General features: G+C 45.3%; 3 protein-coding genes and 1 long non-coding RNA gene across 7 annotated transcripts; 1 reads left to right on the top strand and 3 right to left on the bottom strand.

The window, feature by feature from the left end:
- The first annotated feature begins 9,346 nt into the window (after positions 1 to 9,346).
- On the top strand, positions 9,347 to 9,968 carry LOC308410918. Its single transcript, XR_013974298.1, has 3 exons — positions 9,347 to 9,409; positions 9,543 to 9,723; positions 9,815 to 9,968. It is a non-coding gene; the product is annotated as an uncharacterized lncRNA (long non-coding RNA).
- Positions 9,969 to 34,461: 24,493 nt separating this feature from the next.
- LOC308410909 (transmembrane protein 106B-like) lies at positions 34,462 to 40,404 on the bottom strand. The gene is made up of 8 exons (XM_080904585.1): positions 40,117 to 40,404; positions 38,753 to 38,947; positions 38,394 to 38,457; positions 38,175 to 38,328; positions 37,947 to 38,087; positions 36,065 to 36,108; positions 35,658 to 35,711; positions 34,462 to 35,140 (listed from the first exon to the last, which is right to left on the bottom strand). The coding sequence occupies exons 2-8, from the start codon at positions 38,943 to 38,945 to the stop codon at positions 35,020 to 35,022; spliced, it is 771 nt and encodes a 256-aa protein (XP_080760711.1). The 5' UTR covers positions 38,946 to 38,947; positions 40,117 to 40,404; the 3' UTR covers positions 34,462 to 35,019.
- Positions 40,405 to 41,944: 1,540 nt separating this feature from the next.
- nbr1b (NBR1 autophagy cargo receptor b) lies at positions 41,945 to 63,134 on the bottom strand. 4 transcript variants are annotated; one of them, XM_080904557.1, is made up of 23 exons: positions 62,871 to 63,133; positions 60,141 to 60,203; positions 59,867 to 59,885; positions 59,746 to 59,768; positions 58,517 to 58,705; positions 58,344 to 58,421; positions 57,997 to 58,265; positions 55,302 to 55,427; positions 54,859 to 55,065; positions 54,251 to 54,410; positions 53,519 to 53,602; positions 53,243 to 53,428; positions 52,887 to 53,003; positions 50,912 to 50,987; positions 50,137 to 50,247; positions 49,668 to 49,844; positions 49,236 to 49,508; positions 47,342 to 47,525; positions 47,001 to 47,246; positions 46,554 to 46,639; positions 46,394 to 46,466; positions 45,412 to 45,505; positions 41,945 to 44,931 (listed from the first exon to the last, which is right to left on the bottom strand). In XM_080904557.1, the coding sequence occupies exons 1-23, from the start codon at positions 62,970 to 62,972 to the stop codon at positions 44,758 to 44,760; spliced, it is 3,117 nt and encodes a 1,038-aa protein (XP_080760683.1). In that variant the 5' UTR covers positions 62,973 to 63,133; the 3' UTR covers positions 41,945 to 44,757. The 4 variants fall into 4 exon arrangements, with proteins under 4 accessions (XP_080760683.1, XP_080760685.1, XP_080760686.1 ...); XM_080904559.1 differs by lacking the exon at positions 49,236 to 49,508 and having other exon boundaries at positions 62,871 to 63,134; XM_080904558.1 differs by lacking the exon at positions 45,412 to 45,505 and having other exon boundaries at positions 44,766 to 44,931.
- Positions 63,135 to 71,434: 8,300 nt separating this feature from the next.
- LOC308410899 (syntaxin-binding protein 4) lies at positions 71,435 to 128,188 on the bottom strand. Its single transcript, XM_080904568.1, has 22 exons — positions 127,703 to 128,188; positions 127,403 to 127,614; positions 120,206 to 120,279; positions 114,331 to 114,426; positions 112,073 to 112,142; positions 111,912 to 111,986; positions 97,936 to 98,015; positions 95,319 to 95,442; positions 94,082 to 94,223; positions 88,550 to 88,656; positions 87,162 to 87,303; positions 85,581 to 85,653; positions 83,019 to 83,107; positions 81,216 to 81,312; positions 79,084 to 79,211; positions 78,605 to 78,697; positions 76,245 to 76,310; positions 75,659 to 75,850; positions 75,258 to 75,374; positions 73,539 to 73,585; positions 73,314 to 73,441; positions 71,435 to 72,420 (listed from the first exon to the last, which is right to left on the bottom strand). Exons 2-22 carry the CDS (start codon positions 127,447 to 127,449, stop codon positions 72,365 to 72,367), a joined length of 2,043 nt encoding a protein of 680 aa, XP_080760694.1. The 5' UTR covers positions 127,450 to 127,614; positions 127,703 to 128,188; the 3' UTR covers positions 71,435 to 72,364.
- Positions 128,189 to 144,179: the final 15,991 nt, after the last annotated feature.

Here is a 144,179-nt window from a genome sequence, read left to right as displayed (position 1 = left end):
ATCAGTCTTCAGGGACCATGTAGGCTTGAAATGTATTACCATGTATGGCAGGTGTTATCAAAAACTGAACTTTTGTATCTCTTTTTACACATTTAAGATGTACCATTGACTGTAATCGATGTATTTTAATCTGTAATTGACGCACGAGGGGGCGTAAAACCCTGATGCTATGAAATCATCATCTTGTGTATTCTTAGGGGGAGGCGTTTTGCTGATGTGATGCTGTATACTTCTTCTCCTGCGTGTGTTTTAATAAACTCATTGTCTGATTGCACTCTCCTGAGCCTCTGCTGGTGTGTTCTGTTGCTCAACATTTTTCGAACTCGAAACAATCTCAAATTAAAAACCAATGATTGATGCAAAACTCATTTGTTACTTTGGGTTTGCTAGTTTCAGTTTATTTAATATGAACTTTTAGTTATGTCATTTCTTCTTCAAGTAATGATTCAAGACAAAGAGAAGGTAATAAGGCAAAGACGTGGTATTGGCCACTAGTGAAGTGTGTGACTGTCAGGCTGCCAAACAAACCTCTTCTCCAGCACGTCACACTTGTGGAGCTTCCTGGAAACTGTGACTGTAACAAGAGCAGAGATCAGATGTGGAAAGGGCTCATTCAAGTTTAATTCAAATGTATCTGCACCTTTAACTTTATCTGCACCAAGTCTGATCTGTGTGATCATTCACATGATCTGAAAGCAACTTAAAATTCAAATATAGATCTTGGGGAAGAAACACTGGTCCCTCAACACCAGCTCCCTGCACAAGAAAGCCCAACAGCGTCTCTTCTTTCTGAGAAGACTGAGAAAGGCCCGGCTTCCACCACCGATCCTGACCACCTTCTATAGAGGAACTATTGAGAGCATCCTGAGCGGCTGCATCACTGTCTGGTTTGGGAGCTGTGCCATATCAGACCGCAAGACCCTACAGCGGATAGTGGGAACAGCAGAGAAGATCATCGGGGTCTCTCTACCCTCTATTGAGGACATCTACACCACACGCTGCATTCGCAAAGCCACCAGCATTGTGGCTGATCGGACACACCCCTCTCACACACTCTTTACACTCCTGCCATCTGGAAAAAGGTACCGAAGCATTCGGGCACGCACATCCAGACTGTGCAACAGCTTTTTTCCACAAGCCATCCGTCTCCTCAGCAAAAAGGGACTGACTGATAAACACACACACACTAACATTATCACTCAGCTTAACTCAAATACCTCAAAACATTGAGACTGGACTGACTAACCAACACAAGCGCAAACACACTGACCTACACCACCAAACCATCGCACACACCAACCTGTAAATGCTCTTTTGCACAATTTTATTACTAGATATATTATATATTTTTTTTTTTTTTTGCACTAACTTGTCTTGTAGCACCTTGGTTCCTGGAGGAACGTTGTTTCGCCTCACTGTGTATTTTTAAACTGTATATGGTTGAAGTGACAATAAAGTTGAACTTGAACTTGAACTTGAACTTGAACATTCACAGGAGACTGAAGACACAAAAATAAAAGAAATGAATCAGCCAGTTGACCAGTGTGCTTATTTTAGGAACTGTTTAATATTAGATTTTTCATAAACTCTGAGACATTGTAAGTACATTTGTAAATACACCCTCTAGTGTAAAATTTGTGTTGATGAAGATGAAACAAGGGTTGACATTTCAGCAAACAATGATCCCAAACACAGCCAGCTGGTTTCAGAGAGAGAAACTAAAGCTGATAGAACGGCCATTGACCTTACCTGAATCCTCACAGTTTATAGAAGGGGCCCTGTTGATGTGGAGAAACATCTGAGCACATGTGATGTGCAAGTTAAGAGCATTTGAGCATCTCATGGTGGTTACCTCAGAGACTATCTGTCACTTTGTGTAGAGCCACGCCCACAGCGCACAGAATACATGTGTTCGACTAATTTGTCCACCAGGAGGCATCTTGATGCTGTCATCATACACAAAGGCTTTTGTACAAAGTGTTAAACAAACTGCAGCAAGTGTGTTCAAGACTTTTTCCCTGTCTTATTTCTCTTTATTACACATAATCTATGGAAACGTGTGGTTTGATTACTTTGCATGTGTGGATTTGATGGGTTGTTGCCACATCTGGTGAGATTTTCATGTCAACAGAACCTTCTGAAATATATTTCTTTAGAAAATTGGTGACATTCGTCCAATACCCGCTCTAGAAGAAGCCCTACAGTACAGAGATTCTAAAGACTGCAAGGTGGCATCAGCAGGTATTGAGGTAAGGACAGGAAGAAAGTGGAAGGCTGAGAAGGCAGTTGAGGTGGCGGAGTCACACCTAAGGAAGAAAACACTGGTGAGGGTCTTAGCAACAGGGGGAGCAGGCTTGGGGTACTTCCCAAAGGCCCAGGTCAGCAGGGCACAGGGAAAGGAGAGACACCAGCTACTCCAGGAAGAGGTCCGAGCAGGTGTGGAGGAGGGGCGAGTAAGTCGAGCTGTAGGCCTTAAGCGGCAGAGAGCATGGACAAGGTGGGAGAGCACCTTGCAGCGCAAGGTCACCTGGGCAAACATCATGCAGGCAGACTTCCACCGGATCTGATTCCTAGTGCAGGCAGTATACGATACTCTGCCAAGCCCAGCAAACCTCCATCTGTGGGGGAAGAGCGAGACACCTGTCTGTCCCCTGTGCTCTGGAAGAGGGACCCTAGAACACCTCCTTAGCAGCTGCCCAAGGGCCCTGGCCGATGGTCGGTATCGTTGGCGGCACGACCAGGTGCTCAGAGTAGTTGCTGAAAAGATTGCCTCAGCAATCAGCACCAGCAAGCATCATCATGCTCCGAGGAAGGCAATCTCTTTCATTAAGGCTGGAGAGAAACCCCAGGTGCACCCGAATTTAACAACCGGCCTCTTCAACACAACCTCTGATTGGCAGCTACAGGCTGACCTGGGTAAACAGCTACAGTTCCCTCAGAACATTGCAAAAACATCCCTCCGTTCAGACATGATAATTATTTCTGAGGCCTCAAAACAGCTGATCATGCTGGAACTCACAGTGTCCTGGGAAGAGCAGATCGAGGAGGCCAATGAAAGGAAACGAGGAAAGTACTAGGAACTAGTGCAGGAGTGCAGGGGAAGGGGCTGGAAGACTTTCTATGAGCCCATAGAAGTGGGTTGTAGGGGCTTTGCAGGACGATCACTATGCAAAGTCCTAGGCTGGCTGGGCGTGGCTGGGGCAGCCAAGAAGAGGGCCATCCAGGCTGTGAGTGAAGCGGCAGAGAAAGCCACAAGGTGGCTGTGGATCAAGAGGGCTGATCCGTGGGTAGCTACTGGTACGCAAGTCGGGGCCTGATCACCCCCAGCTGGGTCGCCTGGGCGAGGGTGTATGATGTTGTGAGACCCGAAACACCTGATGACCCCAGGATACATCACTGAAGATGCGTACCAGTGCATCCCGGAGATGTGTCTTTATAGTCTTTTATAGTTATAGGAAAGCTTGGCTGAGGTTGGAATCTGCCACACATGGAGTTGAAATGACAAAAGATGAGACTGAGAAAAAAATATGAGAAAACCGAAGCAAAAATCCTCCTTATATATGACTTTAATTATCCATAAAATCATCAACTACAACTATTGAACAGCGTATAAGTTAAAGTAAAAGCTTTAAAACCAAGTTAGTACAAACATCACTAATGTCACATAACTTTGTCTTGGGCAGTTAAAGGTGAGTCTGTCACGGTTCTTTGTGACCCAGCATTTTAACTTGTATTTTATATTGTGCTTCTAAGTCCTTGGTTGTGCTGTTTTGTGGGGAAACAGGAGGTGTATCACTCCTCCTGTTTTCCCACAGCGTTTACACTTCAACCTGCTGTTGGTGGCTTTTTTGCTGTGACATGTAAAAGTCACAGTGGTATAGTGTCTCTTTAAGACAACCCAAGTTGAGGGTTAATGTTGTCATCGGTATGCGCCACTGCCCTCTCTGTGAATGTGTGGACATGTGCTTGCACGCTAGTGCATGAGGAGGGACGGATTTTATGTTTTACCTCTCCAGACACCTTTCTTTTGCAACGTTATGGGTTGTACGAACACTGTGCTATGTTTGTAAACACTATGTTTGTTAAGCTGCAGCCGTTCAACCGGGCTTATATGGTTGCCGAAGAGAAGGTCGATCGTGGCTCAAGAGTTGGCAGTTCGTCTTGTAATCGGAAGGTTGCCGGTTCGAGCCCCGGCTCGGACAGTCTCGGTCGTTGTGTCCTTGGGCAAGACACTTCACCTGCTGGTGTTGGTCAGAGGGGCCGATGGCGCGATATGGCAGCCTCGCTTCTGTCAGTCTGCCCCAGGGCAGCTGTGGCTACAACTGTAGCTGCCTCCACCAGTGTGTGAATGTGAGAGTGAATGAATAGTGGTATTGTAAAAGCGCTTTGAGCGTCTCGAAAAGCGCTATATAAATGCAATCCATTATCAGGTGCATTAAAGGACACACTGTGGAATTCCCAGTGTGAGTGTGTATTCTCTCTGTACCAAAGACGCCTCGTCCCAGTGGCCCCCAGGATTACAGGCCCGTGGCACTGACCTCCCACATCATGAAGACCCTGGAAAGGCTCATCCTGGACCAGCTGCGACCCATAGTAAGACCACATCTGGATCCCCTTCAGTTCGCTTATCAGCCTCGTCTCGGAACAGAGGACGCCATCATCTACCTGCTCAATCGTGTCTACACCCATCTGGACCAGCCGGCGAGCACTGTGAGGGTCATGTTTTTTGACTTTTCCAGTGCTTTCAACACCATCAGGCCGACCCTCCTGGGTGATAAGTTAGCAGCGATGCAGGTGGATGCTTCTCTGGTGTCCTGGATTGTTGATTACCTGACAGGAAGACCACAATATGTACGTCTCCCACAGTGTGTGTCTGACAAGGTGATCAGCAACACAGGGGCACCACAGGGGACTGTCCTCTCCCCCTTCCTCTTCACCCTCTACACCACAGACTTCAGCCACTGCACAGAGACCTCCATCTTCAGAAGTTTTCTGATGACTCTGCGGTGGTTGGATGCATCAGCAGGGATGATGAGACAGAGTACCGGGCTGTGGTCGACTCCTTTGTCACGTGGTGTGAGCAGAATCATCTGCAGCTCAACGTGGCAAAGACCAAGGAACTGATTGTGGACTTCAGGAAGACCAGGAAACACTTGACCCCTGTTTCAATCCAGGGGGTCAGTGTTGACATTGTGGAGGACTATAAATACCTTGGAGTACACATTGACAATAAACTGGACTGGGCTAAAAACACCACAGCACTTTACAGGAAGGGCCAGAGTCGTCTCTATTTTTTGAGGCGACTGAGGTCCTTCAACATCTGCCAGAAAATGCTGAGGATTTTCTATGAGTCTGTTGTGGCCAGTGCGATCCTCTATGCTGTTGCATGCTGGGGGAGCAGGCTGAGGGTCGCAGATGCCAACAGACTTAATAAACTGATCCGTAAGGCCAGCAATGTTGTGGGGATGGAGCTGGACTCCCTCAAGGTGGTGTCGGAGAGGCGGATGCTGTCCAAGATAAAGACAATGTTGGATAACACCTCCCACCCACTCCATGACATGTTGGTCAGTCACAGGAGCTCGTTCAGTGAGAGACTGAGATTACCCATGATGCACCACTGAACGACACAGGAAATCATTCCTGCCTGTGGCTCCCTGTACAACGCATCCACTTAACACACTGTTTGCTGCTACAACTACACATGTTTCTTTTCCAAATATTTATTTATGAGTGACTTATGTATGTATGTATGTATATATATGTATATATTGTACTATTCTTAGTTAGCGTATTGTCTGTCTTGTCTTAATGTTGGTTTAAAATGGAGCACTGTAACAAAAAATAATTTCCCCCAGGGATCAATAAAGTATTCTGATTCTGATTCTGACTATCCTGCTAAGTGTTTTTGCCGCCTCCTCTCAACCACTAAACACAACCCGACATTACAGACACTTAGTAGTAGAACTGACACACAAAACAAAACAACAACTACACTAACTACACTCAACAAAAATATAAACGCAACACCTTTGTTTTTGCTCCCATTCCCCATGGGATGGACGTAGAGACCTAAAATTCATTCCAGATACACAATATAACCATCCCTCCCAAACAGTGGTCACAAATCAGTCCAAATGTGTGGTAGTGGGCACATCTGCTATATTGAGATAATCCATCCCACCTCACAGGTGTGCCACATCAGGATGCTGATCTGACATCATGAGTAGTGCACAGGTGTACCTCAGACTGCCCACAACAAAAGGCCACCCTGGAATGTGCAGTTTTTTGCGCTATTGGGGGTCTGGGGACCCAGAACCGGTCAGTATCTGGTGTGACCACCATTTGCCTCATGCAGTGCAACACATCGTCGCATGGAGTCTATCAGATTGTCAATTGTGGCCTGTGGAATGTTGGTCCACTCCACTTCAATGGCTGTGCGAGGTTGTTGGATATTCGTGGGAACTGGTACACGCTGTCGTATACGCCGGTCAAGCACATCCCGAACATGCTCAATGGGTGACATGTCCGGTGAGTATGCTGGCCATGCAAGAACTGGGACATTCTCAGCTGCCATCTGCCCTGAACAATGTGAACCATGATTCATCCGTGAAGCGCACACCTCTCCAACGTGCCAGACGCCATCGAATGTGAGCATTTGCCCACACAAGTCTGTTACGGCGACGAGCTGGAGTCAGGTCAAGACCCCGATGAGGACGACGGGCATGCAGTTGAGCGTCCCTGAGACGGTTTCTGACAGTTTGTGCAGAAATCGTTTGGTTGTGCAAACCAATTGTTCCAGCAGCTGTCTGGGTGGCTGGTCTCAGACGATCTTGGAGGTGAACCTGCTGGATGTGGAGGTCCTGGGCTGGTGTGGTTACACGAGGTCTGCGGTTGTGAGGCCGGTTGGATGTGCTGCCATATTCTCTGAAACGCCTGTGGAGACGGCTTATGGTTGAGAAATGAACATTCAATGCACGGGCGACAGATCTGGTTGACATTCCTGCTGTCAGCATGCCAATTGCACGCTCCCTCATTGCTTGTGGCATCTGTGGCATTTTGCTGTGAGACAAAACTGCACATTCCAGGGTGGCCTTTTGTTGTGGGCAGTCTGAGGTACACCTGTGCACTACTCATGATGTCAGATCAGCATCCTGATGTGGCACACCTGTGAGGTGGGATGGATTATCTCAATATGGCAGATGTGCCCACTACCACACATTTGGACTGATTTGTGACCACTGTTTGGGAGGGATGGTTATATTGTGTATCTGGAATGAATTTTAGGTCTCTACGTCCATCCCATGGGGAATGGGAGCAGTAACAAAGGTGTTGCGTTTATATTTTTGTTGAGTATATATACTCTGCAACACACCCAGTGAGCTTGATTTGAAGTGGGTTTAATAAACACATTGCAATGTGGAGAGAGCATCCCAGTGAAACACCAGGACCATCTCTGTGGCCACCGCCCTTACATCTTATATACAGACACACAGACAAAGAACATCCACAAACTTTCACATGTTGCCCCTCTCAGGGGGGCTATACCTCCTCCCTCACATAGAGAATTATGACCTTGTTTTATGCTTGGCCGTCACCTAAAGAGTTACATCCCTGATAAGCAGAAGGAGTCCCACTATCTGTTTAACGTCTCCCATTACAACGGCCTCACTGTGGTAACTTTCCACATGCATGTAAACTAGTGACAGGAGTGCTCTTACTATGGTACAGTGAGAAAGTGATATTACTATAACTAATGTGATATGATTAAATATGTGGTTAATACATGAGAAAAGAAATCTGCCACCTACATCCAGAGCAACATCACAGACACTCTGGACCCCTGCAGTGTGCCCACCGGTCCAACAGGTCCACATCAGACACCATCACTGCTGCCCTTCACTACTACCTCTCCCACCTGGAAAACAAAGACTCCTACATCAGGGTACTTTTGGTTGATTACAGCTCCGCTTTCAATTCTGTGATCCCACAAACTCACTCACAAGCTGGCAACACTCGGCCTGCACCCTCCACCCTCTGTGACTGGCTACAGGACTTTTTGACTGGCAGACAAACACTGGCGTCCCACAGGGTTGTGTCCTCAGCCCCATCCTCTACACCCTGGTCACCCATGACTGTATCACCTCCAACAAAGACAACATCATTTTGAAGTTCACGGATGACACTGCAGTGATCGGTCGCATCACTGGAGAGGACGACGTGGCTTCTGGTGTCACGGTGTGAGGACAACAACCTCACCCTCAACACTGATAAGACAAAGGAGATGATAGTGGACACGAGGAAGAAGAAGAGGCCTCACCAGCCGCTGTTTACCCGGGAGCGTGAAGTGGAGAGGGTGAGCAGCAGTACCTGGGCGTCCACATCAGTGAGGACCTTACCTGATGTACTGCTGCTCATTCCTGTGCAATATCCCATCACCTTTGGGGTCCCTAGGGGACTAGTAAAAGCGCTATACAAATACAGGCCATTTACCACACAGCTGGTCAAGAAGGCTCAGCAGCTGCTGTATTTCCTGAGGAGGCTGAGGAAATTTGGTATGTTGGCCAAGATCCTCAGCAGGTTCTACAGCTGCACTGTGGAGAGCACCCTGACCAGCTGCATCACTGCATGGTACAGCAGCACTACTGCAAACCGCAAACGCCTGCAGAGAGTGATAACAGAGGAGAGACACACCTCTGCCCTCGAGACAGATGTCATTGGACATCTGGAGTCTGTGTGAACGGCACACGTTGCCACCTCCTGTACATGGATGACATCGAGCTGCATGCTAGGCGTGAATGAGAGATCAGCTCACTGATCCACTAAGATCAATAACAGCAATAACACTGGCCTGTCATTCGGACTGGAGACGTGTAGGAGGATGTAACACAAAGGGGGAAGGTGATCAGAACTGAGGGGATTGCACATTGCAGGCAGAGAATGTAGCTGTGATACTTGGAGTCCCACAGTCAGATGGGAACCATGAAGAGGCTGTTAGGAAAGCTGCAACCACCAAATACCTGCAGAGACGAGTCCTGAGGAGTCGGCTGAATGGGAAGAACAAGATCCAACCAATCAACACCTGCCGACTGTCAGATGCAATTTCAATTTTATTTATATAGCGCCAAATCACAACAAAAGGCGCCTCAAGATGCCCTGCTGGAACAATATAACTGTTTGAAGCCTCTGGCATCAATACAAGAAAGACGTGGAAGCTGAAGGCGACAGTGACCTCCGTGGTCATCGGAGCACTCGGGCGGTGTTCTCCATACCTGGGCAGTTGGCTCCAGCAGATCCCAGGAATGACATGAGAGATCAAGAGCACAGTCCTGGGAACAGCAGAGATACTGCACAGGACAAGCTCCTCTTCTGACCACGCTCGAAGAATAAAGACGCAGGATGAAGAATTAGGGTTTGTTTTTTTATTTTTTTAAATAGTATGAGAGGGAGAAATTTATAGATACTGTTCATTTCGTTATATGACTGGCACAACACCGGTTCATCCTTTGATTTAGGTCCCTTATTTCTGTTTGCTTGATTCGTAGGTCAGCGTTATGTGGCTTATCAAAGAAGGAGAAAAAAAGCAACTTCCTTTGAAAATGGTTCCGTACAAAAACTGGACTGAAGAGTGAAAAATGTTTGTACTCAAGACCACTTTAACTGTCCCGGCCTTGGATGTGACACAAAAACAAACATGAGGTGGTTCAAGAACTTTGCGCAGTGTGTGTATGTAGTCTTTGCCTGTACGTAGACCACTGCTGCATGGATGTCAAGTATCAGTGCTCTTTAAAAGCTGCTGCATTTTGCTCTGTCACAGGAGAGCTGACACAGGGGGAGCTGTACTCGGCCATAAAGAAGCAGAAGGAGCAGACAGAGGCCGACGGCTCCAGCACCACACACTTCAGTGGAGAGGTGCACTTCTATGAATTAGTAGAGGACACTAAAGATGGGATCTGGTTAGTTCAGGTAAAAGCACATTCTCTGTTAAACCTGTCAGTGGTGAATGATTAAGTGTCCAAAAAAAGAAAGAAGAAACTTACAAGCAGCAGCAGCAGCAGCCGGGTGTTGCTACTCAAATGCGTTTGATGAATTAATCTTTAGAAAGTGTGACCACCTCTATTAAAGCAAACATACGAGTAGTTTGTTGGTCTGGAGCTTTCAGGGGTATTAATGTAAAGCAAAGGAGGAAATGCATTAGTAAAGAATTAACTGCTGCTGCCTATTAGAAAGGGTTTATTTATCTGTTTATATATAAGGAACCCCATTAGCTTCCACAGTAGTGCTTGCTAGTCTTCCAGGGGCCCGAGCCATCAAGTATAAGCTAATGAAACATTACACAATAAAGTAGATGCAAAAATATCCTCATAATTTAGCTCTTACATCCACAGTGAGGTTGTAAGCATGTAAATATCAATAACACTGAGGCACAACATTGGCCTCTTACAATGTTTACAATAATTAAAAACTGTGAATAGGCTTTTATGTTTTTAAACTAGCAGTAGCAGCCAGTGCTCTCATTGTGTGAGGCTGTTTATTCCACTTTAAAGATGCTCCGAATATAACAGAGTTTTTCAAAACTGACCTTTGGCTCGAGGAGTTACTGCACTGCAGTCGTGTAGCAGAAAGATGGACAATGACACCACGGGGGCGTTGGCTTGTAAAATTGAAACCGTATAGAAGGAATATCAGCCAAGTGTGGAAAGAATTAAGAGACTCGCAACAAGCTGATGAAAAACGATGTTCTCCTCAGATCAGAGAAACTCAGCACCGTCTTTTTCGCACCTGTAGAGCCTTTGTTTAATCTGCTTTTACACAGGAAGTGTCAGTTTTCTGCTCGTTGCTAAAATAGAGACTTGTCCCACCTGTGTCCTCGCTCCTTGGGCCGTATGTAGACAGTTCCTTACGAGCTCTTTTGTCTCTGTTACTTGAACAGTACACAATCTCCAGCGTGATTATTTTTACTTTTAATATTGTGTTCAAAGGATTTATTGAATGTTTGATACTGATACACCATCAAAAGGCACAGAAGATCAGTTCTGCTGCTGAATGAACAACGCAGGGATTGTAATCATTCTCCAGGATTATCATTGTGAAGCTAGAACACTGTGAGGGAAATAGGATGAGCTTCGTCCTGGCTTATACAAGAAGGTGTGAGAGGAGGCACAGGTCATCCTCCACCTGGCCTTTAACAGACTGCAGAGGACCCAGCTGATCTTCAGTCATGTTTAACAGCTCACTGTTCCTGCGGTGTCTACCACCCTCTTCTGGCAGAAAAGATTTGCATGTGTTTTGCACAAAAGTGAAAGAATGTTGTGACTGTAGATGTCCCTGTGTTTCCCTCTCTGCTGCAGTTCCTGTAGATACCAGTCTCATCGTTGTCGTCCAGGCCAAAGAGGATGCATATGTGCCCCGAACAGGAGTCCTGAGTCTGCAGGAGATCTGGCCAGGCTGTGAAGTCAGATATCTGAGAGGAGGACACATCAGTGCATACCTATTTAAACAGAATATATTCAGGTAAAGTTATAGTGTCGAAAATGATCAAAAAGATGTTTTTTAAGTTTCTCATTTATGCCTAATTGTGTGGATGCCCTCAATGGGCATCCACACTATTGAGTTCCTGTTTCTCTTTATTCTTTATTATTCCGGGTGTTTCCGTACACTTTTCGCCGTGGATCTACTTCCACAATTTTTGTGCTATTTTCACCGTTCAAACTCTAAACTGTTCTGCTCTTTCTGCTAATGCCGGCTATGACTTTTGGTGTTTATTACTATTATACTTTTTAAAATATTACACTTTTTTCCTTTAATTTGTCCCATTGAAATGAATGGGAAACTTCCACAATTCTGCTAAAACTTTCTTGTCTTTGAAACTTAACTACTGCCTCATACTTTCACCTAGAAACTCCATTCAAACTTTAAAATGTTCTCAAATGATTTGGCTATTCCTGTATGATTCAGCTTTTTCAGATCTTCTACCGTTTTAATCTTATCCCTCTTTGAGTTTTCAGTTGCAAAATTTTGATTTTTCAGAAAATACATGCGTTGCTATGGTTGCTATGCAATTAACTCAGAGGGGACAGTGAAACTGTTTGAATTTTCTCTTCATGTCCAAACAACTTCTTGCTACTCGCTCAATTTCCACTCAAGCCCCACAAATTATACATCAAAACGTAGGTATTTTTGCTGGCTTTCAGAAAATGTCCCTATCATTGTTGTGGGACTCATAGATATTTTGCAAATCTCCTCAGAGTAACACAAAGTCAGAAAACTCTCCATATAAACTCAATGGAGAGTTTGTTCAAAATCACCGCTGGATTTCTCTAATGAGAGGCATTTTCAAATTGTCATATCTCCTTAACGAAGCAAAGTTAAGACATGAGGCTTGTCCCCGTATATGTTCAGACACTCCTGACGCTCACAATTCAAGAATTTCTTTCTCACCTATTACCGTTCTGAAATGAGTTGGACTTGTTTGAGGGTAGGAAATTTGTCCCTCGCTCAGATTTCATCAGATTTCAAACACTGGAAATGAGGCACTTTTTTCTCTCGTCATATCTTTTTGATGGATTTCCACAGAGCCCTGAAAATTTCCATAACTGTTCACCAAAGCCTGCTGTTTCTTACGGTGAAAGAATGATTTTGATGCTCCATATAGATTTAGAGTTACCAAAGGTTGTTTGAGCGCAAGTCAAGGCAGTTTTTGCTTCGCCTCTACTCAGTTACAGTGTATTACAAGTCATATATCTTTAATAATTTATGTTTTATCTCTGAATTATGAAGACCTGAAGATTCCCCCATCTCTTCTGAATAAAACGATGCCTGAATGACCGTTCTAGCCTCTACGGTTAGGAAATTATGGCCATTTGTTCGAGTGGAATCCTGAATGTCAGAAATACACTGAAGAAAACTCACACCTCTGTCTGTGTCTGTGTGTGTAAGGGCTGACTACAGCAGGTGCAGCTAATTTAACTGACCTACATATACCAAGCCCAGACTCTCCACAGCTCCTGTTCCCTTTACTGTCTGTGTATGTGTGTCTGTGTATCAATATTTCTCCTATGTTTAAGTATTACTCCTCAATCATAGTATTTCTGCTAAAACAAAGTACTTCTGCTACATCTCAGTACTTCTGCTAAATCATAGTATTTTTGCTAAATCATAGTATTTTTGCAGAATCATGGTATTTGTGCAAAATCATGGTTTTGGGGCCAAATCATAATATTTCTGTTATTTTATAATATATGTGCTGAATATATTATATGTGCCAAATCATAGTATTTATCCCAAATTATAGTATTTATGCCAAATTACAGTATTTCTGCTAAAAAGCAGAAATAGTCCTTTTTAGCAGGAATTTCTGCCAAAAGACAGTATTTATGTTAAAACATAGTATTTCTGCTAAATCAGAGTATTCCTGCCAAATCATAGTATTTGTACTGAAACATAGTACTTCTGCCCAATCATAGTATTTGTACTGAATGATAGTACTTGTGCCAAATCATAGTATTTGTTCCAAAGCATTGTATTTGTATGGAGTCATAGTATTCCTTCTAAATCATAGTATTTCAATTAAATCTCAGTAGTTGTGTTAAAATGCAGTATTATTGCCAAATCATAGTATTTGTACCCAATCATAGTATTTATACCAAATCACAGTATTTGTGCTAAAACATAGTATTTCTGCCATATTGTGGTATTTGTGCAAGAACATTGAACTGTTATGTTATAGTATTACTACTAAGTCATAGTATTTCTGCGTTGTTATAGTATTTGTGCTAAAACGTAGTATCTCTGCCAAGTCATAGAATTACTGCAATTTCATAGTTTTTTTTAGGAAATCTGTTATGTTATAGTATTACTACTAAGTCATAGTATTTCTGCCAAATCATAGTATTTATGCCAAAGCATCGTATTTGTATGGAGTCATAGTATTTCTTCTAAATCATAGTATTTCAATCAAATCTCAGTAGTTGTTGTTAAAACGCAGTATTATTGCCAAATCATAGTATTTGAACCCAATCATAGTATTTCTGCTAAATCACAGCATTTGTGCCAAATCATGGTATTTGTGCAAAAACATAGTATGTCTGCAAAACCATAGTATATCTCTTATGTTATAGTATTACTACTAAGGCATAGTATTTATGCCAAATCATAGTATTTATGCCAAATTACAGTATTTCTGCTAAAACGCAGAAATACTACCTTTTAGCAGGAATTTCTACCAAAAGATAGTACGTCTGCTAAATCAGAGTATTTCTGCCAAATCATAGTATTTGTACTAAATCATAGTACTTGTGCCAAATCATAGTATTTGTACCCAATCATAGTATTTTTGCCATGTCATCATATTTGTGCTGAATCATGGCATTTTTGCCAAATCGTGGTATTTGTGCCCAAATAATAATTCTGTTATGTTATAGTATTACTACTAAGTTTTAGAATATCTGTTATGTTATAGTGTATCTGCGGAATATAGTATGTGTGCCAAATCATAGTATTTATACCAAATCACAGTATTTGTGCTAAAACATAGTATTTCTGCCATATTGTGGTATTTGTGCAAGAACATTGAACTGTTATGTTATAGTATTACTACTAAGTCATAGTATTTCTGCGTTGTTATAGTATTTGTGCTAAAACGTAGTATCTCTGCCAAGTCATAGAATTACTGCAATTTCATAGTTTTTTTTAGGAAATCTGTTATGTTATAGTATTACTACTCAGTCATAGTATTTCTGCCAAATCATAGTATTTGTTTGAATTTGAATACTGCATTATCACTGTATTATGTAGTGGCTAAGTAGGGGCTGTTTACTAAGTGCATCAGTGTAAATAGGTCATCTCTTGTGTTGGAGTGCCCTCTTGTGGCGCCTTTTGGGTAGTGCCTTAGTAAACGGGAACCCTGTAAAAAGTGGTATCAGACTGATTTGTAGTGGAGGAATTTGTTGCCAGTTTTCTTAATCTTTAATCTGTATGCATGTTGTAATGCATACCCTGTTCTTAATCATAGAAACCACACCATATCACCTCTCCACATCCTCCTACTGTATGCCATACCTCCCTGTACCATCCATCTGACCGCAATAAACTCCACCTGTGGTAATCTAATCCCTGGATGTCAGCCTCTCCTTCTGACCGAGGATAGTTACTATTGCAGCACCACCCAGCATTAAACTGACGTACACCATTCTGTACAATAGTATTTGTGCTAAAAAGTAGTATTTCTGCCAAATCATAGTATTACTGCTATTTCATACTATTTAAGCGAAATTACAGTGTTTCTGCAAAAACACTGCATTTCTGCTAAATCATAGTATTTCTGTAAACTTATAGTACTTGTACTCAATTATAGTATTTGTGACAAAGTGTAGTATTTGTTCCAAAACATAGTATTACTGGTAAATCATAGTATTTGAGCCAAATCATAGTATTTGTGCTAAAACATAGTATTTCTTCCAAATCATAGTATTTGAGCCAAATCATAGTATTTGTGCTAAAACATAGTATTTCTTCCAAATCATAGTATAACTGCACAATAAAGGTTCTTGAGCCACATCAGTGTTTGTGCCAAATCTTAGTATTTCTTCTAAATCCTAGTAATTCTGCTCAATGATAGAATTTCTGCTATGCTGTAGTACTTTTTTCCTAGATTGTAGTACTTCTGCTAAGTCAAAGTATTTCATGTAAATCATAGTATTTCTACCAAGTCCCAGTGTTTCTACTAAATCATAAATAATGTTTTAGCACAAATTGTAGGATTTGACAGAATATTCTGTGTTCCAGCACAAATGCTATGATTTGGCAGGAAAAAAAATATTATTTAGTTTAAATACTAAGTTTTAGCAGAAATACTATGTTTAAACTTTAAAATATTCTGCTATTTCTGCTGATGTTTGTTATGACTTTTGACCATTGAAATGAATGGAACACATTATCAATGGCCTCACTGATTTTGCATGCTGGACTGAGTTGTGTTTTAGCTCAGTGAGATAAGCGTCCGTTCTCAGACTGGGAGGCCTGGGTTCAAATCCCGCTTATGGCAACATTTCTTTCAGTCAACAGTTAAACTTTGTTAACTCTTTTCAACACAAATTTAAGCTTTTTCACCCCTTTTCAACACAATTTTCGTTTTTTTCACCACTTTTCAGCACAAATACCAGCTTTTTCAGCTGTTTTCAGCAAAAACCTCTTTTCAGCACAAATTCTGCTCATTCAACTCTTTTCAGCAAGATTTTCAGTTTTTTCTGCTGTTTTCAGAAAAAAACTCTTTTCAGCAAAATTCTTCTGATTGAACTCTTTTCAGAAGAAATTCTGCTGATTGAACTCTTTTCAGCAAAATTTTCAGAGTTTTCACCTCTTTTCTGCCCAAATTCTGCTTATTCACCTCTTCTGAAACATTTTCAGCCTTTCCACCTCTTATCAGCACAATTCTCAGCAGCTTCTGCTCATTTCAGCACAATTGTCAATCTCTCCACCTCTTCTTTGTGAGAATGACTTTGGCTCAGTGAGCTAAATAGCTGCCCTTAGACCAGGAGGGCCAGGTTTGAATCCTGCTCAGGGCAACCTTTTTTTTTCAACTTTTTCAGCTTTTTTCTGCAGACATCTTCAGCGTTAAGGCATCCACACAGCATTTTCGCAGGAAATGCAAATTTTTCTAGTTAAACTATACTCACACAAAAACATGCTAAATCTGAGAATACACACAATCCATATTTATCTGCTCTATTCTACAAGCTCTAGTTTTGAAACGTTGCTGTTTTATAGCAGAAAGTTGACATTAGTAACAATGCAATGAGCATTATGGACCAGAGCGTCCTTCATTATGAATATGAATTTAGACTAGATGTTGTGGAGCAGGGAAATTATTTTACTGCTATTGTTAAAGAATTATCATCATCACCATTGCATTAATAATATAATCTGTGGTTTATATTGCATTCAGAGGTTGAACAGTGTGTGTCTTTCAGAAAGACTAAGTTGCAGGCTGACAGGAAGTTGCAGAGAGTTTGCAGAAGTGAAAGCAGAAAGTTATTTTGAGCAGCAGGCTAAGACGATCATTGCTTTAACAATGTAACAGAGAGCTTTAAGAAGGCCTTAAGATGTTATGCATACAGTTATTATGTTAACCTTGTATTTCAGGTGCAGTTATAACTATTTTATACATAATGCATATCTGTGCTTATTTGAGTTGATGTTCAGGTTCATTAATGGTCTAAAGCTTCACTAGTGAGAGTGTCTAGATGATCCATGCTGAGGGAAAACTAGAACATAGAAGGAATTGCAATACATGCTTACACAACAGTTCATTTTAATATCTTTTATATGTTCATATTCTTGTATTAAGCTTTTAGTAGGGGTTCTTGATTAAAACATTTATTTAGTAGATGACATATCCATAGTTTCACTTCGGTTATTACATATCTGAGGGTGGCTTCTGTCTCTCTGTCTGGTTAGGGGTCAGGAGCTAGTCGGCGAGGTGAAATAGGGTGCAATTGTGGTTAGCACACAGACACACACACACTCAGTTAGAGAGAATCATTTATAGGTGAAAGTTTAATCATGTTTTGCTTGGGGTTGCAAAAAGAGCAGTTTGTAGCAGAACTGCTGCTGAGGTGCCAAGATGACAAGCGAGCATCCGGCAGTGACAGGAAGCACCTGTTATGAAGATAGAAGACAATTGTTCTTTTAAATTGTGTCAAAAGTCGTTGTGGTTTTGATATTGACGTATGTGTATATATCCTGTCTGTGACGCATGAAGGGGCGTCATTAAATCAAACCCTGATGCTATAAAAATCTGTGTATGCTTTGATTAAGTCGAAGACCACTTGCTGTCTGCGTACAGAGTGTCTTCCCACACGTGTGTATTCATTAAAATCATTGTTTGACCAAGAGCTTCTGGACCATGGTTTGTACTCTCCTTCCTCAATTTTTGAACCTTAACAATGTCAATACCTGAATGATATCTCCACTGTACCAAATATGACGTCAAATTCAAAGAAAATCTAGAAATTGTTCACAGGAGCCAAAGTTGTTTGTAGAAGTGTCACAGCTGCACTTCCTGGTTCAGGCGTGGTACATATAGACAGATAACTGGCTGTGGACGGTTTAACATGTCTGAGAATGTTCGTTAAACTGTGGCTGTTGTCTGGTTAATCTGATGTTAGAGTTGGGCCACCCTCACAGTATTTCACACATTTCATCATTTTTACGTATATGATTTGTTTGTCATGGACAGCTTTGCTACGTTAACGTTACCTGTTTCATTTCCAGACAGGCCATATATGATGCCTTTGACAGATTCTGCGTGAAGTATCCCAACCTGCACTAGCCACTGGAGCCAGGCTGGACGTTTGCCTTCACCACTCTCAGTGTGGCAGCTGAGATCTTTCCTTGTGAGGTACGTGTGACATTTACAGGGTAGCCTCAGAGAAGGTGGAGCTGAGCACGCCTCTTCCTGTTTGTATAAGCGTGTGTGATCTAGGTGTGCGACAAACCTCGCCGTGCATAACTGAAACTGTAGCAGTTTAAAATGTTGTTATGTGCTGTGAAAGAAACATCCGGGTGTCTAGCTTCAGTTTGATAACTGCTGGTGATCATTGATAGCACTGTGTGCAGCTTTTATTGCTCCTGTATCACCAGGCTGCAGGTGTCCTGCTGTTTTCCACTTCTCTTCCTTATCTGACACAACCTTGGATGTGATACTCGAGCCCGAGCCATTCCATATGAAATCACAGAGCTTCCTCAGAACTGACCAGTTTATGTTGGACTGACTTTAGCATATTTGATGAAACCATGAAAGATTCTTACTGAAAATTGTGACGGTTGTACAGGTCCCTGAAATTCTTAGGAGTTTGTTGAAATCTGGCTCTTTTTTATTTTGATGCTGACGCTTAACCCTCCTGCCATCCTTTAAAAAACTCACACCCATCACCCTAGGGACCATTCTCAGCCACGCCATAAAAAGACCATATATCCATATTTTATTCCACTTTAAATTAGCCAACCTTGTAAAACTACTTCTCCCTGAAATATTCATGTAAAGTTTTAATTATATTTTCGTTGTTTTAACCCTTCAAATCCCAGTGTTATTACATGAGCGCCCTGTGTTATAAGCCCCAAAAACCAAAAAACGAAACTAAATATTTCCACAAAAAACCAGTTGAAGTAATATGTGATTGTCATTATAAGTAGGCCTTTAGATGGACCAAAGATTGGCACCAACATACATTTTGACCTGCCATTATTTTTTTTGCATTTTTTTTGCAATTTAAAAATTAAAACTTCAAGGCCCTGAGTCTTCATTGACATCCAAGAAAAGAAGAAAAAATAAAATCATATGATGATAATTTGGGGTTGAAAAATAGCGTTTATAATGGAAGTCAATGGGCAGAAAATGGTCCCCAGGGTGATGGGTGTGGGGATTTCTGCTGCTCAGCCATTTTAGGCTGATTTAAGGAATTCACACTGGAATATTAACATTGACAGGTAAAAACTATCCTGTGGCAAGTTTGGTTATATTCCACTGAACACAGTGGAAATGGCAGCCATTTAACACATAGCAGTGGCACAAAAAGGTCCCAAGAAGGCAGGAAGGTTAAATGTTCGATGATCACATGAACTTTTCTGGGCTGAAAGAAACATTGAGTACGAGATGTGGGATAAAACACCGGGGGGACGCCGCTCGATCGGTTCTCCCTGGAATGTTGTCCGGATGTCACATGAATCAAATTTAAAGGAGGCTGAAGTAAATGTTAAATCACAACAAAGTTTGATGGTCACCCAAACAGAATGTAATGAAAGTCGATGCTTTGTTCTGTGTCCACTGTGACTGGTGTACTTTGAGGTTAACTGGCTTCACTGTGTTTGCTGTGCTGCTCACATGTAAAGTGGAAACAAATAAATCTCCTTTCTGACAGTTTCAGCACATTTCTTCTTCTCTTAGCTGCTCCTATCTGTATGTTTCAGCCTGTATTTCTGTAAGAACTATAACAGTGTGGACAGCAGGACCCTATGATTGTCTGTTATTAACAGTATTGAGTCTGAACTCTGTGGGAAGAACATTGTTATTCAATATTTAACCCCAGTGCGTGCATTATGATAGAAATGGACAATGAACAGGACGCTGGACGCTCCTTAGAGGCACAGGCTGACACTCGATGATGTCTCAGACAAATCTGTGCTATGGAAACAAAGATCGGCATCATTCACTTTCAAATCAGCACATTTTTGGAACATTTCCTCCGATTTCAATGTCTGAAAAAGGACTAAAAGTGGGTGGAGGGACCATTTTAAAAACATATATAAAAGTATTTAAAGCAGAAAATTCACATTGTTATGAATATAAACATTTTCTACCATATAATTTTCCTACCATGTTGGAGCAGGAGGGTGGGTGACCCACCATCCTGCATTTGGACCTACTACATCAGAGCATCTGCGTTAAAATAGTGATGTCGCTCTATAATGAGTGACTTTGAGTTTAGTGAAAGAAATGTTCATTCTAATTGTAATTATGAACTATGTGCAGATATTCTTGATGCCATTACAACTGCTGAGCAGTACAGGCAATGTTTAAATCGCCACGCCTCACTGGAAGTGTTTTATTTGTGTTTTCTTTTAAGTGCTTCACATGTTAACTGTGTTGTGTTTCATACATGACTTCTGTTGTGTTGTTTCTTAGAGTTCTCGTTTCTACACTGTGAAGCCTGCATCAGCATTAAAGGATTTCTTCAGCCTGCTCGAGCTGCAGGTCCTTGCTTGGCAATAATAATCTTATGGTCGCCCGCTCGCTGTGTGTGCAGTTTCTTTCTCACAGGTCATCACTGGAGTGAATACTCACTCACTACTTAAGTGCATGGACGGCTGTTTATGTGTATCATAGCTTTCAGTTATAAACCACAGACTCGTTTATAATGAAGCAGCTTCTCTGGTTGAATCCTGTCATCCTCCTGAGGTATCAGACTTCTCCAGAGAGCCGCTGTCTTACAGCCTCCGACTACCTACGTGGTCTCCGTTAGGGGGGGCAGAAGAGGCCCCAGCCCTCCATGCACCAACAATCTGCAACAGCTGATCCCGGGAAACACAGACGTTCCCAGCATAGAGACAGAATCTGTCCACTGTGATCTTAGTGTGTGCAGTACTGCAGATTGTGGGATAGATGTGATACCAAGTAAATGTATGGCCAGTATTGCTGATACCAATGCTGATACTATAAAAACAGCTTATGTAGGGGAGAGCAGTGTATCATAACTTATGACATGAATCATAAGTTTGCAACTTCTGCAGACGTTTTTAATGAATCACTGTGATTCTGCAACACTGAGTTAATAAACACACCTGTGAGCTTTTCATTTTAAACTTTTTGTAGACCTGAAAGGTCCGTGTGCCTGTCTGCAGAGCACAATGTATGAAATGTGCCTGAGACCTGAAAATATTGCCTTAACTGTTCACCAAAGCCTGCTGTATGTGACAGTGAAAGAATGATATCGATGCTCCAAATAGATTTAGACTTACAAACCGTTGTTTGAGGGCAAGTCAAGGCAGTTCAACTCTACTCAGTTATGGTGCATTATAAGCCATATATCTTTAATAATTTATATTTTAATTATGAACTATCAACACTTGAAGATTCCCCCATCTCCTCTGAACAGAACGGTCTAAGAATGACCGCTCCAGCCCCTACGGTTAGGAAATTATGGCCAGTCGTTTGACAGGAATCCATAAAACCAGGAAGATTCAAATTGAATATTCAGAGTGGTTGACTGACATCCTGTGTGTCTCTGTGCATTTGTGTTTCCATATGTGCTCATATTTCTAATTGTGTGTATCTGCTGGCTGTTCTTTCGTGCGTTTTTAACATTTCTGCCAGTTTTTCACAGTTGAACAACAAGTAGTTTTGAGTGAACGTCACCTTATTCAGCTTTTTTCAGCTGCTCATTTTCCAATATTTCTGCTTAAGTTGTTACTTTTCTGCTGAATTGTCGTGTTTCTGCTCTGTTTTAGTTATTATGTTTCTCTTAAGTCACAATATTTTTCAATATTCAAAATGAGCAGATCCAGTTTCACTGGCATAGATACACACAGGCCACACGCTTAATAAGATAAGATAAGATAAGATAAGATAGAACTTTATTAATCCCTCGGGTGGGTTCCTCTGGGAAATTCGACTTCCAAAAAAAGCACAGCAACGACCGAAGTTACAGTTACAGAACTGTTATATATATATATACACACACACACACACACACACACACACACACATATATATAATACAGAGACAAATATAAATAAAATATACGAAGGGGATAAATAGAATAAATAGGAATAAAAAATAAAAATACAAGTGAATTGCACATTTCAAGTATTGAGTCTATTGCACTGTTGACTATTTACAAAAAGTATTGCACAAGGTATTGCACAGTGAGGTGCAGAGGCACTACAGCTTAGTTGTTCCCTCCTTTGTCCTCCTGTTTCCCCTCCCTCTCCCCTCCAGAGAGGAGTTAAACAGTTTGATGGCGTGTGGGACAAAGGAGTTTTTAAGTCTGTTAGTTCTTGTCTTGGGGAGAAGCAACCTGTCACTGAACAGACTCTTCTGGTTGTTAATGGCCGTGTGCAGAGGATGCCCAGCATTGTTCATAATGTCCATCAGTTTCTTTAATGTCCTTTTCTCTGCCACTGTCACCAGAGTGTCCAGCTTCATGCCGACCACAGAGCTAGCCTTCCTGATCAGTTTCTCCAGCCTGGATGAGTCCCTCTTTGCTGTGCTGCTCCCCCAGCACACCACAGCATAGAAAAGTACTCCAGCAACCACCGACTGGTAAAACATCCTCAGGAGCTTCCTGCAGATGTTAAAAGACCTCATCCTCCTGAGGAAGTACAGTCGGCTTTGGGCTTTTTTATACAGGTGCTCTGTGTTGCATGACCAGTCCAGTTTATTGTCCACCCACAGCCCGAGGTACTTGTACTTGTTGACCACCTCCACCTCCTCCCCCTCTATCTGAACCGGCAGTGGACCTTCTCTGGACCTCCCGAAGTCCACAACCAGTTCCTTAGTCTTTGAGGTGTTGAGTTGCAGGTGGTTTGTGTGACTCCATGCGACAAAGTTCCTCACCAGACTTCTGTACTCCTCTTCCTGATCATCCCAGATACACCCCATGATGGCCGTGTCGTCTGCAAACTTCTGAATATGGCATAATTCAGAGTTGTAGCAGAAGTCAGAGGTGTACAGGGTGAAGAGAAGAGGGGACAGCACAGTTCCCTGTGGTGCTCCTGTGCTGCTGACCACTGTGTCAGACGTGATGTCCTTCAGCCTGACGTACTGTGGTCTGTCGGTGAGGTAGTCGGAGATCCAAGCCACCAGGCAGGGGTCCACCTCCATCCTGTTCAGTTTTTCCTGAAGCATACAGGGCCGGATGGTATTAAAGGCACTGGAAAAGTCAAGAAACAGTATCCTGACCGTGCCTTTTCCCCCATCCAGGTGTGAGTGGGCTCTGTGTAGGAGGTACAGGATGGCATCCTCCACTCCGACACCCGCCTTGTATGCAAACTGTAGTGGGTCCTGGGCATGTTGTACCTGTGGTCGGAGGAGGTTGAGGAAGAGCCGCTCTAGAGTCTTCATAAGATGTGACGTCAGTGCCACCGGTCGGAAGTCATTCAGCTCATTGGGCCGGTTCTTTTTGGGGACCGGGACGATGCAGGATGTCTTCCATAGGGCGGGCACTCTCCCCAGTCGCAGACTGAGGTTGAAGACTCGTTGTAGCGGCTCCCCAAGTTCAGCAGCACACGCCTTAAGCATCCTAGGACACACCTTGTCTGGGCCTGCTGCCTTTCTGGGGCGAAGCTTCCTCAGTTGCCTCCTGACCTGATCCACTGTGACACTGGGAGATGTTTGGGAGGAGGGGAGGGGGGGAGATGTCTTGCTGCTGAGAGAGGGATTGGAGGAGGGGGGTGTCTTAGTGTCAGGAAGGGGGGGAAGCGAGGGAGGCAGGAGAGTGGGGAGAGGACTCTGTAGTGAAGGTGAGGGTGAGGGTGGGGGGGTTGTGGGCTGGTCAAACCTGTTGAAGAAGTTGTTGAGTTCGTTTGCCTTCTCCACAGTCCCCCCCCCCCCCCCCCCCCACACTGTGCTTTTCTTGGTGTTGTGGCCTGCAGTGGCGTGTCTAGAAAATTTTTGTTGGGGGGGCCAGGTAGGGGCACAGATTTGGAGAAGGGTGGCAGATTTAATTGGCAGATAATGTTTTAAAAAAAAATTCTACCAACCATTAACCATAATTCAATAATCCTGTAAACCTAATAACCAAATGCACTTTTAACTCTTATTAGAATGAGATTTCAACCACTACGGTGCAAAGTTTTTAGATACTGCGTTGATAAAGTACAAGAGATACAATCAGTGCTTTGTCAGTGTTTACTCAGCATTCAAGGACATCAATATTTGCATAGTATTTTTACTGACATATAGTGCACATATGTTTTGGGCAAAAACATTTTTTAATATTAAAATACGAACATTTGTAACAAACAATTGACAAATTAGCCAGTTCCAATGCAAAACTTTATCTGCCTGTTAAAAAAAGAAGATAATCTTCTCACAAACTGGTGTTTGATTTTGAAACAGGAAAAAAGTGGGGAAACAACTGAAAAGACTAACATTTGAATAAAACCTGAAAGCAAGTAAATACTTTCTATGCTGCCTTATGGTAAACTTTGGTAATATTGATAAAGAACAACACTGGCTGATGATGAAATCCAGTCAGCTGGCATGGTGACACTGCCAGTATTAACCTGCAGGGCTGGACTGGGACAGAAAAATTGGGCATTTTTACTACAGACCGACCCACCAGGTATTAAAGCCATAAAGACTTTGACTGAAAACAAATGCTGTTGTGACAGTGATGTACAGTCTTGTTGGTATATGTATGATTTCTATACATTTTACGTCAGATAAAAACTTTGGTTGTAAGATTTAGATAATTATTTAATAAAAACTAGGTATTTTAAATGAGAATAAGAAAGAAAAGTATTTCTTTGTGCCTTTCCCTGTTAGTGCCCTACCTGCCCCCCTGGCAACACTTTGCTAGACCTGCCCCTGCACAGTTACCAGCTGTCAGCTACATAAAAAAGGATCCTGGTGTTATTTGTCTCTCAGAAACAGTTCATAACTTCAACTCATCCATGTCACCTAAAAGGTAAACCTGTTTCTCCATCACCTGTTCAGCTCTGATGATCCAGTAAGGACATCTCCTGGTTTCATCTTCATGTTTCCCTCTCACCACATAACCAAACCATCCTGACCAGCAGCTTTACAGCTGTGGCTCCAGCAAACATCAGCTGATACTAGAAATTAATATTAAATAAATTCTAACAACAGCTGATCAAGCTTAAACGTGCTGCTGTTGTTTAGCGCGACATCTGCTGGTTTCCTCTTTCTGGCGCAAAGTGGGCGATAAACAAGAGAGAAAAGCCGATCAGCTGATCACTGATCAGTTTCATGATTGAAGTAGCAACAGGAGAGGGAGGGGAGAGAATGAGAGAAGAAGAGGCAGCTGTGCAGCATAAAGACAGAATAACTCCAGCTTTGTGTCTTTTTCCATTCTAGCTAAAGTCCGGGACAAACTGCGTCTCTTCTCAGCTCGATACGAAACGTGTAATATTTTCTCTGAATGAGGGACCATTCCATTTTTTTAAGGAGCCGTTGGCAACTCTACTAACTAACCTTATGAATAAAATAAAGTTCACTATCAGTAACATCATAGCACCCACCCAGCTGTATAAAAACTCCGTCAAACTGGCTAGAACGCAGTACGAGTTATTGCAACTGACAGTAAAAAGTCAGCAACATGAAAATAAACTCCACCTAAACTTGGTTTATATCTGACCCAGATAGACTGCAGGTCATAACTTCTTACCTGAAGTTCAGTTCACCTGACACTCGGACTGGTGGCCGCTTCGGGGCTCTCCTCCTGCCTCCCCTTCCCTCATCCACCTGTTGCCTCTGTGGAAGCCCCGTCATAGCCACCACCAAACAACGGAGTTATTTCTACACATCGACCTGCATCTGGCCAATCCACCACCTCTCATTGTTCATGCCGTTACAAAAAAAATAAAAAATAAGTCACCGGGCCCGATGGCCAGTCCAGCTATGTTAACCTGCAACCAAATCTGCAGCTCCATACAGCAATGTTACGACTTAGATTATATCTTATAACTCATAACTCTTATGTTAGCTGCCCTCAGTAGCAAACTGTCTGAAATATTCCACAGCTGCAATAATTCTTTAAGTGTTATTTTTTCCTTGGTATTCTAATTTCACCGAAGTTTACTAAACTCAACAAACTTGATATTACTTACCGGGACATTTATTCTGTCCTCATTTTCTTTCACCGAAAAATTGTTTCCTGCAGTGCCATCTTTCGCGCTTGGCTCTCCTACCTTTGCTAATGTGATGCGCATAGCGCAGAAGCGATGCTGCATTCACTTACACTCGGATATCTGAGCGTCACCGTGAAAACATAATCGGACATTTGATATTTGGTTGAATTTTATTGTTTTGCCTTTGGGGTGGCACCTGGGGTGGCCAGTCTGGTTTGGGGGGTGGCCTGTGCCCCCCCAGGCCACCCCGCTGGACACGCCATTGGTGGCCTGTGATGGTTTTCACACCATTCCAGACCTCCCTCATATTGTTCCTCTCCAACTTCTGCTCCACCTTCCTCCTGTAGGTGTCCTTTGCTTCCCTCAGGCAGCGTTTCACCTCCCGCTGTGCTGCTTTCATCTCCTCCTTCACTTTGCTCCTGAAAGCCTTCTTCTTCATGTTGAGGACAGCTTTGACTTCCTGTGTTACCCACGGTTTGTTATTAGGATAACACCGTACCGTCTTAGCAGGGGCGACTGTGTCCACACAAAAGTTGAGGTAGTCTGTAAGACAGTGTGTCGCCCCCTCTATGTCCTCACCATGTGGGCTCAGGAGCACATCCCAGTCTGTGGTGTCATAGCAGTCTCTCAGAGCATCCTCCTTTTCTGGGGTCCATCTCCGGATGGAGCGCGTTGTGACAGGCTGCCTTTGGACGAGGGGTGTGTATTGTGGCTGTAGGTAAACCAGGTTGTGGTCTGACTTCCCTAGTGGGGGGAGGGGGGTGGCTCTGTATGCATCTCTCACATTAGCATACAGTAGGTCAATTGTCCTGTTGCTCCTTGTGGGACAATAATAGTCCCTGTTCACTCTATGCTCTGTGTGTGCGTGTCCTAAATTAAAGGTAAGAACACACACTCTGACACACGGATGCAAATATAAGTCATCTTTATTTATATAGCACATTTAAAAGACATCAAGTGTCGGCCAAAGTGCTGAACAGAGGGATGATATGGTGAAAAGAATTAAAATAGATAAGATGAAAACATCATAGAAACAGTGAGACATCCGTATATGTTTGTAAAAAAATATGTGTACATGCAAATATGCACATCCATATACAAAAATGTACACATTCACACACAAACACACATATGTGAACTTAAAATACACGTACACGTGTCTACACATGCAAACATCATCCAATGAGATAAAAGAGCAGAATAGCTGAAACACAATAACAGAGGTGTCAGAGAGATCCTTGGAAAATAGGAGGGGCTTCAGATTGGATTTGAAGACTTCCAAGGATGAAGAGGATTTCATGAAAGGGGGACGACAGCAATGGAGAAAGCTGTCATCTCTAGATTTGAACTGGGAGCGTGGAACTAATGACAGCATGTGACTGGAGGAGCGCAGAGTTCGAGTGGGGCGGTGTGGGCTGAGAAGACCTGAAATGTAACCTGGAGCCATAATAATAAACGCACACGCAGCTGCAGAAACCCAGCATTACTGGGTTTCTGCAGCTCCTGGTTTCCTGTTTAATACATTCACACAAGCAATCAAACGCTATGAATCGTTCCACAATGTTTGCAGTCACTTTGTAAAAGTTGTACAAAGGCAGTCACGGATCAGCTCATGATCTGGATTCATTGTGGCTGCTACACAGATACTTCTGGGTCACTTCTCTCAGTTAGGAACCTTCCTCACCAAACTGACTGTTGGACCACACCCCTGGTTTCATGAGAAATTGTTTCAGCCATGATTTCTCTTCCTGTATTTCAGAGTAAAGACTGACGTGATAAATGGAAGCATGTTTAAAAAACACAATGTGAGAGAGACGTTGAGGTCCTTAGAAGTTACCCTGGGTTTTTCTGTCACCCTGCTAGATGTTACACACCTTGTTATTGGACTGATTTCTACTGCTGGACTACTCCTGCGGAGAGTAACAATACTCTTACTAATTAGCTCCCTTTCACACCTTTGGGGATATTTATTTCTGTGTTTGCAGCGCTGTGAGCCAGAACAGCGAGAGAAAAATCTGCAACAGCGACGAGCCGAATGCTTACGTGAATCGCAGCAGCTGCTCATGTGCTACGCTGAATTAGAGGATATCTTTGCTCTGGATTTCTATTTCTACTTTTTCATTTCTATATGATTCTTCTTGCATCTAAACAAAGATGATTCAATTTGCTAAATGTTGATGGCTCTTCGTGCTCAGGTGTAAATGAGACGTAATATTTGCTCTTGGTTTGGTTCTCCTGTACAGAACCTTGCAGTACAACAGAAACCTAAAAACATTATTTGTAGTTGTTATTCTTAGTTGTTCTGCTGCCTAAATACCACAGGGTCTGATTATGAAGTTATTGAGCTGCACATACGTTACGACCTGCTTAAGTTCGAGGTCACAGCGTCTGTAGAGCAGCTGGAACATAATGAAGTCTACAAGGTTAAAGTTTTCTCTTCAGTTATTGTTCTTTCTGCTGCTTGGTTTGATGGATCTGAGAGCTTTTGTTTTTATTATTGTTATTATAATTATCATTAATATTTTACTCTCTAGAAGCTTTAAAATAGTGTTTGTGTTTGAAAAAATTGATTTAAGAATTGAACAGAAACATCTGTCCTTCTGAAAATCGCCCAAAGGCAAGGAGACAAAGTCAAAGGATGCAACCTGTAACTTTCTCTTCCTTCATGTCAGGACCATCATCCATGATTTATATAAAATGCATATAGCAACAGTAGCACTTTAGTTTGGACTTTATGATTTCTGTAACTGGAAAATATTATTTTGTTTAAAGACAGAAGTGACCGCATAGTTGTAACATCAAAGGGAAATATTAATTAATTAGCATCAAGTATATTATTCTGAAGGCACATTTTCAGGAGACACAAACAACCAAAAAAGCAAATAGGCCTACTCAATATTGTCCACTGCAGCACCATGAATTCAGATCAAGCAAAAACAACATAATACAGTAATAGAAAAAACACTATACTGTACACACAAAAAATCATGACAACTGTGCATACGTGGGCTCATGGATCCCGCCGTCTGTTGGGGTCTGGCCACAGGACCTCATCGACATCGCAAGCAGTGTCTTCTCCCGCTGGGCACCGGGGAAAATATCCTCTTGCATGTCGAAACCATCCATGGATTGCTGTCACCTGACTGTCGCCGCAGGCCTGTTCCATTGCCTGCAGAAGAGGCATGCGGGCATGTGGTTGGCGGTCATATACACGCCATCTCCAAGCCTAAAAAAATCCTCTATAGGGTTTAAAAATGATGAGTAAGGGGGCAAGTATACCACTTCAAGTTGGCTGTGGTTGGAGAACCAGGCCTGGACCAGAGCAGCCGATGGAAACTGACATGATCCCATATCACCACAAACCTGGGCTGATCTGCTCTGTTCTGTACAACTATATCATGGAGAGCATCTAGAAATGTGAGTATGTGTTGGCTATTGTATGGACCTAGTATTGCATGATGGTGCAGAAGACCTCGAAGGCTTATGGCGGCACACAATGTGATATTTCCCCCGCGCTGCCCTGGGACGTGCACAATTGCCCTTTGGCCAATTACATTACGACCCCGTCATCTTGTTTCGCACAGGTCGAATCCAGCTTCATCAATGAAAATGAGGCTGTGCAGCTCCATCCATGGCCAAGATTCTCTGTAAAACAAAGAGAACATATTACTGCACTACAGTGCTACACATACAGAACCCTCACCCATCACACAGGTACCTGTGGAGCTCTCAGGATGGATCCATGTGGTACTGATATGGTACATATTCAGCTGCTACTGGATTTCACCAATACTGTATTGTCATGTAAAGGACAGTTACACGTACCCGTACATATTCAGCTCGAAGTCCTTTGACCCCGTCACTGTTCCTCTCAAATGGGACTCTGTAGAGCTGCTTCATGGTGATGCTGAGTTTTCCCAAGATGCGTCTGATGGTGGTGATGCTCACATGGTCTATGTTGCTGAACACTCGCCTGTCTGCAAGTATTTGCTTTCGTAGCTGGTGGAGACGGATGGCATTGTCTGCCCTCACTAGGTCCACGACGGCGAGTTCCTGCTGTTGTGTGAACAGGCGTTGGCGTCCTGCCCCAGAAGGTCTTCGAGTCATTCTAGAGAAATACAATCAGAATCAGAATCAGAATCAGAAAGGGGTTTATTGCCAAATGTTGAGCAGGTTTACAACATTAGGAAATTGCTGCGGTGCTTCAGTGCAAACATACTGTTATAAAAATATAAAATAAGAATAAGAATTAAAAGTGCTAAGTAGATAGATATATACATGATATATACATGAGTGCAGGTGGTGATCAGTGCAAACATGGAATGATGCAGTGAACACAGCGTAGGGTCATGTGTTAGTGGCGGGGACAGTCATGTGGTTATTGTTCATGTGTCCAACAGCAGGGGGGAAGAAACTGTTCTTATGGCGAGAGGTTCTGGTGCGAATGGACCGGAGCCTCCTGCCTGAGGGGAGCAGGTCAAACAGACTGTGTCCAGGGTGAGAAGGGTCAGCTGAGATCCGGGCTGCACGCCGCAGTGTCCTGGAGGTGTACAGGTCCTGCAGAGATGGGAGTCTGCAGCCAATCACCTTCTCAGCAGAGCGCACAACACGCTGCAGTCTCTGTTTGTCCCTGATAGTGGCTCCAGCGTACCACACGGTGATGGAGGAGGTGAGGATGGACTGGATGATTGCGGTGTAGAATTGCAGCATCGTCCGTGTTGGCAGGTTGAATTTCTTCAGCTGCCTCAGGAAGTACATCCTCTGCTGGGCTTTCTTGATGACGGAGGTGATGGTGGGCTCCCACTTCAGGTCCTGGGTGATGGTGGTGAAATACAACCACATACTGTCATCGCTTTGCTTATTTTCTTACACTACTTTACTGTATATACTGTATCATCCACTGTACAACACTGTACTTCAATATAAGTAATCATGGTATGTTTCACAGAAACTACCACTTTGGCTGCAAAAGCAGCATTAGCACCCTGCAGTATGCTGTACACTTGATATGGTGATGTACTGTAGAACAGTGCTAAGAAAACCATCTGAGTAGAGTAGAAGGCAGAGAGGTGAAGACAGACCTGCTTTCTAGTCTGAATGTTCTTACAGTTTTTTCTGATTGCTTAAGCCCTTTTTTTGTAACTATTGGCTAATTTTGCAAAACTCTTCACACAAATAAGAAAACCTGTCACCCAATAATCAAAACATTGTAGTTCTCTTGCAAAAGCAAACACAGCTAGATTAACTCTTCACACCTTCGTAAAAATGGTGTTTCCGTATCAAACAGTACACACAAGCCATCATCTACTAAGCACACAATGCGCCAACTGCACACTGATGGTATGAATACAAAACACATCTGGCTTTTGCTTTCTCTGTGCACAAGGTAGGCTATGTCAGTTTGAGCTCATACTTCTGTCATAGATCCATAAGCATAGAGGGATCCAAACTTCAAGTACTGGTGTTTATTCACACACATCAAAACAAACACAAGTGTTTATTTCCAAGTATAGGATTATTTGCAATCGCCATAATGACTATATGGGTTTCTTGGTCTGCAGTGAACATGCTTCCTCTGCCCCAGCATCTGGTCATCTAGCAATTCTGTAAAGTAACAATTTCAGTATTTTTACATCAATGGTATTGGTGTGTTTCTCATTGGCATATGGCAGTGCTACAAATCTTTGTGCGAAGTGACTGTACTCACCGATTCTCATTTCAAGATGTCCTTATGATGCTTGCTACAGTGTAGCGGCTCGAGTTAGGCTGGACCCGTTGGCCAGCTTCCCTCAGGGTCATTCCACGGTTGATTACATGGTCCACTATTGTAGCTCTGATGTCATCAGCAATTCTATTTCTTACTCTTCCTACCCTTCCTCTCCCCCCTCCTCATCTTCCTCTCCCCCCTCCTCGTCTTCCTCTTGCTCCTCCTTGTCCTTGTCGTCCTCTTCATCCTACTTCTTCACCTCCACGTCCTCTTCCTCGGCCTCCTCTACTTCTCACTCTTTCTGCTCCCTCCATTGTACTCCGCACACACAGCTTACCTGTATTATAGTGCTTAGGCTGATTGCAAAGTGAACTAATTATCTAAAGAAGTTTTGACATGTGAAAGTGTGCCAGACAGTTGGCAAATTAGTGTTAATGATAGCCATACATGTGTATACTTTTGCTAGGAGTGTGTTGGAAATTTGGTAATTGAGTGTTGTGCAGTGAATTGTGCCTACAGTTTTGCAAAGTGTGTGTTACAAAATTGCAAACTGAGTGCAAAGCAGTTTTTGTGCTTTTAGTTTTGCAAACTCAGTGAGTGGTTTTGCTATAAGTCTGAATAGTTTTAGAGATTGTGCTACAGGAATCACAGTTAGGGTTTAAGCATTCAGAAAAAACTGTAAGTAGAAATTTCAGGTATCTGTACTTTACTCGAGTATTTTTTTCCTGACAACGTTTTACTTTTACTCCCTACGTTATCGGAGAAATATCTGTACTTTCCACTCCTTACATTTACAAAGCAGACATACTTTTGATTTTAAGGGGAGTTATTTCATCACACCTTCAAACGTCAACCTGATTTGAGCCTCAACAGCAACACGTGAAAGGCAGTCCTGTTCGTGTATTAATCACCAGAGGATGTCGCAAAATGAGATGAAAGAGGCAAAACCGTGTGAAATAGTCTGGGATTAAAGTGGGCCACTGTTTTTATTTCTTTTTCTGCACAGCACCAGAATGACTGCAGTTGCAGTACTTCAGCATCTGCCTGGCCAGGAGTGAACATAAAAGGATCAGTATTTTTTAAGTGACTTCTATCAGTTCAACAACCATCAGCAAACACAACTGTTTGTTTGCAGTTTGTCTCAGTGTTGTTTAGAGGCTGCATGATAAACAGGTTAGTTTGCTGCACTGTGGTGGAGTTAAACAGTGTGCTGGACTGTTGCTCAGCGGCTGCTGTGCTCACGGTCAGAGTTACGTTACATCAAGTGTAGCAGAGATTAATATGATCATCACCACAGGTTCTCATCCCGACACGTAACATACCGACACTGTGACAAACCGTCAGTATGTTACATGTTGGGAATGACAATGCTCTGGATCTTTAGCTGATGATGCTGAGATTCGTTCACCTTCATACCAGCTGTATAGTGTCTAATATAAGACAGTATAAAGAGTATACTGTCAGTGTAGAGGACAGAAATCAGCCAGACAATTCATAAAACATCAGCTGGCATCTTGTTGAATTCAATTCTTTACATCCACAAAGAGCCGTGAGCAGCAGCACCCTGGATCAGCTGATCACTGAAGCTCTCGATAGAGACGACTGAGTTGTGATTCACAATCAGTCACAACATCTGACTTTAATGTTCCCCCACTTGCTAAACCCTGACTGTGCTCATTTCCCTGTTTAGAGGCAAAGTCACCCTCTACAGTGCACGCAGCAGAAAACAGATCTGAATGAGTCCTTCTTTAGATTCTGCTCATGCTCCATCTGACTGATTCAAGCTGAGGACAAGTAGAATTAACACTTAAACTGAAATAAAGCTTTTATTCCAGCTACTAATATTATTTTAATATTACATTAATATAGCACAAGGTTCATTAAACATTCAAGGAGTTACTTTGAGTACTTTTCAGAGCCTGTACTTTCTCACTTTGGTTAACACGAGTATCCGTACGGACACTTTAGTCCAGAACGTCTGTACGTCTCACAGCAGTGCAGCTGTCTGTTTAACACAGGACTGGAAACACTGGGCTGACTAACAAACTTCAACTAGCAGGAGCTGATTTGACAGTTTTAAAGCCACGATGCTGTGTTTCATGCATTGTTGCAGTTGGCTTTGTTTCCCCCCTGCATTCATTCACCAAACACAGGACTCAAACAGGCTCACATAGCTTTATTGGACTTGTGGAGAGGAAGCGTCTGTCAGGAAGCTTTACAGGAAACTGCGTCATTTCATCAATGCACCAAAAACCAGAACATGGCCTCACTGGAGAACTGCACTTACATGTGTTAAATGTTAAGCCAGTTCATTTTAACAGGCTGTGACCTGCAAAGGTATTTTGCTGCATAAAGTTTCTTAAAGATCTCTTTAGAAATAGCTTCAGTATAACAAACACAAGAAATAAAGAGAAGGCAGAAAATATACAGAAAAACCCAAAAACCCTGAAGAGCAGATGTGTTGGTGTGTAAAAAGAACTTGGCTAAGGAGAGGAAGACCAAAATGATGAAGGTACAATTACTGAACAAACTTTCAAACAGAGACGATCAAGTGGAGAATACTTGCTCATGTCTTTGGCAGTAAGTTTGGTGAATACGCTCTCAAAAAGACAAATACTGAGCTTCATTTGAAGATCATCAGGCCGTCTAAGGATTTATAGGATTGCAGCTTACAGAGGGGGCAGCACATGCTGGACCACCCTGTAGGTGCTGGGTCCTTTTAATGGACTGACTACAGTGATCAGGGTCACATGGTTACCACGTGACTTGCAGCACATCACACCGTTTCACCTTCCTCTCCAGGCACAGTCAGTTTAATTCAAAACCAAAGCAGCTGTTAACCTTCACACTGATTTTACAGTCATTCAACATCCTGCTCTAAATATTACAAAGCACATTACTCCAGTTCACAGACACGCGCACAGCATTTGTTATCTGTGCCTCCATCAGGTCGACGCGGCTTGTACGCTGTGTGGTACGGTGTTGTTTGCTCCACAGTCGATGTACTCGTACGTCTCCAGGGACAGCTGCTCATAGCGGGCCAGGCAGAAGACTGTCAGAGATATCCTGCACAGAGATCACCGTGAAAATCAACAAGCTGGAAACTGCAGACCTTCACAGCTGTGCGTCAGCCCGAGTTTGAAGACACTTCTCCCTCACCGACTCCCTGCTGGGAGCGGAGAAGAAGGATGGCCTACACATTTCGTTGTCACGTACAAGTACCAGCAAACATTCATGAAGACCAAAGCAGACTCACTGCTCCTTCAGGACCATCTGATCTGGCTGCTGTTGCCACATACAGCCTTGTATATGCAGGTAATCACTGCTGGCTACAGTCGGGACATGTTCATACCTCAGCTGTGATCGGATCGAACAGCTTCTGTGAATCTCTTCATGCTTAAAATGTTCAGATTTCAAATAATGTAGAACCAATTAAAACAGCCAAGAGCAAAGACCTACTACACCACACTGATAATATAAGCTTGTTAACATCTAACTTTAAAACTTCTTTATTGTATTTTCTGCACAAACTGAAGAAGACTACGAGCCTGCTGAAACAAAAGCAGGAGGATGTCATACTTACTGTAGGTTCACATACAGAATATGGACAGGCAGCGACTCTTTCTTACAGTAGTTACTGCAGAGGGAAGACAGCAGAGCCAGGAGAATGAAATGTTTTAGACACAGAACAGAAACAAACTGTGCACCAGCTGCTAAATGAGAGCGTGACACAGCAGAGCTGGATCATTTCACAGTGCAAACCAACCTTTGAACAACATTCACCACTTTCTACATCACCTGTGCAGAATGTAACCTTCAAACAGCGGACTGACGAATACAGATTTAAGTCTACAGAGAAAGACTCAGACTTGGATGCTTCGTGTCACACATCTGCTGTTAGACAGCAAATGCATTAGAATAGATATGATTCAGTGACCTCTGACCCCCCAGTAACCGCTCTGACCATAAATTCATCCCACTTAGGCTCACCTCAAACCAGGGTCTGTCAGCTGGATGGGTATCATGAAGGAGTACTGCGAAGAAAGAGAGATGCAGAGTCATTCCTCACTTACTGTGATACTTGTTGAACAAAGTCTCAACAACAGTAATCTTCCTTAAATTAAAAAGCACAAAAATAACAGAAATCAGATCCATCAGTGAGGAAACATCGCTCTGGACAAGTGAAATGTTTCAATGTTCATTTTTGTTTCGTGAACAAACCAAATAAAGCCCTCATCAGTGACTGGGATATGTGAAAATCTGTGCTGGTTAGATGGAGCTCTCTCCGAATGTTACAAACACGTCACATGAATACAGCTCAGGTCAAACAGAGCCAGCTCGCTGCTGCAGTTACAGACAAAGACATCAGCAGTGCTCCAACAGCCTGCATCCAATCGGTTATCTGTCATTCAGCAGGATTCATTGAAGCCAAACATCCTTCAAATAATACACGTAGACTTTTCAGCCTCGTACATCTGTCTCACCACAGTAACCACAACAACTAAGCTCTCACTGGATGCAGAAAAAGCCTCTGACCACCTAACCTGGACATTTGTCCTGAAAACACTGGAGAAACATGGCCGTCGTTTATCCGATGGATCAAAACACTACGATAAACCAAAAGCAGCAGTTGTAACAAACACCTCAATCTCAACAAATTCACAGAGGTGCTACACGAGGAAGAAAACACTATGTTTGCACCTAAAACTCAAACACCCATATGGACTTACCCCGACTTCACTGCAAATGGAAAACACGTCGCACACCTCTGTCGCATGTTTGATCACGATCATTTCAACAGCTCATTGACAGGAAACAGTTTCTCCAACTCAAACACTCCACCAAAGCAAAGTATCAACAACACTCAGCTGGCACAACATCGCTGCAAGACAGCGTCACTGAAACTGCAAAGTCACCAAAAACACTGAATACACGAATACCCTCTAATGACAATGCACCGCACACTCCAATCAACAAACAGCAAAACGACTTCAACATCCACACAGACAGTCCAATCTGCACTAACAGCACCAACAATTTAAAATACTACAGTCCGCACACAGCACAGGACGCACACCACGGGACCGACTGACTCAGACATCTGCACACATCACTGATGAGCACGTTAACACATCCTGGTCTGACCACCAATACACAACTTCTGGAAATGGTAAATGGCCTGTATTTATAAAGCGCTTTACACATCCAGACATTCACCCATTCACACACTGGTGATGGCACACCACCAGTTGTAGCCACAGCCACTGTGGCACTGACAGAGGCGAGACTGCCGGACCACCGGGCCCTCTGACCACCACCAGTAGGCAACGGGTGAAGTGTCTCGCCCAAGGACACAACGACCGAGACTGTCCGAGCCGGGGCTCGAACCGGCAACCTTCCAATTACAAGGCGAACTCCCAACTCTTGAGCCACGATCGCCCCATGGAAAGAAAAAAAAAAAAAACTACCAAAACATCCCAAACCCTCGACCACAACATCCCGCTATGCCCCTCTGTCTGTTTACATGGTGATCTGGAAGAACTAAACATAAACTCCAAACAGATGAAAACAGTCCTGGCTGTGGCCCCGACTATCACCAGGAAAAGAAACTGGAAAAAGCTTAGACCTCCTCACACAGCAGTATCAATGGAACAACAATCAGCAATACATAAAACCAATTTGAACACTTCATTCAAATCTAAAAGCTGCTGAGCTAATGCCACAGCAGAAATCATCAGCAGGAGAAGGAAACGCGACAAACTCGCTCTTATTTATCTGCTTTTCTCTTCTTATCCTGCCTCGCTGCACTTCTACACAGAAGGACAGGTGTGTGCTCCTTCCTCTCAGCTGTGGTGACTGCGTCACATCTCACCGTTTTCATGGACAGAGGTCTGACAGACACGACGTTCTTAATGGACACCGTTCCCAGCACCGTGCCAAAGTTGAGTGCCTGTACTGTCAGGTTGTAGGCCTGCACCGCTGCAAAGTTGTTATTAGTGATGTTCAACACGTTCTGCAAAAGAAAGCAAAGAGCCATCATCCCGTCCGTCCCTGCACAGCCTGACTGCTCCGTTCATCACAGCCGTCCCTCTCTGCTCACCGTGATGTTAATCTGCACGCCGTCGTGAGTGAAGTAAACAGAGGATGAACTGACAGCTACTGGAGACAGAATCACGGAGCGCGGAAACAGGAAGAACAACACCAGGACGCTGACCAGGAGGCACAGCCCGACAGACGAGGCCACATACAGCTTCCTGAGTGAGGACAAAACATGAGAAACACAAATGCATAACACAACAAGCATCAGCAGCTCTCTTACGTGTGTCTGGGCCTCAGCCTCTGGTCAGTACAGGCAATGACAGCAACCAGCTTGCTTTCCTGACCTGCAACACAGTTGGAACAAGGTTCTTAGATTAGAGAAGAAAGTGGGGCAGACATAACGTTGCTGGGTTATCAAAGCAAACCGTGACCGCTCATGTCTGTGTCAGCCCTGTGGCACACCGCTGACCCCACTGGGGGGCTTCTCACCCTGTGACAGTTTTTCACACTCAACATGTGGTTTCAGTGTCAGGGTTACAGTTGGGTTGAGCTTAGGTTTAGGGTCAGGGTCAGGCATTCATTGTTGATGGCCACGAGGATATCAAACCAGACATGCATGTGTGTGTGTGTGTTCACTACCTCTGGGTATACGCCCGGTGCCCTGACAGGTGGGACAGTGAACAGTGTCTGCTGAGCTGCATCTCCTGCTCCAGCTGGTCCTCTTAGTGCTGTCCTTCTCACTGATAGGCTGGTTGGAATCTTCCTGTCCCGCCCCGCTGGGCTGGACACAGTCCTCGGTGACACCCTCACACTGGCTTGGAGCAGCTCCCATACCTAAAGAAACAAAAGATTACAAAACACAAGCAAAAAAAAAAAAAAAAACTACCACACACACACAGTACTGTGCAAAAGTTTTAGGCAGGTGTGTAAACATGCTGTAAACAAAGAATGCTTTCAGAAACATAAATGACTGTTTATTGGCCCCAAACGTACACTACAGCAGGACAACGAGCCCAAACACAAAGAACGAGCACTGAAGTGACGGTCCGGCCCCCACAGAGCCCTGACCTCAACATCGAGTGTGTCTGGGATTACATGAAGAGACAGACGGATGTGAGGACGCCTACATCCACAGGAGATCTGTGCACTGATGGGATTTAGATTTCTCTTTTGTTCATGTAGTGCACAGGTGTCCAACTCCAGGCCTCGAGGGCCGGTGTCCTGCAGGTTTTAGATGTCCTTGATCCATCACAGCTGATTTAAATGGATAAATGACCTCCTCAGCATGTCCTGAAGTTCTCCAGAGGCCTGGGAATGAACTCATCATGTGATTCAGGTGTGTTGACCCAGGGTGAGATCTAACACCTGCAGGACACCGGCCATGAGGCCTGGAGTTAGACACCCCTGATGTAGTGGGTGCGTTGGGTGCAGCTGGCAGATTTTCCAGAACAAACCAGGAGCGATGGGAAAAACAGCCGTCATCTGTGACAGTCCTGTAGTAGCTGGACTGTGCATGTGAAATTCCACAGTTTCAAATCATTTTCTGAATCATAAGGAAAAACTACTCATGCTGTGGAAGATGGGACCAGTGATCTGGATGTGCCAGGCCCGGAGGCTCGAGGCCTGGAAAAAGATGTGAGAGTGGGTCACGTGAATCAGAGTGGGTCACGTGAATCAGAGTGAGTCACGTGGATGTGTGACTGCGCCCGTCAGTAGTAGTTTTTCGCTCAAAGCTCAGTGAATCAAGTATCACAGCGCTGTGTGCTCAGTGACACAGACGTGTTTAAACGTTGCTGTGACAGGTTTGAACGCGTGTCTCTGATGTCTGTAAGCGCTGCGTGAAAACGTCCCTTCTTAATATTTGAACACCCGGGACGAGTGTGAACGAGACGCCTCCAGCTCCGGGGCCGCTGCTACGTTACACAAGCGGAGCACACAAACAGCAGCCGCCTTTCCCAGCTTCTACCCCTCCTGCCCGCGACAGCACCGGGCTCGGGACGTACCTGGCCGCCGTGGGTCTCTGTTATGAAGCAGCCCGTGTCTGTATGCGCATTCCTGCTGCACCTGAGCCTCGGTTGGCTAATGGTCGATCACGCCGCTGACGTAAACACTTCCTGTAGCAGCTGGCTGCACTCGTTACGTGGCCTGTTATCGTCCTCTTACGGTTCTTTTTTATCCCAGAAGCTGGGACCCCGTGTGACCGCAGTCCGGAGCGGAATGTCACCGACAGGTCACTTCCCGTGTTTTCATTCGGAGCCGAGTCTGTGAGAGGAAGTGCTCTTCGTCAGTCTGACGTCAGTCACTACTGTTCACCTTTGTCTTCGTCACTGGACGCTGTTGGTCAAACTTACTGTGATCACTGGGCCATAATAAATGTGTCAGTGCGATTCTGGCTTTGGCTCATTTCAGCTGGTTTCCTGGTATAAATCTGGCGTTAAGCACAGGAAATGCACTTTCTATGGGGTTGCTCCCTTATTCAGACTGGGTCGCCACAGGTTTGCTTTTCCTCTGTCTCCTCTCAGCTGTGAATCTTTGATTTGTTACGTAATGTGTAAATCGTTCACCCACGCAAACAGACCCTGTTAGAAATCTTTGACTGTCAGTAAACAGCACATGGTCTGATTCAGTTGAGTTCTTCAGCAGTAAAGTTTTTCAATGTGATGAAAACATGTTCTGTGGCTTCGTTTTCTTCACACACACGTTTACTGGCCCACGCTTGCCCACAGTGGGTTAGGGTGGAACCCACACTTAGGGGCAGCTGTGTCTCAGGTGGTGGGCTTGGTCAGTGGTCTGATCTGTGACTCCTCCAGGCTCCTGAACCCGTAGCTGCCTCCAGCGTCTCCATCACAGTGCGTGTTGTGGTGTGAAAGAAGCTGCTTAAGCGTAGATAAAAGTGCAGTCCACTTACCATTTACCACTCAGGCCGGAGTGGGTGTGCCCACGCGGAGTCCGTTTTAGTGTCTAATGAACAATTAGTTTATTTGAAATGACTTGTTGTGTTTATCAGTGAAACGTGGCAGCGTGAGAACAAAATCTCCCGGTGTTCAGAACATTGTGGGCATCATGTGGCTGCATAAAAAAGATTTATGTCTAAAGAAGAGGATTATTGCTAAAATTGGGAAAGCTCAGCCCTGTTGTGGTATTCGAATAAAGCCTCAGCTTTGTGCATCTTTGACTGTCGGGTAGGATCATCACAGTCAGACTTTAACTCAATGATTCATGAACAGCTTTGTTTAACACGTATGTGGCACTACTCACACTGCAGGACATGCTCTTCTCCAGCATCTAGCCTTACCTGATGACAATGCTGAGTACATGCTTTCAGTGAGCACTGCTGTGGTTGCTCCTGCTGCTTCTGGCTCCCCTGGTTAAATAAGCGATGTTCCTACTGAAAGGCGGCTGTAAGGGTTTGGCTGTCCATAGAGAATTTTCCCACTTTTATGAGGCCGTGAAAGTCAAGATCTTATTTCAACAGAATTAAAAAATCATAATCAGAATAATCCCAGAGTAGTATTTGATGCTACCAGCAGCACTGTTCCTCCTCCACCTCTGATGGACGTGAGATCCAAACTCTCCTCAGTTACTCTTTTTCTCTCCTCCTCAGCCTAAACCCGCCTCTGTCAGAGGTCACTTCCTGTTTAAAAAGGAGCTACAGTGTTACAAGATACTTGCTCAAAGACGCTCAACAGTCCCATCTTTGACACTGTGAAAGATATATGATGACATTCATCTAGCATGTTTGTTGCTTCTATTTACAGGTGACATCACAAACGTGACCTTTTTAGTTGCACGTGATGCTTCTAACACACGAAGCAGAAGCCTCAGGTGGGTGTAATGCATTTAATTGGAGACATTGATTTGTACATCATACAATATTCATAAAGTGCAACACAGAAAAAAGCAAAGAGCCATCCCCCGTTTTTCTTCCCCCATAAATACATCTTCCCCAATTTGAACATATTTCATCCAACCACAGCTTCTGGCACACATGACGACTCATTTCAGCACGATGACACACGGCACACACCTGACCTTCATTTGAAGCAGGCCACACTGAACCTGTGGCAGGACACTTTTATTCTTACCTTTCAAATTAATTACCTATCCGAGAGGGTGAAACCCGACAGCATGATTTATGAAACGCTAATATAAAAGAAATAATGAATGCCTAAAACTGATGAAAAATCTAAACATCCGTGCGAGATGTCCGGAGCTGTTTGAGTCAAAAACGTGGCCCAGTGTGGGGGCTGTACCTCTGGTCCTTCAGGCAGCAGCAGGAAAGACAAAAGTTAGAACAAAGAGCTCATGCTGTTCTTTAAATCGTTTCAACCACCCAGCATGTGACCTGCACGTCTGCCTCAGGCTCCACCCACACTGTTGCTTTCTGCACAGACATGTTGCATCAACCACACACCAGTGCAGACCGACACAGACAGGGTACCATGTGACGTGAGGTGTAACGGCATAAAGTATAGAAGCACGCAGCGTATCGCACCACACCAACAAAACATCCGTTATTACAAAGTATGAGACTAAAACTGCAGAGCAGCTTTAACTAGCACACCTAAAGACACGCCGTCAGACTTACAAACAGCCTTCAAGCAGTCAAAGCAGAACTTAAACTAACTCAGCCCACTACTTTACTAATGAAGTCAGCTCAGGGTCCAGCTACGAGCAAAAGGAAGGAGCAGCGACCTTACTGTGCACACCTGACCGAGCCCGCCAACGTCTGCAGCACCACGTGTGTCTGGGATTCACAACAAGCGTGGCAACGAGCCCCTCGTGACCCGCACACCTCTTTGGAACTTTCTCTAGTGGATGGAGGGAAATCCATTTCCAAAGGTGTTACTATAGCTACCAAACCTTAATGCTGAAATCAAGTCGCCATCACCCGGGCCCCTCAGCTGACCCTAATGAGCAGACGTACCACAAACCGAACAGGCAAGCACGTCGTGCCCGCTCGCCGTCCGCCCATCTTAAATCCTTCATCTGATGGGAGAACTGAAAGCAAACAGCTGATAATGAACTTCGTCTAAAGCCACAAAACTGCGTCTCCATTCAAAACAGCAGAAGCATGTAAACATGGGTGGGAAATAAGAAGATGGGACGCGCAGAGGACAGGAAAGGAAGAACGTACGCTGCTGCTCATCAAGTTTAGCTACGATCGCTCTATGCAGAGGAACTGGTGTGTTTCCACAGCAGCTCTGGGTAAACTGGTTCTCCGCGAGGTTGCAGCTCTGAGTGCTGAACAAACCTGGTTGATTAGCTAGTTAACCATCATGCAGTGGGACAGTGAAGTCTGTTCACCACCACTGACTCACAACAGCAGTAAATCACACACCAGCTAACAGTCCGGCTCAGTTTCAGCTACACTGAGTGGTTTCCAGTGACTTCTCTAAAACAGGTGATGCACACATGTTGTATTTAGTGTATATGAGAAAATCCCAGTGATGGACTAAAGTTACAGGACAAAGGCAACGCGCAACCAAAACGGCACGCTGCAAAAAGCTCATCACACACGTCGTTACCAGCATGAAGAGCGTCACTCAGATGATCTGGGCTCAGCACGTGTGCGAGTTCTGGGAAACCGACTCAAAAAAGGGGGAATGTGTGTTTTGAATAGCACGGCTATTTAAACATCAAAGTACTTCATTGCATTCATCATCACAAGTCACATCAACACGAATGTGTCGCAGCAGTCCTGCTCCTCCAGCTGGAGCTCTGGAAACACCAAAGGGTCAGATTTTATACAGTAAAGCCTCACACACACTACGTCACCTGACCAGTTCTGCTTACCTACAGTCAGTGTGATTATTTACAACCCGATAATAAAGTTATTAGTAGCTGTTGGAATGGCTGCTTAAATAAAACAGAAAGAAGCAAACCTGCAGCTGACACTGTGCAGACGAGCTGTGTGGGCCTGCTCTGGGACACAGGCCAATGATATCTAACCAAAGGAAATTTGCAAACAATGTGAACAGCATCAGCTCACTACCAGTCGAGCTGCTTGTTACAGTCGTCACCACAATACGCAGAAACATGCACCACCAGCTGGTGTGATGGAGCCGACTGGACGAGGCGAACGAGACTCTGAGGAGATGAGATGACTTGATGCCTCAGCAGGACCATCAGCACGAAGCTGCATTTTCCTTTAGCCCAAAGATGTTCTGAGCGAGCGGGTTCGGTAGGCGACCTGTGAGAGTCTGCTGCTGTGGACTTGAGCAAAGGAAACGCGTGAGGGTGCCGTCTGTAGCTTTTTGGGATCCCTGCAACCAACAGGAGCAGGTACAGCAACCGTGGAGTTTCTGCAGCCAACACAACTTTAGCTCAGGTTTGATGGAAGCGAATGCTTTCACGCTTCACACTTCGTTAAAATCCATGATGTTAGCATGTGGTGTGATTCACATCTGAAGACCTAGAATGCCTGTTTTCACCTTTCTTAGACAGATATGCAAAGAAAACCTGCAACTACCAAGATCTACGCTGAAAGTACTAAAACTACAGACAGTGGGTGGGTGATGGTCTGCTGGAGGATCCAGGGCTGCTGGAATGTCCCCTGACAAGCTCGTAGTATAATCCTCGGTCCAAAAGGGCAAATTAGTGGAGAGCTGAAAAGAAGGAGGAAGAGTTTGGCCTCCTCGTCATCAGTAGCGTGTAGAGTACCAGTCATTGTCGGTCATCTGAACGAGCTCGTTGACCACGTCCAGCAGGTTGTAGTTGTGTTTCTTTAGCAGACGCTGGTTCAGAGAGCGGTCTGCAAAACCCATCTCCACCAGCACGGCCATCATGGTGTCCTGGGTGGATGCATCCACTGGAGGCTGGGTGGAAACAAGATCGGATCAGTCGAGCGAGCCAGCTACTGATTACCGCACAGGCCTGAATGAGTCTGTATCTGAAGTGTTTGAAGGTCTGACTGCTGACAACATGCTGTGTACAATGTAAATAAAAGCAGAGTGCAACATGTCACGACTGCGTGGCGTCCCCTCGTCAGGAACTGATCGAGCATCGGGAGCACCGTCTGATCAGGGAGCACCTTCGCCAGCTGGCTCCTGCTCTCCTGGATTAGGGATGCAGCCCCAGCTTAAAAGCCTTTCCAAGGTAGTGCAATTAGCTTTGCATTGGACTGATTAATGTAAGTGTAGCCCCACAACTGTGTCGCCTACGTGTTGCATCGCTATCATGCAGAGAAAAGAGTTCAAACCTGGGCTGTGACGTTTGCTTCAACACTGGAAAATAGGCTTGAAACTCCAAAACACACAAATGTGAATATGGGAGAAAAAAGCTGCTAAATGTGTCACCTGTGTGGGGCCTTGTCCGGTGAACAGGGCTTTGTAGGCAGAGGCAGCTACTGACAGAGCTCCTTTCACCAGGCCGCCGGTGAGGCCTTGCTGCCTGAGGAGGGCAAACATTTGGAGAGTTAATCCTTTTGTTCTCTCTTATCAGTGTTTACGATTCATGGATGTGAATTTATTTATGAGCTGTCTGCAAGGGGAAAGGTTACAGCAGCAAACAGAAACCAGAAAGCATCCTTGGACTTCATGCTGCCTCCAAACTGTTAGTGCTCGTCATTCTACTCGGGGGGCCAAAACATTATTCTGCTTCTGTCTTAGTTGGCAGCTGGGATTTAGAAGCACAACGATGGGCCAGGCTCTCAGCAGAGCCACGGTGAGACGACTCCTGTACGTATGTGCGTCTGAGCTGACCTTAACCTGACCTCAGGCTGACCTGTGAGGACTCTGCCTGCACAGTCATACTTCGAACAGCACTGCAGTTCAATCAGCTTCATTTGAACCTTTGTACATTACTAACTTCACTTTCTGAGCCTCAAAGGCAGCGAATCGTCCTGTGAGCCTGGGAAACTCGGACAAACAGCAGCAGGCAGCTGGACTGGCAGCTTGTTACAGTCTCACTACTTTAACATGAAGACATTATTTAGCTTTTATGTTAGCGAGCAGATAATCTGCCTCCCGTCTCCTGGAAGCCTGCGTTTGTCCGTTTCTATTAGAAGCTACATTCAAAGTGATCGGATGATGGCGCGACTCTGATGTCTGAGATTTGTAGTATCAGTGGTGTGCACGCTCCATACTGAAGAGCAGATACAGGAAGTTGAAAAACAAACTGAAAGAAGCTGCATCATGTAGGCTCTGCACGATAAACCAAACCTAGCCAACGGATGGATGGACGAATAAAAACGTGATAGCTTCATTGTGCGCGTGTGTGTGTGCGTGTGTGCGCGTGTGTGTGTGCATGTGTGTGCGTGTGTGTGTGAGAGAGAGAGACCTGGGGTCCTCGGGGTCGTTCTTCTCCGTGTCAGTAGCTTCAGGATCAGTCTGAGCGCGCTCAGGAGCTGCTTCTGCAAGACAGAACGATGCGATCACCGTGGACTTCATCAGAGTGGTACTGTGACTGAAGTGACAGCGAGACCCAGTAAGGAGCCTACCGTCCTCAGTCTGGTGCAGTTCTGAACCCTGCGCTCCTTCCTCAGCGCCGGCATCCTCCTCCTCTCCCTCTGCGCTGCTCTCTGGGCTGTCAAACACAAACATGTTTGCTTCGCTCATTTACTGTCCGCACAACAACAACGCCTGTGCCGCTTCATTAGCTTCATGACTCGGCTCGCTGTATTTGAATCTTGTTTAAATGAAGGAAAAATGTTTTTATATGATACAGCACACCATCTAACATATTTTGGTAGCTATTTTGTGACTGACAGGTGATCATTTGTACACAAGCAGGAAAGAAAGCATTAGTAATCTCCTTTGCCTGATGAAGGTCTAGCCCTGAAACGCTGTAAATGAATGGCGCTACTGTGGTGCAGATGTGGTGCAGCAGTGGAGCGGTCGGTCTGAGGAAAAGACCAGCTTTCCTGAGGAAACGTTCTCATGCTTACTGTGATGTGACGACAGCTTGAGGCGGGGTGACTACTTCAGGAGTCAGCGGCTCATCGTCCAGCGTCTGGGATGTACACAGCATATCGTTGGCACTGCTGGCTCCTGACAGCTCCATTCCTGGAGCCGCTTCATCCACCTCGTCCGCCTCCCCCTCTCCTGCGGCACTGTCCCGACGCTCAGCTGAGGGGGTATCTGGGTCTGTGTCGGTCTTGGCTTGGACGTCTCCGGGCTGGGACAGAGCAGAGCTGCAGCGGGACCGAGAACAAAGAAAAAGTGAAAGCACTGATTACTGTCCCACAGCCGAGGGTTCTCCCACACACTCCAAAGCCACGGCTCCTACCTGTACATGGACTCTCCCAGGGGCCGAGTGGTGTCAAAGCAATCGGGGAGGATGATGATGTAATCCTCGGAGGACGTGGAGGAGGAGCGACTCCTCATTACATCCCTCTTCTCCTCCTCTTCTTGCTTCTCCCTCACTCTGGGCTCCACACAGATGCTCTCCATGTGCGACTCCTCAGCTTCACCTGTGATGAGACCAAGGAAGCAAACGCTGGGTGTGACTGGCTGCTGTGCACATGCTGGGACACATGCTGGGACACATGCTGGGACACATGCTGGGACACATGCTGGGACACATGCTTCACTCCCACTCATGACACAGAGGTTCAAGCTTCGCTTCGACTTCTGTCGTGCCCAAAAATGGCGGCAGAAGCTAGAAACATAAAAGAGGACCTGAGGGTGTGTAGTGTGTGGACCTGATGCGTAGCTTGATTTTTAGAAAGGTGCACAAGGTTTTAACACATAAGCTAGCTGGAGCCTAGCTTAGACTTGAAGCAGGAGCAAGACCATCGCACTTCTAGAAATCTGGACAAATTTATTAAACCCCCCAAAACGGGGCTCTCCAGAGACTGAGTCAGCTCCCAGCCAGCTCCCAGCCAGACTGAAAACAACTTAAACATAAAAACATCACAAAGAAAGAACAATACAGTATCCACAACAGCACCAGAGAGTAAAGCAGAGAAATGTGGATTATTAAAGGTCCAGTTCAGTTTCATTTACACAGCACCAGATCACAACACAGTCGCCTCAAGGTGCTTAATATAGTAAGGTCGACCCTACAACAATACATACAACAATCATATGACCCCCTATGAGCAGCACTTTGGCGACAGTGGGAAGGAAAAACTCCCTTTTAACAGGAAGAAACCTCCGGCAGAACCAGGCTCAGGGAGGGGCGGGGCCATCTGCTGTGATTGGTTCTTGATTCATTTAAAGGAACATAATCATTTCTGTTAGTACACGACTTAATAAATTGATCAACAAATCGAGTCTTTCTATTTGTGGCAGCAATTTTCCAGCTTATCAATCAACCAAAGACCAGACAGACTGTTCATTCATTTGAAAGCCTGGTGCTTAGCCTCGTCCCCCCCAGCTGTAACACCAGTGATCACCTATCGTCCACCTGGGCCTTACACACAGTTTGTCTGATTTCTCGACCGACCCCTCCCCTCTTGTTTCCTTAGCGTCTTATGTCAGGTGCATGACAGCGCCGTGAGGAGTAGCAAGCCACAGAAAGTTGGGATTTGGAAAACAGATGGAATGGATTCAAAGGCAAACGCAGAGGCTGCAGTGTGGGAGCACTTTGGGTTTAAACTGAATGACCGTGGTGAAACCTGTGTGAGCCGGTTTGTCGCCTTTGTTGTCAAATAGTAGCAACTAAACTGCTTCCTGTTAAACCCAGAATTTAAAATGCTGCTCCTCACACACGAGCTCTTCAATAATCGGCCCCAGTCGTACAAAGTGTTGCAATTAGCTGACATTTAAAGCATAAACAGCTGTTCCTCGACAGAGTCCTCCTGTTTGTGGTGAAGGAGCTCCACACAGACCCTCAACTGTGCTGTCACAGCACATGTCAGCTGGCTGCCTGGGGTTTCAGTGGCGCCCCTCCTGCTGATGCTAGCTGAAAGAGTTTCCAGAGGTCCTCCCAAACACTGAGCTGACCATAAGCTGCAACCCAGAGCTTCAAGTCTGCTCCCGTACAAACCAAGGCCGCCATCACACCTCACTGTCCTTGAATCCAGCCCAGTCATACGGTGACATCTTCACTCAAATTAGACGCCACCTCCACTTTATATACAGTCTGCAAATGGTCAACGCTCACCCCCAAACTGGTGCAAACAGCTGTTTCTCACAGAGAAGCTGCTTGAGTCAACATATCAACTTAAAAATGTCACCTGTGGCGGTGTGTTCGGGCAGCGTGGCGGTCCCGGCTGAAGCGTGGAGCGGCCCCGGTGCTGAGCTCGGGCCAGGCAGCACGTTCAGGGGCACAGACGTTGGAGTGGGCAGGGAGGCTTTCAGTGGGGAAGGGATGGACGCCTTCAGACCAACGAGGGGTTTCATGGGAGTCTTGGAGTTGCTAGAGCAGCTGTCGGGACTCTCCTCCATTTTCACCGTTTTACTCAGACAGGACAGCGAGGAGGAGGAGCCCTGAGCAGCTGGACGTACCACTGAAAGGAAACACGAGGACCACAGTGAAACAGCAGCAGATCACGCTGCAGTCTGACGTTCCAGCCAGAACAGACTGTATGTGAACATGGACGCGTTCCAGCCAAACAAATGATCATTCATTTAAACGCACGAGCCGGCGCCGAGGGCGTGTCACTGACCTTTTCCTGTTCCTGGGCAGGATCCTCTCAGAGGTATGTGATCAGGGGCCTCCTCCAGGGTCATCGAGCGAATCACAGTCTCACAAACAAACTGAGTACCGCTGATGTCATCCTCCCCTTCCTCCTGAGCTGGGACTCCGCCCCCTTCAGCTCCAGGTCCTACCCCGTGGGGGACATCTGAGGACCAGCAGCGAGACAACAAATGTCAAGACACGCCCATTTCATTTTTGAACACAGCTGTATCAGCAGGACAGCTGCTCACAGTCAGAGAGCCAACTGCATGGCTGTGAACAGCTGGACAGTCTTAGAAGAAAACCTTCACCCCATTGCATGCTGGGAAGCCAAACAGGGTTTTTCAAGGGACCTGAATCAAGTCAGTCAGGTGCGGCTTCTTTAACGAGTACTTGTAGTTTCAACAGAACCTTTAAATAAACTGGGAGAACACTGAGGAGGATTGGGACTTCATTACCCATGATGCTATTGATGACTTCAGTCTCTTCCTGAATCAGACCCAAGGAGGGGCTGCCCTTGTCCAGCAGAGGGCCATCTTGAGACAGAGGGGACATGCAGGGTGTGATGTCTGGAGGAGAAACACAGACAGCACTGAGCTCTTACAGCACGTGGACTTTTACAGCCGGCTGACAGAACGAAGACCGAATGGCAGTTTTTCCAAAAGTGTAACATTTGCGGTGGTTTTGAAGCCGACGTGGGGAACACTTCAGAGAGCCTGGTCACCTGCTCTGTGTCAGAGCACTGCGTCTGGAAGCTGAGAGCACCGGTCTCTGATGTGCAGACTGAAATGTTCCAGCCTCATTCGTCATTTATTACGCTCCGAGTGTTTCCAGTGAATCAGCTGTGGGCTGCAGACACACCAGTTTAGCACCTGAACTGCACAAAGCCACAGAAAGCGGTGCGTCTAACCAAACTCAGTCTGCAGCTTCCCCACTCGATCAGGGTCACAGCACCTGACGCTAATCAAACTACGAGGTCAAAGAAACATGAACGTCTATGAATCACAGACGGCCTCCGTCAGTGTGTCGGGCCGATGCTGCCACTGCTCAGAGGACGCTGTGCTCGCCGTGTCTGAAAGAAATCTGCTGTCTTTGCATGTTACAGTTTGAACGTCGGTATTTGTGGTGCAACAGATTGTATCTGACTATTTTATTGTTCACATAACTGACGTGCTTGTAGTGCACACACGTGTCTCTTAACCAGGACGAGTGTTCTGGCTGTTCTCTTCTTACCAGCAGGCGTGTTGGTGGGGGCGCTCTCCAACTCTTGGACGATGTTGATATCCAACAGCTCAAAAGACAGAAGATCCTGACAAATGAACAACAGGTAACAGATTACAAGGCTAGTCTACAGGTCACCTGACCTGTCTCCAAACCAGTACAATCCAAGGCAGAGCCCCAGTTTATAAATGAAGATGATGATGTTTCAAATCATTTGTTTCTTGTTAACAGAGGACTCAACTTATTGCTACACAAGTGCAGGGTTGTTGAGTGCCTGAGTCACTTTGCTGTTAAAGTGCCATCCTGTAGTAAGTACGAGTCATAGGCCACACCCCTTTCCTTTATATTTTACTGGGAAATGAGACTTTGCATAACTTCAGTGAATTTGAAGGTGAATGACGGCTCTAATGGCTCCACACACGCCCTGCCACGCCGCCCTGCTGCGCCGGATTTTCAGTCCAGTTGCTGTGTAATCTGCAAACCTCAGCCTCTCCCTGTCTAAGCTGGAGTGGACGTGAGTGTTTGTGTTTCGCAAACCAATCCAGCTGTCAGCCAATCAGCATTTGGCCCACAGTGAAGCCACGTTACGCTGAGTTTTTGGAGGAACAGATTGAAAAGCCCCTCCCACAGGCTTGCATAGGCAATTACAAAAGCAAACGGGGGTTGGTGTGACTCAGGTGGTAGAGCAGGTCGCCTACTAATTAGAAGGTTGGTGGTTCGATCCCTGCCTGCACGGACCAACTACACTAACCCCACGCTGTCACTCAGACGTAGCTGTATCTACTAAAAAGCTCTGTCACCTCATTCTTCATTTATCGCATCCACAAACTTGGAGGATCGTGTCGCTCGTTTATTCTGATGACAATAAATTTGACTAAAAGTCTGTCTCCATGGAGACACGTGGACTCTGAATGTGAATTTAGACGGAAGCAGATTTACAGTTGTTGCTCGTTTGTCACAGTTCATTTCAGCCTGTATCATAAACAGATTACTAGGGATGGGTATCGTTTAGGTTTTATCCGATACCGGTGCCAAACCGGTACTTTTGAAACGGTGCCGGTGCTTAAACGGTGCTCGAACCGGTGCTTAAAGAATGGAGAACACAAACTTTGTCCAAAAACCTCTCATGTTCAGCTGGTTTTTTGTAAAAAGATAACAATGTTAGCCTTTTCTGCAGCTATGGGGCATATATGGTATCACTCTTGGCTGGAAGCAGTGCTTAAACAATGGCCAGAACTCTCCTCTTCGTGTTTTTGGGGGATGTTGCTAACTCCGGGTCCGATAACAGGCACCACACCTGCAGCAGATGTGCACGGTGTGAGGTCTCGCAGGAAGCTATCAAATACGGCGCATTTCTGGGCTTTTAAAAAAAACGCTATGCGTCGCCAGGTGTTTCATCAGATTCGAGGTGTTACCTCCTTTGACAGTATCACAGTATCAGCTTAAAGCACTTGTTGCTGCTGAGTTTGCATCTTTTGCTGTGAAGTACAGCCAGACTTTGACCGCTTCGCCTTGGACATTTTTAATCTGTAGCTCTGCTCTAAAAGAACGTACGTACCTGGACCCGCCTACTATCCTCGGAAACATAAAATGATTGGCTAGAATCCAAAGTGTGTCACAGCTCAGGAAAAAAAAGCAGCGAAATGTGCGCTGCTTTTCGGTCTGGTTACTACCGTTTATGTCAGAACCGACACCGGTACCCAGCCCTACTGATTACTATCAAAGACAGAGCAGCACACTGACTGCCAGTGTGGACCAGTCCCAGTCTTCACAGGCAACAAGTTTACACAGCTGCAGTTACTTTGGTTGTGCTATGATCTGTACAAACAGATGCTTCACTGCACATTCATGGACATTTGAATAAACAGATAAAATATGAGCTATTATTATTCCACCTTCATGTCAGCTGCAGTATACGTACAGTAACGTGATGTTAGCATACTGAAGTTTAGCTGCTAGGATGGGGAGGAGCATCACAGCAGGTTACCTGTGCAGTGAGCAGGTCTACAGACGGGATGTAGTACTCTTCTTGGTCCACTGACAACAACGGCTGTTCCCTGGAAGCTGCACACGCTTTCCCATCCTTGGCTACTGGGTTCTTGCCCTGCAGGCAAACATTCACATCAACCTCATTTGTGAATTTGCACATCCAGAAATTTATTTCATTTTTAAACCATCTAAACTTCAATTTGTTTTGTATGAAATTTACAAACCAACCATCCTTGATCTCACCCCAACCCTCTCACACCAATTAGCTAAACTGCAGGAATGTCTTACAGAGTTAAAGTTTGAATAAAGGTTACATCAAATGATTTCAGCCTCCCTGAACTGCATTCGTCCTACCTGCGGTGTGACACAGGGTGAAACCAGGATCCCATCAGCCATCATGGCTGCTGGAGCCAGAGGGTCGACCACGATGCTGCACCACACTCTCGGTCCAAACTGCTCCCCAGCGTGGGCCAGACGCCAGTGAGATGTGTAGGAGCCCTCCACAGTGGGCGCACACAGCGCTACGCTCACTATGCCAACCTGCACGCACACACACACACACACACACACGCTTGTTTCAGTGCTTCACGAGGACACGTGCCACAGCTCGGTGGGATGTCTCACACTCACCTGTCCCGGCTGCAGGAAGGGAACTGCCACTTCTCTCCAGCGGTCTCCAGATCCCACTGCCAGGTTTCCCCACATAAACTTCAGCTGCAGGAACCAAACAAGACATAATATAATGGTTCCTTAGTGGGAGTTTGCACAGTGGACCAAAGCCTCCCACAGGTGTTGAGGTCAAAGAGCAAAGTGACGCTCTGTGGTCAGTAAATGTCAGCACTTTGCTGCTAAACGTGATGGAATAATGTTTGACACTATTAACACTGTTAAGGAGGGATTGGTTGGTCACAGTGAAACAGGGTTGCTGTTTGTTTACACGAAACACAAAGCACGGCTGAACTAAGCCTGTTCAAACACAAAGCACCAGGGATGAACCTGAAACTCATGAGATGTGACGACGAGCATGGAATTTGTGTTAGTCAGTGATGACATTTCACTACAAAGGTTGGGTAATCACGCCGGTCAGTGACGCTCATCACCTGGGATCATGAGTATAGCTGTTTCTATGGCAACCCAGCCAACAGTTACACTTCCCCCAAAATGTAAAAAGTACATCTAACGGTGGGTCGAATAATATAGTTGCGTCACTGTGGCCAGCACACCGTCAGGTCACGTCTGTGCTGTACACACATGGACGCGTCCATGATATTCACGGCTCTGAGACGGCGAGCAGGTCTCGTTCTGGTGTAGGTGCTCTCAGGAGAATCCAAGCTGTTAATGAGCTGCTGTTTGAGACTTTACCTTAGTCTCAGCACTCCAGCTGAGAGTCCCAGTGTTCCTCATCTTCCAGTACTTGATAAACTTGGTCCCAGGACGCAGACGCGTTCCGTCAGGAAGGTTTTCGTCCAAAAACGCTGCCGTCATGGCAGGAACCACCAGGGGACAGGGGCGCTTTGGTCGCCTGGGCAACAAGAGGAAAACCCCTTTATTCAAATTCTTCATCACGTCTCACTTTAAACTCATTCATATCGTCATTCAGCTCCCATCATCCCAGAGCAGCGGTTACAATGGACCGCCTTATTGACTGCTGCAGTCTGCTTGCCATATTTTCCCACAGTCTATTCACTTCATTGCACTATAACAACCTAGGATCACCATTCATCTTTAAATGTGCTTCAACTTTTGGGGAAGCCGTAGTAGGTGGACAAAAGCTTTCAGGCTCACAGAAATGCATTTCGTCCACACCGACCCCTGACGAGCTGATAGCGCCTCGCTGTGACTCGACTGTGTGAGCTGATGTTTGAATAAAGACAGACTTTGTTTCTGGAGCTACTCTGGAATCACACATGAGGAGATCGACACTGAGATATTTGAAGTGCGTCCTGCAGCCTAACTTGGTTGGGACCTACTCTGGGCTGTTGTGCTGTGTGGCTCGAGGCTGCAGGAGGACGGGGGAGGAGCTTCCGTCTCGATGGGACGAGCTCCACTGTATGCCCCGCCTCTCCATCCTCAGCTGCTTCCGGATTTCCTTCACCTCGGCTTTCAGCAGGCGCTTCTCGGCTTTCAGCCGCTGCTTCTCTGCCTTTCGGAAACTGCGATCCCCCCGCCTGTAGAACCTAAACAACAATGGATCGAGATGAAGTAACATCAGCATTATGGGAATGTCTACAGCCAGGTGTAGCATTTCATACTGGATTCAGACAGCCCTGCATCAGCTCACACTCATACCACATATCTTTAAAACAAACATTCATGTTTTTAAATATTTAGTGTGTAAAGCTGATAATATGAAGCTAATTTGTGCTTTTTGGTAAATATGAACACGTGTTAAAGTCCGGTAGCTGTGTCACACCTGCTGTGGTCTGGGGCCGGTGATCCGTGCTCCGGGATGGACAGGGGAGTCCTGGCTCTCACCAGATTGTGACTGGGATCGTGGGAGAAGCTGCAGGGCTCGCACAGAGTACAAGAGGTGCACACGCTGTGGAGTGAAACAGCCCAGAGGGATGAGAGGAAACGTGAGACTGCATCTAAAAACTGACACCGTGATGAAGAGCACGCACTCAGCTTCACAATCTGCAGAGATAACAGCTCCTGGCATGCAAGGAGAACGCAAGGAACTGCACAATGTGACCAAACAGTTTGTGTGCAGAGCTGAAGTTAGAGCACCAACATCCTCCCTTTACAGCAGCGAGGCCACAGGGTAAATGTTCACTTGGTAATAGGGCTGGGCCATATCATACCGTTCACAGTAATAACAGTGTAACTTTGGGCAATGATGGGAAAATGAAATATGGCGATAGAATATGGGTAAAACACGCATGCGCAGTGCCTTTGTTTACATATGCACATGGCGGAAAAAGCATAGAGATTGGAAATGTGACGTCACTCAGGGGTAAAACCGCAAAGGATTCTGGGAACTCGTGGCAAGAGGTACTAGCGCATGCAGGCTTTCAATTGAAATCAGTCACACAGCGATAAAAAGAAACACAAGAAGCTGTTGTATTATTAACTGCAATAGCCGGTCGCATGACAGCCACGGGAAGCCGACGGGTAAAGAGATCGGTTGTTATCGGATTACGTCGTTGAAGAGAAATTGTTCGAGCCATGTTTCCGAAGTAACAAAGACGCGACGGATGGCCTGGATTGCAGCCATTCAAAGACCAAATATAACGTCCCAGAACACTCCAGCTCACAGGTTAGTCTGCTCCAAGCATTTACACGAAGGTCAGTCTGCTGTTGTAGTTAATGAGTCATTTTCATAACATAATTGGTGATATAGGTTACAAGCAAGTCTGGCGCTGAACAGAAATGGTCGCGCTATGCTCCTTTATTTATTGTGCATAAATAGTGAATTGTCCTGACACAATATTGCGTTTCGCTTCTGTTATTATGGTACATTGACAAAAACATATACTTTTATTCACAGGATAAAACAGGTTTTTTGTATCACTAATTGCCCAGTACGATTACAGCATACAGTATTATTGTTACTGCTACATTTCTGTGATGCTACCAGAAATTATTTCCACTGCTAATTAATTACCGTTGAGCTCAAAGATCCTATTAATAAACGGTTAAGGATTGTGTATTTATGACGACGATTTGTGAGACTGGTAAACTTATGATACGTACAATAGTCTTTCGTTCTACACGGTGCATTTCAAGGTCCTGCACCCATCCGTCGGTAAACTGTACCTGGGCTTGTTGCAGTGACCGGAAGTTACACTCGTAAAGTTTAGTATGCACTCACTCCAAGAACCGTATGATTATAAATCTGAGCGTGGTGAAGTTGGGCAGCACGCTGACGTCTTTTGTCCCTCTGTGTGCTCGTCAGGGTCTGACCCTTTCACTCCTTTGATTTTTTCCTCGTATCTTGTCTTTGACTTTTCATTAAGTCTGTCTTTGTACGGACCGGCATTGTTCTCCTTCGTTTTGTGCATACCTTTTTGGAGGGCAAAGAAAAAGCAAGAATTTATTGGATCCGAAGAATGAACGTTTTGCGGTGCTGCAAATGCTTGCATTTGATGCGGTACTTGGATTGTTTTGCCACGAGTTACCGGCATGCAATGCGCGAAAATCACGTGGTCTGTCAATCTCTATGGCGGCGACGCAGAATGAGAAGAGCGAAAGCGGATCGTTGAATGAAACGATGAACCTGAACTGGTTTGTAAAAATGCTGCAGCTTCACTGGTGTGGAACTGGTTTAGCTTTGGTCCGTCAGATACACAACAAAGCACTATTTTTGGTAGAGCATGCTAGCGGGCCGTCGTTATTACCGTGTTGTTTGGAAAATACGGCACACTTAAAATCAATCCTTTGATTTTTCTGAAAGTCGACAGAGCCCCTTATAATCCCGTGTGCCTTATGTATGAACTCTGGTTGTGTTTATGACCTCGAAACGATTTTATGTGCACGGCGCTCGAAAATATGTCAGATGTTTCAGTGCGACTTTGCTGAGCTACGAAGCCGCACCGCTTGATGGATTGTCGGAGCGTTACAGCTATCGTAGGCGGAGCCTCGCGGAGTGATACGTACTGTGCTTCAACATAATGTTACCGTATTGTGTGTGTATGACCTCTTTTTAAGTTCTGTGGATGTTATACATGGTTGTGCTGAGGATATGTCGGCCAGTTTCCACTGGAAATGCCTTTTGGTTAAACTGTCAGCAAGAATTTGCCTTTGCACTGTTACATTTTTATATAACTTTTATATAACACATAAAAAAAACAGCCGCTTGTTTAAGTGAAAATACATTATTAGTGCAAAAAACCCATCAAAGTTGTGGAGTTGTAAAGTATTTTGTCTCATGTCAATTATATCGTCAGTTACATCGTTATTGCAAATTTTCAAATGCATATCGTGATAAATATTTTGGGGCACATCGCCCTGCTCTGCTTGGTAACAACGTTTTGCAGCTTATTCATTTGTACACTGACAAGTGTTAGAGTTAAACCCAGGCCTACTGCGACACCGGGACAGCGTCTTTCACCAACAAAGATAAATCAACAAGCAGAATCCAAAGACTGAACTTACTCAACAACACATACCTGCACTGATAGCCTCCTCCAGTAGTCTGCCCCCTGCAGGACGAGCAGGGAGGAGTTGAGGAGGACGGAGCTCCAGGCAGAGTGGAAGAGGACACCTCGGGGACCTGCTGGGTCTCTGCTCCTCCTACAGCTTCCACTCTACCTCCACCAGCTGCACCAGCTCCTCCTGCTGCTCCTCCTCCCCCTCCCAGGGGTTTGTGGATGCAGCACTGTCCTGAAAACTCCCGACAGATCTTTTCCACTGCCTCACGAACTACCTGGTCCTTAAACTGAATGCAGTAGCGAGCACTTTAGTCATCAGTCGTTTAGCGGAGTTACTGCTATGACACTCATCAGGACGTTCTTACCTTCTCCATGTAGGAGGTGAACCAGGCTGGAGGAGTCTTGTCTTCTTCTTTGGTCCCTTTTACTTCTTTCATGATCACCTGAGCAACAAAAGAACATCATCTATGTGCATGCAAACATATGGGCGCAGCAGTGGATAGATGCAGTAAGAATGAAGCCTGTGCTGGGCTCTTACCATGCCCTGTTCTGGCACTGCAGCCTGGACCTTGCGACTGACCACCTGAGCAAGTGAAGGGCAGTGCTGTGGGGGCCTGAAGCCCCTCTTGGGTTCTGCTCCGCTGGCCTTGGTGGTGGCAACCCTCGTCGGCTGGCCTCGAGTTTCGTACACATTCATGTGCAGTCGGTTCCCCTGCCTCACCGCACTCTGGAAAATAAACACGCTGTCAGTTTCTCCGCTAGATTCGTCACCGGCAACACAAATGCTTCACTTAAGAAGAGCAGTAAGCACAGCGATACTATATCATAAGGAAGTCTTTATTTTCATGGGTCAAATGTAACTGCACAAACCATGAAAGAAGAGAAACACCAGTAGGCTATTATTACTTTATTTCTTTATCAATTAAACAGATCAAAGTTGTGGAGAAGCCTGGAATCAGGATTGGGAAAGCTGTGGCTATCGACCCAAACATGTGGCCAAATGATCTCAGTATAAAAGAGATAATCACAGATGGTAAAGACACACCCTTCATATCACATCACAATGAAATAGAAGCTTATGGCGGATGATAGCATGGGCGGGACGTGAAAATATCCTCCGTAAATCTGGAGTCTTCTTCATACACTAAGAATAACTGTGGAGTTCCACAGGGCTGCATGTTAGACCCAGTTCTGTTTTCTATGCCTTGTCCATCAATGAAGGTGGATCTGTGCTATACACAGGTCAGGGATCTGTGCTGGAGCTGGATGTGAGGGGGTTCGATACATCTTAGCTGACGTTGCAAAGTAAACAGGCGCTGCTTACACAACGAGCTAACACAGCACTCCAAGACACCAGCAAACAAACACTCCACAGAAGCTTTCCACGTCACGTCTGCACTGTAAAGGAACAGGAGTGTGGAAGCAAGGACACCACACTAACACTTTCTATCCACAGGCTACTGAACCACTGCCTATGTCCAACTGTTTATCCATAACTGGAAATTTGCACTTTTCGTACATATATACACCCTGATATCGCTCTGTATATATTAGCACTGTGACAGTGTTGCAACTACTCGCACTCTAACTTCTGTTTACACCCACATATAAGCTGCAGGATTCACAAAGCACTGTTTTACTATTATTACTTTCTTGTAGTCGTGTGAAGGGAGCCTGCAGACTAAGCAGGTGCTCTGCATAACCGTCTGTGTTCTGCAGAGCACATGACAATAAACTTCTTGAATCTTTAACCGTGAATGAGCTCACCTTCAGAGCCTCCTCATACTCAGCTGGAACACAAGCAGAAATGACCAACGTTAACATGAGTGCACTTTTATTTGGACTTTGTTTAATGTGTAGCATCATGTGACTGCCCAGGTGCACTTACCTTGGCTGTTAATGGACACCTGGAGGAAGAAAAGGAGAAGACGGTTACATAAATATGTGCTAAGAATGCGTTACATGGAGGAACTCCTGGAGTTCAAGGATCGCTCCTTCATACAGGGCTGCTCACTTGTTAGTGAATCCTGGTCAGAATGTGAGCAAAGTGTTATAGGCACAACTTACCACAGTCATTCAGCTAGGCTACCACATTCTACTGCTGTAGGTTAGCTGTACCTACTCACTAATCTCACTTTGTATGGCACTCCTCAGTCTCTTACCTCCTCGTTCTCCTCATCAAAGTAGGTCAGCTGCAGGCTGCACAGGCCAAAGGAGCGCTTGACCTGTAATAGACAGACAGATGTTGCCACATCCAAAGTCAACTCTTATTTACTTCTTCACTGTAAATCTCAGACGTGTGGTGCTACACAATAGCTCTGAATGGCTGCTCTGCAAAGCTGGTCTGGCCCCAAAAGCTGGTTCTGCTCATCTGGATGTTTTCAGACTCGTGGCCCCTGATCAATGATCATGACAGTTTGCATATCAATGGTCACAAACTGACCCCACTGTTCCTTCAGTGGTGCTAGTGTCAGTCATTATGCAAATGTGCTGTTTATAAGGTTGGAAACCTGCAGTCACTGAAAACAGAAACAACCTTTTGGGATTTGCTCACCTGGACGACTGAGCATGCATCAAGACAACTACTCAAAACATGTCATTACTTCAGGACTCGACGGTTATAATTCTCTTCTATAATTAGGCTGGAAACATCTGGACCTGACCCAGAACACTGTAGCAACAGAGAGCCTCCCCACACTGACTGCTTATGAATCCATTACTGAACTTCATTCCTGGTAAGTCTTGAATGATGAGCCCATCATATCCTGCAGAGCTGACAGCAGCACACACCCACAGAGGGCTGCTGCTTACTTCTGGTTCAAAGCCAGTCTTACACACAGTCCTACAGGGTGAAAGGTCACACACTAAAACTGTTTTACATAGAAGAATTGTTTTTGCATATTTTGCACTCAACCAATCACAGCTCGATCAATGCTCGAGCAAAAGCCCACGAACGTCACCAGATGGTGTTTCCTGCCTTGATTCAGTTAATGTAACACTTCAGCTGAGCTCTGTGCACTGACACCGAGTGTCTGCACCTCAGTCACATCTTCGGCTGCATGAGTGTTTGAACAAAACTGTGGATTTATCTCCTGCAGTTTGTGTTTCACCCACACCCAGGCCTCCCCAGACCTGCTGACCGTGGCTGCCCCTCCTGAGCCTGATGCTGTCGGAGGTTTCATCCTGTCAGGACCGAGCTCTCTGATTACGCTCACACTGTAACACAAGTGCTCTCTCTTGACATAACTGTTATTGTGGTGTTATAGCAAAACAATAAAATGAAGTGTATACTTTACACATCAGGCACAGAGTGAACACATTCAGATCCATGATTGTAAATGAGGACGACATCACAACTGTGTGTGCCGAGTGCTTCAGCTGCTGAGGGACTGAGGGAGGAGTTGTTCCTGTATGTTTACTATCAGGAGGATGATCCCTCAGCCACAGGGACCAGGTCACAGGCCTCCATCTACGCTCCTGCTAGCTGTTCACATGCTCTGAGCAGCACAGTGCATGCCTTTGACACAAACACATATAAGCTCGTACTGTTTCACAGATCGGCATCAAATGAAAAACAGTGAATGCTAAACCTGTTGCAACAGTCTCAGCAGCCAAACGTCTGTGACTCAGCAGCACTCACACCAATGATGTGCTCCAGGTACAGCCGACCATGCAGGGCTCCGAGCCTGTTTCACCTTCTTGTTCCTGACTTACTGCATTTCCAGTCCCAGTCATATATAACTGGGCTCTTGCTCAGGGCTCCGTTGCTCTGCACTGCCAAACAGATCTACTGCAGCTCTGGATATCTACATCCTTGCAGTGCGTAGCTGCATTTCTGAGGAGGTGCATGTCAGACTCACAGATTTAACACAGTACACAGTAATGAGCTGAGCTCTGTCATTTACATCTATATTATCCTATGGTTATTACGCCACACGCCGAAGTCCTACACGTGGCAAATATTAGAGAAATCTGTGCGTGTATCTGAATTAAACCAACACTTGATAACAGATATAAATAAATGCAGCCAGGCTTTCATCCTCCAGGTTATTGTCCTCGGATCTGTCACTGTGTTACTAAAATGCACCAGCTCAGTGGAAATGCTTCCATTTGTTCCATTTTCTGTGGCAACGTTAGGAAAGCAGCATAACGTTAGTTACACATAAGGAGCGTGTGCCCGTGTCGTGCTCGCAGTGAGGACACAAACACAGCTCCTGCACCCCCGCTGCGTGCTGCAGCCGTGGAGTATCTTTGTGGTTGTTTCGTGTGTTTACTTCCTGCACTCGGAGTGAACCACTGCGCATGGCGGTGAATTGGCTACGCTGTTGCTGGTGGTGACGTTAAACCGCTGGGCAGAAAACGCAGGAATGTGTACGGGCCTGTCTGACGCGTTGCCTTTACCTCCCCGATGCCCACTGTGACCCACGCAGAGCCTTAAAGGTCACACAGTGATTTTTCTATTATTCGGCGTGTTTCGCTCTGACATGCACAACAGTGTGGCTCAGTCTGGAGGGGCGAGCACGTCCTGAACAGCCTAGTGTCTAAGCAGGGATCACGGCCCGCCCGTGGAGCTGCTCGAAATGAGTGCGGCCCGTCACGAAGCGGGCCGGGACACAGGTCTGCGCGACGTGACGCACTCCCGGTACTTCCCGCACACTGTCGCCGTCACACCCGCTGGGCTGGGCCGCTCACCGTGACGGCTCGGGCTGGAGTAATCCTCTCCGTGAGCACACAGCGGCCCACGGCACCTCTCACACGGAGGTGTAAGCGTTTGCCCCGTGTGTCTGTCAGCACCTGTGGGCCCCCTGAACCCCCATCCCTCCGTGTGCTGCGTGAGCGCCATGCGTGTGGCGTCGTGTCTGACAGCAGGCCTGCTGCTCGTCTCTGCTTACCATGGCCTCCATCGACTCCCAGCTCTTGGTCTCGGATCCCGACAGCAGGAAATTCTTGGAATTTCCCCTGAAATTCACCTTCAGGTTGATGTAGAAATCCATGGCGCCCCCCTCGGTGCTTTAGAGCATATTACACGCGACGTACACGGAGGGTTTTCCGCACCGCCGACGACTCTTTCTGGGTTAACCTCAGCAGCTCAGTCCACCACGATTATCCGTCGAGCTGTGAGGCGTATTTTGTGTTTACATCAGCGCAATGAACACACCCACTTTGCACCACGTGTCCGGAACAATTTCTTCTTTAGGGTGCCTCTGTGCCTCTGAGTTGCGTTACTGCCCCCTCTGGTTTAACGCCGCCATATTGGCTTGTGTCCGCGATGCTGTGGGCTCCTCTAACGAAGATAGAGCCACGAACTGGTTTGGTTCTGGGCGATGGCTCACTGCACATCAGCACAAAGCTGTTTCAGATGTACAGGAGCGTCATTAGAAGCTTTTTGATATGTTATTATTAATATTATTATTATTTCAAAGTCTTTGGGCAAAAAGAGTGTTTCTTCCCTCCATCCATCCTTTTCAGGGTCACAGGGGGCACTGGAGCCTATCCCAGCTGGGCAAGACGCAGGGTACACCCTGGACAGGTCACCAGTCTGTGGCAGGGCTAATGTAACCAGTGTTCCTGCGTTGTGTCTGATAAAGAAAGGTAAACGAAATAAAGACCTCCAAGTTATTAACTTGCCCACTCCAGCTGCTCTCCTACAGGGGAATTGTAGAAAAGGGCCTGCATTTATTTTTTTACATTAAACATAAAGTACAAACTTACATTTGACACAAGATTAAAAAAAACACCAACACGAAATCCGACATACCTGATAATGAATGGTAAATGGTAAATGGCCTGTATTTGTATAGCGCTTCTACTAGTCCCTCCTAGGGACCCCAAAGCGCTTCACACACCCAGTCATCCACCCATTCACACACACATTCACACACTGGTGGAGGCAGCTACAGTTGTAGCCACAGCTGCCCTGGGGCGCACTGACAGAACGGTAAAAGAAAGAAAGACAAAGTAATTAACTTGCCCACTCCAGCTCCTACAACCAAATGCAAAGTAGGGAAGAGGGTTAGCTCCACCCACCACAACTCCCAAGCTAGCAAGAATTATCTATTCACGCTAGCATTAACTGTGCCTATAACACATATGTGGCACACACGTACTACACATTTACATTTACAGCATCTAGCAAAGTCAGGCACAATGATGACAATAATTGAACTAAAGACACACAATCAGAAACATCAGGGTGGCTAAATATACATTATATGTGTGTTGTACGGTGTCTGGAAAGAAATGACACCCACCTCTCCCACAGGGGAATTGTAGAAGCGGGGAGAGGCCAAAGGGGTGCACTGTATTTATAGGGTTGCACCAAAGAAGAAGAAGAATCCATGATAGTGTGCGGTCATCACTCTTGCCAATGCTGTAGACGGTATCGACAGTATGGGTGGCCGGAGGTACAGCTCCTGTGTCCCCAAGAGATGTCACAGACCCATCCAGGTCAGACTCAAGGGGGCCACTGACAACGCTCACAGCAGGATGTGCAGCGTCGTCATTCAAAGTTGTGTCCAAGGGCAAAAAGTTAACTTGAAGGAGCAGGTTGCGATGCACCTTGTCTGTCTCTGATACAGCAGATATGAAGAGCAGGATCCAAGTCGACTACCGTGTACACAACAGGTTCCCATTTGTCAGGGAGCTTCCTTTTCATTCTGACTCCCTTGTTTGCCAACAACACCTGGTCTCCCAGTGAAAGAGGCAGACCCTTCACCTTTCTGTTGTACTGGTCAGACTGGTGTCTCTGCTCCATTGTGCTGAGTTCCTGGGCTTAGAGCATGGCAGAACGCAGGTCATCCATCAGTGACTTGACATAGGTATCATAGTCACAAATGTTGTCATCATGAAGGACATCCCGAAACATGAGGTCAGCTGGCAACCTTGGGACCCTCCCAAACATCAGGTAGAAAGGTGCACAGCCGGTGGTCTCGTGTGCTGTACAGTTATACACAAACGTCATGGACTGTATCGTCTGCGGCCATTTCTGCTTAGATCTGGGGGGGAGGGACCGTAACATGTTTCCAAGGGTGCGATTAAATCTCTCTGTGGCACCATTACCCATGGGGTGGTATGGTGAAGTGTGAGATTTGGCAACGCCACCCAAAACCAGAAGCTCTGCAAGCAGCTCGCTCTCAAAACTAGCTCCCTGGTCCCTGGTCCCAAAGCTTTTTAGCAACTCTCTTAGCTGTCTGATCCTGGCATTGGAATGCATGTGCTAATTTTGTGACGTGGTCAGTGATTACAAGGACATCCACAGACTTGTTGTTGCTGTCCTCAGCTGACCAGAAGTCAATCTACACAAATCTACCTCATAAATCCCTCCATAAACTGCAGTTGGTTCAAAACACAGCTGCTCGTATTATTTCCAGAACTAGATCCACTGAACATATAACACCAGTTCTTAAACAGCTCCATTGGCTCCCAGTTCACCTCCGTGTCAATTTCAAGATCCTGCTTCTCACTTTCAAAGCGCTTCATAACCTCGCTCCTCCATATCTATCCGATCTTCTCCACACATCCTCGCCCCTTCGTACACTCCGCTCTTCTTCAGCTTCCCTTCTGTCAGTTCCACCTGCTCGCCTGACTACCATGGGACTCAGAGCCTTTAGTTGTTCTGCCTGAGACTTTGGATGCACTTCCACTTGCTCTACGGACCACACACTGTCTCACCACTTTTAACTCACTACTCAAAACCCATCTGTTTAGAACTGCATACAACAGATCTGTCTTAGGCCATTTTTAACTTGCTCAGTTTTTATATTTGCTTTCATACTTTTATGGCTGTTTATGTCTAAATTTTATCTACCATGTTTGCTATATATACATTATTCTTATGTTTTTTATGGTATTGTTTACGTGTTACTGTAAGGTGACCTTGAGGGTCTGAAAGGCGCCTATAAATAAAATGTATTATTATTATTATTATTACAAGTTGCAGTGGAGCACAGGTCTTAATGCTTTCCAACAGGGCCCTAGCTGCTGGCTCTGGGGTCTTGTTGGGGTCTCACATGATTGCACACATCCTTCTCCATATCATACCAGAAGAAACGCTGACGAGCCAAGGAGAGTGTGCGAGGTTGACTTTGATGACCAGCGTTGTCATGTATGCCAGACAGCACCATTTGTTTTAAGGAGTCAGGTACCACAAACTGGAATCTCTTGTGTTTGGTCAGTGGGTCCCTCACAACTCTGTAGAGGACACCATTGAGGAATGTGAGCTTATCCCATTGTTTTAGAAGCTGCAATGTATGTTGGTTCTCGTGATAGCGCTCATGTCAGGAGGGCCTGCGCTTACGGTCAACATAGCAGGCTACTCTGGAGATCACAGGATCTCTCTTCCAGGAGATCAGCATGGGATATCAATTTCTCACATGATTGCGCACATCCTTCTCCATATCATACCAGAAGAAACACTGACGAGCCATCACATGAGAGACATCACAGTCAGGTGGACTAATGGAGGTCAGGTGAGCAGCGCTGGTGAGAAGCAGACTCCCACTCACAGAGGGAGGACATGATAGAAGAGACGTGATCAGTTGACAGAGACACATCGAGCACAGCAGAGGGTGGAGCACTGTGTATCGACTGAGGCTGACAGGTCAAACAGAAGCCATCTTGGACACTGGCATCTTTCACATCACTGACTTGCTCTAGCAGCTCAAAGTATGGCTCCGACAGGAGGCGCTGGGCCAACGGCCTCACAAACGGTTCCCTGCTCAGGGTGTCTGCCACGATGTTCAGCTTTCCAGGAACATATTTGATCTCAAAGCAGTATGGTGCAAGCTTAGAGACCCAACGCTGTTCACAGGCATCCAGCTTTGGCTTAGTCAGAATGTATGTGAGAGGATTGTTATCAGTCCAGACAGTGAACTGGTGACCCTTGAGCCAGTGGCTGAACTTATCGCACACAGCCCACTTCAGAGCCAAAAATTCAAGCAGGTGTGCTGGGTATTTGGCCTGGCTGCGGCTGAGAGACTTACTAGCAAAGGCTATAGGTCTTGCTCTCTCCTCACCAGCTGGCACCTGGGATAAGACAGCACCCAGCCCATCCATGGAAGCATCAGTTGAAAGGATGAATGGCCTCTCAAAATCAGGATGTGCCAGCATCGCACAGCTGAGGAGTGCACCTTTGAGTTCCTCTCTCCCTCCCGCTCTGTTCCTGTGCTACTGTGAGTGTAACTACCGCCCTTCCCCCCTCTGCCCAGCGCAAAGCACAAGGCTCGCGTGCAGAGTGAAGCGGAAAAAAGGGTGAGAGAGGGTGAGAGAAAGGGAAAAAAAAACCATGGCTTGCATCGTTCACTTCAAAGAGTCGGCTCTAAGAGCCGTTTCGTTCGCGACCGACACATCACTACTGGTCATTGCAGCTAGAGGGCACATTCTGGGGAGACCGTGGCTGGGTGGTGCATGGAGTTAAGGGAGGACGTGATATTTTCCCCAATTTGCTTTGCTAAATCAGTAATCAAGCTGCTCAACATGTCAGTAGTGACAGCTTGGGTGTGTGTTTGCCATTTGCAAGCAGTTGGTGTGGAGCTAGCTGCCCATCCATGCGGGCACCAATACTGCTGGCCTACCCCTCCCAAAACACCTTGGAGCAATCTGATGACCCCTCCCCAAACCAAAAGTCACATTACTCCCCGCAGAGAACAGATCAGGCATAGTGCTATCCACAGTGGCTAAATATACATTATATGTGTGTTGTACGGTGTCTGGAAAGAAATGACACCCACCTCTCCCACAGGGGAATTGTAGAAGCGGGGAGAGGCCAAAGGGGTGCACTGTATTTATAGGGTTGCACCAAAGAAGAAGAAGAATGCGGGGGGCTCCAACTGATAAAGAATATAACTACAGGCTTGAAGGTCCTAAAAGTCATGTATAACAGGAACGGGAACCCAGGACCTTCTTGCTGTGAGGCAACAGTGCTAACCACCATGCCACCCGAGTCTTTATCCCTTTTCACTTTTTTTTCACGTCCCAGTTCAAATCATTGTCAACATGAGGTGGTAATGAGCAAGGTGAGTTGTCAGGGTTTGTTGGAGATCTTGTCCAAATGAATGAATTTCAGGATGGCAGCGCTCGCAGATACACTGCCAGTGCAGTAAACGCATACCTGGATAGAACAATATCAGTCATGGATTGGCCTCCCTAGAGCCCAGACCTCAACACTATTAAAGCAGTCTGGGATCATCTTGATAGAGAACAGAACTAAAAGCAGAAACATCCAAAGAAGAGCTTTGAATGTCCTTCGAGAAGTCTGGAGAACTGTTCCTGAAGATACTTGAATGACAAAGCTGCCTCAGAGAGTTCAGACTGTGCTGAAGAATAAAGGTGCTCTCACGCAATATTCACTTTCACATTCACTGAAATTGTACAAAGTTTGATTGTGCCTTCTATACTGTATTTGCAGGTACACTATAATCAGTGTTAATAATAAAAAATAATAAACTCTTAACCATTCTCTTACCATATTTACATTATTTTCGTCCTTATATCAACTGATATGAATTAGTATTAACTGAACAGTTTTATATGCAGTAGTCCTTCAACCTGTCACACGTTCTGTTGTTCCAGGCGGCAGCGTTACAGTTGCCATGGTTACAGGGTGCCGCCTCTCTGACTGTGTGTTTCCTGGGTGAGAGAGCGCCTTTTTGTTGTTGTTGATGTTGTTGTGCTGAGCTAATAGGCAGAGTGTTACAGGCATCGCCCTAAAGCATGTAGCCTGATGGGCAGTGTAGTCCGTGCTGTAGGGAGGATGGACTGTCATACCCGTGATGTGTCAGTGAGCGAGGGAGGGAGAAAAAGGAAAAGTACGAGCTGTCATCGAGCAGAAACGGGAGCTGGAAGCATGTAAATATAATAATAACCACTGCAGCCAAGAAGAGTAAGTACACTATTAAGACTCGACTGTACGCTGTGTTCGTGTTCTCCTCCGAAACAATAAGTCCCGTTGCAGCAGCCTTTCAACGCCTCTCTCTGTCTCTCGCTGCAAACTTGACCCACACAACAAAGTAAAGCTAGTTTTCAGCTACGAGCCCGACATAAACCCGACGTATTAGTCAGAGGCCCCTTTACTACGGTTCGGAGCCGCAGACCTTCAGTAACAGTAATAAATCACATGAATAGCACATTCATGTAGCTGTAAAAAGCATGATAATATATTAAGTAATCCAAAGTATTCAGAATACGTTACTCTCATTGAGTAACGTAACGGAATATGTTACAGAATACATTTTGGGGCATGTAATCTGTAATCTGTAGTGGAATACATTTTAAAAGTAACCTTCCCAACACTGACTACAATGCCAAAAGTGTTCGCTCTTCTTCCTTCACACACACAAACCTGAGTGACATCAGGGTTTAACAGGACGTTGGCCCAACCTTTGCAGCTATACCAGCTTCAACTCTTATTGGAAGACTTTCCACAAGATTTAGGAGTGTGTTTGTGTGTGTGTTTCTGATCTTTTTCCCAGAAGCACATGTGTGAGGTCAGACTCTGATGTTAGATGAGGAGGCCTATTTAGCACTAAATGATCCCAAAGGTGTTCTGTCAGGACTCTGTGAGAGCCGGTCATGTCCGAACTCACTCATTGATGTCTTAATAGAAGTGCTTTGTGCACTTGTGTGTAGTTATGTTGTAGCAGGAAGGAGCGATTCCCAAACTGTTCCCACAAATCATGAGCATGAAATTGTCCAAAATGTCTTGGCATGCTGAAGAGTTCCTTTCACTGAAACTAAGGGGGCGAGCCCACGCCTGAAACAAAACATCACATCAGAATTCCTCATTCACCAAAGTTAACAGTTCGCACAATGCAGTCCGATAAGCACAGTCTCCTGGTAACCACCAAACCCAGACCGGTCACTGCAGAGAGCACGTCTGCACTGCTGTATAATGCAGCGGGGCGGTGCTTTACAGCACACACACTTTGCAGTACGCTGGGTGATGTAAGTCGTGGATGCAGCAACTCGGCAATGGAAACCCATTCCACGAAGCTCTCTATGCACTGTTCTTGAGCTAATCCTTTACTATAACAACAATAAACAACTTCAGTGAACAGTCCAAAGATTTCATGGTTAAGGCCCAATATTGATCCTAGCAACATCCCTAGAAGGAAGATTTCTATACTGATGGCAGTGGGCTCTTCTGAAGGACAACACCCTGATACAGCGAATTGTATCAATGAATCAGTGATATGAACATGAGCACTCACTGTTTTTATGGGGCTCAGGTTGTCATGGAATAAGGTGGGGACCTGTCCTGGTTACTTTCAGTCGCATCTTGTTTGTTGTGAAATCCACTGTGAATATGTAAATGTTAGGGTTCCTGGGTCGTTGACTCAGTGGTTTCTGTTTTGTACCCTTTATTTGTGTTCTCTTGGTTTATTTTTGTGAAGGTTCTGGTTTCTGTTTTGCATTTCTATTTTTCCCCAGCTCTTCTTGGTGTTTATGTTGTTCTCAGGTTCTGGTTTCCATACTCCCTCTATTCTGTGTCCAGTCAGAGTCTGTGTCCGCCCTGGTCCCACGTCTCTGTTCCCTCTGTTGCAGTGCCTGCTTGTGTGTCTGTAAGTTCAGTCTGTGTTTCCTGTTTTACTTTGAAAGTCCGTGTCTGATGTTAATGCGTCTGGTTTTGCTTCCTTTGTCTCGTCAGCCCTGATTTGCCCCAGCTGTGTTTCCCTCCTGTTTCCCATTCCCTGATTGCTCCCTCTGTGTATTTTTGGGTCCTTTTCCTGCCTGCACATGACAGTAAAGAAGCAAAACCACACACACTGGGTCATTGCCTCACATGTCTCTGGTGCTGTGTAAGTGCCCCACAGTGACTTCCTGTGAGGGTTTAAATGGTAGATGGACTCCCTTTCCACTCAGTTTGACTTCTCTGAGTACTTTTTTACAACTAGCCTCATTCATATAAACACTTTTTCCCCTATGCTCAAGTACTTTTAACTTAACATCCGCACATACAGCACTGTGCAAAAGAAGATCTGTGCTTAGTTCTCCGAGATGTTTGGAGCAAACTACCCGCCGAGTAAAAACTGTGCACGTGGACCTAGAAGAAGGCAAAGGGTGGTTGCACCAAACACTGATGCGATTTCTTTGGTTCATTCACTGCATTTTGTTGATTGATGAAAGTAAATGATTCACACTGAAAGCACAGTGCTGTGTGTTTGTGTGTAGTTTATCTTCTGGGGGGTAACTCATCAATATAACTAGAAATGCCTGCAGGAGGAGCCAGAGATCAAGACAGCCGCCTCATTTGCAACCACGATTTCCACACATGACCCTAGAACGTCACGTCATTAGTCAGTATCCGCTTCCTGAACACCCTCGTGCACAAACTGTGAGCAGCTCTGGTTTCCTGCTTTTTGAGGGGCTTCTGTGGGAAGCAGTTGTGGTGAAATCGCCCCCTGTGAGCAGCACTGTTTGCTGGATGCTGAACAAAAGTCGAACTCGACACCAGTCCGGTCATCAGTTATTCCTTTAATATAAAACAGTAACAGAAAGAATGAGGCCACACCAAAGATGCAATCTGGTTGAAGGACATGTCATTATTGTCACTGCAGTTGTAGATGTCTGTAGAAATCAAATCTATGTTCAACATGTAGCCTAAGACTGAGGTCTGCCTACACAGAATACCAAACACAGTTTTACACAGCTGGAGCTACAGCAACAGGTACACTACTCCTGAACGCAGGAGACACAGCAACATGAACCAGGCAATGAGATGAAGATGATCCACGCTGCACCTTCAAACCTTCATTTCTTGTCTTCCATGACAGTGTGAGTAAGGGCGCGAGGGAAGGAAGCATGGCAGATGTTGTGTTAGAGCAGACGAGCTAATTTGTCATGGAGTTTCTGACACAGGGGGACACGCTGTACACATCAGCTTTCCAAGTAACAAGTCCTCCTTTTACGGAGTGGAGATGAGTTTGTGTTTGTGAGGATAGAAAAGAGGTTGGCAAGAGTATTAACAAGGTTTACAGCAGTGACACTGTGGGAGTGTGTGGAGGACTTGGTCATGCAGCTCCACCTGTACCACCTGCTGTAAGAGTAACACACTAGAGAATTGCAGCAGCACTTCTCACAGAGACTTCAGTACATGTGATGTGCTGCTGACAGGATGAGACCGAATCAGCAGATCCCACTGCTGAGCCCTGTGAGGAGCATTTGGAGTAACTGGAGGGAATACACTAATTTCATGTGCACAAACAGGCTTTGGCATTAAAACGTGGTCAGTCTGTCCCAGTGAGGGTTTAACTGTCGCTGTCGTCGTGTCCTGTCGTAGAATGGTGTGTTTGCTGCGGACTGTGGTGAAGTGCATGGCGAGGTCAGCTGCTCGTTGGGGGTCCTCTGCCCGGCCCAGGTCTGGACTCAGTCCTCTTTGGCTTGGTGCTGTTCACACATGGTGAGGACTGACATCTGGAGCTGAAGCTGCATCTGCACTCACCGGTTCTGTAGAAGAGGTGGACAGAAAGACTTGAGTCTATAGCAGTATGGTAATAGGAGGCAGTGGTGCCTGCTGCGAGCGGGAAAGACAACCCTTTGGATAAAGCAAACACAAATAGAGGTAGGGAAAATACCAGGTCTTTGTTTCAGCTGTGAGCAGTGAGGGCAGCAGCTAGTGGCTCACACTGTCACTGCAGGTCTGAATCACAAGCTGTTGCTTCCCTTTGACCCGTGCTGCGATGCTTCTGTCACAGGTAAGCCTCAAAGCCGTGTTTTTGAAAACTTACACACAAAGTAACTCATTTGAAACAGTGTTGCTTTGGTCACAGCTTGGATTTCAATCTCAGCTGTATTTAAAAAGAACTGAACATGAAGCCAGAACAGTTTCAGCTTCTAAAGAAACAGCTTTTAATCATCGTCACCACTTTATGTCCTGGGACCCTGCTTTCTCTACCTTTGTGAAAAAGGAACTTCAGCAGATCGGCCTGATGAGTAAGGATGAGATATTATCCATGTTTCATTGCTCCACTTCAGATCTGCTGCAGAACGATGGACAGCAGTGGTTGCACACTGGCTGCTTTAATATGTCACTGCCTTGAGGCTGCAGGTTACATCCACGTCTGTTATACTGTATGAGGTGAAGCGTGTGGAGTAATTTGGCACTAAAGACTTTGTATATATATTTTATACTGACGCCATTATAGCAGAGTTCTTGCTAAAGGATGGCTCATAATTAGTTCATCAATTCTTAAGCCGTGGCAAAAGAAAACTAATTTTCATCACATTATCTGAAAGTGTTTGCAGTTTGAACCTTTGTCCTTCCTTCCAAACATGGTGTTTCCACGTACTGTATGCACACAGTGTTCAGGCTTTTTATTCTGGGTTAGTGAGCTCTGTACCTTTATCAGTTGTGAGAGTACACACCCCCTCCACCAGCTCTTTGGCTTCCACAGCCAGCTGGAAGGCTGGGTCAGGAATTGGTGATGGGATGTCGGGGCTTTCCGTGGCAGGAGATGACCTGTTACTCCTGATATAGACAGACACACAAGCAGAAGGACAGTTGGAGCAGGAACTCGACTGCAAAGCTGTAAGGCGCTTGTAAGGTGAAGGTCGCGCTCTCTTACCCCCCTTCTCCAAATAGGCTGGGCGTGGTCAGCACTTTGTGGACGTTCTGTAAAGAGAGATAATGTGACAGCTGTAAGGCCGAGCGCTGGCAGCAGTAACACACACCGGGTCTCTCTGTGCTGTCAGGATGAAGCGAACCAGAGAGAAGAGCTTGATTGCTGGACCTCGTCAGTTATTAGTGTTATCAGCCACAGGCTGCACCTTCCCCTCGTTGTGTTTTTCAAACTGGTTTCTATGCTGATGGCTTTGTGCACACCCCTGTGTCTGACTGGTTCCTGCACCTTGCATCCTTCCACCATCACTGACGGCACCGATGGATATGAGGAAACATCCACCCACAGCCAATTCTCCTAGGACAGATGTTGGTGGAACAGCCTGTGCAGCAGCTGGTTTATGGCTGTGGACAGAGCTGTAGCACACTTCCATCACTGGGGGCAGACTGACTCCATCAGCTTATTTTCCTGTCACTAGATTTAAAGACCAGATCTGGAAATCTCAGAGCTGCACATGCAGCCTCCACATCATCTGCCGCACACCATGGAAGGAAACGCTCAAGCCTTTGGTCAAATAATGCAACAGTTATGTACAGCTCTATGCATTTTCCTACTTCATCTAATAAATCTACAGGTTCGCTTAAATAGTCTTAACTGCAAAATAAACCATCACATGCATAGTGGCTGACATGGGTCCCATAATGTGTTTTTCTCTGACATTTACACTTGAATGTTGTCCTGGGGGAAACACTGAGCTGTTAATAAGTTTGAATGACGACATCATTTCTGTACTGGCACTCAGTTACTAATAGCATTTTTGCCAAACAACCTTCAGTCTGTATGTGTGTGTGTCTGCAGGGAAGACCAGGAAATACAAACAGGTGGCGAGCACATCACTCTTGTTGATTAACCACAACTAAAGGGAAAGATGGCACAAACTGCATCCTTATTATCACGGAAGCTAACGTGTGTGTTTGTTTGACAATCAGAAGAACCGACGTCTGAGACCATTCTGCAGTTTTGTGTGGATGCTCAGTTATTGATCGTCTTCCCCCTAACGTGGGATATTTAACAGCTTTAGCACATTAGCAAAGAAAGGCTTTGATGGAGAGGGGACGTCAGCTCCCCTCTCCATCAAAGTGTGTGCATCTCTTATAACAAGTTGTTGGAAAAATAACCAGCGAGAATGTGGTGATTACACTGTCACCTGCTTCAGTGACTACAGTTGTGTAGCGAGCTGTTTTGCTGCTTCACCACCTTCACTTTTCAACGATATTGAATCTCTTTGTAGATGCTGACAGTTAACCACGTCACGCAGCGCTCAAGCCTTTCATTCAGCTGTTTCAGTTTTTATTCATATATTTTTATGCACTTTTTCCTGAACCTGTTGAAAGCTTCTATTTTAGAGATACACAGTCTTCAGCTTTGATAACTGAGTTCTTATCAATCAGTATAAGATTATATTCCCCACATTAACACTCTGTAGAATTTGTATTTTTATTAATACTTAAGGCTGAATTGAGTGTGTTGTGCAAAACAACTGTAGAAAGCTATGATAACACTTTGAGAAGAAGAAGCAATGTTAACAGCTTCGGATCGCTGTCCTGTCCCAGTTCGGACCGAGGTTTAGCTGTGAGACCAATACAACACTCTGGTATACAGAGTGGACTCAGTCTGCTTCCTGCCTGTTCACAGCTCTGTGTGCATCCAAAGGAACACCAGTACCTGAGCAAAGCCTAGCAGTTTCTTGTTGGAGATCTCCAGAGTTTTCCTGCTCAGCTCGGACTTCTTCAGCTGGCAGTCGATAGTCGTCAGCCTCCTCTTCAGCTCGCCCACCTCCTCCTGACAAACACACCAACACACTCAGCTTGTGTACGTGTGTCATGTAGACAACTCTTTGGGTGCATGAGTGCATCATGTATCACTATACAGTACAATGACCTTTGACCTAATGCCTGAACATATTGGATGTGTAAGATGTAGAGTACTGTGAAGATGCATTTAAAAATACAGACAGATGTTCAGACAGATGTTTCCCCAAATTTCAAGGCTGAAATGAGGTTTTCTTGCTCTCCTGTCAGTGGCCCTGAACAAGGCTGTGGGCCACGACTCTGACATCATTGTACCTGCATGGACTCTGCTCCCCGTCTTTGCTTCTTGGTGGCCAGCTGGCTCTTCAGGTCTCTGATCTCAGCCTCCAGCAGCTGGATGACTTCTTCATAGTCCTGCTCAGCACTGCCGGCCTGCCGATGCACCGCCTCAGACGCCTGCAGACGACTCTTCAGGCGAGTGTTCTCCTCTACAGTCAGACAGGCTTTCTAGGAGAAATGACAGAAGGATTCACTCGCTGCCTTCAGTCTTCGTCCATGTTTTCAGATGATTCAGCTGCCAGTGAGACGTATTTTACATTGCTAAATACAACAGGATGATCATATGAATATGTTATTAGCTATTTCATTTTACCAGCTGAGAAATCTTTACATTCTTGGTTCTCATACTTAAACTGTCCTACGACATCGAGAAGCTGCACAACAACACCATTTCTAATCATTCATCAACTAAAAAACAGCCGGCATTATCAGCAGACTCAGTTTGATTAGTTTCACTACAAAAATAATTTCCATTCAACTTTGACCCCACGCTCATATCCCACAGTTATAAAGATGTAACTTGAGACTGCGCGTCTCCACAGGCTGCAGGCTGGCCTCTGACCTCTGAGGTCTTCTGCAACTCCTCCTCGAGGGTTTTCTTGCTGTGTTCCATGTCCTTCAGCATCACCTGCCAAGAGAGGCAGCAGATGAAGTGGCAGCTTCCTGTATGACTGTTAAAGACCCCACCTTTCCATTCAGAGGACAGACACACAACTGTGAGGAGAAAAAGCAGCTAAATCTTGGTGAGGTTGGGACGTTGGGCTTCGTCTGTGGTTTTCCCACTGAGTGTGTGTTTGTTGGCTAAGTGTGGAAACAGGATTCTATGTGTTTAGTTTTAAACTGCAAAACGTATTCTCACTACTTCACTTGGTAGCCAAAGAAATGCCACCAAAACGCCAGCTCCAGCCCTAGTCTATGATCCAAAGAGATGACTGAGACTAAGAGTGTAAATGTGCCTATTAAACCATATTTCTGGGCACTGTTGAAGGAAGCAGGTTTAGCTAGCCATGCCGAGTCAACTCTGAGACGAGGAAAACTCGTGTTTCCTGAACTTTCCTCCGACTCCTCCCATCCTGTTTATTCTCCAAAGTGGCTGTCAGAGCACGGAGCGAATTCAACTGCAGATTTTTAGAAACAGTTAACCTGAGTGCTTTTACAGTCATTCTGTCATCAGTATATAAGAACAACGACAGTAATTATGTCACTCATTTATTATCAGCTCAGAATAAAATCCATTTTTTCCATCGTTCTAACTCTGTGACTAATGCAGCTGAAATGCTAGTGCCAGTTCTGTTACATTATACAAGCTTGCATTTACACTGCTATGCAGATGACACCCAGCTCTATCTGTGCATGAAGCCAGATAACACACACCAATGAGTTAAACTGCAGGAATGTCTTAAAGACATAAAGACCTGGATGGCCGCTAACTTTCTGCTTCTTAATCCAGATCAAACTGAGGTTATTGTACTCGGCCCTGAAAAGCTTAGAAATATGGTATTATTTGACTGTTGGAGTTTTATATTATTGTAGGGTACATCCTCTATAGTGAAATTAACAAAGTTTTACAGTTTACATCATATATAGTTAATCTCTGTAATATTCTGAATATTTAAGGAGCTTGGAAAGAAAAGCGTCTGGACTTCTGTAAGTTGCTTGAAGACGTTTCACCTTTCATCCGAGAAGCTTCTTCAGTTCTAAGGTCAAATGGTGGAGAGTCCCAGATATAAACCTAGTGGGAGTTTCCCCCCACAGAGGGACAAAAGGACCCCCTGATGATCCTCTAACTGCCTGAGCCAAGGTGTGAAACTGGGTGTGGGTCCCAATCAGCCAGGGTTTCGGGTGTGTTCCCTTCAGGCTTAGAGGGAACATGTTCTGCCCGGTGGTGTAGGGTCCTAATTACTCCAAGTTTGTGTTCCAGAGGGTGATGGGAGTCAAAGAGGAGGTACTGGTCCGTGTGTGTGGGCTTCCGGTAAACTTCGATGTTGAGTTTGCCGTTCTCTTCAATGTGCACAGCGCAGTCCAGGAAAGGCAAACAGTCGTCCTTTGTGTCTTCCCTGGTGAACTTGATGTTTTTATCCACAGCGTTAATGTGCGCAGTGAAGGATTCCACTTCTTGTGTCTTGATTTTGACCCAGGTGTCGTCCACATATCTGTACCAGTGGCTGGGTACTCTTCCTTTGAAAGAGCCAAGAGCCTTCCTTTCCACTTCCTCCATGTAAAGGTTGGCTACAATAGGTGACACGGGGGAGCCCATGGCACAGCCATGTTTTTGTCTGTAAAAGCCTTCGTTGTACTTGAAATATGTAGTGGTGAGGCAGAGGTCTAACAGTGTGCAGATCTGATCGGGGTGAAGCTGGTCCTGTCCTCCAAGGAGCTGTAATGTGCAGCCATAATAAACAGGAGCACTGAGAGCGCACTCAGCCACGACACCACTGGAGTTAAAATGTTTGTTACAGCTCTGTGCCAGAAAACCACCAGGACAATGCAGCAATCGTCTGTGCTCTTACTCACAGTGATACATTTCACTGTAAATTTGAATCATTTTGTCACCATTTTATCGATACACGGCGACACGTGTAGGTGCCGATCATGGGCATCATTTTATGTGAGTGTGCTCAGAGTGTGACGCCCAGTTTAACAGAGACAGCTCCTGACCATCATCATGATACTCATCATCTCTAACTGGGGCTTCGGGTTTGTCGAGCCAGCTAAGGTAAATTAGCCTGAGTGTGTTGGACTTCATTCTTAGTAAAGACCACAGGACAGATACGAAACAAGACAGTAGACATAATAAAAGACACTGTGGGACAGAGGGAGACACAGTCAAAGAAAAGTAAAAGTAAAGCTACTAAGAGAAAACATAACAGCTGGAAGTCCTCACCACTGACCAAAGAGGGACAAACAAAGGTGTGTTTTCACCTTGAGCTGTTTCATCTGCGTCTGCAGCTGCTTCACCTCAGTCTGAAACTGCTCCATCTCCTCACTGCTGTAGCTGCACTCTGATTCATATGTCTGCACACACACACACACACACACACACACACACACACACACACACACACACACACACACACACACACACACACACACACACACACACAGTTAGCCCTTCATTTCTGGGTGGAAATTTTAAAATATTAGATTAATTGTGACTGGAGTTTGTTTTAAAACTTAGATTTTATGCTATTTATGCCTTTTTTGCTGCTCTTTTTTAAAAGTCATTCTTTTAAACTGTATTTATTCTTTTTAAACTGTATTGCTTCTTGCACTGTAGAGGCTGGTGAGAAACAGTATTTGGTTTCAGGCTGGGTAACATCATACAATAAACTTCTTGAGTCTTAATTAATTACAGAGTCTGCTGTTTTGTGTCTATATGAGCGGCTGTGAGAGCTGCTTACAGGTGAGTGGAAGGCTGAGGTATCCATCAGACTAGCTGCTTCATGGTAGGAGAATGTGAAGGGACCCGTCTCCAAGCCCAGCTCCTCCAGGTTCTCCTGGAAGATGTTCCGGGTTGCCTCCACAAAGTCTGAGCCATCACACCAAAACAGATGGGATTCATTGTTTTAACAGAAAAACAAGGAAAAGCAAACAATCAGGGTCATGTGTACACACACACACACACACACACACACACACACACACACACACACACACACACACACACACACACACACACACACACACACACACACACACACACACCTTATAAAAATCTGTGAGTCAAAGCGAAGAAAGGTAAAAGAAAGAAAGACCTCCAAGTAATTAACTTGCCCACTCCAGCTCCTACAACCAAATGCAAAGTAGGGAAGAGGGTTAGCTCCACCCACCACAACTCCCAAGCTAGCAAGAATTATCTATTCACGCATTTGGGTCCCCATAAAGAGAGACACACACAGACACACACACCTTACTGTATATGAAATTATAGACTGGCTCCAACAGCGTTACAGGCTCTGGACCCTTTCACGTCTGTCACATGGCTCAGGGTGAACCTGCACTCATCTGTTAAAACCACGGGACACCAGTGGTGGACCTGCCACTCCTGGTATTTTGTGAATAAATGCCAGTTGGGCTCCATGGTACCGTACAGTGTGCACAGCACCCACTAGAGGACATCCAGCCCTCTGACCACTCTCCTTAGGATGCATTCACACCAGCGGCCTGCTGCAGGTTATTTTGTAGCTCTGACAGTTCCTCCTTGCACGAAGGAGCAGATGCTGGTCTAGCTCATGGCTTATGCATGTCCAGCTCTCCTCGAGTAATCTCCTGTCTCCTGGAAGCTCCTCCACGCTCTTAAGAAACGTTCTGGAAACAGCACATATTGATGTGCCATCTTGGCGTATCCCCTCATGCTACCAGTAGTAACACTGAGTCTAGCCTAATGCGACACTAGTGAAAAAACAGTCAGAAAAGATGAGGAGAGAAAAATGTCAGCGACCTTCATCTGTAAAGTCACTACTGTCGCCCCTCTAGTGGACCTGTTGTTAATGTCAACGATACCAAAGCAGCTCAAACTGATGAACAACTGCAACATCCCAAAGGTTAAACTGTTGATGCTATACTCTGATTAAAAAGTGTTCCTTTACATTTTGGGATTAGTGTGTGTCACAAAAGCATAAAAGAAAAGCACTGACAACAACAGCGAGCCCAAATATCCAAAGACCCTCCGCTGGGTCAACGCTCCAGAAGCCAGACACGGCAGAAACACATTTATGCACTTTCTGCATCTTCTCTTTGACTGTACAGGACAGACACTGCACTGCTATGACGTGGCTGCATAGCTTTAGTCAGGGGTATTTCTGAGGTATAGCTCAGCAGTGTGCATCAGTGTGCATCTGAATATCACCTGCGGCAGTTACTACAGTTGTGTGGCGAGGTTAAAAAGCTTCTTTGTCACACTGAAAACTGACTTTAGGTGTAACATACATCTTTAAGCCATTACTTTGTCGTACGCTCCTCAGCATCACAGAGTTACATGAAAAGGCAACAGACCTGATCTGTTCTTCGAGACGCTGAACAACCTGCCTGCCAGGTGACTCATCACTGCAGCATTCATGTTCCTCAGCTCACCTACAGGACCCTACACACTCAAACTGTGCGGCTGTCATCAGCATTACAGCAACTGCTTTGTCACAGAAAAGCATCCTGGAAGCTTGGTGGCATGGAGGCATGTGTCAGGATGGGATCTCATGTTTGACCTGCAGTCTAAAGACTAAGCTGCCTGTACAGTTTAATATCATGCACACCCTTTATCATCCAGTCCTTTCTGTCAGTGAGCATTAACAGGTACACGCAGGTGAATTTAGCCCTACGATGTAAACGCTGGCCCTCCAAACGACTGGAAACATGTAGTCACAGCTGGTTACACAATCTGACATTTTACACAAGTGACACAACCAATAAGAAACATGCTGCTGTCACATGATTTGACAGGACCTCAGCACAGATCTTCCACCCAACAGCTGACACGACTACAAATGTGTGCGGCTCATATCAGTGAGTGTACGTGTGCTGCTTGCATGCACGTCACCTCCATAGGCCACGGTGCCTTGTGGGTCTGTGGTCAGACTCTGTCGCAGCTGCTTCTTCTTCTCTTCTGTGACATCCAAACCAAGGAAGGACAAGGCCTAAGAGAGACAGGAGCATGAAGCATGAAGCATTGTATGCTGTCATCAAACTGCACTCTGCATATCACACTTTGTTCTCCAAGTAAAATTATACTTCATTACAAATATTAGCCTAAAGTTACTTCACAAAGCATCTGCAAAGAGGACGCTTGTCTAGGAGACATACTGATACACCTGAGCTACCAGGACAGAATGCAGTAGAAGAAAGTACAAAAACTGCCTACATACACTTTGAGTAATGTGTTTTTCATAAATCGATTATAGAGTTCTTTAATTAGCAAATTCACCGCAGTCATAAAGCAGACACTGCTCTGTTCAACACGTGTGTAATTCCTTTGTTTTCAATAGAGTTTTGTACACTGCCTGTTCGTTTTCCTTTGCAGAGCCAACAAATCAGGACAGAATGTTGCCAGTGTTTAAACTCACTGTGTTTCTAATCCCTGGATCAACATGCCCAAGCAAAATGTTGGCAACATTAAAATCAACCTAAATAACAGTAACAACTGTACAAAGAGAGAGTCGTAAAGCTGAAGGGACAGAGTCTGCTGACAGGGTAAAAATAATCCACATGCAATGGAGCAGGCAGGGCAGGCCTGTAAGAGGGAGATTAATAACTGGATGCATAAAGATGATGGGCTGGGAGTACTGGGATACTGTGGGTCCAATCTGAAGTCAAATCTGGGTTCGGGCTGAGGCCAGTTTCTATTAGTTTCTGATGACTGAAAGTGATGAGTGCACTGCAGGAAGAAGCAGTGAAAAGGCGAAATAACATAGGAAAAGGTGCAGAGTGGGTGGGAGCTATACTGAGTAATACCAAAATCAGGAAGAGAATGAAGCTCACTGAGAGAGCAACTGCAGAAGATGAGAAAGGTGACGCCGTGGTTAACGGTGGTCCCTGTGGTAATCGGAGCACTTGGAACAGTGACTCTTAAACTAGGCGAGTGGCTCCAGCAGATCCAGGAACGACATCTCTGCAGGGAGGAGCGCAGACTCTCAGGCCTTTGGTAGAGGGCCCAAGCATGAAGGATAAAGAGCACCCAGAGGGCAAGTGGGGGACATTAGTGCACACTAATCCATCCAAATCATCCATTATCCAGGTGCTCCGATCACTTCCATGGCCCAGGTGTGTACAATCCCGGGTCGCTCTCAGGAGCTCAGTGAATCCCAGCGTGCTTCCATGATAGGATGCTGTCTGCAATCATTTCCTCACTACTAAATATTCCACAATCAACTCTTAGTGGTATTACACAGAGGGGAACAATTGGGATAGACGGCAACTCAGCCACAAGCGGCAGGTCACGTAGAAAGTGCCTCTCTAGCAGCGAATCGCTTAAAGGACCAAAACGACCTCGGTCCACCACATCCTGCCACGGTGGTGTTTCTGCATGCAACGCTTAGCGTCTCAGCCCTGAGCTGCTGCAAATCAGACTCATAAGGGAATTTTCCAGGAAGCTGACATCACTTCCTAGTTCGTTTCTCACATACCTGCTGGTAGGTATTCAACACTGTCGACCAGGATCACCCACAAACCTCGATCCAGTTTCTGACTTCAACAACATACACCTTTCAACCACCAACCATATATGCCTTCACATGTGTCATCGCTCTCACATAATCTGTGTGATTTCTTTAGTATGAGGGTCCACTTAACTGTGTATCAGGCAGCATAGGTCTAAAGAAGCCTACCCGAGCAGGTCAGGACTCACCAAGTCTAATTTGTCTGATTTGAGGCGAATGTAAGGGTCCAGGGTTATCTTAGGTTTTGCTCCTGTCGGGGATCTCTGGCTGGTTGAACCTGGAGAAAGAAAATGAAGAAAAGAAAATCAGGACTGACTTTGGTTAAAAAGAAAAAAAAACGAGACCAGAAGTTTGGGTTGTTTAAAAAAATCCTTTCTTAAGTAGACTGCGTATATACACACAGATGTGTGGTACATAGAACAAGGAAGCACTAGCTCAGGGGTCGGCAACCTGCGCTCTTTAGCTCTGCGGCTCCACGTGGTTTGGAAAACAAAGTATTTTTCATCTCTCACAATAAGCATCACATTCACATAAACCATACCAGCCGAAATGCTGTGCGTTTGTCGAGACTTTCAACCCAGGCAGGCCAAGTATGGATCCTCATGCATCCACATACGTATGTGAGCAGCTCCTCCATGAACTATGGTAACAACAAACACGCTCACGCCTCACAGACGACAGCTTACAGTCCTTTTTTACAGCTTTGTAATTCATTTAAAAGAGACCTTCACCTGGGTGCATCTCCTTTTTGCTGTATTTTTTAAGAGTTCAAAATGTGTTCATTACATAAATAAAATGTAATTTTCTCTGTAGCACTTCATGGATTTCATAAGCAACACACCTTAGTTGTCTATACAAAGCATAAAGGTAAAAAACAATAACAGTGTTATCTTCATTTTAGATGTCAGAAAGTATTTGCGGCTCCCAGTGTTTGCTTTTCCGTGGAAACTGGGTCCAAATGGCTCTTTGAGTGTTAAAGGTTGCTGACCCCTGCACTGGCCTCTTAACAGAATACTGAAAGTGTAATTAGGAGTGAGGAACAGCAGGAGAAATATCGTTATATAATCTGTCATATCAGAGTTGAATAGACAACCTGATGTCGGTGTTGCTGGTTTAAAGCAGGTCTTTGTGACTGTGAGCGATGGTACAGGGAAAAGCAGATGATTAAAAAGAGAGGAACTGAAGAAAAGTGGATGATTATGTAGACGCGAGGGGAGGGAGCAGCCAGCCATTCATATGATGCGTTTTTCTGTCCCAGATTTGAATGGCTGCTCTGCTCTTCTGACTTTAAACTCTGTTTACACTCATGTTACTGTTTTACATTGTCTTCATAGTGTGGAGTCATTTTGTAGATTAACTGATTTAAGAGGAGTATTTATCTGAAATGTTGTCACAGTGAACCATATTTAACCTGGATCATAATTCTGGAACATTATATTTTGTAATATAATAAAAATCTGTTTCTGTGTGTGCGCTCACCTCACTACAAAGTGCTGACATCTGTCACAGCTAGCAACCGGCTTAGAGGCTGGCAGGGAGTGAAATGATTAGAGTACCTAGAAAATAACCTTGGCTGGGTAATCCCAGCCAATTGGATTGGGAAAGGCTGTCCAGTGGCTTTCGGCCGAGAGCCACGGGCAGCCCTATGACACTACAGCTGCTGGTCTGAAGCAGTCCTTCAGTATGACGACAACTGGACTGCTTCAGATCGTTTTCAGTTTCCTTTGGCAAAGTGATGTTCTGCTGAGAGGCATTTGTTGCACCAGAAATAAAGAACAGCAGACATAACGCGAGCCAAAAATATGTTGAAATGAATATGAACTGTGAATACGTCCATTCACTTAAAGACTGCTCTTATCTGTGTTATCTAAATGTTTCTATGTAACATGCTGAGCCACCGCATGCATCAGTACAGCCTCACTGATCTGAGATCCAGTCTCCACTTCTCTGGCTTTACTTCAGGACTGAGACAGATGTTCAGCTGAACTGTGGTGACTGAAGTGCACTAATAAGAGTCACCATTTTCATGAACTATGTATTGAATCATTAGTTGATGTTAATCTCTGGCTTTCTTCCACAGCGTGTCTTTGTCCTGTCATCATCCTCCAAACCCAGCCAGTCACATGTCCACCCCTCCCTGAGCCTGGCTCAGCTGGAGGTTTTTCCTTTTAAAATCAAGTTTGTCCTTCTTGCTCTCGCCAAGTGCTTCCTCTTGTTGGAGTTTCCTCTGTGTTAAAGCAGTTTGAGGCGACTCTTTGATGATTTGGTGCTACACAGATAAAACTGAACTGAATCAGGAACCCCCCCGCTGTGATCTAGCAGTACTAACCACTGACCCACTGTGCATATGAGTCAAATCAATAAATGACAAAGAAAAATCCCTCACGTGTTGGTGCTGGCTCTGTGCTCAATGTGCATATGTGGCTCCCTTCCTGATGCTGTCATCAGCTTCCTGATGACATTTGTTTTTCTGTCTTCTCGATACTTTTTCACACTGTGCATTCTTTTGCTAAACATTAGCCAAACATGTGTTCTCAGTGTAGCAGAGTTTTTTATTTCCAGAGTTTTTGTTGAAGAGCGGAGCTCTTAGTCTTATACCAGAGGTTCCCAAAGTGGGGGTGGCGCCCCATATGAATTAAGAAAACGAACGCTTAGACACTGCTAGCATAATGGACAGGCTCCCGGGGGGGGGGGGGGGGGGGGGGGGGGGGGACAGCACTGTAGTCTGAGTGCAAACACAGAGGTCTCACCTGAAACATGAATATCTGGAGGACAGATGTCAGGAGAAGGTGAGGAAGGTGGGGCTGGCTCCTCTGCACAGATCTACACCAATAACACAAGGAAAATAGTTAAATACAATTCCAATACTAATGACCAATGAGTTAATTAGTGTAGCTAATAATTTTGCTGTCCCAAAGGTGGATCCTGTTCATCTAGACGTAGTGTTTTCAGTGGGAGAAACGTTTCATCCAGGTGACGTCTTCAGTCTCAGCTGACTGCAGGTTTCAATCTTATAAACAGGACATTTGCATAATGACTGAAACCAGCCCACTGAAGGAACAATGGGCTGGGAGGTCAGTTCTTTGATCATTAATATGTAAATTGTCATGACCGCTGATCAATGGCTATGAGTACCATTCACAGAGAGTTGGGGAATGGCTGCAATCACATCATTGTAAGATGGTGACAGATAGACCCTTAGGCCCCCTCCTCGATTCAGAGATGGTCTTTCCCTTATTAGATTTATTAGATTTAGTAGCTGGTAGTAGCAGAACTGGGACTGAAGCTAGATGATGCAATGGTCTAGCTCCAGTTCTGGCTGTCTCTATATTGACATTAAACACAACAGTTCTAAGTTCTTTGTGGTAACTGTGGACCAAACTCTATAAATGAGAAAGTAAAGAAATGAATTTCTTCCAACTTTCTTTAACCTTCTAAGACCCGAACTCTTCCATGGCATGCATTTTAATTTCTCTTTGATATTTGGGCATACTGGGGCCCAATGAATGTAAAAATAAAGAATTACCAGATTTTTTTTTTACCTTATTTTTGCTTTTAAGAAAAATCAGAGCCACATCTGAGGATATTCGTTTACAATTGTGATAGAACAGCAGCAGCATAATGTCCTCGTAAGTGGATATCAGGCCCTTGCCGAGCAAAATTGAGTATTTTGGTCTAAATAACCCAAAATGTGATGTCCACATATGTGGACGCAGGTCCTAGGAGGTTAAAAATCATAATTATTTAATTCAACATTTTACATGTCAGAGAGTTTGAACTGGCTACAGTTTCACTTTGTAAAATCACTCTGATGTTGACCCACCTTATGTAACATGCTATATACTGTGAGAAGTACAACTACTCTTTAGTCAATAACGGTTCATTAATCAGTGTGTTTATTGGACTATGTTTATTCCTCAGTTATACCAAAGTACAGCAGCCTTTTCAAAGTTATTTGGTTGATCTTTTAGCATTTTTTTGACGACATTAGTACAATATGAGACTTTAGCTCAAAGAATAAATGTAGTCTTAACCTGCAATTTTTGAAACAACATAATCGACTCAGCCAGCTGACACATTTAAGGACACCTGGTGTTTTTTGTGTTTTTGAATGAGGATAAATAGCAACAGTAACTCTGTTTCCCAGAGCTCAGTCAGGTTGTTTCTTTTATCCTGCAGTCGGTGTGCTGATATAGGTACAGAAGATACAACTCTAATCTTTCTTTTACATGGAAATCCTGCTTCTTCTGCAACTTCTGGTTTGCTGTGAGAATAACAGGCCACTTCTTCTATGAATGACCTGTAGGAGCCGTGTATGTGGTGGAGCTGACCTCGGGTGATCGGATGTGGACTTTTAAGCGTCCAGAGTTGTAGCTGTTGCCCGAGGCTCGCTGGAGCCCATTGTGAAGAGACGTGCTGCTGGGAAAAAGTCCTTTACCCGGGATGAAGGCTATGTCCACAGCAGTATCTTGGCTAGAGACAAACACATAAGCATGTGATCAGTGTTGGCACACAAAGCGTGGTCCATGTATGTGGGACATTTTGTTTACCCATTTACAAAAACACATTCAACTTTGGGCTTAAAGTGTAGTATCAGCTTTGACACTGTATTTACAGGTGGGTCTATGGCAGTTTGTGTAAAAGTCATTTGGTTGCAGTCTTTAACAAAGCTTAAATCAGGTTGCTTTTTCCAACCCAGGATCGAAGACGCTGTAGAAGATAATGTTTCCACAGTATGAAGGTTTCTGCACAACTTTATTTATTTAAGTATTATAAGTTATTAGCTTAAACTGTTACAAGAAAAACTGTTAATCCTAAAAGAGTGATATGAGCTTTTCTCAGTTTGAACTGATTTTAATGATCTACATGTAACCCAGTGAACTGGAGAGAGTGTATATCCATGCCATCACACTGCTTTATGTCTTTTACAGACAATGTTTTACACTTATACTCATCATAGTATCCACCATCCTCTTTACAATGTGTCCAAAACCGTGAGACTTTTTCTTAAGTCTAATCTGGCCTTGCTATTCTGATCACTGGTTTGTGAAGCTGTCCTGCAGTGCAGTTATCTAGCTGCTTGATGTAAAAGGCCACCACTCTTGCAAAAAAAAGCCTTTTACATGGATTTCCGTGTAAGGGGAGGGATTTCATCCCTTCATATAATGTCAATCTCACAAATGACTTTTTGTTTTTTTTCATAGAATGTGCTAAAATCCTGAATCATGTGCTCTCACTGTCTGCCTGGTTTCCCATAATTTCATTGTATATGTACAATGACAATAAAGGGCTATTCTATTCTATTCTATTGTACTGAGATGTCTTTTGACTTTATGCTCTGTGCTTCCAACTGCAGGTGTCACACTTGGAGTCAGTTCCAGACCTTGGATCTTATTTCTTTATGAGGAAGCTTTGAAAATCTATCCTGCCTGCATCTGTCAGCTGTCTAACCCTGTGTGTAGGAATAACTCTGTTTCAGTGGGTACTGCAGTACTTTTGTTTGGTATATCTTGAAACTGAAACTGTGAAAACATTCATTATCTGACTCTAACTTAATATGTGTTGGAAAACAGTAAAAATAACAAAGAAATCATGTCAATGTCCAAAAACACACAGACACTAAGATCAAAACTGCTTATACTGTAGCACTGTGTATACACTGGCTCATTGTTCCACACTAGACTTTGGTACATTCATTTCTAACATGAACACCACTCACCTGAATTTCACTTTGTTTAGCATGCTTTTGGCCTCTTCATGTGTCACACCAATCAAGGACTCCTTGTTAATAGCAATGAGCTGATCTCCCGGTCTCAACCGTCCATCCTGCACAACAGGGAGACAGTTTTATTCCCACTGAGCAGGAGGCTACAAGCCCTGTTTCTCCTTATTTAAAAGTACAATAAACTGTCAGGGCCACTTCTAAGAATCAAAGTACTTATCCAAGTCTAGTCATTATCAGCTCTTTTCAACTGCAGGAACATAACTGCAACATGTATTTCAGTTCAATCCAATTCAATTTTATTCATATAGCACAAAATCATAACAACAGTTGGCTCAAGGCGCTTTGTTCTGTAAGGCACGATCAATAATACAGACAAATCAAAGAAAATTCCAACAATGATGATGACCCCCTAATGAGCAAGTGCTTTGGCAATTGTGTGAAGGAAGAACTCCCTTTTAACAGGAAGAAACCTCTAGCAGAACCAGGCTCAGGGAGGGGCGGGGACCAGATAGGGGAGAGGAGAGAAAGACAAGCTGAGGAAGAGAGACAGATATGAATCATAACTAATGATGAAATGCAGGGAGGTGTATAAACAGGTGATGAGTGAGAAAGGGTGAGAGCAGGAAAAATCCATCATGGGAGTCCCCCAGCAGCTTACACCTATTACAGCATAACTAAGGGAGGATTCAGGGTCACCTGGTCCAGCCCTAACTATATGCTTTAGCAAAAAGGAAAGTTTGAAGCCTAATCTTGAAAGTAGAGATAGTGTCTGTCTCCTGAATCCAAACTGGAAGCTGGTTCCACAGAAGAGGGGCCTGAAAACTGAAGGCTCTGCCTCCCATTCTACTTTTAAATACTCTAGGAACAACAAGTAGGCCTGCAGAGCGAGAGCGAAGTGCTCTAATAGGGTGATATGGCACTACAAGGTCATTAAGATAAGATGGGGCCTGATTATTTAAGACCTTGTATGTGAGGAGCAGGATTTTGAATTCTGGATTTAACAGGAAGCCAATGAAGGGAAGCCAAAACAGGAGAAATCTGCTCTCTCTTTCTAGTCCCTGTCAGGACTCTTGCTGCAGCATTTTGGATTAGCTGAAGGCTTTTCAGGGAGTTTTTAGGACTTCCTGATAATAATGAATCACAGTCGTCCAGCCTGGAAGTAATAAATGCATGAACTAGTTTTTCAGCGTCACTCTGAGACAGGATATTTCTAACTTTAGAGATGTTGCACAAATGGAAGAAAGCACCCATCCATCCATCCATCCATCCATTTTCTTCCGCTTATCCGGGGCCGGGTCGCGGGGGCAGCAGCCTAAGCAGAGAAGCCCAGACCTCCCTCTCCCCAGCCACCTCTTCCAGCTTATCTGGGGGAAAACCAAGGCGTTCCCAGGCCAGCCGAGAGATATAATCTCTCCAGCGTGTCCTGGATCTGCGCCGGGGCCTCCTCCCGGTGGGACATGCCCAGAAAACCTCACCCAGGAGGCGCCCAGGGGGCATCCTTGTCAGATGGCCGAACCACCTCAGCTGGCTCCTTTCGATGTGGAGGAGCAGCGGCTCTACTCTAAACCCCTCCCAAATGGCCGAACTTCTCACCCTATCTCTAAGGGAGAGGCCAGCCACCCTTCGGAGGAAGCCCATTTCTGTCGCTTGTATCCACGATCTCGTTCTTTCGGTCTCTACCCACAGCTCGTGACCATAGGTGAGGGTAGGGACGTAGATCGACCGGTAAATTGAGAGCTTCACTTTTATACTCAGCTCTCTCTTCACCACGACGGACCAGTACAGCATCCGGATCATTGCAGCCGCTGCACAAATACGTCTGTCGATCTCTGGCTCCCTTCTCCCATCACTCGCGAACAAGACCCCGAGATACTTGAACTCCTCCACTTGGGACAGGGTTTCATCCCCGACCTGGAGTGGGCACTCCACCCTTTTCCAGCTGAGGACCATGGCCTCAGATTTGGAGGTGCTGATTCTCATTCCCACCGCTTCACACTCGGCTGCGAACTGTTCCAGTGCGAGCTGGAGGCCATCACCTGATGAAGCCAACAGAACCACAATATCTGCAAAAAGCAGAGATGAGATTCTGAGACCACCGAAGTGAAAGCCCTCCGCCACTTGGCTACGCCTAGAAATTCTGTCCATAAAAATTATGAACAGAACCGGAGACAAAGGGCAGCCCTGGCGGAGCCCATCACCCACCAGGAACGAGTCCAACTTATTGCCGGCTATGCGAACCAAGCTCTTGCAGTGGTCGTATAAGGACTGAATGGCCCATAGCAATGGGCCAGACACCCCATACTCCCGGAGCACCCCCCCACAGGACCCCCCCGAGGGACACGGTCGAATGCCTTCTCCAAGTCCACAAAACACCACCACCACCCCGGTCTGCCAGTCCACAGGTACTGCCCCTGATCCCCAGGCAACATTGCAGAGATGTGTCAACCAAGACAGCCTTACAACATCCAGAGCCTTCAGGAACTCGGGGCAGACCTCATCCACCCCAGGGGCTCTGCCACCAAGGAGTTGTTTAACTGCCTCCGTGACCTCGACCTCAGATATTGGCTGTCATCCCCCTCGTCCCCAAACTTCCGCCACGGAAGACGTGCCAGTGGGATTAAGGAGGTCCTCGAAGTATTCCTTCCACCGCCCGACAATTTTCTCAGTCCAAGTCAGCAGCGCTCCACCAGCACTACACACAGTGCAGTTGGAACACCGCTTTCCCCTCCTGAGTCACCTGACGGTTTGCCAGAATCTCTTTGAGACAGTCCGAAAGTTTTTTTCCATGGTCTCTCCGAACTCCTCCCACACCCAAGATTTTACTTCCACCACTGCCCGCGCTGCATTCCACTTGGCCTGTCGGTACCTATCAGCTGCCCACAGGCTAACCAAGCCCGGTAGGACTCCTTCTTCAGGTTGGTGGCTCCCCTCACCTCAGGTGTCCACCATTTGGTTTGGGGTTTACCAAAGCGACAGGCACCAACCACCTTGCGGCCACAGCTCCATGCAGCGGCTTCGGCAATGGAGATGCTGAACATAGTCCATTCGGGCTCAATGTCCCCAGTCTCCCTCGGCATGTTGTTGAAGCTCTGCCGGAGGTGTGCGTTGAAGATGTCGCGGACTGGGGCCTCTGCTAGACATTCCCAGCACATCCTCACTGTACGTTTGGGCGCGCCAGGTCTGTCCAGCGTCCTCCCTTGCCACCTAATCCAACTCACCACCAGGTGGTGATCAGTTGACAGCTCAGCCCCTCTCTTTACACGAGTGTCCAGAACATATGGCCTCAGGTCTGGTGATACAATTACAAAATCAATCATCGACCTGTGGCCTAGAGTGTCCTGGTGCCACGTGCACTTATGGAAACTCTTATGTACAAACATGGTGTTCGTTATGGCCAAACTGTGGTTTGCACAGAAGTCCAATAACAAAGACTTCTGTGCAAACCGTCCGGCTCACTTTGCACCCGACCCCTACGGCACCTCCTCAGGTTAAGATCTGGGAAGCCGTTCCTCCCAATCACACCCTTCCAGGTCTCACTGTTGTTGCCCATGTGAGCATTGAAGTCTCCCAGTAGGACAACAGAGTCCCCAGGAAGAGCACCCTCCAGTGCCCCACTCAGGGACTCCAATAAGGCTGGGTACTCTGAACTGCCACTCGGTGCATAAGCACAGAAGGGAACAAACACTCTCGTCCACTGGGAGAAATCCCAACATACCAGCAGCAAGCCGAGGGGATACCAAGATACCCACCCCAGCCCGACGCCTCTCACCAGGGGCAACTCCAGACTGAGACAGAGTCCAGCCCCTCTCCAGGAGACTGGTTCCAGAGCCCAGGCCATGCGCTGAGGTGAGCCCGACTATATTTAGCCGGTACCTCTCAACCTCACGTACTAGCTCGGGCTCTTTCCCCACCAGAGAGGTGACATTCCATGTCCCAATCGCCAGTCTTGGTAGCCAGGGATCGGTCCGCCAGGGCCTCCGCTCCTGGCCACCGTCCGGCTCACTTTGCACCCGACCCCTACGGCACCTCCTGCGGGTGGTGGGCCTGCAGGAAGATGGGCCCATGTCCCTTTTTCGGGCTGTGCCCGGCCGAGCCCTATGGACTAATGCCCGGCCACCAGACGTTCACCCTCGGGCACCCTCCCCGGGCCTTGCTCCAGGGCAGGGCCCCGGTAACCCCATCGCGGGCAGGGTGAACTGTTCCCTTGATGGGGTCTTCTGAATCGCTCTTTGTCTGGTCCCTCACCCAGGACCAATTTGCCATGGGAGACCCTACCAGGGGACAAAAGCTCCCAGACAACATAGCCCCTGGGATCCCTGGGACACACAAACCCCTCCACCACGATATTCTCATTCTCAGAGGGGTGGAAGAAAGCAGTCTTACATATTTGTGTAATATGTGCATTGAAGGACATATCCTGGTCAAAAATGACTTCAAGGTTCCTCACAGTGTTACTGGAGGCCAATGTAATGCCATCCACAGTAAGAATCTGGTTAGATACCATATTTCTAAGATTTTCAGGGCTGAGTACAATAACCTCAGTTTGATCTGAATTTAGAAGTTATGTTATGCCTTCTAATGTTACTGTCTCAGGGAAGCATGTATAATGTAGACATTTACTAGCCGGGACCACATACTCATTTTAGGTTTGACAGCATTTCTAGTAAACAATGAGAGAAAGAAAACACGAACGAACAGCTTGTAGTGGGGGAGAAGGGGGTCATGTATAGACAAAGAAGGGGTGTGTGTGAAGGTCCTGCTCCTGAAATTCAGAAAAATGATCTCCAAGAACTAGTCCTAGCAATGAACCCTGTGGAACTCCATATCAGTTTGGATCAGTTTGGTGGTGAGGATGTCTGGTAGTAAGGTGTTGAAGGCTGAGCTGTAGTCAAAGAAGAGCATCCTCATGTAGTGCTTCCTGTTCTCCAAATGGCTCAGCGCTCTCTGAAGGGTGATGGGAACAACATACTCCATGGACTAATTTGCACAGCAAGCAAACTGGTGGGGGTCAAGGGAGGGGGTACAGTCTCTGATTTGCTGAGACACTATCCGCTCAAAACACTTTATGACTAGTCTGCATATGCACGCCTCAATTTCTTCTTTCTTATTCTTATGGATAAAGCATGAGGAAAGCGGAAGAGCGAGGAAAAGGAGATTAAACGGTGCTTCATTTCTCCTCTTCCTCTCTACTCATGTTTCATTCAGTTATCTCATGGCCTTCCACTCAGAGATCAAGGAGTGAGGGCTCAAGCAAGCATGCTGAAACTGAATGTTGACAAAGATGATGGCAAAGTCTCACTGTAGGAGATTTGTTAGCTGTAAGTGTAGTTTGTACGTCTTGTTCTGCAGTTTGTGTAAAAAGAAAGGTGATAGGACCTTTAGCTAACACAAACTGTAACACAAACTGCGATTTAAATAAGCAAAGGCTTTGCTCCATGATGGCATGTCTTCCACTTCATCACACCGCTCATCTTTCCCTCTCATTGCACTTTAGGTTTATTTGAGGCTGCTTTCCTCTTTTCTTACCCGGTGACAGTCTCCTCCTGACAGGACCTCCTGGATGAAGACTGCAGGGCCGTCAGGCCTGTTGGAACCTCCTCCAATGGTGATGCCTAGACTGCCGGATCGTGCTATTGAAATAAGTTGAATCACCCCTTCACCTGGATGACTAAGAACACAAAGACACGGATAATCAATTCTGGAAGTTAGGAAAAGGGGTCTGTGGTACACCTCAACTTACAGGACCTGCTTCTAACAGCTGGGTGGAAGACAAGAACTAAAATTGCGTCCAGTGTTACTGGCAACTCGGAGGGTTTTTATTTAGCTTGAGTCCACACCTATAGCCAATTTAGAATGAGATCAACCTAACGTATAAGCCTTTGGACAGAAACACAGGGAAATGATGCAAATAACACAATAAAGGCTGATCGCAAGATTCAAGAGTGGATAATGGCAGAAGTAGTTCCATGGTTAAGAAAAACAGCTTAACATAGTTCAGGGACTCACTCGAGGATTTAGGTGTATCATTGGCAACAGTGTACAATCAAGAGATGAATGAATGAAATACAACAAGGTGCAAACCACAGGTTACACTGGAGGCCAGATTAGACTTTGACAGAAACAAGACTTTGCTCTCGAAATGGAAAAACAATGTCTTTGGACAGATGAAACCAGGATGAACTCTGATCACAACGTTTGAAGGAGAACAGAAAGGAGAACATGTGTCCATCATGGCAGAGGCAGTTAGAGCATTGGTATACATCAGAGTCAAAGCTTTGTTGTCAAAAACCATACGTACACATCATACACAGGAATTTGAACTCAGACAGACTGAGACTGATCACAGATAAGTGCAATTCATCTGCAATGTGTCTCTTTGCAGTAGGGGCTACTCAGATCAGCTGGTTATATTCTGGGTTTATCCCTACATAAACCAGCAGCTCTGTCATGATCTGTGGAAGAGTTTTGTCATTTCTGTCTCCAGTCACAGCTTTCCTTGTGTGAATGGAGCCTAAACAATCTGGAAAAAGTCCTGCAGCTTCCCAAAACACAGATACGATTTTCTTTTTATTTTCTTGTTTCATTATTAAGATCTTCTGACTTTAATTACATTAGCCCTGCTGACATCTTCCCTTAATGAAAAGTGGTTCACTTTCAACCACTTTGTTCATCCCAACCTAACCAACCAGAACTCATTATTTTAGCTCCAAGACTTCTTGATGGTCGGGTTGACAGTGAGCCTGTATTAAATATGAACTCTTACCTGAGGGAGCGCAGCATGGGCCCACTGTTGTTGTACATACTCTGAGAGCCTGCTGGGCTCGACAGCAAAGGACTCTGGGAGCGTGACGAGGAACCGGATGATGTGCTATCCAGGTAGCGACCTCCTTTGGATTTGAAAAACAAACAAACAAAAATTACATGAGAGAGATAACCCAGATTACAGTTATTTTAGGAAAGGGCAGTTAGCAGTCCAGACTTTCAGCTGCTCCCTTTAGCACACAGCAGATCATCTGCCTCCATCTCACCCTATCCCAGCATCCTCCTCTGTCACACCGGCCCTCGGGATATCCTCCTTCACTACATGCATGAGTCTGTGAGGTCTTCCTCTTTTCCTCCTGCCTAGCAGCTTCATCTTCAGCTTCCTTTGTCCGATATATCCACTCTCCCTCCTCTGCTTGTTTCCAAAACCATCCCAAACCCCTGAACTCACTTCCACCCACTCCACCTCACTGCCTGTTGCTTTGGATGCTTGATCCCTGTATTTAAACTCACTACCTTTGCACCTTCATGGTGACCTTTCCACCCATCTCCCTCCATACTCCAGTATTCTGTCTGGCTTGTACAGACTTTCATTAGTCCAGTCTCCAGAGCATACCTCCACCTCTTAAGGCTCTCTTCCACCTGCTCTCTACTCTCAATTTTCTCTGCAAAAATCAGGATCACGTCTTAGTCAGTTTGCTCTTTTTAAATTAATTTCCATAAAAGTTGTCTCGTAGTATGTCTTCATTAAATTGCCCCATTTTGCATTTTTTCCTTTTAGAACATTATTTCTACTTGAGTCGCTCTTAATTCCTATAAATATTTAACACGAGCAAACTGGTCTCATACTACGCATATAACAAAGTGTTCCCTGTTTTTAGAACGTTATTTTTCTTCTAGTTTGTACTTGAACCCTAGCTTAAAGACCTCAGTGCAATGTTTTAGCATCAGTGAGGGCTGTTTAGATTAGCACACCAGACACCTCACAATCAAATTTCTCCTCATAAACAAGTGTTTTTACACCAAGCGAGGAGTGGTCCATGCAGCCTACAGCAGCAAAGCCAACAGCATGGACCAGCTCATCACTGCTGTTAGTGAGGATCTTTTTCTCGCTGTTCTTGTGTCTCTAGAGAGACTTTCAGGCTCTTGCAGTATATTCCTGTGAACCATCCATACTAACAATTCTTAATGCAAACCACATTATAGTGCTATCTCTCTTTATTCTGGAGCTGAAGCCTGATGTGTCAGCAGCACTGCTCACATGCTGGAGCTCTGTTTAACAGCTCTGCAGCAGCTGGCTGCCTCCTCTCCAAGTCAAACAGATGTTGGTAAATGTGCACTTGTCGTAAGGCATTTTAAGGTCGACTTACTCCTTCCTGCCTATAGGCAGAGTACTCTGACTAAAATAGAACGGTTGTTTTCTATTTTCGTTTTCAAATGTTAAAGGTCATGTTGGTCTTTGCTTTAGAAATTGGACAACAGTTTGAAGAATATCTGAAAGTATACTTTTTAAACACAAACTGATCAGGAAAATAATACCAAATAATAATAAAATAATATTTGCATAATCAATAGAGTGAGACATGACTTTCTCATGGACTTTAAGGCCATTTTCCACTGTTTCCATGGTGTGACTGCTAACCAGGCTCCCTAAGAAACGGACAGCACTGTTGAAAAGCTGCATGTTAATCCAAACCACAACCACCAAACACCATCAAGTCATTGGTTCAGGTATGTGGATGACACCAGGGTGAAAATTGAATCTCAGGACTTACCACAATTTACTAGATCACATCATCTCAGTGGACCAACACATCAAATTCACCAGGGAGGATATGAAAAGTGGCAGGTTAGCCTTCTTAGACTGCAAGATTTCCATCAGTAATGGGGGACATCTAAAAGCTGATGTGTACCGTAAACCTACACATACGGACGCTACAACACAGAGCGAACACCATCCCCACTGACACAGCAGCCAGGGAGGCAGAAGAACATCAAGAAGGCCCTGAGTAAATGTGGTTATCCCAGCTGGACTTTTGTCAAAGCTGGGAAGGCTCCTAAAGAAAGCTCCAGCCGATCCAGGAGAGAAGGACAACCGCTGCCCAAGCGAAAACCTGTAGTGAGCCTGTATGTGTCAGGAGTATCGGAGCAGTTGATTTTCTCTAAAAGATGCATCTCTGTGGCTTTTAAACCCCAAAACATGCAGCAGTAAAAATCAGTCCACCCGGCACAAACAGAGTATGGTGTTCCTAGGGAGCATGGAAACAAATGGCCTTAATGAAAAAAGTCCATCAGAAAGTGACTTCTCAGTCTATTGATTATTGTTACCTAATGACTGAGCTTTCTGACAGAGACATAACAGAGAAAAGCTGTTTTGTCTCTGTCAGGAAGGCAGTTTGATCTACTGCAAAGACTGTACCGTGTTGTCTTCATCCAAAGCAGAGGGGCAGAGAAAAACATGCTTCTCTACATGCAAACACATTATTACAGCAATACTGTGTCACGTGCATGACAAAAACACTTTGTTCTAATGCAAATGCAGCAACAGCTTTCTATTAAGAAAGAAATGAAAATGAAAGTGGAAATCACCAAGCAGAGCTAAGCAGAAACATCCCTACCTTGCTGGATCGGAGAGTTCCGTGTTGATCCAGTGCTGCCATTAGATCCATATTTCTCTAGCAGATCAGCAAATTCTCTCCTTTTCAAGAGAAACAGATGTTGAGACATGACAGGATGACTGCATGTTACATGTTAAAGCCAATGATGTTGTAATGATTTGTGTAGACCTGGACAGCTTTGCTTTGGGAAGTGATATAGGTACATATAAGCTCTTTTAAGTCATATACTCCAGGAAAATCACAACATGTCAGAAACAATTCAAATGAATGGCAGGCAATCATTCTGCTGAGTACTTTTTGCAGCCCTTCTTTATACCCAAAAACATCAGGACACTGTGTAAAACGTAAATGTAAAACAGAATGTGATTATTTTTAGGCTTCATCAATACATATTTTATCAAAACATAAACATATCATATTTCCATTGAGAGGTTTTTATATTTCATGAACAATATGAGCACATACTAAATTTGAAGGCAACAAAACAACAAAGTTAGGTCAGGGTCACGAAATGCTGGACAACTCAAAAGAAACAGCTGCAGCTAATCATGTTAACTGGTAACAGGTCAGCAGCATCATTGTGTAAAGAACAATAGAACAATTTTAGAATAAGATTGCTTTAATGACACGTCACAGTTATATTAGTTAACCACAACTAAACTAAAAAACTAAAACTAGGTATGAAAAACAAAAATGAAGGCCTTCATATTTGAATACTGCAGCTATTAGAACAGCATTGCTTCTGAACTGGCCTCCCTGCAGTCCAGACCTTTCACCACCTGAGAACATTTAGAGCCTTATGAAATGAAAAAGACAAAGAGAAGAGCTGGGACTGTTGAGAATCCTCCTTAGCTCACAGACCATTATGGAAGCAGGGATGCTACACAGTAGTGATGTTCGATTCGTGAACGAATCGTTCAATACTCGAGAATCACTTTACTGACTCGTGAATCATGATTCACAAGCCCAACTGACTCACTGACTCATCCCTGTTGCTGTTAGCAAACTAATTCCATTAGTAGAAATATATCTAGCTTATAATTAAAATTGTCGGGGGAAAAACAACAGCCAGTTTCGTAACAAAAGCATTTCTGCTCTGAACTGGAAGAAAAAACCCTGAGTAGAAGCTTACATCAAGAAAATAGCTCCTCGGTTCAGAGTAGCATCGCGCTGCTAACATGCTAACAACACATTTGAGCTACTCACCCCCTCCCTTCCTGTGCTGAATCATAGAGCGAACGAATCACTCAGGACTCGCTCACCCCCTCCCTCCTGGCTCACAGCTTCTTCTTCTTCATGGTTGGCAACCAATGTTAAGGGGCATTACCGCCCCCTGGCTCACAGCTCAGTGGACATTTAGATGAGAAAATATATATTTGACACACTTAAGGAAAATACTAATAAAATACAAATAAACAAAATAAATGTTTATTAAGCAATTCTGTGTCTCTGCATGTGCGTGCGTCTGCGTGTGCGTCTGCGCGTGTGTCTCTGCATGTGCGTGTATCTCTGCATGTGCGTGTATCTCTGCATGTACGTGTGTCTCTGCATGTACGTGTGTCTCTGCATGTACGTGTATCTCTGCATGTGTGTGCGTCTGTGCGTGTGTCTCTGCATGTACGTGTATCTCTGCATGTACGTGTGTCTCTGCATGTACGTGTGTCTCTGCATGTACGTGTATCTCTGCATGTACGTGTATCTCTGCATGTGCGTGTGTCTCTGCATGTACGTGTATCTCTGCATGTACGTGTGTCTCTGCATGTACGTGTATCTCTGCATGTGCGTGTGTCTCTGCATGTACGTGTATCTCTGCATGTACGTGTGTCTCTGCATTTACGTGTATCTCTGCATGTGCGTGCGTCTGCGCGTGTCTCTGCATGTACGTGTATCTCTGCATGTGCGTGCGTCTGTGCGTGTGTCTCTGCATGTACGTGTGTCTCTGCATGTACGTGTATCTCTGCATGTACGTGTGTCTCTGCATGTACGTGTGTCTCTGCATGTGCGTGTATCTCTGCATGTACGTGTGTCTCTGCATGTACGTGTGTCTCTGCATGTACGTGTATCTCTGCATGTACGTGTGTCTCTGCATGTACGTGTATCTCTGCATGTACGTGTGTCTCTGCATGTACGTGTGTCTCTGCATGTACGTGTATCTCTGCATGTGTGTGCGTCTGCGCGTGTGTCTCTGCATGTACGTGTATCTCTGCATGTACGTGTGTCTCTGCATGTACGTGTGTCTCTGCATGTACGTGTATCTCTGCATGTACGTGTATCTCTGCATGTGCGTGCGTCTGCGCGTGTCTCTGCATGTACGTGTGTCACTGCATGTACGTGTGTCACTGCATGTGCGCGTGTCTCTGCATGTACGTGTGTCACTGCATGTGCGTGTATCTCTGCATGTGCGTGTGTCTCTGCATGTGCGTGTGTCTCTGCATGTACGTGTGTCACTGCATGTGCGTGTATCTCTGCATGTGCGTGTGTCTCTGCATGTGCGTGTGTCTCTGCATGTACGTGTGTCTCTGCATGTACGTGTGTCACTGCATGTGCATGTATCTCTGCATGTGCGTGTGTCACTGCATGTGCGCGTGTCTCTGCATGTACGTGTGTCACTGCATGTACGTGTGTCTCTGCATGTACGTGTGTCTCTGCATGTACGTGTGTCTCTGCATGTACGTGTATCTCTGCATGTACGTGTATCTCTGCATGTACGTGTATCTCTGCATGTACGTGTGTCTCTGCGTGTGTGTGTGAGTGCGTGCGTGCGTCTTTGTGAGAGAGAGACATATTTAGGCTCAGTCACCTTCAGCTGGCTGTTGTTGTGATCTCAGAGTCATGGATTGAACTGAACTTTGGGTTAGTTTGTGTTGCCGTCTGTTCTCTTTCACTAAAACATGAAAACGTGTTTACAGAATGCTTCTCACAAAGCACAATGCTGCAGATGAAAAGGCTTAACTTATCAATAAGTATTTTTCCTTTTAACTGTAATTTGCTGACGGTAAGCAAACAGCACATGCTGGGACACTTCTGGGTTGTATTTGTGTCGGGGTGGGGGTGTAGACAGATATAAAGATAGAGACGAATAATCCCGACTCCCAGTCCCCAGCACTACTGCTGTCTGCCCGCCAGCTCCTCTGGGCTGCAGGGTAGTTAAAGCACACAGTGCAGATTAACATACAATGCTCATCATCCAAAGCATCGTCTCCGTTAAGCTCTCCCCCTCCCCGACTCTGCTGTCACATCCTCTGCGCAGAACACAAAGAGATGGAGAAGGGAGGATAGAGTGGCTCAGGCAACCTCACTGCTGACACAGCTTGGCCTCAGAGAAATAGGTACTACACTACACACAACATTGTAATTCTACATATCCACCCTGTATATGAGGACTCTGCCAGTGATGACTTCAGTCTGGCATGTATCTTCTCCAACAGCCGAGGTATAAATCCCAACTGTCACGCTGTCTTCACTGAACACGCAGAATATTGCATTTTTAAGTAAAGCTCATGGCTGACACTAGTGTGCAAAGTCTCGCTGTTTAAATATGCAAATCCTCTACTACCTTTGTCACGGATCACGTTGTGTGCAGTGGATTTGAAGGGAAGACAAGGCCAATGCTGACAGCTGGCACTGACCTTGTTTTCACTCAGACTGGCCATAGTCAGATTAGAAAGCTGGTTCAACACTAATACTACCAGCCAGGAGTAATGCTAGTATGGTACTGTCAGCACAGTTCAGGCATCATGTGTTCCACTCATTTTGAGCTTGTTATTCACGAGTTGTTTGAGTGGAGCTGGTGTGTTAAACAAAAGGAATAAAAATGGATCCATCTTTTTTGGTGCTAGTTTGCTTTGCACATGTACCCCCCCCAAAACAAAAACAAACAGGCCAGAAAACACTGCTGTTCAGGCTGCAACTGGAACACCCACAATTTCTTTTAGTTCAATGTCATCAAAAACTGTTTTTAGTCCATTAGATCTGACCCAAATTGAGCCCAAGACGAACGCCTTTTTTGGACATGTATCCCTAATGTAACCATAACTCTGTGACAACACTGGCAGATGCCTCAATAGTGAGACATGAAACCCACTCAAAGAAAGTTGTTCGTTGCTTCTACACCTAAAATTCATTTGGTGTCATTTGGTAGTGGTTGAGTTTGCTTCAAGATGCTGTGTGATTTCACTGATTTCTATAACGGATTCAATTCTGATTCACAAGGTCTCAATTTAATTCAATTTTCAGTCAGAAAGATTATAATTCTGATCATTTATCAGCACATATCCATATTTTATATCTATGTATAAAAAGAAAGCTGACACTGTGAGACTTTATCAGAGGTGTGAGCATCACAGCGGACGACATCCACCCATCCACCCATCCATCTTTTTCCGGTTTATCCGGGGACGGGTCGCAGGGGCAGCAGCCTAAGCAGAGAAGCCCAGACCTCCCTCTCCCCAGCCACCTCCTCCAGCTCGTCCAGGGGAACACCAAGGCGTTCCCAGGCCAGCCGAGAGATTAAAATCTCTCCAGCGTGTCCTGGGTCTGTCCTGGGGCCTCCTCCCGGTGGGACATGCCCGGAACACCTCACCCAGGAGGCACCCAGGAAGCATCCTTGTCAGATGCGCCTTGAGGCGACTTTTGTTGTGATTTGGCGCTATATAAATAAAATTGAATTGAAATTGAGATGCCCGAACCACCTCAACTGGCTCCTTTCGATGTGGAGGAGCAGCAGCTCTACTCTGAGCCCCTCCCGGATGGCTGAACTTCTCACCAACCACCCACCCAGGCCACAGCGGATGCCTTTGTGTCAAAGTAACTGATCAGACGAGATCGGGCGATCTCAGGGTGCTATGGCTGTGATCTCAGAAGCTAAGCAGCGTTGGGAGAGAAACATGAAGGCGACTTTCCTGGCCTGGCTTTTTTTTAGCAGATAACCTTAAAAATATTCTGCAGTAGAACAAAAACTGAAGAAAAGCATGAACCAACATTTGAACATCACCTGATGCTGCTGAAGTGAAGCAGAGCAAAGTTACAGAGGTTTGATTAGAGACACAGCTAAGAGAGTTGCAACTTGGCATCATTTGTAAAAGTTTATATTTTTTTGGTATTGAACAGCAGAAATGAGACTTTCTTGTCAAAGGTCATTTAAAAAACAAAAAAAACAAAACAGCGGGCGACAACACTGCACACAACAGTAGACTGGTGCAGAATGCAGAAAACAGATTTTTGATGGTAAACTAGTCTTGAAGTACAGAGAGAGCTGTGCAGGAAGTGTGATTTCATTGTGGTGGAAGCAAAACAGTAAGAGAGAATTCATGATGATGGTTTTCAAACGTGAAGCGTAGTTTGATCTTCTTTTGCTGTTGGTTCAGTGAATTTTAGTCGGAGAGTAACGAAACCTGCTGTTAAAGTGAATTGTTAAATGTTGTCATTTTTATGCTTACCATCTCTACATTGTTTCAACTCTGTGATGAAAGGAATTCCTTTGTCCCCCTCCCCAGCCTCTCGAGGTCCCTTCACAAGTACATCCTTGTGAAGGGTTGTTTGATGTTTGGTAAGCTTCCTGCCCTTTTTATGGCTTCACTGTGTGAAGGAATTGAACCATATATTGGGTGTGGGGGAGATTGCCATTTTATGACTAAGGATGTTGTTAGAAACAGTTGGAAGTAGGAACACTGCGGAGGTAAGGAAGGAACACTGCCAGAGGTAAGTGACGGAAGTGACCGGAAAAGGTAAGCGACCCATGTTGTAGGTGACATCAGACGCCGGAGATTTGGCGGGAAAAAAGCGAATGGTAGCGTAAAATTTAATAAAGTTTCTTTAAGCTTCAGTATTACCAAATAAACTAACCAATTGTCATATAACTAACAACATCTGTCCTATCATCTCTAAACCCTGGAGGACAACGGGGAGAGTTTAGACGCTCTCCAAGATTACATCGACCGGTGCTTCCAAGATTTAGTAATGAAGAAGGCCCAGAGTGCATCTTCTCCGGCCAAAATTGAGACGCCGTCATCGAAGAGATGTCGCCCGGCAGACTCCCCCAGCATAACATCGCCTGCTGGCAAAGACATTGCAGACATCCTGGAGTCAACGCTACGGGAGTCGGTCAAATCTCTCACCAATAACGTGACCCAGTTAAACATAGAAAATAAAAAAATAAAAGAGTCCGTTATCGATCTACAAGTCCGTAGCATGAGAGATAATCTTGTGTTTTCTGGTATTCCAGAATCTGCCGGAGAGGACGGGGAAGCAACGGTGAAAAGCTTCATTAAAACCCACCTGAAGCTGCCAGAGGACACTGTAAAGAACATTGCCTTCGAAAGAGTGCATCGCTTGGGGGCCGTGAGGTGGGAGACCACGTCCAATTGTGGCCAAATTCGGCCAATTCAAACAGAAGGAACAGGTGAAGAGTCGCGGCGGAGCTGAAAGGAACGGACTTCAGCGTGAACGACCAGTTCCCCAAAGAGATCCTGGAACGACGCAAGGTCCTGTTCCCAGTTCGACGTAGCTTCATCCAGAGAGGCTCCCGCGCTGTCATCGCCGTGGACCGGCTCGCCGTGGGCCGGCTCTACGTGGACGGACAGCTCTACCGCGACCCCGGCACCACTCCGTGGTTATATTGACTGCACTCCAGATAAGAACCCGCTACACTCTTTTCTTATTCATTCACACTCTCTCCTTTAACATGGGTTTAACCTAGTAATATCAGTATGATGTCATAGCAGATATAACATCGTCACCCTCCATCATTGCTTTAATTGGAATGTTTCCGTTTCTTTTCTTTTTTTTGTTAACGCTCACCGTTCTCGTGTTTTTTTTCCTTTCTCTTTTCTTTCACTGCTGTGATCACCTACTTCCCCACTCACCTACAAACAACACCCTCTATTTCTGCATATTCACACACCACGATCACGCAAACACATGCGCTCAACGGCAGCACATTTACACCAGCCTCACAGCGCACACAGACTTATAGGACACACACGCAAGCCACGCTTGTTCATATTAGTGAATATTCACACACATAGTCAGACTTATGGAGCCTTTCACCACACATTTTTCTTTCTCTTTCTATTTACAAACAAGGGATGTTTCCACATTCTCTCCACCTGTCTAAACGAAACACCCAGCGTACACACACAATTATGGGAACACTAAGGTTTGTCACATGGAATGTAAATGGAGCTGGCAACAGAGGAAAGAGGTTAAAGATATTTTACCAGCTTAAAAAACTACAGGCAGATGTTGTTTTATTAGAAGAAACTCACAGACCTGTCACAGGTTTAAACGAACTTAAAACACCTGAGTTTCCTAACGTGTTTGCAGCCTGTTATAATTCTAGACAACGGGGAGTAGCAATTTTAATACATAAAAATGTTAATTTTACAGTACTCGATACAGTTATAGATCCAGAGGGCAGAATCCTTATTATTAAATTATCAATATTTAACAAAAAGCTATGTATTGTAAGTATATATGGTCCAAATGTTGATGAACCCTCATTCTTTCACGGTTTTTTCAGTGCACTCTCTGAACACTTAGATGGCACACTTGTTCTTGGAGGCGACCTCAACCTTGGACTAAATGAAGACATGGATAGGCTCACTACAGCAGTAACTCAGCACAATTGGCAATCCACAAATATAATCAAACAGTATATGAGCGACTTTGGTCTTTGCGATGCATGGCGCTCCCTTCACCCCACCAGTAAGGAATATTCTTTCTTCTCACATGTCCATCACTCTTACTCTCGTCTGGATTATTTTTTGGTCAGCAGCTCACTACTGTGTGACATCTCAGACACTGAGATTCACCCTATAGCTGTCAGCGATCATGCTCCTGTATCTTTAACACTAATACATAAGAAGAACGCTACACCAAGTAAAAACTGAAGATTCAATACATTGCTGCTCAAAGATGAAGACTTTATCAAATATTTTAAAAAAGAGTGGACTTCATATTTAGACTATAATGACACTCCCGAAACATCAGCTTCTGTTCTATGGGAGGCAGGGAAAGCTGTGATGACAGGTAAAATAATTTCTTTCTCATCACACAAAAAGAAAGAAGAAAACAAAAATATTCAGGAACTAGAAAAAAACATCAAATCCTTAGAAGAAACCTACGAGTGCGACCAAGAATAAAGAAATAATGAACAAAATACGCAAAACAAAACTAGAATTAAATTAAATTATTAATAAAAAACACAATTCCTAGTACAAAGACTTCGCTTGCAGAATTTTGAACACAGTAACAAATCAGGTCGATTGCTAGATAACCAGTTAAAAATAAATAAAGAAAAAAACTATATTGGGTGTTCAAGATTTATCAGGAAACACAATATATGACCCTGGAAGAATAAACAACATTTTTAGGGATTTCTATGAAACTCTATATTCACCACAAATAAACCCATCTAAAAATGAAATTGATCAGTTTTTTGACAACGTAATTCTTCCAAAATTACTAGACAGTCAAGCAATGGCACTGGATTCACCACTGACATCGGGTGAACTCCAGGAAGCCCTGATAAGTATGCCCAATAATAAGGCTCCAGGTCCAGACGGCTTTCCTGCAGAATTCTACAAAGAATTCTGGACAATTTTGGCACCAGTATTCCACGGAATGTTGCAGGAAATCAAGGAAAATGGCAGACTACCACCAAATATGAATTCTGCCAACATTAGTCTCCTGATAAAACCAGGCAAAGACCCTTTATTTCCCTCAAGCTATCGTCCAATATCCCTTATAAATGTAGACCTCAAAATAATCTGCAAAGCTCTCTCAAAGAGACTGGAGAAAATAACCCCCCTCTTAATTCATCCTGACCAAACTGGTTTCATAAAAGGTCGGCACTCCTCAACAAACGCATGTAGATTACTTAATTTAATAGACTACTCATACAGTAAAAACATTGAAACCACAATATTATCTCTAGACGCAGAAAAAGCATTTGACAGAGTTAACTGGAAATTTTTATTTGCAACTTTAAACAAATTTGGTTTTGGAACCTCTTTCATTAACTGGTTAAAAATATTATATAATTCCCCAACAGCTTGTGTCAGAACAAATGACCAGACATCCTCCAGCTTCTGTCTCCTGAGGGCCACCAGGCAGGGATGCCCACTCTCCCCTTCACTGTTTGCAATTTTTATTGAACCACTAGCAGCAGCAATTAGACGGAATTCAGTAATTAAGGGCATAAAATGCAAGAACGTGGAACATAAAATCAGCCTTTATGCGGATGATGTGTTGCTTTTTCCCCAAAACTCACAAACCAACCTTTCTGAGGTAATTACTCTAATAAACTGGTTTTCAGGTGTTTCAGATTATTCACTTAACTGGTCAAAATCTACAGTTCTTCCAATTAACTGCTCCTTCCATAATTCTTCTTCTGCCCCACTACAATCTGGAAATATTAAATATTTAGGTATTAATGTTTCTCCTAAGCTTTCAGACTTAACTAAATTAAACCACATCACACTTCTAAAGAAAGTAGAAGGCGATCTGACTAGATGGAAATCTTTACCCATATCACTCATGGGAAGGGTCGCCACTATAAAAATGATGAACTTGCCAAAAATAAATTACTTATTTTTAATGATCCCTAACAAACCATCACAAGATTGGTTCAGATCTCTGGATTCGTATATTTCTAAATTCCTTTGGAAAGATAAACCCCCGCGTATCATCTTAAAAACACTTCAAAGAACCAAGGATAAAGGAGGATTAGACTACCTTATTTTCAACAATATTTCTTAGCCAACAGGCTTCAGTTCATCTCAGGATGGTTAAAACGTACCTTCTTAGATGAGCCCTGGCTAGATGTTGAACAGGCACTATGCAATGATCTAGAGATCTCAGACCTACCATTTATCAGCTCAAACATCAAAAGACATGAATGGTTCAAAAGCATCAACATCAGTTCTTCTCTGACAGCATGGTGGGAGTTTCTAAAAGTAACGGAGTCTTCATTAATCCCATGCAAACGTACACCTATCTGGAATAACCAGATAGGCGCCATCACCTAGCGGGGGTGGGGGGTCATTGTTTGGTCCCGCCTTCGCCATTGTGGTTGATGTGGAGGTAGGGACGGGCTTAGGGCGTCTGGAGAATCCCTAGGGACGTTATCCCTGGAGGGCTTAACCCAGGGGTTGTGGTCATAACCTGGTTAGTGGCTCTGGTTGCTCTTAGAGGGTGTTCTCCTTGTGGCTGCGTGCAGCAGGGCTGGGGAGGGTCTGTGCTGGTGGACGTAGGTTACTGGCCTGGTAGCCTGGCTGCCCCTGAGTAAATCCGGGGCAGGCGTGGGGGCTTGGGGTTCGGGGGTGCTTCGCCTCCGTGCTGGGGCTCTGGCTGGGCCTTGGGGGCTTAGGTCCCTGTTGGTGTGTCGCCGAGGTTGTGGGCGGGTGGGTGCATGGGGGCTCAGCCTTGGCGCAGGGGGCCTCTGGCGCATCTGCCTAACTGGGGGGCTCTTTAACTGACAGGGAGTTTGTTCCATCCTTGCAGGAGTCCACTCTGCAGGTGGGGGAGAGTATAGGAGAGGTGGGGAATAAACTTAACCTGGGTGTCTACTGTCTTGTGCAGTCTGGGAGATGATTAAATGTTAGGGTGGGTACAGTTTCCTCTGTGGTGGGGTCAGGTGGGCTGCCCCGGGTCCTGTGGGGTTGGGTGATCCTGCTGCCGTAGGCCCAGATCTTGATGGGCGTGGGCTCCCTTGCCTTGGTGGGTGCCGAAGGACGGGGGTGCCTATTGGGGTCAGCGGGGGAGCTGGCCCCAGGGAGGGGCATCTTGCTCCTCCTTTCTTTTCCTCCCCATCCCAGGCTGCCTCCCTCTTCCCGCTCCAACGCACCCACCCACTCTAGTAGGGCCTTGGGGTGCGGGTGTGTCACCAGGGTGCAGGGGAGGCATCCCCCCCCCCCCCCCCCCGTCCCCTTCTGGCAACCTGTGCCTCAATTTTATTCCACAACTCAGACATCCACATTACTCACAGTCTCATAACACATACATATAGGGCCTTGAGGGTGGGCACGTTAACGGCGTCCAGTGGACGGTCTGTGTATTCAACCCCACCTCTGGCGCCGGTGCCCACCTCTCAATTTTAAATCCATGTAGACATTGAGGGTTCTCGGGAGGGGCCGTGCTAACACCTGCTGCTCTCTGGCAGCAGCACCATGCTCTCCCGTGTTTTAAATCCACCTTGAGCGAGAGGGGGGAGGTATGGGGTCTTCACACACCCCTGTTCTCTGCTGGCCATCTGGGCTGGGGGGGGGGGGGGGGGGGGCTGGGAGAAGGTGTTGGCCGTCCGATTGGGATCTGGGATGCAGGGCCTCCCTGCTGCTGTGGAGCCTGGGGCGGTCTGCTTGCCTTCACCCCGGGGGAAAGGGTAACATCTCCTGGGTCTAGGTGCCGTTTCCCCCTCCAGGGGTGAGGGTACCTGGACCTGGGGTATAGAGTTTGTTTGGGGAGTGTGATTGTGTGTACAGTGTCCATGTATGTCTATCCCTACGTTGAGTGAATGCTGAGTATTTGTATATGTGTGCATGAGGGTGGTAATGCATGTTTGTGTCTGTGTGTGCCGGTTTGTCTGTGTCTATATGTCAGGTCGGGTCTTAGACTCCACCTCTCTGGGAACTCCCAGGCCCTCCAAGGCCTATCTCCCCTCACCAAACTCCCTGCCGGTAACTGATGCCCTCAGGGGTCGGTACGTTGGTGGTTCTTGGTGTCCGGGGCTGGGCGCTCAGTTATGTACCAGCTCACTCCCGGTGACTACTTGGTGGGGCCTGGTGCCTGTTGGTCGGTCAGGCCTCTTCCTGGGGCAAAGGGGGCCCTCGGGCCTCCGGGCCTGCGGCTCGGTTCACTCTGGCACAGCTGGCTGCCGGCAGAGCCGGCGGGCACGCCACTGCAGCCCCCTCTGGCTTCTGCTCCGTGGCTACTGGGTGACCCCTCATCTGGGGCTCTCCTCAGCTCTTCCCAGGAGGGTGGCACAGATGCCCCTCCGGTGGTCCCCCTTGGGCTCTCGCACTCTGGGGCCTCTGGATGTCTGGAGGCTGGATTGCCTCCATGCCTGCTTCATGCCCTGGGGGACGGGGCTATGGCTCTCTACATCCTCTAGCACAGTGGTTCCCAAACTTATTTTTGCTGGGCCCCCCTTTGTTTTACAAGAAAAATGTTCGCGCCCCCCCCCCCCGCGTGCAAGCACACGCACGCGCACATCCTCCAACCACACACAACCATATTTTGCTCCATTGCGGTTTATTTCACACCTCAAACATTTAGTAAACAATTAAGCAAATACAAGTAATCTGCAATAAATTACAGGTAGATTAACGTGATGGTGTTGTGTTTAGTATGTTGCTCTGTTTTTTTTTGCTTGTTTTCTCTTCTTCTCTTTTTAAGTGCCCTTTTTCACTAAAAAAAAGAATAAAATAAAAACGTGGATAAAAACTTCATCCTTAATAAAAAAGAAAAAAAAAAGAAAGAAACAGTTGGAAGTCACTCACACAGAGAGACACACATTCTCACACACTCACTCAAATACACACACACACACACACACACACACACACACACACACACACACACACACACACACAGTGCCTTGTCTTAGAACCATTTGGGGGTTTTAGGTGGGAGGTGCTTGTGTTGTATTGTAACTGTCATGCCAATAAAAGGCAGCAAGAGGAGGCCGTTGTTGGGGTCAGTCTACGGTAGGATTCAGAGAGCTTTCTGAGACACCGGCCGGGGCCTCCCTTGCTAGCAAGTAAAAGATGTTCGTCTTGTTTTTGTCGTTAACGAGAATACGTTTCTAAACTAGCGGGGCTTGTGGAAACACAGACCCAACACCTGCAGCATCAGAATCTGTGAGTAGAACGGGGGGGCTCCACGCTCTGTGTTTACATTTTTGAAGGGAACTTGTTTACCTGCTCTCATTTACTGTTTTAGCTGTTTGGTGATTGTTGAAACAGTTTTGTGAGCTTTAACCTGAGATTCTGGCATTTCTGGTAAAATACATAAATATTTAAAAATCGATTCAGGATTTAATGAATGCATTATTCAAAATGAAATCAGGGAAATTGATTTTTTAAACCCACCCCTAGTGACACCCGGGGCGATCGTGGCTCAAGAGTTGGGAGTTCGCCTTGTAATCGGAAGGTTGCCGGTTCGAGCCCCAGCTTGGACAGTCTCTGTCATTGTGTCCTTGGGCAAGACACTTCACCCGTTGCCTACTGGTGGTGGTCAGAGGGCCCGGTGGCGCCAGTGTCCGGCAGCCTTGCCTCTGTCAGTGCGCCCCAGGGTGGCTGTGGCTACAATGTAGCTGCCATCACCAGTGTGTGAATGTGTGTGTGAATGGGTGGATGACCGGATGTGTAAAGTGCTTTGGGGTCCTTAGGGACTAGTAAAGCGCTATATAAATACAGGCCATTTTACCATTTACCACCCCTGTCCACAAAGTGGATTTTTTGTTTGTTGACAGTATAAAAAAGGGATTCTTGATGGACCAGATACATCGGCCTGTGGCTGCATCACTAATCCAGCCACAAACCACAGGCACTTGCTCTGCATTGCCAGCACTACAGAAACGAAACTTTGTGGCTTAAGGAAGGATTTAATAATCAACTCTCAAACCTGCTGGGAGTTTGATTCCCTTTAAACAGTTGTACAGGTGCAAGTTCATGGTCTTTCTGTAGGCATCATGAAATGCATCCAAATACTCCACTGCTCGACTAGACAGCAAGGCCTGAGAACTGATCATTTAATAGCCTGGCTCCCTCACATCACTCACAGAACCTTTGGGCCCTCTACAAAAGCAGGACCTACAGTAAACCAAGACAGTACTCCTTTTTGAACAGCATTCAGGGGGCATTACTGCTGTTAAGGGCAAAAAAAATGATTTTGACTACCACACACAAGCTCATTTTTATAGTCTGCAGAGAAACAGTGGCATTAACACACAGGACTGTAGACAGACTTCTGCTTACTTTGCTTCCTCATCTCTGGCTACAAGAAGTCGCATGTGATTGGTTGCAGAGGCTGCTCTCAAGATATCCACAGCTCTGTGAAACACATGCAAACACATTTACACAGATTGTCTTCCAGCATCACTACTGTTAACATGAGAGCAGTGACTTTAGCAGATTACCTTTCACTTGTGACACCTACTAGGCTGTCCCCATTCACTTCCAAGATCTGGTCCCCTGGCATCAGGTTTCCTGTGAAAGGTTAAACACAGATTACATGCAAGTGCAGAGGGGAGCTGTCAGCTGGACAGCAGTGGTTCATTTTGGATGTTTCTTTCTTTCGGGTTGACCCCAAAACGTGTTATATCTTTAAAGAAAGTGTTGTCAAGAGAATGAGCTGCCAGGTTAGTTATATATAATGCAATATAATATTATATAATAAGCTCAAGTTATTCATGCTCAGTTATTTCTAAATCAATAACAATTATCCATTACTGTATCACGTTTGTGTAATCGAAGAAAACCTCCGTTTTGCTAGAGTTATCTGATTTTTACTCTTCTGCAAACGTCTTAGAGTAAGTTTAAAAAGAACATAGAAAACAAAATACAACATTGTTCACTTCAAATGAAATATTACCCAGAAAGTGAGCTGCTTGGCTGAGGTTTTCACTCTCAGAGTGAGTCCTTGTTCCATTATACGAGCTTCTTTCAAAGTTTTGTTTCGGTCATGGATTGGCCTCCCCAAAGCCCACACATTACTGAAGCAGTGTGAGATTATCTTGACAGAGAACAGACCAAAAGGCAGAAACATCCAAAGAAGAGCTTTGAATGTCCTTCAAGAAGCCTGGGGAACGATTCTTGAAGACTACTGAAAGAAATGACAGAAAGCTGCCTCAGAGAGTTTAGGCTGGGCTGAAGAAGAAATATTCCCAAATAGTCCCTTTCAAATTCGCTGGAACTAAATGAACTCTCTTTTTGCCTTATATCCTATAGGACCCATGAATGTGTCTTACAGAAAAAGGGATTTATGATATGAAGTCCATCCAGCCATGGGGGGTGGCTGTAGCTCAGGAGGTAGAGCAAGTCATCTACATCTACTTAGTGGTTTGATCCGTGGCTCCACCCTAGTCTGCAGGCCAAATATCCTTGTACAGTAAATGAGAACAAGAAGACTGTAGAGAGTTCCACTGGGATTAAAGACCATCCGTTTGATGCTGAGGACTTTGATTCTGCACATTGTGTGCCGTAGTCTGAACCTGCTCATGGTAACATTTATCTGGCCACTTCAAAGACTGTGTTCACTGAGTTAGATGTCTGACAGACATGCTGAATGGTTATGATGGATTTTTTTCCCTCTAGTGACACCAAACATGCTGCGTACCTCAGCTTTAAACCAACATGAGACTCAGTTATGAGTTAAACAGCAACATCTTGCACATTTTAGTGTGAACTCACTTGGAATTGACATGAAAATCTTAGTGAGGAGTCGGGGATGTGAACTGTGAGCTCAGCTCTTCTGACTGCAGTTTAAATGTCAGACTGGTGGGTCAGGAAGAGACCAGCACTGCGACAATACAGCAAAACCCTTTGATCTGTATACCAGCAACTGAAGAAGAATGTGGCCTAACTAAAGTCAAGCATATGTGGTGTTCTGGACAAGCTGTAAGAAACAAACAACAATTTTTACAGACACTTCTCTCTTTGCCCTATATCCATCATTCATGGTGCGATACACAAAAAGTAGGCCAAGACAATCTTGTGGTGTATATTATTCATGTTTTAATACTCACAGGAGATATGCTCCAAAAATACTTGTTCTCACTGCAAAGGTCTTCAGTCAGGCCACTGTCAACGTTCATTTCTATTCTTTGGCTTTTGGAGTCATTCACATGATCTTCATGAGTGGGAAAATTTAGCACAAGGGCTCGCTAAATTTCTACATTATGTAGTAAAGGCACAAACAAAGGATTTGTGCATTTAAAATAACACCAGCACTGCTGCAGACTGCATGCTTGGTCTCAACAGACATGTTCAAGGTGTTGCTGTGAAATATCGGAGGAGACAATGGAAATGTCCACAAATAACTGCTGTACTGTTATGTGGCTTTTCTATAGGCCAAGCCAACTTGGTCCTCTTCACCTCTTTTGAACTTTCTGGGAAATATTCAGGAATTACCCATTCAGTAATACTGCTTCACATAGAGCCTATAAATGTTCAGTCATTCTCCAACAGAGATGTTGGAGAATGACTGAACATTTATAGTCCCACAAGTATTTTCTCTTTTTCTTATCGCCCCAATTCAGAGGCGGAAGTCGAAACTTTTACTGCCTTTGTTCTAGAAATATTATCTTCTGTGTTGGGGGTCAAAGTAACTAGTCTAAATTCAGACTGTGCTGTTCTAGCACAGTCTGACCAAAGGTTTCTGGATTTCAAGTCTTACCATCAGTTGAAGCAAGGCCACCTGGTAAAATCCGTTTGACGTAGACTCCAAACTCCTCTCCTGTTAGCTCCTTCACTCCACCTATCACTTTAATTCCTGTAGAGAGAGAGATAGAAAAAGAGTACTTTAATGGGTTTTCCAGTGTTTCTTTAATGATTTTTTGCCCTCCAGCCACTTTGTGCCTTGTAAAAAATGATGACAGTGGAGTCACTGCCTGGAAACAATGCATCATAGGGAACACTCTGATTTCCAGGTTAATGACAGTCCTGCAAAAACCTGCTCAAGCACAACAGACAGAGGTTCATGTCTCCTGGCACACTGTTGTCAGATTTCTTCCATCTATGACCTAGTTACATTTCTTACAGCTCAAAGGGGTTCATTTGACTGACGGGCTTCCCTCTGCATTATTGTCTTTACCCTTGAGGTGACTGCTCTTATGATTTGGCATTATATAAATAAAACTTAATTGAATTTCTGAAACAAAACGAGCTGGTTGGACTGTGTGCATTTAGACTGTGTTTTCCTGTCTCTGAAACCTGTGCCACTGCAACCACTAAGCATAGAAAAAAGTCTTTATGACCAGATCAAGCTTTATGTAAAGCACTCTTACTTTAATGCACTTTCCCCCGTACACTAAATCACCACTCCACCACTATGTCACTGTTCCACACCATTTCCACAGTAAGAAGCAATTCAATTCCAAACAGAAGAAATGCCCCTGTGGGCCTGTGAGCTTGAGGGTCCTGCTCAGTATTTTACTGTTCCTAGGACAGCATCCTTCTGGACAGAGATCTCCAATGTTGTTCCTGGGATCTGCTGGAGCCACTTGCCTCGCTTGGGAGTCACTGCTCCAGTTACCACTGGAACCACTGTTAGCTTCACCTTCCACATTTTTCGAGTTCTTCTCTCAGCCGGTGGTACTTCTCCAGCTTCTTGTGTTCCTTCTTCCTGACATTGCTGGTATAGCTACTAGAGATGGACTGATCCGATATTACGTATCGGTATCAGTCCATCTCTAATAGCTACATCTATTACTGCGGCCATCTCTGGTTGTCCACCACTACTATGTCTGGTTCGTTTGCCATCACCAGTTTGTCCATGTGTATCTGGAAGTCCCACAGGATCTTAGCTCAGTCATTCTTGACCGCCCTAGGGTGCGTCTCCCATTTTGACCTTAGGACTTCCAGGCTATACTCGGCACTGAGGTATTCACTAAGCACGCGGTCAGTTATAGTCATCTTCCTGATGTACTCGTGGATGTTCGTTGTCTCATCCTGGACTGTGGTTCTGACATTCAGTAGTCCCGGGCCTCCTTCCTTCCACTTAGCGTCTCAGGATGCTGGACTTGGGGTGAAGCCCTCCATGCCCGGTAAGGAGCTTCCCTGTCTTATTGTCAGTGGCTTCTATCTCCTCGTTTGGTCACCTTATTATCCCAGCAGGGTACCTGATCGCCAACAGGTTGTAGGTGTTGACAGCCTAGATCTTGTTCTGACCATTCAGCTGACTCCTCAGGACTTGCCTGACCCTCTGCAGGTACTTGGTGGTTGCAGCTTTCCTAGTCTTTCCCATTTGCCTGTGGGATCCCCAGGTACTTGTAGCTGTCCTCAGTGTCTACATGTTGCCTTCTGGTAGCATGGTCCCCTCTGACTACCTTCCTTCTCTTGTTACCATCAGACTACACTTCTCCAGTCTAAATGATGGATGGTGACTTGTGCTATTGGGTTGAAGTTGGCCTCTAGTGTTGTACACCACATCCCCATTGAGTTTCTGATGAAGGCTTTTAGGGTCCCGTTGATCTTATATAGTTCTAGGATCCATGTGTAGAGCATCGAGTCATAGGCCTTCTGGTAATCAGTCTCAGGTGACTGCTATGTCTACCAGAAGCCAGTGTTTCTCCTCTGGTATTCTTGCTCATGTGTCAAGCCATGTGCCTGTTTATCTTAGCTGCTATGATGCCTGACAGGAGCTTCTATGTGGTACCGAGGCAGGTTATTGGCTGGTATTTGGATAGGACCAGTCCCTTCTGGGGATCCTTGGGGATCAGGACCTTCCGGCCTTCTGTTAGCCATTCTGGGTGCGTTTCATCCTTTAGCAGCCTCATTGAGTTCAGTCAGCTTCTTCAGCCAGTAGGCGTGAATCATACTGATCAGATCAGCTGATTAGTCTCAGTGATGGTTGCAGTAGGGATTGTCTATAGTGCTGCATTCAAGTGCTGCTTCTAGTAGACCTTCAGAGGGTAACTTGTGTAATCTTTCTAACTGGCTACAGAGGACCCAGGTTTCCAGCTTCGGCATGATGCAAAGGAGCAAAACTCCAATGTGGATAGAAAACGAATAATAATAATTGTAATAATCTTATCACTACCAATTAAATGTAAATAATTTAAGCAACAGTAACTATAACTGAATCAGTGGACAAAATGATTCCACGTTCATGTGTTTTATGCACACTTTACACACACAGCTTCTACAGCTCCAACAGCCCATCTGATTCCTGCACGTGGATCTTTCATCACTGCACTCCACAGAGAATATAGTAGAGTTAACGCTGAAATCAGGCCTTCTTTAGCTTAAGGCTTCCACTGGCCTGCTGGAGCCAACACAGAGTGTTACAACTAATTGGGTCTGGAGTGAAGGGCTCAAGTTAATTATCGCCTGGTGGAACAGTGGGGTTTTAAAGTTCCTTGTCTCAGTCCTCCCATCCTTTTATACTCTTCTCTGAGGAAAACAGTTTCTTGTTCTTTTAAGCCTCAAAGCAGTCTCCTGCCCTCATCTATCATCAGATAAGAAAAACATGCAGCTGGAGCAAATATGAAAGACTTGCATCCCTTGTTCTTATTCAGCTTTGCATTTACTTTCCGAATCATTACTTCCCATTCACAATGAGTCAAGGGCATATTTCTTACACAAGAACTGAATGTTCCAGATCTAAATAAAATGTGGGGTTATTCAGTGTGATTACAAGAGGTTCTTAAAATGGTTTCTTATTCCCCAGATAACACAAGAACATGAAATATAAAATGTCTGTTGAGTAGGGAGAGTGAGTTTTGAAAACCGTCTTCTTTAAAGCACAAGCTGCAGATACTGCCAACATGTCAACAAAATGAACTGTGACGGACACGATTTTCACTGCAAACACCGTCCCCTGCCCACAGGCTGATGCTGTGCTGCTTTCAGCTGCACTAACAGAGAGATTCAAAAGTGCTGTCCTCCATATGCGATTGTATGCTACAGTGTGTACAGCAGCCCTTCTCCCTGCTGAAAGCTACATGTGTGCACTAAGGAAGCCTTAAGACTTTAATATATGTATCAGAACACTGTATTCACCTGCATGTGCTCAGGTTGGATGGGAATTAGTTGCTTTGCTTCTCACCTGCGTGCACATATTGATACACAGGTTGGCTTTTACGCATCTTCATTCTTCAGACTTTTTGGCTTTCCAGTAAGTCAAAAAACCTTTGACACTGACACATATGTATAAATACAGCACAACCAATTACTTAAAATCACTGTTATGCCAAAAGCATAACTGGATAGAAAATAAAACCCTCACAGTGGCCAGTTCATGACCGATGGTTATGGACTGGACTCCTCAAAGCCCGGACCTCAACATTATTGAAGCAGTGAGGGTCATCTTAAGAGAACATCCAAAGAAGAGCTTTGACTATCCATCAAGAAGCCTGGAGAACCATTCCTGAGGAACACTTAAAGAAATGACAGAGTCAGAGTCATGCTCAGTCTGTCAGCTGCCTGAGAGAGTTCAGGCAGCGAAGAACAATAAAGGTGTTCACACCAAATATTCACTTTCAAATTCTCAGTAAATCACTGGACCCATTTCTCATTTTCCTAGCCAAATATATATTGCATAACATACATGTACGCACTTTACAAAAGCATATAAAATGCACACAAATTGTGTGCATTTCTTTTATTTGTCAAAATAAATGAGAAAACAGAGCTGCCCTATGTACTCTGACTCTCTGAATTCTGTTATTTAATATTTATTACTGCTTTAAATGTTACATTTCAAGAATAATTACAAACTGTATGTTCAGAACTTAAACATATTCAGTTTTATTTATATACTGCCAAATCACAAGTTGCCTCAGCAGTGCACACGTTCTTTATGCCATCAGCTTCTGCAAACGTTACTAAACATCAAATCATGTAAGACATCATCTTGGACATGTCAGCAATAATAGAGTAATACAGTTCTGTTCTGAGGAGATTTACACAACCTCATGAATATATATGTGTGGACGTATAAATATGGACATAAATATATCTATATAAAGCAGTTTTGCTTCACTGTGATGTTTGGCAGCTTGACAGTAGTTGCATTCATGGACATGAGTTGTTTTTTCTTGCTTAGGCACAAGTTGCAGCAGCACAGTGATAGTGCATAGTAGACAGTGGAAGTGGAGGATAAAAACAACAGCAGCTCCTGTATTCTTAACCCCACTCAGTTAAGTAGGTTATGGCTTTGACCTACTTCCCCTGCTTGGCAAGCACAGTGATCTGTAGCATGATACCTACTCTGCAAATCCCTTTAAAACGCAGACTAATATTATTTAATCTACTCATTGTCATGCTCCATCGCCAGTGGTTAGTGGAGGATGGTTGAATAAGGCTATGTAGATGATTCAGACTTGGTGTAAAGAACTGAATTCTGTTGGGTCCAAAATGTTGTTTTTTTATTAAATCCATGGCTTCATCTCAGCTTGTATGTGTTTGGTCAACTATTGGGTATAAAGTGTCAGACCACTACGTCCTGTGAGGGGAACAGTTTCTCTCAGAACTCAGGTTATGTTGACACACCTGCAGAAAGCACGAGCTTTATTCACGAGGACAAGTTTTTGTCCGAGTGTGTGGCCGAGCCTGAAGTGGATGTCGTGCTTGGAGAAGCTTCTCCTCTGATAAACCTGCTACACAAGGGATGACAATGTTTTTCCGTTTGTCGTTCAGTTTCTACGCAGCTGACCTTCTTTCCTATGCATCTTTGCTGATTTGACGAAGGTCCTGTTGGGATAACCACATGTTTTAAGAACTTTCTATCCATGCGTGTTCCTTTTCTTTCTCTTCTCTCTGGTGTTGCAGGGTCCTGATTACTCCAAATTTGTGTTCCACAGGATGTTTGGAGTCAAAGAGTAGGTACTAGTCTGTGTGTGTGGGCTTCAGTGTTGAGGTTTCCATCTTCCTCAATGCATACAGCACAGTCCAGAAATGGCAAACTATTATTCTTCTACTTCTTGGGTTTTGATTTTGACCCAGATGTCATCCACATATCTGTGCCGGTCTTTAGGGGCTGTTCCTTTGAAAGAACCAAAAGCTTTACTTTCCACTTCCTCCTTATAAAGGCTGGCTGCAATGGCTGACACTGGGGAGCCCATGGCACATCCATATTTTGATGTACAAACCCTGGTTGTATGTGGTGGTGAGGCGGGGTGAAGCTGATTCTGTTTTCTATGGCGCGGTCTTACTGTAGGTGTTGGTAAGTTTTTGTTTGCCATATGTGGAACTTCCAAAATCGTTCTTCTCCTTTAATGTCTTATGGAAACTGTGCTTTGTCCACAAACTAATGGATCACTAAAGTCAACGTCATTTCATGGACATTTTTTTACTAAATATGTTACAGTACAGTACTGGCTACTTTTTAAGTAATCACTATTTGAATGCGGATCCTAAGTCAGACGTGAGCTGTGTAAGCAGTCAGACAAGTGCGAGTGAAAAAAATGAAAGAACTTAAGTTGAGCATCTTATTGAAGTTAAAGAGCCAGAGCAACATCTACAAGCAGCAACACATGTGACCTCTGCAAACACAAAGGAGAGTAGTCGAGTGTTGAGGTGTGTGGGGACAGAAGTATGAAAAGACTTACCTAGGCCATTCTCACAGTCTGTAAACTCCATGGAATGAACAGCCCGGTCAACTCCGTATGGACCCATTAGTGTCCTGTTAGAGGTCAGTGGATAAAAAGGAAGCAGGAAGCAGGGAAAGGAAAGAGAGTGAGGGAGAAAAAGATGACGAAATAGGAAAAAACCCCCAAATCTAACTATTTTTTTCACAGGCTGCACTGCTACACAGTCAGAATCCATCCATCACATAGGAGAACTATAGTATTGGGAACTTAACCTCAGATAGCTTCTCCTGTCTAGGCCTGAGACTTTGTCACCACACACAAGGCAAGGAGTGTGTCTTCAGTGTGTGCTGCAGATACTTCATTGTGAAAATTAGTCTTCTATTCATGGTACTGTCAAAAATCTTTCTCAAATTATGAACACAAAAGAATTCTTTCCTCACACTGCTGTTTGAAGACAAGACCAAATACAGCTGTGACAGTAGCAGAGGAAGCAGAAATGAGACGGCAGCATTGGGTAACTCCAAAGCATCTTGGTAAGATCTCACACAGTGAGCAATTCTCTGAGAGATAGGGCTGGCACACATGTTGTTCGTCTTATGCAATAATGCTGCACAAGAGGACTGCACACTGCAGCTTTCCCCTTTTCCCTCTTTACTAATCCTCATCTAACACTTGCAAAGCATCCCTTTGCTTCCCTCATTAGACACTACTAAAGACAATGCAGAATACTGCAAATGAACAAACCATAAATGTCACTTTTTTGGTATCTGGAATGATGTCTTTTTAACACTTTATTTTAGTTTGCAGTTCCCTTCCTGTCTACACCCAAATGACAAAAAGGACTATCAATATTTTAGCTGCAGAGGGTTCGCCACTGCTGTCAGTAACAACAATGAGGCTGAACTTCGAAAGAAACACTGGCTGATAACACAAAGATGCAACGTTCAGGATGGAGCTGGACCTTTCAAAATCATCTGTTAAGGATGGATATACAGTCTCACACTAGAACAGCGGGATTCACTGTTGATTTTTGTGTTTTTGTGGTTTGGATTCATTTTACTGCTTTGGGCTGTCTTTGATTAATGGTCATGACAATTTGCATATTAATGATGAAGAAACTGAGCTCACAGCCCGTTGTTCAGTGGTGCTAGTTTCAGTTTTTAGGCAAATGTACTGTTTATAAGGTTGGGGAAACCTGCACTTGGATGAGTGACGAAACGTTTCTCCTACTGGAAATGCTAATTTGTATTTGTATTCCTTGGACCAGAGAGCGGGTTTCCACTTTGCTACAGTCCATTTTAAATGAGCTTTGGTCCAGAGAATCACTGATCATGTTCACATATGGCTTCTTCTTTGCAGGGTGGAGCTTTAACCTGCATGTGTGGACAGCACAGGAAGTGTTCCTGAGCCCATGCATCGATTTCCACCACACAATCGTGTCTGTTGTTAATGCAGTGCTGCTTGAAGGACCAAAGATCACACAAACAAATGAAAAAAAGAAAATGAAAAAAATTGTGAAACTGCACCACAGTTTGTTGGCAGTTTTTTCATCAGCCTCTCCACGACACTCTTTTCATACCCAGTTGTGTTACTTACTAGTTAACCTGATTAGCTGCTAAATGTTACTCCAGCTGTTTCTTTTGAGCACCACTTACTTTTCCAGGTTTTTGTTGCCCTGACCCAATTGTTTTGAAAGATGTTGATGCCATTTTCATGAAATACAGTCCTGAACAAAACTGTAAGACCACTTGAAAAATGGCAAAAAATCCTATTTTGCATGTTTGGATCTTAACGAGGTACCAAGTCGAGCTTCAACATGCAACAAGAAGGAATGGGAGTGACACAAAACATTTTTTTGAGCATGCAAACAATGCTTAAACTGAAACAGGCTGTTTTACAGCTGATCAAAGTTTAGGACCACACCTCCAAAAAACCTGTAAACCCACCAAAACAGAAATCAATGTTGCAAACATGAACTCAGTAATGAGTCGCTCCACAGTGATTGTTGATCACTTCAAAAATTCGTTGTGGCATGCTTGATGCAAGTGTTTCCATGAGGTGAGAGGGAACATTTCTCCAAGTGGTGAAGACGGCCGCATGAAGGCATCTACTGCCTGGATCTGTTGTCCGTTTTTGTAAACTTCCCATCCCCAAAGGTTCTCAGTTGGATTTGGATCAGGGGAACACACAGGATGGTCCAACAGGGTGATGTTATTGTCCTAGAAGAAGTCTTTTGTCCTGCAGCATTGTGTACTGTAGCATTGTCCTGTTGATAAACCCAGTGGTTACCACACAGACGAGGGCCCTCAGTCATGAGGGACGCTCTCTGCAACATCTGGACACAGCCAGCAGCTGTTTGACGCCCCTGCACCTCCTGAAGCTCCACTGAAGGAAAAAGCACCCCAGGCCATTATGGTCCCCCCTCCACTGTGGAGCGTAGAGAACACCTCGGGTGGGATCTGCTTGTCATGCCGGTAACGTTGGAAACCAACAGGACCATCAAGGTTAAATGTGTTCTCATCAGCGAATAAAACTTTCTTCCACCTTTCAATGTCCCATGTTTGGCGCTCAAAGTCCAAACAGTCAGTTCTGTGGCATCCAAGGACACGAGGCCTTTGAAGACCTTTCTTGTTTTGGAAGCCCTTCAGTCTGAGATGCCGTCTGATGGTTATGGGGCTGCAGTCGGCACCAGTAATGGCCTTAAATTGGGTCGAGGATCTTCCAGTGTCTTGACAGCCAGTTGGATCCTTCGGCTCTGTGCTGGTGAAGTTGTTTTGGGTCTTCCACTTGACTATTTTGTTCCATAACCCTCAGGATCATTTAAGAAATTCCAAATGACTGTCTTACTGCGTCCCCACCTCAGCAGCGATGGCGCGCTGTAAGAGACCCTGCTCATGCAGTTCAACAACCCGACCACGTTCAAAAGGGAACGTTTTTTGCCTTTGCCATCAGAACGTCATGACAGTGAGACTACCTGACAGAAAATGATGAATCCACATTTTAACACAGATTTGGCCTTAAGGCATGTGGACCTAAACTTTTGATCAGCTGTGAAACAGCCTGTTTCAGTTTAAGTGTTGTTTTCAATAAATTGCATGATCCAAAAATGTTTTGTGTCACTCCCATTCCTCCTTGTTGCACGTTGAAGCTCTACTTGGAACCTTGTTAAGATCCAAACATGCAAAATAGGATTTTTTGCCGTTTTTCAAGTGGTCTTAAAGTTTTGCTCAGGACTGCAGTAAAATGTTTCAGCTGAAACATTTGATGCTTTCTCTATGTTCTATTCTGAATAAAATGTTTTTACACCACATCCCAACTTTTTTGGAATTGTAGTTGTACAAAGGTCACATTGGCCAGGAGTTGGAAAGCAGCCATGATGGTTCACGTAACATCTCCACATATATTTTAGAATGCAGCTGGTAAAATCCACAAAGAGCATTAAACCTCAGAACCAGCACGGGTCAGCTGATTAGTCATTTCCTGCCACTGAACAGCTACAAAGGTTCCCCCCTTTCCCCAGTCCCAGTTTAACCCTCAGGTCTACAGGTGTACGGCAAGCTGAGTAATTGTCCTAAAAAAATTGAGTGCACTGAGTTATATTACATTCAGACCAATACAGTGGCAAAAGCTAAACCCATAGGCATAACTACAGACAACATAAAAGATGGATGAGGCCAATGTGAAATCACGACTGCTTGTTTCCAACCTGGATATGGCAGTGAGGGGTGGATCCAGCCATGAAACCACCCGCTCATTGGTTAATGCCTTGTGTGTTTCCAGAGGTGACAGCAGATTACCCATGTAACACTACAGGACATACAGTTTTTATGCAACTATAGCCGTTAACCCTTGCTGGCCTTTTGAAAAGAAAGGTATGATGGCGCCTGTGTTTGGCTCTGCCGCTGCCGGGTGCAGTTTGTCGCGCTCTGCTACTTTTGTGTTATTTTTTTCTGCTCTGCTGTTCTCACTTAGTTTTAACGATGTATTGGCTGCCTTGGTGTATGATCGTCTGGCTTTGCTATCCATCCAATCCTCTATGGTGCCTCACAATGTCTCTTCGTCCTCCGCCGGTATTTTCCACCCGCCTCCATCAGCTGGAGCCTCGCTAGGCACTTTCGGCGGTTCCTCTAGACCACGGAGAAGGAGAGGGAGAAGAGGAGGTATTTGGGTAAAGCTCAGGCTTTACTGGCGGCGGGGTTTGGCTGGTAAGAAACGCCGAGCAGACCTTGTCTCCTGTGCTCGGAAAAGCTCCATGGAGGGGGACTTGTCTTCCACTTCCCTGTCTGAGGAGGGTTTATCCAGACTCTTCTGCCGTCTGGCCCTTTATTCCCTCGGTGAGTGGATTCTACGAGCGTGATGGCTCAAACGTAGATACTCAAAAGTAGTGATGGGATTTCCGGCTCTTTTTAGAGATCCGGCTCTTTCGGTTCGGCTCACTAAAAAGAGCCGGCTCTTTCGGCTCCAAACCGGCTCTTCAGGTTGTTTTGTTGCTTTAATTAATTTATTATTAACAATAATATAAAATTATGCACAAAAGGAATTACTAACGTAAAAACAAGTGGTTTTATTTATATATGTTTATATATAAATATATGCGGTGGCCCCTAGAGACAAAACACGTACAAACTCCAAAACACATTTCTAGCATGAACTGAACTTCCAAAGCAGAGCTACTAGATCACTTAAATTACACAATTGAAAGCATGTGTGTATTGTTTGTGTATTTATACACAGGCACTCATATATATATTCAAATAATTAAAAAAAAAAGTTCATTTACCTGTTATTACCACACACCAAATCCGGTCGTTGGTACTTGCTGGCTTGTGTAGCCACAAGATAACAAAGGCTCAACACTGCGCCCAGCATCCTGGAGCACTTCTGTTGTCTTTTGTACGTGTTTTGAGTTTTTATGTGCTTCGGAGTTTGTACGTGTTTTGGAGTTTGTACGTGTTTTTACGTGTTTTTGGAGTTTTTACGTGTTTTGGAGTTTGTACGTGTTTTTACGTGTTTTGGAGTTTGTACATGCTTCAGAGTTCGTACGTGATTTGAAGTTTGTATGTGCTTTGTCTCTAGGGGCCACCGTAAATATACTTTTATTTATTCACTCCACATAAAATGTAATAAATAAATCATATAATACAAAAATCAACTATTCACATTTCAAGTTTTAACTATTTAAATTTTCAGCTTTTTCCTTTCACAAATTTAAAGTGAAAAGAACACAAAACACTGCAAACCACAACACAATTAAATATAAATTATAATATGAAAACTAAAAGAACATGCATATTCTCTGTCATATGGACCTGCATGAATAAACTTTCTCAATCCTTTATCATCTGCAACCGAAAATAGTTGTGGATGATTACTATACCTTTCTAATGTTGTTGTCCCTGCCTCTCTTTCTCTCTCTCTGGCTCTGTTCCTGTGCTACTGAGTGTAACTACCGCCCCTCCCCCCTCTGCCCAGCGTAAAGCACAAGGCTCGCGTGCAGAGTGAAGCGGAAAAAAAGTGCGAGAGAGAGGCTGAGAGAAAGAAAAAAAAAAAAAAAACCCACGTGACGGCTCGCGATAAGGAGACGGCTCGCGTCGTTCACGTCAAAGAGCCGGCTCTAAGAGCCATTTCGTTCGCGAACGACCCATCACTACTCAAAAGTATCTATGTCCTGTAACTCGAGCCCCTGCAAATACTGAGGCTTCTACCTCGCTGAATATGGCGCTTTTTAATGCTCAATCTCTGTCTAATAAATGCCAAAAATGAGCTCACTCCACAGAAACAGCCCTTCTTAGGGTCTCAAATGACATTTTGATGAGTAATGATGCAGGAAAATACTCTGTCCTACTTATGTTGGACCTCACATCGGCTTTTGACAGTGTTGACTACCACATCCTCCTTGAAAGGCTTCAACACTGGGTTGGTGTATCTGGAACTGCCTTAGAGTGGTTCTCCTCATATCTACATCACCGATCCTTTTCTGTGATGGTCTCTGGTTTTAGGTCATCCTAAATTCACATGTGACACCATTGCTATCTCAGCTTCACTGGCTTCCTGTGGAATTTAGAGTCCATTTTAAGTTCCTGGTCTTGACATTCGGAGCCTTGCATGGACTGGCACCAGTCTACATCTCTGATCTGCTACAGCCATATGTCCCTAGCAGGTCCCTGAGGTAATCAGATCAGGGCTTACTTGCTATAAAAAAGACTAAGATGAGAACTAAGGGTGACAGAGCTTTTGCCACTGTGGCCCCGAGACTGTGGAACTCTCTCCCCCAAACATTAAGAACTGTGGACTCAGTCGTTGTTTTTAAAAAACAACTCAAAACTCACCTTTTTAACTGTTTTTGATTAATTTTTGCCTGTTTTATATTGTTTTTTTTCCCTTTTATTATTTGTTATCTTATGTGCAGCACTTTGTGACACTGTCTAGAAAGGTGCTGTATAAATAACATTTTATTTATTTGTTTGTAAGGTTCATACAGTCTATGGGCATGACCGGAGTCACGAATACACTCGCTGAAGCTTGGTGCCATTCAAAAAACTCAGTGGTTGTGTTGTTAGACACACATGGATGAAGTATAACTTGTGGCATGAGAAACATATTGTAAACATAACTGAAGCAGCTCCACACTGCCGACTGCATCATTCACCCTAACGGATAAAATGTCGATGAGACAAGCTTCCAAACGTCTGTCAGTAACTGTTCCAACTTTGGTAAAACACGGATCATCAAATCAGCAACATTTACAAAATCAATGAGCCACACAGTAAAAGCACAGACTGAACATTAAATGTCCACAATGGAACCCGCTAATGAGAGCCGATAAAGTGCCTCATAGAGGCTCTTTTCAAAGGAAACTTGGGACGCACTTGGTCTCTGATGTGGAGCTCATCCGTTTGTAGCGCATGCAAGAAAGATCACTGCATCATTTCACGCGGAAAACTAGAACATATCGATAAGCCTGAGAGAAGAGCACGAAGCACAGCTCCGTGTGAGACACGAAGCAGATCCACGCGCCTGTGTTACAGACGGACAGTCAGCGTCACGGTTACCAGAAAAAGACCGAGAAGACACGCGGTGTGTTTGGTTTCCACGGGACAGAGTTATGGTTAGTAAACGCATCTCCGTGTTTCCAGAGTTCAGCTGTCAGCATCGTGTCACCGCTGCTGTCACACAGACTAACCTCTACCTGCACACGCAGCCGCTCGCCTTTACCTGCTGATGATCACCGCTCCTTTGTACATGACTGAAAACGTTGGCATGTTGACATGGAGCCCGGTTCTCCTGTGAGACAGGCGGAGGCTCGGTCGCAGCGTTCAGCCTTCAGCCAGCAGCCACATGATGGTGCACAGGCACTAATTCCAGCGAAGCAGCCTGTGCGCTCCAAACATCTCCACCTTCAGCCACACGGTTAATCTCTTACATAACTAAAGTCGGCGGAAAATGAAAAAAAAAAAACCCCTCTGAGGCTGGAAATGATTCGGTGGTTTGTTTCGCACACATTTCTCACCCTACCTGTCATTTTCTCTTGCTGTGGCTGTGCAGCGGCTTTATTTGTTGCTGGGAACAGCTCCATTCAACGGAATCTGCCTTTCCCCCTCTCTCTGGATGTTTGTGCTACTTTGATGGTAACGTGTTTAATTGTGTTTGGCCTCGTTACGCGTGAACATGAGTCTTTCCATAGATTCTACCCACACTTCCATTTGTATCAACCACAGCTTCTTTTAAGACGATATTGGCCACTGCGCTAACAAGTTCTTGTTGAGCCAGAGAGGAGGGGCTTACGAGCCTTTAAACACATTAATGCACAAGTGCCCTGCTCTCCATTTAGAAACTGCAATTTAATCCCCAGATGACATCCATTACTCTGCCTTCATCTTAAAGATACAACACTGGTGACTGTAACTGAGCTGTTTCTTGTGTGTTTCCACCCAGCAACATGACTGTGCCCCTCCCACCGGACACAGGTAAAACCTGCTGAACCTGCCTGTGTTTGAATTCACTGTTACACTACATTCATAAATGGGGGAGCGCTCCAGTGTACACTCTGTAGCTTCTTTTTGATTCAGTTTGGTGTGTAACTTTTCTAGATTTGAGGTGTAATTTTCTATCAGTAAAATATCCTCACTGGCAGGTACAGCACAAGTGGAGGTTTGAATAGAAAGAATACACTAAGTATATTTTTTAAGGTTCTTGCTTCTAGAATTTCCTGACATTGTTATTACATGTAGATCCTTACAGTGTCATTTGCAAATTGCCCAAAGGCACGTAATAATTAGAAAATACATAAACATTTTTCTCATATGGTAATTCTAGTTGCTGAAAGTTACCCCCCTACACGAATAAAGAAATGCATGGTGACTGGTCAGTAATTACACCATTATTTGTGTGCTGTATTAAAAAGTGCTGCCCCCAAATAAACTTTCTGAGTGACACGGGCGTGAGGCTGCAGGAGGTCTTTGACACAAACAATAAATAACAGGAAAATTCATAGGAACGTTTCCTGGAGTACCGGGTGCTGAGATATTCAGCTTCAGCCTGAGACACTGAAACAGCTGAAAACCTGAAAACCTACCTGGCAAATCCTAGAGGCACTTTGAGTCTTTGAAGCATGTCTGTGCTGTGGTGCAAAAGCCTGGACGTTAGCTTGTGGTTGTTAACATATGCTCTGCATATTTCCAATCACGATGCTCCGCAGCTGCCAGCAGATATGGAGAGTACCAATTGATGAAGTGATGATAAGCTTATGCACACAAATCCATACAGCACAAGCACGTGCTAAATATAGGCCTCTGTAAGAAGGCTGTTCAAATACTCCAGGCACAGATCAGACTGTATGACACACACGGAGTTGCTTACAGCTCAGTGGGGTTTTCTTGCTCTTGTCTGCTTTGCTTCAGTCTGTATGGCTATTACTTCACACTAAAGCTGCCCTAATTATCTTTACATATTTTCTCTTTCATTCCTGCTTCTTTACATTTTCTTCTTAACTCTTTGAGTTCTAGCTACTGTGCATACTAACGTTTATTAGTTCTTAACTTCACATCTGTCTCTGAGCTTCTTCCTTCTTCTGTTTTTGCATTTAGCTTTACTTCCTGCCTGTGACTGTGTTGATTGTGTGCACCTGTGTCTAACCACCATTAGCATTCACTTTATGTGTATAGTCCTGTATTTGCCTCAGTGTGTTTCATATACAACCTGCATGTCCCTGGAAAGTACATTTAAACTTTTAGTCTGTACAACATAGATTGTTTTGAGCAGAGTTTTGTCCATGTTAGCATCAACACAGCCCGGGTCCATGTTTATATCTGTAATTTTGATCAGAAATTGATTAAAACAAAACAAAAACAACAGATAAACTAAAGACACCCAGATTTGTTCAGCAAAAATAACAAATTGATGATGTTTGAAGCATAAACCCTATCACTGATGTTACCATTACCAGCACTAAGCTGCTATGTTAGCTTAATGTCCCCTGTCACGGACCCGGTGCCGGGGACTCGGGGTTCGTGAACAGTGTGGACCTTTATTGTTATTAGTGTATTGGATGTATGTTTGCTGCACTGTGCTCTTGTGTTCCATGCTTGTGTGTGTGTGTGTGTGTGTGTGAGGCTGGAGGATGAAGGACAGCCACCTGCAGGCCTGATGGGTGTGGCCCTGCCAGCTGCTGGTCACGCCTAGCTTACCACACACCTGCTTCTGATCAGGATCGTCGGGGGAGCTACTTAACAGAGCGATGGAGCTTCCTCCGGCGCAGGATCGTTGAGTTAGACTCCATGTCAGTGTTTGTAGTGCTGGTCAGTGTATGCCTGCTGGAGTTGGTGCCATAACGGCTGTGTCTGTGTTTTTCCCCAGGAGGACAGTGGAACACAGGACTGCAAGACACACGGGGTGTGTGAAGGCACAGGGGCAGAGAGCACGGGATACCAGCACTTGGGAGAAGACACGTCACGGGAGTCGAGGGAGCACTTTTGGAGATTCAATGTGTGGTGTACATTTACCTCACTGTAAATAAACCCACTGTTCATTTCATTAAGTCCAGCGTTTGGGTCCTTTCTCCAACATCCCCCACGGTCTGCCCCCCAGACCGTGACAGAACGATCCTGCCAGATGGACCCAGCGGACTTTTCGGAGAGGTTCAGGAGGGAGGTGACAGACAAAGTAAATCGTCTATGTGAACTGTGGCTGGAAGCGCACGCGGAGGGTTTACGTTGTGCTGTGGAGAAGCGGTTGCAGGAAACACTGACTTGTTTTCCCTGGGTGTTGGACAATCTTTTTCCGATTGTGGCGGATTTCCTGCTCAACACCCTTCACCTCCACTCTCCGATCCAGGCTACCCCCCCCACTCGGCCAGCCTGAGGTTCTTCAGCCTGATACGCCGGCCCCGACGTCTACCCGGAAACGGCGTTCGCGCCGCCGGCGTTCCTCACCGCAGCCGCCCTCCCGGACATCTCAAGAACCGGCTGTGGTGAGTAATAAGGACACTTTTTCATTTCTCACCCCATCTGCTTTTTTGTTTTCAGTGGATGGTGACACCGCTGACGCTGCTGCAAGCCGGCCAACAGTACAACTAGCGTGGCCTCATTCAGCAGTCTCCACGCCACTGGCGGCTTCACCATCTGCGGTTGTAGCGCCGTCATCATCCCATCCGCATGCAGTCACCCCTCGGCCATCTTCTTCACCGGCTCTACCTTCACCTTCCCCACCTGCGGACACCGCATCACCATCTTCGCCTCCGGATCATCCATCTGTGGCTGAAGCGCAGCCAGAGGTGCCCGCACGGCCAGCTGTTGAGCCCTGCGAGCCGGAGCAGGAGCCCGGAGAGCGGGAGGAGCTGCTCAGCGAAGCGGAGCAGGAGCTCAGGGAGCGGGAGGTGCCCGCACGGCCAGCCGTGCAGCCCTGCGAGCCGGAGCCCGGAGAGCGGGAGCAGCGGCTCGGCGAGCGGGAGCTCAGCATGCCCGAGCAGGGGCTCGGCGAGCGGGAGGAGCTCAGCATGCTCGAGCAGGAGCTCAGCGAGCGGGAGGAGCTCAGCATGCTCGAGCAGGAGCTCGGCGAGCCGGAGGAGCTCAGCATGCTCGAGCAGGAGCTCGGCGAGCCGGAGGAGCTCAGCATGCTCGAGCAGGAGCTCAGCATGCTCGAGCAGGAGCTCAGCGTGCCGGAGGAGCTCAGCATGCTCGAGCAGGAGCTCGGCGAGCCGGAGGAGCTCAGCATGCTCGAGCAGGAGCTCGGCGAGCCGGAGGAGCTCAGCATGCTCGAGCAGGAGCTCAGCATGCTCGAGCAGGAGCTCAGCATGCTCGAGCAGGAGCTCAGCGTGCCGGAGGAGCTCAGCGTGCCGGAGGAGCTCAGCGTGCTAATGCCGGAGGAGCACTGTGAGCCGGAGGAGCTCAGCGAGCTTATGCTGGAGGAGCTCAGCATGCTGAAGGAGCTCAGCGAGCGAGGGGAGCCCGCGTCGCCAGCTGTGGAACTCAGCGAGCCGGAGGAGCTCAGCGAGCCGGAGGAGCTCAGCGAGCGAGGGGAGCCCGCGTCGCCAGCTGTAGAGCTCAGCGAGCCGGAGGAGCTCGGCGAGCCGGAGGAGCTCGGCGAGCCGGGGGAGCCCAGCGAGCTAATGCCGGAGGAGCACTGTGAGCCGGGGGAGCCCAGCGAGCTAATGCCGGAGGAGCACTGTGAGCTGGAGCAGCTCAGCGAGCCACCCACTGAGAAGCCCGCACCGCTGCTGGCGGACCTCAACGAGCTGGAGGGACCGGCGTTGCCAGCAGAGGAGCTCAGCGAGCCTGGTGAGCCCGCGCTGCCACCGGAGGAGCTCGGAGGTCCGGAGGGATCCGCTGAGCCAGAGCTGGAGGTCGGCGTGCCGGAGGGGCCGCCACGTCCTGCAGCCCGGCCGCCACGTCCTGCAGCCCGGCCGCCACGTCCTGCAGCCCGGCCGGTACATCGAGAATCATGGGTTGTGCTGAGGCGGGAGCAGCAACGCCGCCGCCACCGGACCCGTGGCCGCCCGCCGGAGCAGCAACGCCGCCGCCACCGGACCCGTGGCCGCCCGCCGGAGCAGTCACACTGCCGCCACCGGACCCGTGGCCGCCCGCCGGAGCTGCAACGCCGTTGCCACTGGATCCGTGGCAGGCCGCCTGAAGCGTTCTGCTTCCATCACGGGGTTAGAGGTAGGCCACCTGAACTTTTTTGCCGCCACTGCCTAACCCGCAGCGGGTCCCGCTTGTTTTGCCGTCCTGCAGATCGGCCGCCAGAACTGTTTGCTGCCACTGGACCGGGGGATTGAACTGTTGACCTGTGTTTTTCTTTTTTGCTTTGTGGTGGCTGTTTAGCGGAGTGGTTTTGGGGCCCTCCGTCCTGGACCCCCCGCCACCCGCCCTGGGTTGGTTGTTCTGTAGTTTTGTTTTGGGGTCGTCGGGAGTCGACCCTTTGAGGGGGGGTACTGTCACGGACCCGGTGCCGGGGACTCGGGGTTCGTGAACAGTGTGGACCTTTATTGTTATTAGTGTATTGGATGTATGTTTGCTGCACTGTGCTCTTGTGTTCCATGCTGGTGTGTGTGTGTGTGTGTGAGGCTGGAGGATGAAGGACAGCCACCTGCAGGCCTGATGGGTGTGGCCCTGCCAGCTGCTGGTCACGCCTAGCTTACCACACACCTGCTTCTGATCAGGATCGTCGGGGGAGCTACTTAACAGAGCGATGGAGCTTCCTCCGGCGCAGGATCGTTGAGTTAGACTCCATGTCAGTGTTTGTAGTGCTGGTCAGTGTATGCCTGCTGGAGTTGGTGCCATAACGGCTGTGTCTGTGTTTTTCCCTCAGGAGAGTGGAACACAGGACTGCAAGACACACGGGGTGTGTGAAGGCACAGGGGCAGAGAGCACGGGATACCAGCACTTAGGAGAAGACACGTCACGGGAGTCGAGGGAGCACTTTTGGAGATTTAATGTGTGGTGTACATTTACCTCACTGTAAATAAACCCACTGTTCATTTCATTAAGTCCAGCGTTTGGGTCCTTTCTCCAACATCCCCCACGGTCTGCCCCCCAGACCGTGACAGTCCCCATTGTGATTCAGATGTCACTGATGGGGTAAAAAGCCAAGCTATGAACTAGAGTTTCACATCCAGGTCCATGTTTGAGGCTTGGCTGTGCGGAGATCCCACATCGCCTGCATGGGTTCATTAGACACAGTAAATAGCTGTGCTCAGTGGGGCAAGCAGGAGCCCAGAGAGAACCAGCATGGCAAGTTTGACAAATGAACCCAGGTCTGTAACTTAGAAACAGTTATCCTTATTACTGGTGCAGTATGGGGACTAGCCTTCTCTGTGCAGGTGACTAAGATTTAAACCAGTCAGCTGATATTAGGGTGTGTTATAGTACAAGATTCTGTCTGTCCATGAACAAAATGCCATAAACAAGCTAAATTTAAAACCAGCTGTCGAGCAGATTAATCTGGCGTGGATCCACATCATATTTTTTAAAAGGACAGCAGTGTGGTTATCGACCCTGACGCTCTCTGAATCCTGTTCAGACTACACGCTGGATTCATGAATTCAGTCCGTGCCGGTAAATCCAACTTTTAAGCTTTTAAAAAACTGATCCAAGCCCAGTCTGACTATCACATGGACTCGTATGTGATTACACATTTAGGTTTACAAGACCTGGTTAAAGATATTGTTATTAAAACAAAAAGGAACATTTCTGTTCAATCTATCAGTTTTTCGGTTCAATAAAACAAACCATTATTACAGTGACAGCGGAGATACAGTAAAAACAGTTCAAAACTGTTAAAGCAGTGAGTTGTCTAAAGCCAGGACAAGGTTTGTGATGTTTTCCAGTTGTTGGGATTAAAGAAGCTGGAGTCTTTCCAGGCCCTTACCAAACCCTGAGGTCTTGTACTGACTCCAGAGGCAGGCTTTGGGAGCACAGATGTAAGCTTGGCTAATGCTTGACTGCAGTCGTAGCCAACCTGAGATTTGTCTCCAAATGTGAAGCATCTCATCCTTTAGAGCCTGCACCAGGCAAGGCTTCACAGTCCCAGACACTTTCCACAAAACACAAAGAGACACGGTCCTATCCCAGTGAGCAAAGTGGAAATTGATTTAAGCAGCTGATTAAAGTAACAGGCTCTCATCACTAACTCCCCTTTCCACGCTGCACACAGTGTAAACCAGCGTTTCCCAACCACTGTGAGAAATGATCAGGTGTGCCGTGGAACATTATTAGTACTGGCCAACCTGATTGGTGCTCTAAGCGACGGCGTGAGTAACGGGCAGAACAATGATATTCTCTTCCACTAGAGGGCAGTACAACCACCTGCTCTAATAAATGTGTTGCCAACTGGCAGTAAAAACAGAAGAAGACGAAGAAGAACTTAAATAACAGTCATGCTGTGAGACGATGTTTAAAAAGAAAAAGTGTTCAGTCTGACCTGGTCCTGGAGAAAACTCGACCCAGATGAAGGCCCTAGCATGAGTAGTGGTCAGAAGGAAGCAACAAAGGTATACTGGGACAAACAGAGCCAGTTCTGCTATATTTGGTGGAAGAATGATCCGTATGCTTTGTGTGACATGTCTGTTTGGTGGTGTGCTGTGGGATTTTTCTAATGTGAAATATGGGCCGTGGCTCCAAAAGCCTGGGAAACACTGGTGTAAACACACTGCATGCTTCACTAAAACATCCCATTAGATGCAAAGTTGCACATCTGAGTCATAAAAGAGCTGGGACATCACTGCACTTCTTGTTGCTTCTCACAGTGTTTTATTGGTTTCTTTTTTGCCTGGGAGCATGAGCAGCTGAGCGAGTATGTCAGCGATGTGCGCTCTCCTTTGTTTATACATACGCACACACTGTTGTGTCTCTTTGTGTCGTCGTTTCCCAACAAATGAACACAATGTGAGTCTACAGAAAAGAAATGATTTTATTTTGTGTTAATTATCTAATGTCTTTGGTTCCATCGTGTTTGTGTTCTTCTGTAACACCAGAATTAAGATTTTACTTTATTATGTATGTCTCTTTATAATGCTGTGTAATGTTGCAGCACACATAAAATAGTATGTAAAGCCCCCACATCTCTCCCAGGAGTAACAAGGAACCTTTAAGCTTGACAGAAGTAGTTATTTGAATTCTATTTTTCATTACATATATCTGTTTAAAGTGAGATAAGATATCACATAGCCTGTTCACCTGTGTGCAGTTCAGCTTTGTCAGTCACTTCCTGTCTTACTTTATTGTCTGGTGTTTTATTTCCTGTCTGTCATCGTCCTGACTGACTTCAGCTCCGAGGTTCCCCAGGTATCTCCACTTCCCTTCTTACCTCCTGTGTATCTAAAGTCACTTTAGGCTCAGAGTGTCTGTGTTCATTATCCCGACTCATGGCTGCTTTGCATAAGCTGTGGCACTTTGGATTCTATTTTTTGCCTTTGAATTTCTGAATTCCACCTTAATAAAGGTTGTTTTGTCATTGAAATAATAGCTCCAGGACAGAATAAACGATGGAAGACAACAGCAGCTCAACCCTGATAACTTACTGTAGCTCATTGTACCAGTGAAAGGAAGAGAAAAAAATCATGGATGACCAAGGCCTTACATGGGACTAATCATCAGCACACGGAGGAAGTTGCATTGTTGTGTAGTTAGACGAGAGGAGGCTCCAAATCCAGGACATGAGGCCACGATGAGTAAAGAGCTTTAACCTGGCAGAAGCACAATCTAAAATGAAACAAAAGCCCAGTGTACAAACAGAGGAGCTTCTAACTAACACACAAAGTACGAGAGAGCAGTGGTGGGACCAAGTCATTGTTTTGCAAGTCTCAAGTAAGTCTTAAGTCTTTATCCTCAAGTCAGAGTCGAGTCTCAAGTCACTGGTGTAAAAGTCGAGTAAAGTCACAAGTCTGAAACTTTGAACTTCAAGTCCTTTCGAGTCTTTAAAAAAAACAAAAGAAGAATGTTGCAGTTATGCTAAATGTAAATATTAGACCATGTGATTTTTAAATCTCTGTTTTTCTCAACACATGACGAAATAGTGAACTTAGAAAATATACACAAATTGTGAAATTGCACCTCTTTAAAATGCAGCTCAATTAAACCTAGCTCCAAGAATAATTTTTACCCACAATTCTGAGATAAGCTGCATGTTATTCTTGGATGCGTCCGGCTTTAAAATAGCAGGACAACACACACATTAAAGTTAGTTGAGATCACAAAGTTAGATGAAGTCAGCTATCTCATCGTAGCCAAAGAGAAGCACCACCTACCGTTCTTTATGCAACTTCAACTGTCGGACAAAGTTGGAAGTTGTTCCATCTCTGTCTGTGATTCTCTTCTTGCATGTTTTGCATATTGCATTTCATTTTTTGTTGTTGACTACTTCATAGTTTATGTACCTGGAAAAAAAAACTCTTTGCAGCATTTTTGAGTGTTTTTTTTTTCTTCTTAAAAAAAAAATCTGGTTAATTTGATTGGCTGTGCTACAGCTCACGCACACATACGTACGGAGTGCGGTTTGAATAAATGAATGAATGAACTGAATTAATGGTGCAGTTGGTTGTTGTCCCATCTTCACTGGGAAATGACTTGCCTGCTCTGGACTCTTACATTTCCTCTCATATCCATGTTTCATTGGTTTGTTTGTTTGTTTGTTTGTTTTTTTTGCATATTTCTCAAATGGCAAAGCAATGTTTTGGGTAATCCACCTAAATGAGACTTGTTCACTTTCATCAGCAGCTGAATTGCATAACACATGGAATCCTGCATGTTTTAATCTAATAGCGAGAGCAGCTTAGCAGTTCTTCAAAGCATCTTCCAAAGATGCTTTGAAGAACTTCAGGGTTCTTTGAGCCACTGGACTAAAAGCAGCAGGCTGCGAATGGCTTTTGTCTGTTTGGTGAGTTTAATGTTGAGATTCTGGTTTTTTTTTTTCATTACATTATTTGAAAAAACCTGTTAAAAGCAAACTTTTATACCTTTGATTCATAATGTTTGCACTTTCGGCATGTCAGCATTCTTTTGTCTTCCATTAGAGAGTCTGTCTGTTAACTGCTGGTGAGTTGAAGTATTAAAAGAGATTCATGCATGTAAACAAGAGGTCCAAAAGTGCCTATATTGTTCTTGGAGGAACTTTTCGAAGAACAGGAAGTGTCTCCCTTGTTATGTACAGCAATCAAGGATGATGATAACTGTTATAAATGTACATGTCCTCCTGAGATGAGCCTGACCACAGCAGAAATGCTGTGAACACTCACAAGGAAAACAGCCAGACTGCAAACAGACAAAGGTGAAACAGTGTTTGAGTAAAGAAAACTGGAACTCCAGACAGAGACCATCACAAAAAAAACTGAAAATGAAAACATGAGCTTCTATAAAAAGACGAAAATCCAACACTTTGTCCATCAAAAAGTTTGGCCCTCAGTCCTGAAAGCTAAAACATCTGACAATAGAAAAGTGAATTCAAAGAGAATTCATGTTGACAATACATCTCTAGCATAGATGCGTATGTTGATATCCATGCAACATTACATGTGACAGTTCTGTTCTGTGCAGCCACACAAACAGTTTCATCTTCTTTTGCCATGGCAACAACCATTTGCCTTGGAACTTTAATCACTAAATCCCCACAGTGGGTCATTATCAGATTAGGAGATTATCCAATCCACACTGAGAAATCAAACAGGCTGGACCCAATCACTGGGAGACATACGCACCCGTGCTCCACCACACATATTTGTACATCTTTTGTTATCATGATGGCATGTGCATGTGTGTTTATGTGTATAACAGACAGAGTGAGAGAGACAGCACGAGTGTATGTAACAGAAAGAGACAAGGAAAACTAAAAGGATGGTTGATCCTTGTCAAGTATTTCCAGTTACAAGGCTGCCCCCTACAGAAAGGGAGCTGCACTGCATTTTCTGGAAGATCAAAGTGTGGGAGGATACCATTACTGATGTATATGTTTGTGCAGTTGAGTGGCGTGCATGGCCGCTGTCACAACACCTACAACGTGGCCCTAAGAGAACCTTGAGGCATTTCACCAAGCAGCTCTCAGTGACTCTTTCTGCGATATTCATCCACATATTGTTTAAAAGTAAGCACACTGGCCAAACTACGTGTGGGGGACGTGTTATTAATGCTCATTAAATATGGTGATATCTGGTACACTATCTCAATGTGTGGCAGGGGGACAAGAGATAAAAACGTTTCCAGTCCCACATAAAGTGGGACACACACCATGTGTATACTGCACCTGCACACGTTTCCACAACAGCAACAAGAAGACATGCTGGTTTTCCATCATATATAGCCATCAGTCAACAGGAGCATACGGCTGATAGAAGAAACATATTCAATTACAGTGTTGGTCAAGTTACTTGAAAAAAGTAATCAGTAACTAATTACTGATTACTTCCCCCCAAAAGTAATCCCGTTACTTTACTGATTACTTACTTTCGAAAGTAATTAATTACTTAGTTACTTCGTTACTTTTTAAAAACACGATTTACACCCTGAATAGGTGATAAAGCGATAGATCTTTCAGCCCAATTCTACTTTTTCTGCATAATCCATCATACAAAATGTAATCAGATGGAAAAGTCTCTTTTTTAAACTTGTTTTATTAGTTTTAATCTTTTAACTTTATGCATCAAGCAAACATTTAATTATATGCAACATTCTCTGACTGGAAGGAATTAGTTTAACATTTAAACCTATTTTCTGCACATTCCAGCACATAAAATAAAATATTTTTTGTGTTTACACTCAGTCTTTCAAATAGATGCAAGTGAAACACAGCAGAAAATAAATAAAGTCAAAGACTCAGCGGTCCTGTTGCTCTATTTTCACCTGTAAAGCAGGAGTGGGGCAGGCGGAGGTTTACCCTGGTGCAGGTGTGCCGCGGTCAGTGGAAGAATCCGCGAGTTTCTCTGTGAGTTTCCCATTACGTCGTAGCTACTCGGTGCTTGTTTGGAAGTTTAGGGGTTTTTTCGCTGTAAAAATAAGTTTTCTTCCCACGCACAGCGGACACTAATGTTTTTGTCACTTTTTATGGAATCAAACTCAAAGTAAGGTCAGTGCTTCCACGCTTTAAACGCTGCACGCTCATACTCTCTCTGCACTCGATATATGATCCACTGTTGATCTGCACACAGCTGTTGTCACTAACGGCGCACTCGCTTACGTCACTGTCATGAGACATTCTCGCAAAAAATCACGGTTTTAGTAACGCAGTAACGCAGCGTTCCTACGGGAAAGTAACGGTAATCTAATTACCGTTTTTGCAATAGTAATCCCTTACTTTACTCGTTACTTGAAAAAAGTAATCGGATCCATCTCTGTTCAATTCAATTTTACTTGTATAGAACCAAATCACAACCACACTTGCCTCAAGGAGCTTTATATTGTAAGGTAAAGACCCTACAATGATCAAGAGAAAACCTACAGAATCATATGAACCCCTAAGAGCAAGCACGTTAGCGACAGTGGGAAGAAAAAAAACTCCTTTAACAGGAAGGAACCTCCAGCAGAACCAGACTCAATGAGGCACAGTGATCTGCCATGACTGATTAGGAGTGAGGAGAGGCAGCCAGGACAACAGACACAGCGTGGAATAGAGCCAGAGATTAATTATAACTGATGATCAAATGCAGAGCAGTGTTTAAACACATAGTGAGTGAAGAAGAAAGTGCAAAGTGCTCTGTAGGGGTGATAGGGTACTATGAGCTCCATTAACTGGCTTACTCGCTTTAATACAGATTTTACTTGCTGTCAAATTGTGTTTTTTTATTTTGTTGTTTGTGGTTGTAGTTTGCTGGTTTCTGTATTTTAATTTATTAGAATCTATTTTAATCTACTGTTTTATTGATGTCTTTTCTCTTTCTAAGGTGACCTTGGGTTTTGGCACCCTCAAATAAAATGTATTATTATTATTATTATTATCATCAATGTTTCATGGTATGTTACGTTTAACGCTAACATGAGGTTGATGTCTGGCTTTGAGTGTGTATGGCTGCTTGTCTGTGCTGCTGTGTGTGTTATATATGAATGAAACGCATGGATTCATAACTACAGATATGGGAGGCTGACCGGCCGGACTACGGAGGCTGGAAATTGATGGGTGCAGCTCTAAAACGAAACAAAAAACAAGGAGCACAAGAGTCCAAATACACAAGAAAACAGTTCAAGAACACAGGAAAATAGATCAAAAACAAAACCAAACTAGAGCTCAACAAGAGTCCAAGAAAAGTTCAGGGGGTCGACCCGGGGGTCGACAACACAAAGACCAAGACAGTTCTGGAGGCCGGCCGTGCACACGGCAACGGCGGGCCAACAGTTCTGGAGGCCGACCACTTGGAAGGCAGTGGTGCCCACTGAGCAGGTCCGGAGGTCGGCCAAGATGCCAGCGGCGGCGACGAACTCTTTCCGGAGGCCGTCCCCGAAGACCATGATGCCAACTTAGAGGCCCGGAAAACGGCTGGCAGAGGCGAGGCGGAACGGGTCGAGCTGGCTCTGACGGCGGTGTGGCAACCGCAGGACCAGGCGAGGCAGGACCAGGCGAAGACGAAGGCAGAGCTGAAGCTGGACCAGACGAAGACGAAGGCGTGGATGAAGACACAGAGACTGGACCTGACGGCTGCGGGACCTGACGGCAGCGATGCTGCAGGCGGTGATGCTGCAGGTGGTGATGTAGAAGTCGCGGGGGATGATTCAGCAGATGACGGCTGAACAGACTTCCCCGGACCGTCAGCAGATGTGAGGATGTGCGGCTGGGTCCTCCAGGACCCTCAGCTAACGAGGCGTGGTGCTTGGTGGGCTCCTCGGACCCTCCAGCAGACGTGGCATGAGGCTGGACGGGCTCCTTGGACCCTCCAGCTGACGACACTTGAGGCTGGCTGGGTTCACCTGAACCCCCAGCTAACATGGCTTGAGACTGGACGGGCTCCTCGGGCCCTCCAGTGGAAACAGACACTGAAGCAGCAGGTACGGAGATCTCTGCCAGTGTGGACACTGGCTGGGACTGAGCAGCACAGTGGCTAGACTCAGGCAGCAACAGTGGGATGCAGTCCTCAGAGGGCTGAAAGTGTTCCCCAATACACTCAGCAGAGGACGGAGGCGGACAGGTGAACTCACTTGAACTCTCAGGGGGTGCTGAGAGCTGAGACTGTTCTGGTGAGCTCTCCGGTGAGGCTGCTGGCGCTGGCGTCTTGACCTCTAGGGGTCCAGAGTTGGCTGGTGACTGACACCCAGCCTCTGGGGAGGCCCTTGAGGGAGCAACTGTCTCTGACATGGCCAGCTTAAGAGAACCAGCAGATATTGTGGTGAAGTGTGTTCCCTGCTTTGAATGAGACAGTGAAGATAGGGGCTGAGTAAATGAGCTGGCAGACAGCTGAACTGGTGGCGACAGAGCAATAGGCAGCGAAGCGGCTACAGACTGACCTACAGGTAGCGGAGACGATTGTAGTGGAGTCCTAATAAGTGGTGGAGTGGCTGACTGACCTGAGGGCAGCGCGGCTGCTGGCTGAACTGAGGGCAGCGCGGCAGGCCTGGCATTTGACTGGGATGGAAGCGAGGATGGGACAATGGAGCGGACACAGTCATAAACATGAAACGAGGGTTCAGAACAGGCAGTCTTAGAAGCTATGGCCATGGGTGAGAAATCATTGTTATCCTCAGTAGAAACACAAAAAATTGCCCCAGAAACCACAGTCACAGAAGCAACAGAGTCAACAAAAGTGTCCCTTTCACTCACCACAGCCAGCTGCTCTGACATTCTGAAATCCGGCTGTGGGGTGCCGCGCCGGCGGCACGAACGTCGCTTCCTCCGTGGAGACGGCTCCGACGGGCCGGGTAACTCCTCATCCGGCGGTACGGACGGCACGTCCTCCATTGAAGCAAGTGGGCGAGCAGTAGCGGCGGGGGGGGGGGGGGGATGTAGGTGAAGCTCGTGGAGAACGAAATTCTGCACGAGCGGATGTAGAGAGTCCAATAGCAAGGGATAACCGGAAATAAGGTGTTGTAGGTTGGCTTCCACCGAGTAAAGAGAGGCTTCTCCCTCATGCTCTAACCACTGGTAAATTAATTTAGAAGCAGAGTCGATAACGGCCTCCTGAAGCTCCCTGGGTGGGGTGACTGCCGCTGGATCCATATCTGGCTGGTCCGTACTGTCACGGCGAGTGAGATAAGCCGTATAAAAATAATAAATGAGGACCCAATTGCAGGCAGTCGTGAAGATGTGAAGGTGGTTTATTGAATAAATGGCAAAGGAAAAAATGGCAAACGAAGACAAACTAAACTATACTGGAAAACAACTAAACTACAGAGCACAAACCTGAATGAGAACGAGCAGAGGAGAATGACGATGGACAGCAGGGAGAACACACGGGTGAGACATGGTGGCTACACAGACGGACCAGCAACTACAATGACAGAGGACACGACTTAAATACACAGAGAAACACAGGGGAATTACACACAGCTGGGAATAATCAACAAGACGAGACAGAGGTAAAACTGAACACACTCACATGAGACGCAGACCTTCACAATAAAACAGGAAACGAGAACACTACACCAAGACGCAGACCTGACACTGAGACAGACAGAATGACACATGGAACCTGAACTAAACTAAACGTGAGATACAACCGAGAACAAATCCTTAAACGTGAATAAACAGAAACATAGAATTCTAATAATAATAATACTCATAGCGCCCAAAACCACAACAAACATTCAAAAATAAACTAATCAATCAAAACTCAAAATACTGGGTCAAAACTGACCCAGAACCGTGACATTGTGCCAAAGTTTGGATTTTTGTGTTTGGTGCATTTTTGTATTCTTCTCTTGAGTTCTGTATTAGGAGTTTTAGTCTTCTTGACTTTCATAGCTGCTTTGATTTCATTGTGATTCCTGTTGTCTCTACCAACCTCAGTGTTCCCCTCTCGGTCTTGTTCTAATGTTAGCTCCTTTGCGTCCCAGGTTTCCTACTTCCTGCTCTGAGTATGCTCACATAAAAGAGGGCATTTGATTTGCATCTAATTTCTCTTCCTCACAAAATCAGTGACCTGAGCACCATCTACTCCAATCAGACACATTATCAAAGGAACGGGTTATGGGAATCTATTATAAAAAAGCAACACTTTCTGCAGTTAAGAGAAGAAAGCAATGCTGTGACCGTGTAATTCATGCATAATGCACCTTCTGTGTGCATGTATATGTATACATATGTATATTTAGTGTGTACATGTCTGTACTTATAGAATCTATTATGTCTTTGAGGGACGTACCACTCAACGGTTTCCATATATAAATGGCAATTATGCACTTAAAGCACACTGTAAATAAGAGAAGCAGTGCTTTATAGACAAAGCTCTGAGCATAACTTGCAGCTTACCAGGTTATGTGTTCAGCTACATTACCAAGGTGATTTACCTTGTAAAAAGAGAGCCAGCTGCACCAAAAACAGACTTGAAGCTCCAACACAGTTATGAGCTGCCATGCTGTGCTCAATATAATGACCTTGACACAAGAGTGAATGAAGGACACATCTTACCAATGTGTCAGACAAAGATGATAAGACCAGGTGACTAAATGAGAGCATGTTGTTTTCCTTTGTCACAGCAAAGTGATGTCTGCTGCCACCAGGGGCCTGAATTCCACAGGACATGAGTTGCGAAACCTGTCAAAGTGCATCCAGTCACACCTGTCACAGCCTGGGGTCAAACTCACAGTGAAGATAGGGTGAAGGACATCAGGTCAAACAAACAACACAGAACTATATACAAAGGTTAACCAACAGCTTCTCTAAAATGAGACAACTTAATGATCAAATAACTCCTGAAGGTTTTATTTGAATACATGATTTTCAACATCATCAGCATCTTGCGCCTCCCCTTTCTTCTTTATATTTTTCTTCCAAAAAGCCAGACTTTCTTTTATTTATTCTGAGTTAACTTCAGTAGTTCTCCAGCTGTTTGTAGTTTTCACAGATGTAATATTATCTACAGCTACTC

The sequence above is a fragment of the Rhamphochromis sp. 'chilingali' genome (genome assembly GCF_963969265.1).
Source record: "Rhamphochromis sp. 'chilingali' genome assembly, chromosome: 15".
Lineage (NCBI taxonomy): Eukaryota > Metazoa > Chordata > Actinopteri > Cichliformes > Cichlidae > Rhamphochromis > Rhamphochromis sp. 'chilingali'.
This window is presented reverse-complemented; position numbering and strand designations above follow the sequence as displayed.

Bases quoted from the DNA above. Each gene is read 5' to 3' on its own strand.
- LOC308410909 (XM_080904585.1), bottom strand. From the start codon at position 38,945: ATGGGAGCTGCTCCAAGCCAGTGTGAGGGTGTCACCGAGGACTGTGTC. The intron at 36,109-37,946 runs GTGAGATGTGAC...CTTTCTTCGCAG, and splicing joins GACCTCTGTCCATGAAAACG to TACTCCTTCATGATACCCAT. The intron at 35,712-36,064 runs GTGAGCCTAAGT...TTCCCTCTGCAG, and splicing joins CTGACAGACCCTGGTTTGAG to TAACTACTGTAAGAAAGAGT.
- nbr1b (XM_080904557.1), bottom strand. From the start codon at position 62,972: ATGGATTTCTACATCAACCTGAAGGTGAATTTCAGGGGAAATTCCAAG. The intron at 55,428-57,996 runs GTATGTGTTGTT...TTCACTCCACAG, and splicing joins GGAGGAGGCTATCAGTGCAG to CGTGTGCACCTCTTGTACTC. The intron at 47,526-49,235 runs GTGACATTTTTA...GTCTCATCACAG, and splicing joins GCCCGAACACACCGCCACAG to GTGAAGCTGAGGAGTCGCAC.
- LOC308410899 (XM_080904568.1), bottom strand. From the start codon at position 127,449: ATGCCAACGTTTTCAGTCATGTACAAAGGAGCGGTGATCATCAGCAG. The intron at 78,698-79,083 runs GTAAGCAGCTCT...GTGTGTGTGCAG, and splicing joins CCTCAGCCTTCCACTCACCT to ACATATGAATCAGAGTGCAG. The intron at 75,851-76,244 runs GTCAGAGGCCAG...CATTTCTCCTAG, and splicing joins AGTTGCAGAAGACCTCAGAG to AAAGCCTGTCTGACTGTAGA.